The sequence below is a fragment of the Osmerus mordax genome, chromosome 20 (genome assembly GCF_038355195.1).
Source record: "Osmerus mordax isolate fOsmMor3 chromosome 20, fOsmMor3.pri, whole genome shotgun sequence".
NCBI lineage: Eukaryota > Metazoa > Chordata > Actinopteri > Osmeriformes > Osmeridae > Osmerus > Osmerus mordax.
The window spans coordinates 6,621,273-6,765,451 of NC_090069.1; positions in this window are offsets into that span (position 1 = coordinate 6,621,273).

The window sequence follows — 144,179 nt, forward strand, 5'->3', positions numbered from 1 at the left end:
TTATTAAAATAATCTGGTGTATATTTGAGATTGTTTGAAACAAGTTTGAAAAAGATATTGAGATTAGCAAGTATTTCATGCTATTTTCAGAGATTAGCGATTTTCTATAATTTTTTTAAAAAGGTATCGAAATATTAAAGGGTGTGGAAGTAGGCCAGACATTATTAGAACAATCTGGTGTGTATTTGAGATTGTTTGAAACAAGTTTGAAAAAGATATTGAGATTAGCAAGTATTTCATGCTATTTTCAGAGATTAGCGATTTTCTATCATTCTTTTAAAAACTTAATTGAAAAATGAAAGGGTGTGGAAGTAGGACAGACATTTTTTTTAGAATAATCTGGTGTGTGTTTGAGATTTTTAGACACAAGTTTGAAAAAGATATTGAGATTAGCAAGGATTTCATGCTATTTTCAGAGATTAGTGATTTTCTATTATTCTTTTTAAAACGTTATTGAAAAAAAGGCTGTGGATGTAGGCCAGACATTATTAGAATAATCTGGTGTGTATTTGAGATTTTTGAAACAAGTTTGAAAAAGATATTGAGATTAGCAAGGATTTCATGCTATTTTCAGAGATTAGCGATTTTCTATCATTTTTTTAAAAAAGTATTGAAAGATTAAAGGGTGTGTAAGTAGGCAACACATTATTAGAATAATCTGGTGTGTATTTGAGATTTTTTGAAACAAGTTTTAAAAAGATATTGAGATTAGCAACGATTTAATGCTATTTTCAGAGATTAGCGATTAATTAGAATTTTATTCAAAACGTTATTGAAAAAGTAAAGGCTGTGGATGTAGGCCAGACATTATTACAATAATCTGGTTTTTTATTTGAGATTTTTAGACACAAGTTTAAAAAAGATATTGAGATTAGCAAGGATTTCATGCTATTTTCAGAGATTAGCGATTTTCTATCATTTAAAAAAAAAATATTGAAAGATTAAAGGGTGTGGAAGTAGGCCAGACATTATTAGAATAATCTGGTGTGTATTTGAGATTTTTGAAACAAGTGTGAAAAAGATATTGAGATTAGCAAGGATTTCATGCTATTTTCAGAGATTAGCAATTTTCTATCATTTAAAAAAAGAACGTATTGAAAGATTAAAGGGTGTGGAAGTAGGCCAGACATTATTAGAATAATCTGGTGTGTATTTGAGATTTTTTGAAACAAGTTTTAAAAAGATATTGAGATTAGCAACGATTTCATGCTATTTTCATAGATTAGCGATTAATTGGAATGTTATTCAAATCTTTATTGGAAAAGTAAAGGTTGTGGAAGTAGGCCAGACATTATTAGAAAAATCTGATGTGTATTTGAGATTGTTTGAAACAAGTTTGAAAAAGATATTGAGATTAGCAAGGATTTCATGCTATTTTCAGTGATTAGCGATTTTCTATAATTTTTTTAAAAAGGTATTGAAAGATTAAAGGGTGTGTAAGTAGGCAACACTTTATTAGAATAATCTGGTGTGTATTTGAGATTTTTTGAAACAAGTTTGAAAAAGATTTTGAGATTAGCAACGATTTCATGCTATTTTCAGAGATTAGCGATTAATTGGAATTTTATTCAAAACGTTATTGAAAAAGTAAAGGCTGTGGATGTAGGCCAGACATTATTAGAATAATATGGTTTGTATTTGAGATTTTTAGACACAAGTTTAAAAAAGATATTGAGATTAGCAAGGATTTCATGCTATTTTCAGAGATTAGCGATTAATTGGAATTTTATTCAGAACTTTATTGGAAAAGTAAAGGTTGTCGAAGTAGGCCAGACATTATTAGAATAATCTGGTGTGTATTTGAGATTGTTTGAAACAAGTTTGAAAAAGATATTGAGATTAGCAAGGATTTCATGCTATTTTCAGAGATTAGCAATTTTCTATCATTTTTCAAAAAGATTATTGAAAGATTAAAGGGTGTGTAAGTAGGCAACACATTATTAGAATAATCTGGTGTGTATTTGAGATTTTTTGAAACAAGTTTGAAAAAGATATTGAGATTAGCAAGGATTTCATGCTATTTTCAGAGATTAGCAATTTTCTATCATTTAAAAAAAAGTTTTATTGAAAAAGTAAAGGGTATGGAAGTAGGCCAGACATTATTAAAATAATCTGGTGTATATTTGAGATTTTTTGAAACAAGTTTAAAAAATATATTGAGATTAGCAAGGATTTCATGCTATTTTCAGAGATTAGCGATTTTCTATCATTTAAAAAAAAAAGTATTGAAAGATTAAAGGGTGTGGAAGTAGGCCAGACATTATTAGAATAATCTGGTGTGTATTTGAGATTTTTGAAACAAGTTTGAAAAAGATACTGAGATTAGCGAGGATTTCATGCTATTTTCATAGATTAGCGATTAATTGGAATGTTATTCAAAACTTTATTGGAAAAGTAAAGGTTGTAGAAGTAGGCCAGAGATTATTAGAACAATCTGGTGTGTATTTGAGATTGTTTGAAACAAGTTTGAAAAAGATATTGAGATTAGCAAGTATTTCATGCTATTTTCAGAGATTAGCGATTTTCTATCATTCTTTTAAAAACTTAATTGAAAAATTAAAGGGTGTGGAAGTGGGACAGACATTTTTTTTAGAATAATCTGGTGTGTATTTGAGATTTTTAGACACAAGTTTGAAAAAGATATTGAGATTAGCAACGATTTCATGCTATTTTCAGAGATTAGCGATTAATTGGAATTTTATTCAAAACTTTATTGAAAAAGTAAAGGTTGTGGATGTAGGCCAGACATTATTAGAATAATCTGGTTTGTATTTGAGATTTTTAGACACAAGTTTAAAAAAGATATTGAGATTAGCAAGGATTTCATGCTATTTTCAGAGATTAGCGATTTTCTATCATTTAAAAAAAAGTATTGAAAGATTAAAGGGTGTGTAAGTAGGCCACACATTATTAGAATAATCTGGTGTGTATTTGAGATTTTTGAAACAAGTTTGAAAAAGATACTGAGATTAGCGAGGATTTCATGCTATTTTCATAGATTAGCGATTAATTGGAATGTTATTCAAATCTTTATTGGAAAAGTAAAGGTTGTGGAAGTAGGCCAGACATTATTAGAAAAATCTGATGTGTATTTGAGATTGTTTGAAACAAGTTTGAAAAAGATATTGAGATTAGCAAGTATTTCATGCTATTTTCAGAGATTAGCGATTTTCTATCATTTAAAAAAAAGTTTTATTGAAAAAGTAAAGGGTATGGAAGTAGGCCAGACATTTTTAAAATAATCTGGTGTATATTTGAGATTTTTGAAACAAGTTTAAAAAATATATTGAGATTAGCAAAGATTTCATGCTATTTTCAGAGATTAGCGATTTTCTATCATTTTAAAAAAAAAGTATTGAAAGATTAAAGGGTGTGGAAGTAGGCCAGACATTATTAGAATAATCTGGTGTGTATTTGAGATTGTTTGAAACAAGTTTGAAAAAGATATTGAGATTAGCAAGGATTTCATGCTATTTTCAGAGATTAGCAATTTTCTATCATTTTTTAAAAAGTTTTATTGAAAAAGTAAAGGGTATGGAAGTAGGCCAGACATTATTAAAATAATCTGGTGTATATTTGAGATTGTTTGAAACAAGTTTGAAAAAGATATTGAGATTAGCAAGTATTTCATGCTATTTTCAGAGATTAGCGATTTTCTATAATTTTTTTAAAAAGGTATCGAAATATTAAAGGGTGTGGAAGTAGGCCAGACATTATTAGAACAATCTGGTGTGTATTTGAGATTGTTTGAAACAAGTTTGAAAAAGATATTGAGATTAGCAAGTATTTCATGCTATTTTCAGAGATTAGCGATTTTCTATCATTCTTTTAAAAACTTAATTGAAAAATGAAAGGGTGTGGAAGTAGGACAGACATTTTTTTTAGAATAATCTGGTGTGTGTTTGAGATTTTTAGACACAAGTTTGAAAAAGATATTGAGATTAGCAAGGATTTCATGCTATTTTCAGAGATTAGTGATTTTCTATTATTCTTTTTAAAACGTTATTGAAAAAAAGGCTGTGGATGTAGGCCAGACATTATTAGAATAATCTGGTGTGTATTTGAGATTTTTGAAACAAGTTTGAAAAAGATATTGAGATTAGCAAGGATTTCATGCTATTTTCAGAGATTAGCGATTTTCTATCATTTTTTTAAAAAAGTATTGAAAGATTAAAGGGTGTGTAAGTAGGCAACACATTATTAGAATAATCTGGTGTGTATTTGAGATTTTTTGAAACAAGTTTTAAAAAGATATTGAGATTAGCAACGATTTAATGCTATTTTCAGAGATTAGCGATTAATTAGAATTTTATTCAAAACGTTATTGAAAAAGTAAAGGCTGTGGATGTAGGCCAGACATTATTACAATAATCTGGTTTTTTATTTGAGATTTTTAGACACAAGTTTAAAAAAGATATTGAGATTAGCAAGGATTTCATGCTATTTTCAGAGATTAGCGATTTTCTATCATTTAAAAAAAAAATATTGAAAGATTAAAGGGTGTGGAAGTAGGCCAGACATTATTAGAATAATCTGGTGTGTATTTGAGATTTTTGAAACAAGTGTGAAAAAGATATTGAGATTAGCAAGGATTTCATGCTATTTTCAGAGATTAGCAATTTTCTATCATTTAAAAAAAGAACGTATAGAAAGATTAAAGGGTTTGGAAGTAGGCCAGACATTATTAGAATAATCTGGTGTGTATTTGAGATTTTTTGAAACAAGTTTTAAAAAGATATTGAGATTAGCAACGATTTCATGCTATTTTCATAGATTAGCGATTAATTGGAATGTTATTCAAATCTTTATTGGAAAAGTAAAGGTTGTGGAAGTAGGCCAGACATTATTAGAAAAATCTGATGTGTATTTGAGATTGTTTGAAACAAGTTTGAAAAAGATATTGAGATTAGCAAGGATTTCATGCTATTTTCAGTGATTAGCGATTTTCTATAATTTTTTTAAAAAGGTATTGAAAGATTAAAGGGTGTGTAAGTAGGCAACACTTTATTAGAATAATCTGGTGTGTATTTGAGATTTTTTGAAACAAGTTTGAAAAAGATTTTGAGATTAGCAACGATTTCATGCTATTTTCAGAGATTAGCGATTAATTGGAATTTTATTCAAAACGTTATTGAAAAAGTAAAGGCTGTGGATGTAGGCCAGACATTATTAGAATAATATGGTTTGTATTTGAGATTTTTAGACACAAGTTTAAAAAAGATATTGAGATTAGCAAGGATTTCATGCTATTTTCAGAGATTAGCGATTAATTGGAATTTTATTCAGAACTTTATTGGAAAAGTAAAGGTTGTCGAAGTAGGCCAGACATTATTAGAATAATCTGGTGTGTATTTGAGATTGTTTGAAACAAGTTTGAAAAAGATATTGAGATTAGCAAGGATTTCATGCTATTTTCAGAGATTAGCAATTTTCTATCATTTTTCAAAAAGATTATTGAAAGATTAAAGGGTGTGTAAGTAGGCAACACATTATTAGAATAATCTGGTGTGTATTTGAGATTTTTTGAAACAAGTTTGAAAAAGATATTGAGATTAGCAAGGATTTCATGCTATTTTCAGAGATTAGCAATTTTCTATCATTTAAAAAAAAGTTTTATTGAAAAAGTAAAGGGTATGGAAGTAGGCCAGACATTATTAAAATAATCTGGTGTATATTTGAGATTTTTTGAAACAAGTTTAAAAAATATATTGAGATTAGCAAGGATTTCATGCTATTTTCAGAGATTAGCGATTTTCTATCATTTAAAAAAAAAAGTATTGAAAGATTAAAGGGTGTGGAAGTAGGCCAGACATTATTAGAATAATCTGGTGTGTATTTGAGATTTTTGAAACAAGTTTGAAAAAGATACTGAGATTAGCGAGGATTTCATGCTATTTTCATAGATTAGCGATTAATTGGAATGTTATTCAAAACTTTATTGGAAAAGTAAAGGTTGTAGAAGTAGGCCAGAGATTATTAGAACAATCTGGTGTGTATTTGAGATTGTTTGAAACAAGTTTGAAAAAGATATTGAGATTAGCAAGTATTTCATGCTATTTTCAGAGATTAGCGATTTTCTATCATTCTTTTAAAAACTTAATTGAAAAATTAAAGGGTGTGGAAGTGGGACAGACATTTTTTTTAGAATAATCTGGTGTGTATTTGAGATTTTTAGACACAAGTTTGAAAAAGATATTGAGATTAGCAACGATTTCATGCTATTTTCAGAGATTAGCGATTTTCTATCATTTAAAAAAAAGTATTGAAAGATTAAAGGGTGTGTAAGTAGGCCACACATTATTAGAATAATCTGGTGTGTATTTGAGATTTTTGAAACAAGTTTGAAAAAGATACTGAGATTAGCGAGGATTTCATGCTATTTTCATAGATTAGCGATTAATTGGAATGTTATTCAAATCTTTATTGGAAAAGTAAAGGTTGTGGAAGTAGGCCAGACATTATTAGAAAAATCTGATGTGTATTTGAGATTGTTTGAAACAAGTTTGAAAAAGATATTGAGATTAGCAAGGATTTCATGCTATTTTCAGTGATTAGCGATTTTCTATAATTTTTTAAAAAAAGTATTGAAAGATTAAAGGGTGTGTAAGTAGGCAACACTTTATTAGAATAATCTGGTGTGTATTTGAGATTTTTTGAAACAAGTTTGAAAAAGATTTTGAGATTAGCAACGATTTCATGCTATTTTCAGAGATTAGCGATTAATTGGAATTTTATTCAAAACGTTATTGAAAAAGTAAAGGCTGTGGATGTAGGCCAGACATTATTAGAATAATCTGGTTTGTATTTGAGATTTTTAGACACAAGTTTAAAAAAGATATTGAGATTAGCAAGGATTTCATGCTATTTTCAGAGATTAGCGATTAATTGGAATTTTATTCAGAACTTTATTGGAAAAGTAAAGGTTGTCGAAGTAGGCCAGACATTATTAGAATAATCTGGTGTGTATTTGAGATTGTTTGAAACAAGTTTGAAAAAGATATTGAGATTAGCAAGGATTTCATGCTATTTTCAGAGATTAGCGATTTTCTATCATTTTTTAAAAAGATTATTGAAAGATTAAAGGGTGTGTAAGTAGGCAACACATTATTAGAATAATCTGGTGTGTATTTGAGATTTTTTGAAACAAGTTTGAAAAAGATATTGAGATTAGCAAGGATTTCATGCTATTTTCAGAGATTAGCAATTTTCTATCATTTAAAAAAAAGTTTTATTGAAAAAGTAAAGGGTATGGAAGTAGGCCAGACATTATTAAAATAATCTGGTGTATATTTGAGATTTTTTGAAACAAGTTTAAAAAATATATTGAGATTAGCGAGGATTTCATGCTATTTTCATAGATTAGCGATTAATTGGAATGTTATTCAAAACTTTATTGGAAAAGTAAAGGTTGTAGAAGTAGGCCAGAGATTATTAGAACAATCTGGTGTGTATTTGAGATTGTTTGAAACAAGTTTGAAAAAGATATTGAGATTAGCAAGTATTTCATGCTATTTTCAGAGATTAGCGATTTTCTATCATTCTTTTAAAAACTTAATTGAAAAATTAAAGGGTGTGGAAGTGGGACAGACATTTTTTTTAGAATAATCTGGTGTGTATTTGAGATTTTTAGACACAAGTTTGAAAAAGATATTGAGATTAGCAACGATTTCATGCTATTTTCAGAGATTAGCGATTTTCTATCATTTAAAAAAAAGTATTGAAAGATTAAAGGGTGTGTAAGTAGGCCACACATTATTAGAATAATCTGGTGTGTATTTGAGATTTTTGAAACAAGTTTGAAAAAGATACTGAGATTAGCGAGGATTTCATGCTATTTTCATAGATTAGCGATTAATTGGAATGTTATTCAAATCTTTATTGGAAAAGTAAAGGTTGTGGAAGTAGGCCAGACATTATTAGAAAAATCTGATGTGTATTTGAGATTGTTTGAAACAAGTTTGAAAAAGATATTGAGATTAGCAAGGATTTCATGCTATTTTCAGTGATTAGCGATTTTCTATAATTTTTTTAAAAAAGTATTGAAAGATTAAAGGGTGTGTAAGTAGGCAACACTTTATTAGAATAATCTGGTGTGTATTTGAGATTTTTTGAAACAAGTTTGAAAAAGATTTTGAGATTAGCAACGATTTCATGCTATTTTCAGAGATTAGCGATTAATTGGAATTTTATTCAAAACGTTATTGAAAAAGTAAAGGCTGTGGATGTAGGCCAGACATTATTAGAATAATCTGGTTTGTATTTGAGATTTTTAGACACAAGTTTAAAAAAGATATTGAGATTAGCAAGGATTTCATGCTATTTTCAGAGATTAGCGATTAATTGGAATTTTATTCAGAACTTTATTGGAAAAGTAAAGGTTGTCGAAGTAGGCCAGACATTATTAGAATAATCTGGTGTGTATTTGAGATTGTTTGAAACAAGTTTGAAAAAGATATTGAGATTAGCAAGGATTTCATGCTATTTTCAGAGATTAGCGATTTTCTATCATTTTTTAAAAAGATTATTGAAAGATTAAAGGGTGTGTAAGTAGGCAACACATTATTAGAATAATCTGGTGTGTATTTGAGATTTTTTGAAACAAGTTTGAAAAAGATATTGAGATTAGCAAGGATTTCATGCTATTTTCAGAGATTAGCAATTTTCTATCATTTAAAAAAAAGTTTTATTGAAAAAGTAAAGGGTATGGAAGTAGGCCAGACATTATTAAAATAATCTGGTGTATATTTGAGATTTTTTGAAACAAGTTTAAAAAATATATTGAGATTAGCAAGGATTTCATGCTATTTTCAGAGATTAGCGATTTTCTATCATTTAAAAAAAAAAGTATTGAAAGATTAAAGGGTGTGGAAGTAGGCCAGACATTATTAGAATAATCTGGTGTGTATTTGAGATTTTTGAAACAAGTTTGAAAAAGATACTGAGATTAGCGAGGATTTCATGCTATTTTCATAGATTAGCGATTAATTGGAATGTTATTCAAAACTTTATTGGAAAAGTAAAGGTTGTAGAAGTAGGCCAGAGATTATTAGAACAATCTGGTGTGTATTTGAGATTGTTTGAAACAAGTTTGAAAAAGATATTGAGATTAGCAAGTATTTCATGCTATTTTCAGAGATTAGCGATTTTCTATCATTCTTTTAAAAACTTAATTGAAAAATTAAAGGGTGTGGAAGTGGGACAGACATTTTTTTTAGAATAATCTGGTGTGTATTTGAGATTTTTAGACACAAGTTTGAAAAAGATATTGAGATTAGCAACGATTTCATGCTATTTTCAGAGATTAGCGATTTTCTATCATTTAAAAAAAAGTATTGAAAGATTAAAGGGTGTGTAAGTAGGCCACACATTATTAGAATAATCTGGTGTGTATTTGAGATTTTTGAAACAAGTTTGAAAAAGATACTGAGATTAGCGAGGATTTCATGCTATTTTCATAGATTAGCGATTAATTGGAATGTTATTCAAATCTTTATTGGAAAAGTAAAGGTTGTGGAAGTAGGCCAGACATTATTAGAAAAATCTGATGTGTATTTGAGATTGTTTGAAACAAGTTTGAAAAAGATATTGAGATTAGCAAGGATTTCATGCTATTTTCAGTGATTAGCGATTTTCTATAATTTTTTTTAAAAAGTATTGAAAGATTAAAGGGTGTGTAAGTAGGCAACACTTTATTAGAATAATCTGGTGTGTATTTGAGATTTTTTGAAACAAGTTTGAAAAAGATTTTGAGATTAGCAACGATTTCATGCTATTTTCAGAGATTAGCGATTAATTGGAATTTTATTCAAAACGTTATTGAAAAAGTAAAGGCTGTGGATGTAGGCCAGACATTATTAGAATAATCTGGTTTGTATTTGAGATTTTTAGACACAAGTTTAAAAAAGATATTGAGATTAGCAAGGATTTCATGCTATTTTCAGAGATTAGCGATTAATTGGAATTTTATTCAGAACTTTATTGGAAAAGTAAAGGTTGTCGAAGTAGGCCAGACATTATTAGAATAATCTGGTGTGTATTTGAGATTGTTTGAAACAAGTTTGAAAAAGATATTGAGATTAGCAAGGATTTCATGCTATTTTCAGAGATTAGCGATTTTCTATCATTTTTTAAAAAGATTATTGAAAGATTAAAGGGTGTGTAAGTAGGCAACACATTATTAGAATAATCTGGTGTGTATTTGAGATTTATTGAAACAAGTTTGAAAAAGATATTGAGATTAGCAAGGATTTCATGCTATTTTCAGAGATTAGCAATTTTCTATCATTTAAAAAAAAGTTTTATTGAAAAAGTAAAGGGTATGGAAGTAGGCCAGACATTATTAAAATAATCTGGTGTATATTTGAGATTTTTTGAAACAAGTTTAAAAAATATATTGAGATTAGCAAGGATTTCATGCTATTTTCAGAGATTAGCGATTTTCTATCATTTAAAAAAAAAAGTATTGAAAGATTAAAGGGTGTGGAAGTAGGCCAGACATTATTAGAATAATCTAGTGTGTATTTGAGATTTTTGAAACAAGTTTGAAAAAGATACTGAGATTAGCGAGGATTTCATGCTATTTTCATAGATTAGCGATTAATTGGAATGTTATTCAAAACTTTATTGGAAAAGTAAAGGTTGTAGAAGTAGGCCAGAGATTATTAGAACAATCTGGTGTGTATTTGAGATTGTTTGAAACAAGTTTGAAAAAGATATTGAGATTAGCAAGTATTTCATGCTATTTTCAGAGATTAGCGATTTTCTATCATTCTTTTAAAAACTTAATTGAAAAATTAAAGGGTGTGGAAGTGGGACAGACATTTTTTTTAGAATAATCTGGTGTGTATTTGAGATTTTAAGACACAAGTTTGAAAAAGATATTGAGATTAGCAAGGATTTCATGCTATTTTCAGAGATTAGCGATTAATTGGAATTTTATTCAGAACTTTATTGGAAAAGTAAAGGTTGTCGAAGTAGGCCAGACATTATTAGAATAATCTGGTGTGTATTTGAGATTGTTTGAAACAAGTTTGAAAAAGATATTGAGATTAGCAAGGATTTCATGCTATTTTCAGAGATTAGCGATTTTCTATCATTTTTTAAAAAGATTATTGAAAGATTAAAGGGTGTGTAAGTAGGCAACACATTATTAGAATAATCTGGTGTGTATTTGAGATTTTTTGAAACAAGTTTGAAAAAGATATTGAGATTAGCAAGGATTTCATGCTATTTTCAGAGATTAGCAATTTTCTATCATTTAAAAAAAAGTTTTATTGAAAAAGTAAAGGGTATGGAAGTAGGCCAGACATTTTTAAAATAATCTGGTGTATATTTGAGATTTTTGAAACAAGTTTAAAAAATATATTGAGATTAGCAAAGATTTCATGCTATTTTCAGAGATTAGCGATTTTCTATCATTTTAAAAAAAAAGTATTGAAAGATTAAAGGGTGTGGAAGTAGGCCAGACATTATTAGAATAATCTGGTGTGTATTTGAGATTGTTTGAAACAAGTTTGAAAAAGATATTGAGATTAGCAAGGATTTCATGCTATTTTCAGAGATTAGCGATTTTCTATAATTTTTTTAAAAAGGTATCGAAATATTAAAGGGTGTGGAAGTAGGCCAGACATTATTAGAACAATCTGGTGTGTATTTGAGATTGTTTGAAACAAGTTTGAAAAAGATATTGAGATTAGCAAGTATTTCATGCTATTTTCAGAGATTAGCGATTTTCTATCATTCTTTTAAAAACTTAATTGAAAAATGAAAGGGTGTGGAAGTAGGACAGACATTTTTTTTAGAATAATCTGGTGTGTGTTTGAGATTTTTAGACACAAGTTTGAAAAAGATATTGAGATTAGCAAGGATTTCATGCTATTTTCAGAGATTAGTGATTTTCTATTATTCTTTTTAAAACGTTATTGAAAAAAAGGCTGTGGATGTAGGCCAGACATTATTAGAATAATCTGGTGTGTATTTGAGATTTTTGAAACAAGTTTGAAAAAGATATTGAGATTAGCAAGGATTTCATGCTATTTTCAGAGATTAGCGATTTTCTATCATTTTTTTAAAAAAGTATTGAAAGATTAAAGGGTGTGTAAGTAGGCAACACATTATTAGAATAATCTGGTGTGTATTTGAGATTTTTTGAAACAAGTTTTAAAAAGATATTGAGATTAGCAACGATTTAATGCTATTTTCAGAGATTAGCGATTAATTAGAATTTTATTCAAAACGTTATTGAAAAAGTAAAGGCTGTGGATGTAGGCCAGACATTATTACAATAATCTGGTTTTTTATTTGAGATTTTTAGACACAAGTTTAAAAAAGATATTGAGATTAGCAAGGATTTCATGCTATTTTCAGAGATTAGCGATTTTCTATCATTTAAAAAAAAAATATTGAAAGATTAAAGGGTGTGGAAGTAGGCCAGACATTATTAGAATAATCTGGTGTGTATTTGAGATTTTTGAAACAAGTGTGAAAAAGATATTGAGATTAGCAAGGATTTCATGCTATTTTCAGAGATTAGCAATTTTCTATCATTTAAAAAAAGAACGTATAGAAAGATTAAAGGGTTTGGAAGTAGGCCAGACATTATTAGAATAATCTGGTGTGTATTTGAGATTTTTTGAAACAAGTTTTAAAAAGATATTGAGATTAGCAACGATTTCATGCTATTTTCATAGATTAGCGATTAATTGGAATGTTATTCAAATCTTTATTGGAAAAGTAAAGGTTGTGGAAGTAGGCCAGACATTATTAGAAAAATCTGATGTGTATTTGAGATTGTTTGAAACAAGTTTGAAAAAGATATTGAGATTAGCAAGGATTTCATGCTATTTTCAGTGATTAGCGATTTTCTATAATTTTTTTAAAAAGGTATTGAAAGATTAAAGGGTGTGTAAGTAGGCAACACTTTATTAGAATAATCTGGTGTGTATTTGAGATTTTTTGAAACAAGTTTGAAAAAGATTTTGAGATTAGCAACGATTTCATGCTATTTTCAGAGATTAGCGATTAATTGGAATTTTATTCAAAACGTTATTGAAAAAGTAAAGGCTGTGGATGTAGGCCAGACATTATTAGAATAATATGGTTTGTATTTGAGATTTTTAGACACAAGTTTAAAAAAGATATTGAGATTAGCAAGGATTTCATGCTATTTTCAGAGATTAGCGATTAATTGGAATTTTATTCAGAACTTTATTGGAAAAGTAAAGGTTGTCGAAGTAGGCCAGACATTATTAGAATAATCTGGTGTGTATTTGAGATTGTTTGAAACAAGTTTGAAAAAGATATTGAGATTAGCAAGGATTTCATGCTATTTTCAGAGATTAGCAATTTTCTATCATTTTTCAAAAAGATTATTGAAAGATTAAAGGGTGTGTAAGTAGGCAACACATTATTAGAATAATCTGGTGTGTATTTGAGATTTTTTGAAACAAGTTTGAAAAAGATATTGAGATTAGCAAGGATTTCATGCTATTTTCAGAGATTAGCAATTTTCTATCATTTAAAAAAAAGTTTTATTGAAAAAGTAAAGGGTATGGAAGTAGGCCAGACATTATTAAAATAATCTGGTGTATATTTGAGATTTTTTGAAACAAGTTTAAAAAATATATTGAGATTAGCAAGGATTTCATGCTATTTTCAGAGATTAGCGATTTTCTATCATTTAAAAAAAAAAGTATTGAAAGATTAAAGGGTGTGGAAGTAGGCCAGACATTATTAGAATAATCTGGTGTGTATTTGAGATTTTTGAAACAAGTTTGAAAAAGATACTGAGATTAGCGAGGATTTCATGCTATTTTCATAGATTAGCGATTAATTGGAATGTTATTCAAAACTTTATTGGAAAAGTAAAGGTTGTAGAAGTAGGCCAGAGATTATTAGAACAATCTGGTGTGTATTTGAGATTGTTTGAAACAAGTTTGAAAAAGATATTGAGATTAGCAAGTATTTCATGCTATTTTCAGAGATTAGCGATTTTCTATCATTCTTTTAAAAACTTAATTGAAAAATTAAAGGGTGTGGAAGTGGGACAGACATTTTTTTTAGAATAATCTGGTGTGTATTTGAGATTTTTAGACACAAGTTTGAAAAAGATATTGAGATTAGCAACGATTTCATGCTATTTTCAGAGATTAGCGATTAATTGGAATTTTATTCAAAACTTTATTGAAAAAGTAAAGGTTGTGGATGTAGGCCAGACATTATTAGAATAATCTGGTTTGTATTTGAGATTTTTAGACACAAGTTTAAAAAAGATATTGAGATTAGCAAGGATTTCATGCTATTTTCAGAGATTAGCGATTTTCTATCATTTAAAAAAAAGTATTGAAAGATTAAAGGGTGTGTAAGTAGGCCACACATTATTAGAATAATCTGGTGTGTATTTGAGATTTTTGAAACAAGTTTGAAAAAGATACTGAGATTAGCGAGGATTTCATGCTATTTTCATAGATTAGCGATTAATTGGAATGTTATTCAAATCTTTATTGGAAAAGTAAAGGTTGTGGAAGTAGGCCAGACATTATTAGAAAAATCTGATGTGTATTTGAGATTGTTTGAAACAAGTTTGAAAAAGATATTGAGATTAGCAAGTATTTCATGCTATTTTCAGAGATTAGCGATTTTCTATCATTTAAAAAAAAGTTTTATTGAAAAAGTAAAGGGTATGGAAGTAGGCCAGACATTTTTAAAATAATCTGGTGTATATTTGAGATTTTTGAAACAAGTTTAAAAAATATATTGAGATTAGCAAAGATTTCATGCTATTTTCAGAGATTAGCGATTTTCTATCATTTTAAAAAAAAAGTATTGAAAGATTAAAGGGTGTGGAAGTAGGCCAGACATTATTAGAATAATCTGGTGTGTATTTGAGATTGTTTGAAACAAGTTTGAAAAAGATATTGAGATTAGCAAGGATTTCATGCTATTTTCAGAGATTAGCAATTTTCTATCATTTTTTAAAAAGTTTTATTGAAAAAGTAAAGGGTATGGAAGTAGGCCAGACATTATTAAAATAATCTGGTGTATATTTGAGATTGTTTGAAACAAGTTTGAAAAAGATATTGAGATTAGCAAGTATTTCATGCTATTTTCAGAGATTAGCGATTTTCTATAATTTTTTTAAAAAGGTATCGAAATATTAAAGGGTGTGGAAGTAGGCCAGACATTATTAGAACAATCTGGTGTGTATTTGAGATTGTTTGAAACAAGTTTGAAAAAGATATTGAGATTAGCAAGTATTTCATGCTATTTTCAGAGATTAGCGATTTTCTATCATTCTTTTAAAAACTTAATTGAAAAATGAAAGGGTGTGGAAGTAGGACAGACATTTTTTTTAGAATAATCTGGTGTGTGTTTGAGATTTTTAGACACAAGTTTGAAAAAGATATTGAGATTAGCAAGGATTTCATGCTATTTTCAGAGATTAGTGATTTTCTATTATTCTTTTTAAAACGTTATTGAAAAAAAGGCTGTGGATGTAGGCCAGACATTATTAGAATAATCTGGTGTGTATTTGAGATTTTTGAAACAAGTTTGAAAAAGATATTGAGATTAGCAAGGATTTCATGCTATTTTCAGAGATTAGCGATTTTCTATCATTTTTTTAAAAAAGTATTGAAAGATTAAAGGGTGTGTAAGTAGGCAACACATTATTAGAATAATCTGGTGTGTATTTGAGATTTTTTGAAACAAGTTTTAAAAAGATATTGAGATTAGCAACGATTTAATGCTATTTTCAGAGATTAGCGATTAATTAGAATTTTATTCAAAACGTTATTGAAAAAGTAAAGGCTGTGGATGTAGGCCAGACATTATTACAATAATCTGGTTTTTTATTTGAGATTTTTAGACACAAGTTTAAAAAAGATATTGAGATTAGCAAGGATTTCATGCTATTTTCAGAGATTAGCGATTTTCTATCATTTAAAAAAAAAATATTGAAAGATTAAAGGGTGTGGAAGTAGGCCAGACATTATTAGAATAATCTGGTGTGTATTTGAGATTTTTGAAACAAGTGTGAAAAAGATATTGAGATTAGCAAGGATTTCATGCTATTTTCAGAGATTAGCAATTTTCTATCATTTAAAAAAAGAACGTATAGAAAGATTAAAGGGTTTGGAAGTAGGCCAGACATTATTAGAATAATCTGGTGTGTATTTGAGATTTTTTGAAACAAGTTTTAAAAAGATATTGAGATTAGCAACGATTTCATGCTATTTTCATAGATTAGCGATTAATTGGAATGTTATTCAAATCTTTATTGGAAAAGTAAAGGTTGTGGAAGTAGGCCAGACATTATTAGAAAAATCTGATGTGTATTTGAGATTGTTTGAAACAAGTTTGAAAAAGATATTGAGATTAGCAAGGATTTCATGCTATTTTCAGTGATTAGCGATTTTCTATAATTTTTTTAAAAAGGTATTGAAAGATTAAAGGGTGTGTAAGTAGGCAACACTTTATTAGAATAATCTGGTGTGTATTTGAGATTTTTTGAAACAAGTTTGAAAAAGATTTTGAGATTAGCAACGATTTCATGCTATTTTCAGAGATTAGCGATTAATTGGAATTTTATTCAAAACGTTATTGAAAAAGTAAAGGCTGTGGATGTAGGCCAGACATTATTAGAATAATATGGTTTGTATTTGAGATTTTTAGACACAAGTTTAAAAAAGATATTGAGATTAGCAAGGATTTCATGCTATTTTCAGAGATTAGCGATTAATTGGAATTTTATTCAGAACTTTATTGGAAAAGTAAAGGTTGTCGAAGTAGGCCAGACATTATTAGAATAATCTGGTGTGTATTTGAGATTGTTTGAAACAAGTTTGAAAAAGATATTGAGATTAGCAAGGATTTCATGCTATTTTCAGAGATTAGCGATTTTCTATCATTTTTTAAAAAGATTATTGAAAGATTAAAGGGTGTGTAAGTAGGCAACACATTATTAGAATAATCTGGTGTGTATTTGAGATTTTTTGAAACAAGTTTGAAAAAGATATTGAGATTAGCAAGGATTTCATGCTATTTTCAGAGATTAGCAATTTTCTATCATTTAAAAAAAAGTTTTATTGAAAAAGTAAAGGGTATGGAAGTAGGCCAGACATTATTAAAATAATCTGGTGTATATTTGAGATTTTTTGAAACAAGTTTAAAAAATATATTGAGATTAGCAAGGATTTCATGCTATTTTCAGAGATTAGCGATTTTCTATCATTTAAAAAAAAAAGTATTGAAAGATTAAAGGGTGTGGAAGTAGGCCAGACATTATTAGAATAATCTGGTGTGTATTTGAGATTTTTGAAACAAGTTTGAAAAAGATACTGAGATTAGCGAGGATTTCATGCTATTTTCATAGATTAGCGATTAATTGGAATGTTATTCAAAACTTTATTGGAAAAGTAAAGGTTGTAGAAGTAGGCCAGAGATTATTAGAACAATCTGGTGTGTATTTGAGATTGTTTGAAACAAGTTTGAAAAAGATATTGAGATTAGCAAGTATTTCATGCTATTTTCAGAGATTAGCGATTTTCTATCATTCTTTTAAAAACTTAATTGAAAAATTAAAGGGTGTGGAAGTGGGACAGACATTTTTTTTAGAATAATCTGGTGTGTATTTGAGATTTTTAGACACAAGTTTGAAAAAGATATTGAGATTAGCAACGATTTCATGCTATTTTCAGAGATTAGCGATTTTCTATCATTTAAAAAAAAGTATTGAAAGATTAAAGGGTGTGTAAGTAGGCCACACATTATTAGAATAATCTGGTGTGTATTTGAGATTTTTGAAACAAGTTTGAAAAAGATACTGAGATTAGCGAGGATTTCATGCTATTTTCATAGATTAGCGATTAATTGGAATGTTATTCAAAACTTTATTGGAAAAGTAAAGGTTGTAGAAGTAGGCCAGAGATTATTAGAACAATCTGGTGTGTATTTGAGATTGTTTGAAACAAGTTTGAAAAAGATATTGAGATTAGCAAGTATTTCATGCTATTTTCAGAGATTAGCGATTTTCTATCATTCTTTTAAAAACTTAATTGAAAAATTAAAGGGTGTGGAAGTGGGACAGACATTTTTTTTAGAATAATCTGGTGTGTATTTGAGATTTTTAGACACAAGTTTGAAAAAGATATTGAGATTAGCAACGATTTCATGCTATTTTCAGAGATTAGCGATTTTCTATCATTTAAAAAAAAGTATTGAAAGATTAAAGGGTGTGTAAGTAGGCCACACATTATTAGAATAATCTGGTGTGTATTTGAGATTTTTGAAACAAGTTTGAAAAAGATACTGAGATTAGCGAGGATTTCATGCTATTTTCATAGATTAGCGATTAATTGGAATGTTATTCAAATCTTTATTGGAAAAGTAAAGGTTGTGGAAGTAGGCCAGACATTATTAGAAAAATCTGATGTGTATTTGAGATTGTTTGAAACAAGTTTGAAAAAGATATTGAGATTAGCAAGGATTTCATGCTATTTTCAGTGATTAGCGATTTTCTATAATTTTTTAAAAAAAGTATTGAAAGATTAAAGGGTGTGTAAGTAGGCAACACTTTATTAGAATAATCTGGTGTGTATTTGAGATTTTTTGAAACAAGTTTGAAAAAGATTTTGAGATTAGCAACGATTTCATGCTATTTTCAGAGATTAGCGATTAATTGGAATTTTATTCAAAACGTTATTGAAAAAGTAAAGGCTGTGGATGTAGGCCAGACATTATTAGAATAATCTGGTTTGTATTTGAGATTTTTAGACACAAGTTTAAAAAAGATATTGAGATTAGCAAGGATTTCATGCTATTTTCAGAGATTAGCGATTAATTGGAATTTTATTCAGAACTTTATTGGAAAAGTAAAGGTTGTCGAAGTAGGCCAGACATTATTAGAATAATCTGGTGTGTATTTGAGATTGTTTGAAACAAGTTTGAAAAAGATATTGAGATTAGCAAGGATTTCATGCTATTTTCAGAGATTAGCAATTTTCTATCATTTTTCAAAAAGATTATTGAAAGATTAAAGGGTGTGTAAGTAGGCAACACATTATTAGAATAATCTGGTGTGTATTTGAGATTTTTTGAAACAAGTTTGAAAAAGATATTGAGATTAGCAAGGATTTCATGCTATTTTCAGAGATTAGCAATTTTCTATCATTTAAAAAAAAGTTTTATTGAAAAAGTAAAGGGTATGGAAGTAGGCCAGACATTATTAAAATAATCTGGTGTATATTTGAGATTTTTTGAAACAAGTTTAAAAAATATATTGAGATTAGCAAGGATTTCATGCTATTTTCAGAGATTAGCGATTTTCTATCATTTAAAAAAAAAAGTATTGAAAGATTAAAGGGTGTGGAAGTAGGCCAGACATTATTAGAATAATCTGGTGTGTATTTGAGATTTTTGAAACAAGTTTGAAAAAGATACTGAGATTAGCGAGGATTTCATGCTATTTTCATAGATTAGCGATTAATTGGAATGTTATTCAAAACTTTATTGGAAAAGTAAAGGTTGTAGAAGTAGGCCAGAGATTATTAGAACAATCTGGTGTGTATTTGAGATTGTTTGAAACAAGTTTGAAAAAGATATTGAGATTAGCAAGTATTTCATGCTATTTTCAGAGATTAGCGATTTTCTATCATTCTTTTAAAAACTTAATTGAAAAATTAAAGGGTGTGGAAGTGGGACAGACATTTTTTTTAGAATAATCTGGTGTGTATTTGAGATTTTTAGACACAAGTTTGAAAAAGATATTGAGATTAGCAACGATTTCATGCTATTTTCAGAGATTAGCGATTTTCTATCATTTAAAAAAAAGTATTGAAAGATTAAAGGGTGTGTAAGTAGGCCACACATTATTAGAATAATCTGGTGTGTATTTGAGATTTTTGAAACAAGTTTGAAAAAGATACTGAGATTAGCGAGGATTTCATGCTATTTTCATAGATTAGCGATTAATTGGAATGTTATTCAAATCTTTATTGGAAAAGTAAAGGTTGTGGAAGTAGGCCAGACATTATTAGAAAAATCTGATGTGTATTTGAGATTGTTTGAAACAAGTTTGAAAAAGATATTGAGATTAGCAAGGATTTCATGCTATTTTCAGTGATTAGCGATTTTCTATAATTTTTTAAAAAAAGTATTGAAAGATTAAAGGGTGTGTAAGTAGGCAACACTTTATTAGAATAATCTGGTGTGTATTTGAGATTTTTTGAAACAAGTTTGAAAAAGATTTTGAGATTAGCAACGATTTCATGCTATTTTCAGAGATTAGCGATTAATTGGAATTTTATTCAAAACGTTATTGAAAAAGTAAAGGCTGTGGATGTAGGCCAGACATTATTAGAATAATCTGGTTTGTATTTGAGATTTTTAGACACAAGTTTAAAAAAGATATTGAGATTAGCAAGGATTTCATGCTATTTTCAGAGATTAGCGATTAATTGGAATTTTATTCAGAACTTTATTGGAAAAGTAAAGGTTGTCGAAGTAGGCCAGACATTATTAGAATAATATGGTGTGTATTTGAGATTGTTTGAAACAAGTTTGAAAAAGATATTGAGATTAGCAAGGATTTCATGCTATTTTCAGAGATTAGCGATTTTCTATCATTTTTTAAAAAGATTATTGAAAGATTAAAGGGTGTGTAAGTAGGCAACACATTATTAGAATAATCTGGTGTGTATTTGAGATTTTTTGAAACAAGTTTGAAAAAGATATTGAGATTAGCAAGGATTTCATGCTATTTTCAGAGATTAGCAATTTTCTATCATTTAAAAAAAAGTTTTATTGAAAAAGTAAAGGGTATGGAAGTAGGCCAGACATTATTAAAATAATCTGGTGTATATTTGAGATTTTTTGAAACAAGTTTAAAAAATATATTGAGATTAGCGAGGATTTCATGCTATTTTCATAGATTAGCGATTAATTGGAATGTTATTCAAAACTTTATTGGAAAAGTAAAGGTTGTAGAAGTAGGCCAGAGATTATTAGAACAATCTGGTGTGTATTTGAGATTGTTTGAAACAAGTTTGAAAAAGATATTGAGATTAGCAAGTATTTCATGCTATTTTCAGAGATTAGCGATTTTCTATCATTCTTTTAAAAACTTAATTGAAAAATTAAAGGGTGTGGAAGTGGGACAGACATTTTTTTTAGAATAATCTGGTGTGTATTTGAGATTTTTAGACACAAGTTTGAAAAAGATATTGAGATTAGCAACGATTTCATGCTATTTTCAGAGATTAGCGATTTTCTATCATTTAAAAAAAAGTATTGAAAGATTAAAGGGTGTGTAAGTAGGCCACACATTATTAGAATAATCTGGTGTGTATTTGAGATTTTTGAAACAAGTTTGAAAAAGATACTGAGATTAGCGAGGATTTCATGCTATTTTCATAGATTAGCGATTAATTGGAATGTTATTCAAATCTTTATTGGAAAAGTAAAGGTTGTGGAAGTAGGCCAGACATTATTAGAAAAATCTGATGTGTATTTGAGATTGTTTGAAACAAGTTTGAAAAAGATATTGAGATTAGCAAGGATTTCATGCTATTTTCAGTGATTAGCGATTTTCTATAATTTTTTTAAAAAAGTATTGAAAGATTAAAGGGTGTGTAAGTAGGCAACACTTTATTAGAATAATCTGGTGTGTATTTGAGATTTTTTGAAACAAGTTTGAAAAAGATTTTGAGATTAGCAACGATTTCATGCTATTTTCAGAGATTAGCGATTAATTGGAATTTTATTCAAAACGTTATTGAAAAAGTAAAGGCTGTGGATGTAGGCCAGACATTATTAGAATAATCTGGTTTGTATTTGAGATTTTTAGACACAAGTTTAAAAAAGATATTGAGATTAGCAAGGATTTCATGCTATTTTCAGAGATTAGCGATTAATTGGAATTTTATTCAGAACTTTATTGGAAAAGTAAAGGTTGTCGAAGTAGGCCAGACATTATTAGAATAATCTGGTGTGTATTTGAGATTGTTTGAAACAAGTTTGAAAAAGATATTGAGATTAGCAAGGATTTCATGCTATTTTCAGAGATTAGCGATTTTCTATCATTTTTTAAAAAGATTATTGAAAGATTAAAGGGTGTGTAAGTAGGCAACACATTATTAGAATAATCTGGTGTGTATTTGAGATTTTTTGAAACAAGTTTGAAAAAGATATTGAGATTAGCAAGGATTTCATGCTATTTTCAGAGATTAGCAATTTTCTATCATTTAAAAAAAAGTTTTATTGAAAAAGTAAAGGGTATGGAAGTAGGCCAGACATTATTAAAATAATCTGGTGTATATTTGAGATTTTTTGAAACAAGTTTAAAAAATATATTGAGATTAGCAAGGATTTCATGCTATTTTCAGAGATTAGCGATTTTCTATCATTTAAAAAAAAAAGTATTGAAAGATTAAAGGGTGTGGAAGTAGGCCAGACATTATTAGAATAATCTGGTGTGTATTTGAGATTTTTGAAACAAGTTTGAAAAAGATACTGAGATTAGCGAGGATTTCATGCTATTTTCATAGATTAGCGATTAATTGGAATGTTATTCAAAACTTTATTGGAAAAGTAAAGGTTGTAGAAGTAGGCCAGAGATTATTAGAACAATCTGGTGTGTATTTGAGATTGTTTGAAACAAGTTTGAAAAAGATATTGAGATTAGCAAGTATTTCATGCTATTTTCAGAGATTAGCGATTTTCTATCATTCTTTTAAAAACTTAATTGAAAAATTAAAGGGTGTGGAAGTGGGACAGACATTTTTTTTAGAATAATCTGGTGTGTATTTGAGATTTTTAGACACAAGTTTGAAAAAGATATTGAGATTAGCAACGATTTCATGCTATTTTCAGAGATTAGCGATTTTCTATCATTTAAAAAAAAGTATTGAAAGATTAAAGGGTGTGTAAGTAGGCCACACATTATTAGAATAATCTGGTGTGTATTTGAGATTTTTGAAACAAGTTTGAAAAAGATACTGAGATTAGCGAGGATTTCATGCTATTTTCATAGATTAGCGATTAATTGGAATGTTATTCAAATCTTTATTGGAAAAGTAAAGGTTGTGGAAGTAGGCCAGACATTATTAGAAAAATCTGATGTGTATTTGAGATTGTTTGAAACAAGTTTGAAAAAGATATTGAGATTAGCAAGGATTTCATGCTATTTTCAGTGATTAGCGATTTTCTATAATTTTTTTTAAAAAGTATTGAAAGATTAAAGGGTGTGTAAGTAGGCAACACTTTATTAGAATAATCTGGTGTGTATTTGAGATTTTTTGAAACAAGTTTGAAAAAGATTTTGAGATTAGCAACGATTTCATGCTATTTTCAGAGATTAGCGATTAATTGGAATTTTATTCAAAACGTTATTGAAAAAGTAAAGGCTGTGGATGTAGGCCAGACATTATTAGAATAATCTGGTTTGTATTTGAGATTTTTAGACACAAGTTTAAAAAAGATATTGAGATTAGCAAGGATTTCATGCTATTTTCAGAGATTAGCGATTAATTGGAATTTTATTCAGAACTTTATTGGAAAAGTAAAGGTTGTCGAAGTAGGCCAGACATTATTAGAATAATCTGGTGTGTATTTGAGATTGTTTGAAACAAGTTTGAAAAAGATATTGAGATTAGCAAGGATTTCATGCTATTTTCAGAGATTAGCGATTTTCTATCATTTTTTAAAAAGATTATTGAAAGATTAAAGGGTGTGTAAGTAGGCAACACATTATTAGAATAATCTGGTGTGTATTTGAGATTTATTGAAACAAGTTTGAAAAAGATATTGAGATTAGCAAGGATTTCATGCTATTTTCAGAGATTAGCAATTTTCTATCATTTAAAAAAAAGTTTTATTGAAAAAGTAAAGGGTATGGAAGTAGGCCAGACATTATTAAAATAATCTGGTGTATATTTGAGATTTTTTGAAACAAGTTTAAAAAATATATTGAGATTAGCAAGGATTTCATGCTATTTTCAGAGATTAGCGATTTTCTATCATTTAAAAAAAAAAGTATTGAAAGATTAAAGGGTGTGGAAGTAGGCCAGACATTATTAGAATAATCTAGTGTGTATTTGAGATTTTTGAAACAAGTTTGAAAAAGATACTGAGATTAGCGAGGATTTCATGCTATTTTCATAGATTAGCGATTAATTGGAATGTTATTCAAAACTTTATTGGAAAAGTAAAGGTTGTAGAAGTAGGCCAGAGATTATTAGAACAATCTGGTGTGTATTTGAGATTGTTTGAAACAAGTTTGAAAAAGATATTGAGATTAGCAAGTATTTCATGCTATTTTCAGAGATTAGCGATTTTCTATCATTCTTTTAAAAACTTAATTGAAAAATTAAAGGGTGTGGAAGTGGGACAGACATTTTTTTTAGAATAATCTGGTGTGTATTTGAGATTTTAAGACACAAGTTTGAAAAAGATATTGAGATTAGCAAGGATTTCATGCTATTTTCAGAGATTAGCGATTAATTGGAATTTTATTCAGAACTTTATTGGAAAAGTAAAGGTTGTCGAAGTAGGCCAGACATTATTAGAATAATCTGGTGTGTATTTGAGATTGTTTGAAACAAGTTTGAAAAAGATATTGAGATTAGCAAGGATTTCATGCTATTTTCAGAGATTAGCGATTTTCTATCATTTTTTAAAAAGATTATTGAAAGATTAAAGGGTGTGTAAGTAGGCAACACATTATTAGAATAATCTGGTGTGTATTTGAGATTTTTTGAAACAAGTTTGAAAAAGATATTGAGATTAGCAAGGATTTCATGCTATTTTCAGAGATTAGCAATTTTCTATCATTTAAAAAAAAGTTTTATTGAAAAAGTAAAGGGTATGGAAGTAGGCCAGACATTTTTAAAATAATCTGGTGTATATTTGAGATTTTTGAAACAAGTTTAAAAAATATATTGAGATTAGCAAAGATTTCATGCTATTTTCAGAGATTAGCGATTTTCTATCATTTTAAAAAAAAAGTATTGAAAGATTAAAGGGTGTGGAAGTAGGCCAGACATTATTAGAATAATCTGGTGTGTATTTGAGATTGTTTGAAACAAGTTTGAAAAAGATATTGAGATTAGCAAGGATTTCATGCTATTTTCAGAGATTAGCGATTTTCTATAATTTTTTTAAAAAGGTATCGAAATATTAAAGGGTGTGGAAGTAGGCCAGACATTATTAGAACAATCTGGTGTGTATTTGAGATTGTTTGAAACAAGTTTGAAAAAGATATTGAGATTAGCAAGTATTTCATGCTATTTTCAGAGATTAGCGATTTTCTATCATTCTTTTAAAAACTTAATTGAAAAATGAAAGGGTGTGGAAGTAGGACAGACATTTTTTTTAGAATAATCTGGTGTGTGTTTGAGATTTTTAGACACAAGTTTGAAAAAGATATTGAGATTAGCAAGGATTTCATGCTATTTTCAGAGATTAGTGATTTTCTATTATTCTTTTTAAAACGTTATTGAAAAAAAGGCTGTGGATGTAGGCCAGACATTATTAGAATAATCTGGTGTGTATTTGAGATTTTTGAAACAAGTTTGAAAAAGATATTGAGATTAGCAAGGATTTCATGCTATTTTCAGAGATTAGCGATTTTCTATCATTTTTTTAAAAAAGTATTGAAAGATTAAAGGGTGTGTAAGTAGGCAACACATTATTAGAATAATCTGGTGTGTATTTGAGATTTTTTGAAACAAGTTTTAAAAAGATATTGAGATTAGCAACGATTTAATGCTATTTTCAGAGATTAGCGATTAATTAGAATTTTATTCAAAACGTTATTGAAAAAGTAAAGGCTGTGGATGTAGGCCAGACATTATTACAATAATCTGGTTTTTTATTTGAGATTTTTAGACACAAGTTTAAAAAAGATATTGAGATTAGCAAGGATTTCATGCTATTTTCAGAGATTAGCGATTTTCTATCATTTAAAAAAAAAATATTGAAAGATTAAAGGGTGTGGAAGTAGGCCAGACATTATTAGAATAATCTGGTGTGTATTTGAGATTTTTGAAACAAGTGTGAAAAAGATATTGAGATTAGCAAGGATTTCATGCTATTTTCAGAGATTAGCAATTTTCTATCATTTAAAAAAAGAACGTATAGAAAGATTAAAGGGTTTGGAAGTAGGCCAGACATTATTAGAATAATCTGGTGTGTATTTGAGATTTTTTGAAACAAGTTTTAAAAAGATATTGAGATTAGCAACGATTTCATGCTATTTTCATAGATTAGCGATTAATTGGAATGTTATTCAAATCTTTATTGGAAAAGTAAAGGTTGTGGAAGTAGGCCAGACATTATTAGAAAAATCTGATGTGTATTTGAGATTGTTTGAAACAAGTTTGAAAAAGATATTGAGATTAGCAAGGATTTCATGCTATTTTCAGTGATTAGCGATTTTCTATAATTTTTTTAAAAAGGTATTGAAAGATTAAAGGGTGTGTAAGTAGGCAACACTTTATTAGAATAATCTGGTGTGTATTTGAGATTTTTTGAAACAAGTTTGAAAAAGATTTTGAGATTAGCAACGATTTCATGCTATTTTCAGAGATTAGCGATTAATTGGAATTTTATTCAAAACGTTATTGAAAAAGTAAAGGCTGTGGATGTAGGCCAGACATTATTAGAATAATATGGTTTGTATTTGAGATTTTTAGACACAAGTTTAAAAAAGATATTGAGATTAGCAAGGATTTCATGCTATTTTCAGAGATTAGCGATTAATTGGAATTTTATTCAGAACTTTATTGGAAAAGTAAAGGTTGTCGAAGTAGGCCAGACATTATTAGAATAATCTGGTGTGTATTTGAGATTGTTTGAAACAAGTTTGAAAAAGATATTGAGATTAGCAAGGATTTCATGCTATTTTCAGAGATTAGCAATTTTCTATCATTTTTCAAAAAGATTATTGAAAGATTAAAGGGTGTGTAAGTAGGCAACACATTATTAGAATAATCTGGTGTGTATTTGAGATTTTTTGAAACAAGTTTGAAAAAGATATTGAGATTAGCAAGGATTTCATGCTATTTTCAGAGATTAGCAATTTTCTATCATTTAAAAAAAAGTTTTATTGAAAAAGTAAAGGGTATGGAAGTAGGCCAGACATTATTAAAATAATCTGGTGTATATTTGAGATTTTTTGAAACAAGTTTAAAAAATATATTGAGATTAGCAAGGATTTCATGCTATTTTCAGAGATTAGCGATTTTCTATCATTTAAAAAAAAAAGTATTGAAAGATTAAAGGGTGTGGAAGTAGGCCAGACATTATTAGAATAATCTGGTGTGTATTTGAGATTTTTGAAACAAGTTTGAAAAAGATACTGAGATTAGCGAGGATTTCATGCTATTTTCATAGATTAGCGATTAATTGGAATGTTATTCAAAACTTTATTGGAAAAGTAAAGGTTGTAGAAGTAGGCCAGAGATTATTAGAACAATCTGGTGTGTATTTGAGATTGTTTGAAACAAGTTTGAAAAAGATATTGAGATTAGCAAGTATTTCATGCTATTTTCAGAGATTAGCGATTTTCTATCATTCTTTTAAAAACTTAATTGAAAAATTAAAGGGTGTGGAAGTGGGACAGACATTTTTTTTAGAATAATCTGGTGTGTATTTGAGATTTTTAGACACAAGTTTGAAAAAGATATTGAGATTAGCAACGATTTCATGCTATTTTCAGAGATTAGCGATTTTCTATCATTTAAAAAAAAGTATTGAAAGATTAAAGGGTGTGTAAGTAGGCCACACATTATTAGAATAATCTGGTGTGTATTTGAGATTTTTGAAACAAGTTTGAAAAAGATACTGAGATTAGCGAGGATTTCATGCTATTTTCATAGATTAGCGATTAATTGGAATGTTATTCAAATCTTTATTGGAAAAGTAAAGGTTGTGGAAGTAGGCCAGACATTATTAGAAAAATCTGATGTGTATTTGAGATTGTTTGAAACAAGTTTGAAAAAGATATTGAGATTAGCAAGGATTTCATGCTATTTTCAGTGATTAGCGATTTTCTATAATTTTTTAAAAAAAGTATTGAAAGATTAAAGGGTGTGTAAGTAGGCAACACTTTATTAGAATAATCTGGTGTGTATTTGAGATTTTTTGAAACAAGTTTGAAAAAGATTTTGAGATTAGCAACGATTTCATGCTATTTTCAGAGATTAGCGATTAATTGGAATTTTATTCAAAACGTTATTGAAAAAGTAAAGGCTGTGGATGTAGGCCAGACATTATTAGAATAATCTGGTTTGTATTTGAGATTTTTAGACACAAGTTTAAAAAAGATATTGAGATTAGCAAGGATTTCATGCTATTTTCAGAGATTAGCGATTAATTGGAATTTTATTCAGAACTTTATTGGAAAAGTAAAGGTTGTCGAAGTAGGCCAGACATTATTAGAATAATCTGGTGTGTATTTGAGATTGTTTGAAACAAGTTTGAAAAAGATATTGAGATTAGCAAGGATTTCATGCTATTTTCAGAGATTAGCGATTTTCTATCATTTTTTAAAAAGATTATTGAAAGATTAAAGGGTGTGTAAGTAGGCAACACATTATTAGAATAATCTGGTGTGTATTTGAGATTTTTTGAAACAAGTTTGAAAAAGATATTGAGATTAGCAAGGATTTCATGCTATTTTCAGAGATTAGCAATTTTCTATCATTTAAAAAAAAGTTTTATTGAAAAAGTAAAGGGTATGGAAGTAGGCCAGACATTATTAAAATAATCTGGTGTATATTTGAGATTTTTTGAAACAAGTTTAAAAAATATATTGAGATTAGCGAGGATTTCATGCTATTTTCATAGATTAGCGATTAATTGGAATGTTATTCAAAACTTTATTGGAAAAGTAAAGGTTGTAGAAGTAGGCCAGAGATTATTAGAACAATCTGGTGTGTATTTGAGATTGTTTGAAACAAGTTTGAAAAAGATATTGAGATTAGCAAGTATTTCATGCTATTTTCAGAGATTAGCGATTTTCTATCATTCTTTTAAAAACTTAATTGAAAAATTAAAGGGTGTGGAAGTGGGACAGACATTTTTTTTAGAATAATCTGGTGTGTATTTGAGATTTTTAGACACAAGTTTGAAAAAGATATTGAGATTAGCAACGATTTCATGCTATTTTCAGAGATTAGCGATTTTCTATCATTTAAAAAAAAGTATTGAAAGATTAAAGGGTGTGTAAGTAGGCCACACATTATTAGAATAATCTGGTGTGTATTTGAGATTTTTGAAACAAGTTTGAAAAAGATACTGAGATTAGCGAGGATTTCATGCTATTTTCATAGATTAGCGATTAATTGGAATGTTATTCAAATCTTTATTGGAAAAGTAAAGGTTGTGGAAGTAGGCCAGACATTATTAGAAAAATCTGATGTGTATTTGAGATTGTTTGAAACAAGTTTGAAAAAGATATTGAGATTAGCAAGGATTTCATGCTATTTTCAGTGATTAGCGATTTTCTATAATTTTTTTAAAAAAGTATTGAAAGATTAAAGGGTGTGTAAGTAGGCAACACTTTATTAGAATAATCTGGTGTGTATTTGAGATTTTTTGAAACAAGTTTGAAAAAGATTTTGAGATTAGCAACGATTTCATGCTATTTTCAGAGATTAGCGATTAATTGGAATTTTATTCAAAACGTTATTGAAAAAGTAAAGGCTGTGGATGTAGGCCAGACATTATTAGAATAATCTGGTTTGTATTTGAGATTTTTAGACACAAGTTTAAAAAAGATATTGAGATTAGCAAGGATTTCATGCTATTTTCAGAGATTAGCGATTAATTGGAATTTTATTCAGAACTTTATTGGAAAAGTAAAGGTTGTCGAAGTAGGCCAGACATTATTAGAATAATCTGGTGTGTATTTGAGATTGTTTGAAACAAGTTTGAAAAAGATATTGAGATTAGCAAGGATTTCATGCTATTTTCAGAGATTAGCGATTTTCTATCATTTTTTAAAAAGATTATTGAAAGATTAAAGGGTGTGTAAGTAGGCAACACATTATTAGAATAATCTGGTGTGTATTTGAGATTTTTTGAAACAAGTTTGAAAAAGATATTGAGATTAGCAAGGATTTCATGCTATTTTCAGAGATTAGCAATTTTCTATCATTTAAAAAAAAGTTTTATTGAAAAAGTAAAGGGTATGGAAGTAGGCCAGACATTATTAAAATAATCTGGTGTATATTTGAGATTTTTTGAAACAAGTTTAAAAAATATATTGAGATTAGCAAGGATTTCATGCTATTTTCAGAGATTAGCGATTTTCTATCATTTAAAAAAAAAAGTATTGAAAGATTAAAGGGTGTGGAAGTAGGCCAGACATTATTAGAATAATCTGGTGTGTATTTGAGATTTTTGAAACAAGTTTGAAAAAGATACTGAGATTAGCGAGGATTTCATGCTATTTTCATAGATTAGCGATTAATTGGAATGTTATTCAAAACTTTATTGGAAAAGTAAAGGTTGTAGAAGTAGGCCAGAGATTATTAGAACAATCTGGTGTGTATTTGAGATTGTTTGAAACAAGTTTGAAAAAGATATTGAGATTAGCAAGTATTTCATGCTATTTTCAGAGATTAGCGATTTTCTATCATTCTTTTAAAAACTTAATTGAAAAATTAAAGGGTGTGGAAGTGGGACAGACATTTTTTTTAGAATAATCTGGTGTGTATTTGAGATTTTTAGACACAAGTTTGAAAAAGATATTGAGATTAGCAAGGATTTCATGCTATTTTCAGAGATTAGCGATTAATTGGAATTTTATTCAGAACTTTATTGGAAAAGTAAAGGTTGTGGAAGTAGGCCAGACATTATTAGAAAAATCTGATGTGTATTTGAGATTGTTTGAAACAAGTTTGAAAAAGATATTGAGATTAGCAAGGATTTCATGCTATTTTCAGTGATTAGCGATTTTCTATAATTTTTTTAAAAAGGTATTGAAAGATTAAAGGGTGTGTAAGTAGGCAACACTTTATTAGAATAATCTGGTGTGTATTTGAGATTTTTTGAAACAAGTTTGAAAAAGATTTTGAGATTAGCAACGATTTCATGCTATTTTCAGAGATTAGCGATTAATTGGAATTTTATTCAAAACGTTATTGAAAAAGTAAAGGCTGTGGATGTAGGCCAGACATTATTAGAATAATATGGTTTGTATTTGAGATTTTTAGACACAAGTTTAAAAAAGATATTGAGATTAGCAAGGATTTCATGCTATTTTCAGAGATTAGCGATTAATTGGAATTTTATTCAGAACTTTATTGGAAAAGTAAAGGTTGTCGAAGTAGGCCAGACATTATTAGAATAATCTGGTGTGTATTTGAGATTGTTTGAAACAAGTTTGAAAAAGATATTGAGATTAGCAAGGATTTCATGCTATTTTCAGAGATTAGCAATTTTCTATCATTTTTCAAAAAGATTATTGAAAGATTAAAGGGTGTGTAAGTAGGCAACACATTATTAGAATAATCTGGTGTGTATTTGAGATTTTTTGAAACAAGTTTGAAAAAGATATTGAGATTAGCAAGGATTTCATGCTATTTTCAGAGATTAGCAATTTTCTATCATTTAAAAAAAAGTTTTATTGAAAAAGTAAAGGGTATGGAAGTAGGCCAGACATTATTAAAATAATCTGGTGTATATTTGAGATTTTTTGAAACAAGTTTAAAAAATATATTGAGATTAGCAAGGATTTCATGCTATTTTCAGAGATTAGCGATTTTCTATCATTTAAAAAAAAAAGTATTGAAAGATTAAAGGGTGTGGAAGTAGGCCAGACATTATTAGAATAATCTGGTGTGTATTTGAGATTTTTGAAACAAGTTTGAAAAAGATACTGAGATTAGCGAGGATTTCATGCTATTTTCATAGATTAGCGATTAATTGGAATGTTATTCAAAACTTTATTGGAAAAGTAAAGGTTGTAGAAGTAGGCCAGAGATTATTAGAACAATCTGGTGTGTATTTGAGATTGTTTGAAACAAGTTTGAAAAAGATATTGAGATTAGCAAGTATTTCATGCTATTTTCAGAGATTAGCGATTTTCTATCATTCTTTTAAAAACTTAATTGAAAAATTAAAGGGTGTGGAAGTGGGACAGACATTTTTTTTAGAATAATCTGGTGTGTATTTGAGATTTTTAGACACAAGTTTGAAAAAGATATTGAGATTAGCAACGATTTCATGCTATTTTCAGAGATTAGCGATTTTCTATCATTTAAAAAAAAGTATTGAAAGATTAAAGGGTGTGTAAGTAGGCCACACATTATTAGAATAATCTGGTGTGTATTTGAGATTTTTGAAACAAGTTTGAAAAAGATACTGAGATTAGCGAGGATTTCATGCTATTTTCATAGATTAGCGATTAATTGGAATGTTATTCAAATCTTTATTGGAAAAGTAAAGGTTGTGGAAGTAGGCCAGACATTATTAGAAAAATCTGATGTGTATTTGAGATTGTTTGAAACAAGTTTGAAAAAGATATTGAGATTAGCAAGGATTTCATGCTATTTTCAGTGATTAGCGATTTTCTATAATTTTTTTAAAAAAGTATTGAAAGATTAAAGGGTGTGTAAGTAGGCAACACTTTATTAGAATAATCTGGTGTGTATTTGAGATTTTTTGAAACAAGTTTGAAAAAGATTTTGAGATTAGCAACGATTTCATGCTATTTTCAGAGATTAGCGATTAATTGGAATTTTATTCAAAACGTTATTGAAAAAGTAAAGGCTGTGGATGTAGGCCAGACATTATTAGAATAATCTGGTTTGTATTTGAGATTTTTAGACACAAGTTTAAAAAAGATATTGAGATTAGCAAGGATTTCATGCTATTTTCAGAGATTAGCGATTAATTGGAATTTTATTCAGAACTTTATTGGAAAAGTAAAGGTTGTCGAAGTAGGCCAGACATTATTAGAATAATCTGGTGTGTATTTGAGATTGTTTGAAACAAGTTTGAAAAAGATATTGAGATTAGCAAGGATTTCATGCTATTTTCAGAGATTAGCGATTTTCTATCATTTTTTAAAAAGATTATTGAAAGATTAAAGGGTGTGTAAGTAGGCAACACATTATTAGAATAATCTGGTGTGTATTTGAGATTTTTTGAAACAAGTTTGAAAAAGATATTGAGATTAGCAAGGATTTCATGCTATTTTCAGAGATTAGCAATTTTCTATCATTTAAAAAAAAGTTTTATTGAAAAAGTAAAGGGTATGGAAGTAGGCCAGACATTATTAAAATAATCTGGTGTATATTTGAGATTTTTTGAAACAAGTTTAAAAAATATATTGAGATTAGCAAGGATTTCATGCTATTTTCAGAGATTAGCGATTTTCTATCATTTAAAAAAAAAAGTATTGAAAGATTAAAGGGTGTGGAAGTAGGCCAGACATTATTAGAATAATCTGGTGTGTATTTGAGATTTTTGAAACAAGTTTGAAAAAGATACTGAGATTAGCGAGGATTTCATGCTATTTTCATAGATTAGCGATTAATTGGAATGTTATTCAAAACTTTATTGGAAAAGTAAAGGTTGTAGAAGTAGGCCAGAGATTATTAGAACAATCTGGTGTGTATTTGAGATTGTTTGAAACAAGTTTGAAAAAGATATTGAGATTAGCAAGTATTTCATGCTATTTTCAGAGATTAGCGATTTTCTATCATTCTTTTAAAAACTTAATTGAAAAATTAAAGGGTGTGGAAGTGGGACAGACATTTTTTTTAGAATAATCTGGTGTGTATTTGAGATTTTTAGACACAAGTTTGAAAAAGATATTGAGATTAGCAACGATTTCATGCTATTTTCAGAGATTAGCGATTTTCTATCATTTAAAAAAAAGTATTGAAAGATTAAAGGGTGTGTAAGTAGGCCACACATTATTAGAATAATCTGGTGTGTATTTGAGATTTTTGAAACAAGTTTGAAAAAGATACTGAGATTAGCGAGGATTTCATGCTATTTTCATAGATTAGCGATTAATTGGAATGTTATTCAAATCTTTATTGGAAAAGTAAAGGTTGTGGAAGTAGGCCAGACATTATTAGAAAAATCTGATGTGTATTTGAGATTGTTTGAAACAAGTTTGAAAAAGATATTGAGATTAGCAAGGATTTCATGCTATTTTCAGTGATTAGCGATTTTCTATAATTTTTTTTAAAAAGTATTGAAAGATTAAAGGGTGTGTAAGTAGGCAACACTTTATTAGAATAATCTGGTGTGTATTTGAGATTTTTTGAAACAAGTTTGAAAAAGATTTTGAGATTAGCAACGATTTCATGCTATTTTCAGAGATTAGCGATTAATTGGAATTTTATTCAAAACGTTATTGAAAAAGTAAAGGCTGTGGATGTAGGCCAGACATTATTAGAATAATCTGGTTTGTATTTGAGATTTTTAGACACAAGTTTAAAAAAGATATTGAGATTAGCAAGGATTTCATGCTATTTTCAGAGATTAGCGATTAATTGGAATTTTATTCAGAACTTTATTGGAAAAGTAAAGGTTGTCGAAGTAGGCCAGACATTATTAGAATAATCTGGTGTGTATTTGAGATTGTTTGAAACAAGTTTGAAAAAGATATTGAGATTAGCAAGGATTTCATGCTATTTTCAGAGATTAGCGATTTTCTATCATTTTTTAAAAAGATTATTGAAAGATTAAAGGGTGTGTAAGTAGGCAACACATTATTAGAATAATCTGGTGTGTATTTGAGATTTATTGAAACAAGTTTGAAAAAGATATTGAGATTAGCAAGGATTTCATGCTATTTTCAGAGATTAGCAATTTTCTATCATTTAAAAAAAAGTTTTATTGAAAAAGTAAAGGGTATGGAAGTAGGCCAGACATTATTAAAATAATCTGGTGTATATTTGAGATTTTTTGAAACAAGTTTAAAAAATATATTGAGATTAGCAAGGATTTCATGCTATTTTCAGAGATTAGCGATTTTCTATCATTTAAAAAAAAAAGTATTGAAAGATTAAAGGGTGTGGAAGTAGGCCAGACATTATTAGAATAATCTAGTGTGTATTTGAGATTTTTGAAACAAGTTTGAAAAAGATACTGAGATTAGCGAGGATTTCATGCTATTTTCATAGATTAGCGATTAATTGGAATGTTATTCAAAACTTTATTGGAAAAGTAAAGGTTGTAGAAGTAGGCCAGAGATTATTAGAACAATCTGGTGTGTATTTGAGATTGTTTGAAACAAGTTTGAAAAAGATATTGAGATTAGCAAGTATTTCATGCTATTTTCAGAGATTAGCGATTTTCTATCATTCTTTTAAAAACTTAATTGAAAAATTAAAGGGTGTGGAAGTGGGACAGACATTTTTTTTAGAATAATCTGGTGTGTATTTGAGATTTTAAGACACAAGTTTGAAAAAGATATTGAGATTAGCAAGGATTTCATGCTATTTTCAGAGATTAGCGATTAATTGGAATTTTATTCAGAACTTTATTGGAAAAGTAAAGGTTGTCGAAGTAGGCCAGACATTATTAGAATAATCTGGTGTGTATTTGAGATTGTTTGAAACAAGTTTGAAAAAGATATTGAGATTAGCAAGGATTTCATGCTATTTTCAGAGATTAGCGATTTTCTATCATTTTTTAAAAAGATTATTGAAAGATTAAAGGGTGTGTAAGTAGGCAACACATTATTAGAATAATCTGGTGTGTATTTGAGATTTTTTGAAACAAGTTTGAAAAAGATATTGAGATTAGCAAGGATTTCATGCTATTTTCAGAGATTAGCAATTTTCTATCATTTAAAAAAAAGTTTTATTGAAAAAGTAAAGGGTATGGAAGTAGGCCAGACATTTTTAAAATAATCTGGTGTATATTTGAGATTTTTGAAACAAGTTTAAAAAATATATTGAGATTAGCAAAGATTTCATGCTATTTTCAGAGATTAGCGATTTTCTATCATTTTAAAAAAAAAGTATTGAAAGATTAAAGGGTGTGGAAGTAGGCCAGACATTATTAGAATAATCTGGTGTGTATTTGAGATTGTTTGAAACAAGTTTGAAAAAGATATTGAGATTAGCAAGGATTTCATGCTATTTTCAGAGATTAGCAATTTTCTATCATTTTTTAAAAAGTTTTATTGAAAAAGTAAAGGGTATGGAAGTAGGCCAGACATTATTAAAATAATCTGGTGTATATTTGAGATTGTTTGAAACAAGTTTGAAAAAGATATTGAGATTAGCAAGTATTTCATGCTATTTTCAGAGATTAGCGATTTTCTATAATTTTTTTAAAAAGGTATCGAAATATTAAAGGGTGTGGAAGTAGGCCAGACATTATTAGAACAATCTGGTGTGTATTTGAGATTGTTTGAAACAAGTTTGAAAAAGATATTGAGATTAGCAAGTATTTCATGCTATTTTCAGAGATTAGCGATTTTCTATCATTCTTTTAAAAACTTAATTGAAAAATGAAAGGGTGTGGAAGTAGGACAGACATTTTTTTTAGAATAATCTGGTGTGTGTTTGAGATTTTTAGACACAAGTTTGAAAAAGATATTGAGATTAGCAAGGATTTCATGCTATTTTCAGAGATTAGTGATTTTCTATTATTCTTTTTAAAACGTTATTGAAAAAAAGGCTGTGGATGTAGGCCAGACATTATTAGAATAATCTGGTGTGTATTTGAGATTTTTGAAACAAGTTTGAAAAAGATATTGAGATTAGCAAGGATTTCATGCTATTTTCAGAGATTAGCGATTTTCTATCATTTTTTTAAAAAAGTATTGAAAGATTAAAGGGTGTGTAAGTAGGCAACACATTATTAGAATAATCTGGTGTGTATTTGAGATTTTTTGAAACAAGTTTTAAAAAGATATTGAGATTAGCAACGATTTAATGCTATTTTCAGAGATTAGCGATTAATTAGAATTTTATTCAAAACGTTATTGAAAAAGTAAAGGCTGTGGATGTAGGCCAGACATTATTACAATAATCTGGTTTTTTATTTGAGATTTTTAGACACAAGTTTAAAAAAGATATTGAGATTAGCAAGGATTTCATGCTATTTTCAGAGATTAGCGATTTTCTATCATTTAAAAAAAAAATATTGAAAGATTAAAGGGTGTGGAAGTAGGCCAGACATTATTAGAATAATCTGGTGTGTATTTGAGATTTTTGAAACAAGTGTGAAAAAGATATTGAGATTAGCAAGGATTTCATGCTATTTTCAGAGATTAGCAATTTTCTATCATTTAAAAAAAGAACGTATAGAAAGATTAAAGGGTTTGGAAGTAGGCCAGACATTATTAGAATAATCTGGTGTGTATTTGAGATTTTTTGAAACAAGTTTTAAAAAGATATTGAGATTAGCAACGATTTCATGCTATTTTCATAGATTAGCGATTAATTGGAATGTTATTCAAATCTTTATTGGAAAAGTAAAGGTTGTGGAAGTAGGCCAGACATTATTAGAAAAATCTGATGTGTATTTGAGATTGTTTGAAACAAGTTTGAAAAAGATATTGAGATTAGCAAGGATTTCATGCTATTTTCAGTGATTAGCGATTTTCTATAATTTTTTTAAAAAGGTATTGAAAGATTAAAGGGTGTGTAAGTAGGCAACACTTTATTAGAATAATCTGGTGTGTATTTGAGATTTTTTGAAACAAGTTTGAAAAAGATTTTGAGATTAGCAACGATTTCATGCTATTTTCAGAGATTAGCGATTAATTGGAATTTTATTCAAAACGTTATTGAAAAAGTAAAGGCTGTGGATGTAGGCCAGACATTATTAGAATAATATGGTTTGTATTTGAGATTTTTAGACACAAGTTTAAAAAAGATATTGAGATTAGCAAGGATTTCATGCTATTTTCAGAGATTAGCGATTAATTGGAATTTTATTCAGAACTTTATTGGAAAAGTAAAGGTTGTCGAAGTAGGCCAGACATTATTAGAATAATCTGGTGTGTATTTGAGATTGTTTGAAACAAGTTTGAAAAAGATATTGAGATTAGCAAGGATTTCATGCTATTTTCAGAGATTAGCAATTTTCTATCATTTTTCAAAAAGATTATTGAAAGATTAAAGGGTGTGTAAGTAGGCAACACATTATTAGAATAATCTGGTGTGTATTTGAGATTTTTTGAAACAAGTTTGAAAAAGATATTGAGATTAGCAAGGATTTCATGCTATTTTCAGAGATTAGCAATTTTCTATCATTTAAAAAAAAGTTTTATTGAAAAAGTAAAGGGTATGGAAGTAGGCCAGACATTATTAAAATAATCTGGTGTATATTTGAGATTTTTTGAAACAAGTTTAAAAAATATATTGAGATTAGCAAGGATTTCATGCTATTTTCAGAGATTAGCGATTTTCTATCATTTAAAAAAAAAAGTATTGAAAGATTAAAGGGTGTGGAAGTAGGCCAGACATTATTAGAATAATCTGGTGTGTATTTGAGATTTTTGAAACAAGTTTGAAAAAGATACTGAGATTAGCGAGGATTTCATGCTATTTTCATAGATTAGCGATTAATTGGAATGTTATTCAAAACTTTATTGGAAAAGTAAAGGTTGTAGAAGTAGGCCAGAGATTATTAGAACAATCTGGTGTGTATTTGAGATTGTTTGAAACAAGTTTGAAAAAGATATTGAGATTAGCAAGTATTTCATGCTATTTTCAGAGATTAGCGATTTTCTATCATTCTTTTAAAAACTTAATTGAAAAATTAAAGGGTGTGGAAGTGGGACAGACATTTTTTTTAGAATAATCTGGTGTGTATTTGAGATTTTTAGACACAAGTTTGAAAAAGATATTGAGATTAGCAACGATTTCATGCTATTTTCAGAGATTAGCGATTTTCTATCATTTAAAAAAAAGTATTGAAAGATTAAAGGGTGTGTAAGTAGGCCACACATTATTAGAATAATCTGGTGTGTATTTGAGATTTTTGAAACAAGTTTGAAAAAGATACTGAGATTAGCGAGGATTTCATGCTATTTTCATAGATTAGCGATTAATTGGAATGTTATTCAAATCTTTATTGGAAAAGTAAAGGTTGTGGAAGTAGGCCAGACATTATTAGAAAAATCTGATGTGTATTTGAGATTGTTTGAAACAAGTTTGAAAAAGATATTGAGATTAGCAAGGATTTCATGCTATTTTCAGTGATTAGCGATTTTCTATAATTTTTTTAAAAAAGTATTGAAAGATTAAAGGGTGTGTAAGTAGGCAACACTTTATTAGAATAATCTGGTGTGTATTTGAGATTTTTTGAAACAAGTTTGAAAAAGATTTTGAGATTAGCAACGATTTCATGCTATTTTCAGAGATTAGCGATTAATTGGAATTTTATTCAAAACGTTATTGAAAAAGTAAAGGCTGTGGATGTAGGCCAGACATTATTAGAATAATCTGGTTTGTATTTGAGATTTTTAGACACAAGTTTAAAAAAGATATTGAGATTAGCAAGGATTTCATGCTATTTTCAGAGATTAGCGATTAATTGGAATTTTATTCAGAACTTTATTGGAAAAGTAAAGGTTGTCGAAGTAGGCCAGACATTATTAGAATAATCTGGTGTGTATTTGAGATTGTTTGAAACAAGTTTGAAAAAGATATTGAGATTAGCAAGGATTTCATGCTATTTTCAGAGATTAGCGATTTTCTATCATTTTTTAAAAAGATTATTGAAAGATTAAAGGGTGTGTAAGTAGGCAACACATTATTAGAATAATCTGGTGTGTATTTGAGATTTTTTGAAACAAGTTTGAAAAAGATATTGAGATTAGCAAGGATTTCATGCTATTTTCAGAGATTAGCAATTTTCTATCATTTAAAAAAAAGTTTTATTGAAAAAGTAAAGGGTATGGAAGTAGGCCAGACATTATTAAAATAATCTGGTGTATATTTGAGATTTTTTGAAACAAGTTTAAAAAATATATTGAGATTAGCGAGGATTTCATGCTATTTTCATAGATTAGCGATTAATTGGAATGTTATTCAAAACTTTATTGGAAAAGTAAAGGTTGTAGAAGTAGGCCAGAGATTATTAGAACAATCTGGTGTGTATTTGAGATTGTTTGAAACAAGTTTGAAAAAGATATTGAGATTAGCAAGTATTTCATGCTATTTTCAGAGATTAGCGATTTTCTATCATTCTTTTAAAAACTTAATTGAAAAATTAAAGGGTGTGGAAGTGGGACAGACATTTTTTTTAGAATAATCTGGTGTGTATTTGAGATTTTTAGACACAAGTTTGAAAAAGATATTGAGATTAGCAACGATTTCATGCTATTTTCAGAGATTAGCGATTTTCTATCATTTAAAAAAAAGTATTGAAAGATTAAAGGGTGTGTAAGTAGGCCACACATTATTAGAATAATCTGGTGTGTATTTGAGATTTTTGAAACAAGTTTGAAAAAGATACTGAGATTAGCGAGGATTTCATGCTATTTTCATAGATTAGCGATTAATTGGAATGTTATTCAAATCTTTATTGGAAAAGTAAAGGTTGTGGAAGTAGGCCAGACATTATTAGAAAAATCTGATGTGTATTTGAGATTGTTTGAAACAAGTTTGAAAAAGATATTGAGATTAGCAAGGATTTCATGCTATTTTCAGTGATTAGCGATTTTCTATAATTTTTTTAAAAAAGTATTGAAAGATTAAAGGGTGTGTAAGTAGGCAACACTTTATTAGAATAATCTGGTGTGTATTTGAGATTTTTTGAAACAAGTTTGAAAAAGATTTTGAGATTAGCAACGATTTCATGCTATTTTCAGAGATTAGCGATTAATTGGAATTTTATTCAAAACGTTATTGAAAAAGTAAAGGCTGTGGATGTAGGCCAGACATTATTAGAATAATCTGGTTTGTATTTGAGATTTTTAGACACAAGTTTAAAAAAGATATTGAGATTAGCAAGGATTTCATGCTATTTTCAGAGATTAGCGATTAATTGGAATTTTATTCAGAACTTTATTGGAAAAGTAAAGGTTGTCGAAGTAGGCCAGACATTATTAGAATAATCTGGTGTGTATTTGAGATTGTTTGAAACAAGTTTGAAAAAGATATTGAGATTAGCAAGGATTTCATGCTATTTTCAGAGATTAGCGATTTTCTATCATTTTTTAAAAAGATTATTGAAAGATTAAAGGGTGTGTAAGTAGGCAACACATTATTAGAATAATCTGGTGTGTATTTGAGATTTTTTGAAACAAGTTTGAAAAAGATATTGAGATTAGCAAGGATTTCATGCTATTTTCAGAGATTAGCAATTTTCTATCATTTAAAAAAAAGTTTTATTGAAAAAGTAAAGGGTATGGAAGTAGGCCAGACATTATTAAAATAATCTGGTGTATATTTGAGATTTTTTGAAACAAGTTTAAAAAATATATTGAGATTAGCAAGGATTTCATGCTATTTTCAGAGATTAGCGATTTTCTATCATTTAAAAAAAAAAGTATTGAAAGATTAAAGGGTGTGGAAGTAGGCCAGACATTATTAGAATAATCTGGTGTGTATTTGAGATTTTTGAAACAAGTTTGAAAAAGATACTGAGATTAGCGAGGATTTCATGCTATTTTCATAGATTAGCGATTAATTGGAATGTTATTCAAAACTTTATTGGAAAAGTAAAGGTTGTAGAAGTAGGCCAGAGATTATTAGAACAATCTGGTGTGTATTTGAGATTGTTTGAAACAAGTTTGAAAAAGATATTGAGATTAGCAAGTATTTCATGCTATTTTCAGAGATTAGCGATTTTCTATCATTCTTTTAAAAACTTAATTGAAAAATTAAAGGGTGTGGAAGTGGGACAGACATTTTTTTTAGAATAATCTGGTGTGTATTTGAGATTTTTAGACACAAGTTTGAAAAAGATATTGAGATTAGCAAGGATTTCATGCTATTTTCAGAGATTAGCGATTAATTGGAATTTTATTCAGAACTTTATTGGAAAAGTAAAGGTTGTGGAAGTAGGCCAGACATTATTAGAAAAATCTGATGTGTATTTGAGATTGTTTGAAACAAGTTTGAAAAAGATATTGAGATTAGCAAGGATTTCATGCTATTTTCAGTGATTAGCGATTTTCTATAATTTTTTTAAAAAGGTATTGAAAGATTAAAGGGTGTGTAAGTAGGCAACACTTTATTAGAATAATCTGGTGTGTATTTGAGATTTTTTGAAACAAGTTTGAAAAAGATTTTGAGATTAGCAACGATTTCATGCTATTTTCAGAGATTAGCGATTAATTGGAATTTTATTCAAAACGTTATTGAAAAAGTAAAGGCTGTGGATGTAGGCCAGACATTATTAGAATAATATGGTTTGTATTTGAGATTTTTAGACACAAGTTTAAAAAAGATATTGAGATTAGCAAGGATTTCATGCTATTTTCAGAGATTAGCGATTAATTGGAATTTTATTCAGAACTTTATTGGAAAAGTAAAGGTTGTCGAAGTAGGCCAGACATTATTAGAATAATCTGGTGTGTATTTGAGATTGTTTGAAACAAGTTTGAAAAAGATATTGAGATTAGCAAGGATTTCATGCTATTTTCAGAGATTAGCAATTTTCTATCATTTTTCAAAAAGATTATTGAAAGATTAAAGGGTGTGTAAGTAGGCAACACATTATTAGAATAATCTGGTGTGTATTTGAGATTTTTTGAAACAAGTTTGAAAAAGATATTGAGATTAGCAAGGATTTCATGCTATTTTCAGAGATTAGCAATTTTCTATCATTTAAAAAAAAGTTTTATTGAAAAAGTAAAGGGTATGGAAGTAGGCCAGACATTATTAAAATAATCTGGTGTATATTTGAGATTTTTTGAAACAAGTTTAAAAAATATATTGAGATTAGCAAGGATTTCATGCTATTTTCAGAGATTAGCGATTTTCTATCATTTAAAAAAAAAAGTATTGAAAGATTAAAGGGTGTGGAAGTAGGCCAGACATTATTAGAATAATCTGGTGTGTATTTGAGATTTTTGAAACAAGTTTGAAAAAGATACTGAGATTAGCGAGGATTTCATGCTATTTTCATAGATTAGCGATTAATTGGAATGTTATTCAAAACTTTATTGGAAAAGTAAAGGTTGTAGAAGTAGGCCAGAGATTATTAGAACAATCTGGTGTGTATTTGAGATTGTTTGAAACAAGTTTGAAAAAGATATTGAGATTAGCAAGTATTTCATGCTATTTTCAGAGATTAGCGATTTTCTATCATTCTTTTAAAAACTTAATTGAAAAATTAAAGGGTGTGGAAGTGGGACAGACATTTTTTTTAGAATAATCTGGTGTGTATTTGAGATTTTTAGACACAAGTTTGAAAAAGATATTGAGATTAGCAACGATTTCATGCTATTTTCAGAGATTAGCGATTTTCTATCATTTAAAAAAAAGTATTGAAAGATTAAAGGGTGTGTAAGTAGGCCACACATTATTAGAATAATCTGGTGTGTATTTGAGATTTTTGAAACAAGTTTGAAAAAGATACTGAGATTAGCGAGGATTTCATGCTATTTTCATAGATTAGCGATTAATTGGAATGTTATTCAAATCTTTATTGGAAAAGTAAAGGTTGTGGAAGTAGGCCAGACATTATTAGAAAAATCTGATGTGTATTTGAGATTGTTTGAAACAAGTTTGAAAAAGATATTGAGATTAGCAAGGATTTCATGCTATTTTCAGTGATTAGCGATTTTCTATAATTTTTTTAAAAAAGTATTGAAAGATTAAAGGGTGTGTAAGTAGGCAACACTTTATTAGAATAATCTGGTGTGTATTTGAGATTTTTTGAAACAAGTTTGAAAAAGATTTTGAGATTAGCAACGATTTCATGCTATTTTCAGAGATTAGCGATTAATTGGAATTTTATTCAAAACGTTATTGAAAAAGTAAAGGCTGTGGATGTAGGCCAGACATTATTAGAATAATCTGGTTTGTATTTGAGATTTTTAGACACAAGTTTAAAAAAGATATTGAGATTAGCAAGGATTTCATGCTATTTTCAGAGATTAGCGATTAATTGGAATTTTATTCAGAACTTTATTGGAAAAGTAAAGGTTGTCGAAGTAGGCCAGACATTATTAGAATAATCTGGTGTGTATTTGAGATTGTTTGAAACAAGTTTGAAAAAGATATTGAGATTAGCAAGGATTTCATGCTATTTTCAGAGATTAGCGATTTTCTATCATTTTTTAAAAAGATTATTGAAAGATTAAAGGGTGTGTAAGTAGGCAACACATTATTAGAATAATCTGGTGTGTATTTGAGATTTTTTGAAACAAGTTTGAAAAAGATATTGAGATTAGCAAGGATTTCATGCTATTTTCAGAGATTAGCAATTTTCTATCATTTAAAAAAAAGTTTTATTGAAAAAGTAAAGGGTATGGAAGTAGGCCAGACATTATTAAAATAATCTGGTGTATATTTGAGATTTTTTGAAACAAGTTTAAAAAATATATTGAGATTAGCAAGGATTTCATGCTATTTTCAGAGATTAGCGATTTTCTATCATTTAAAAAAAAAAGTATTGAAAGATTAAAGGGTGTGGAAGTAGGCCAGACATTATTAGAATAATCTGGTGTGTATTTGAGATTTTTGAAACAAGTTTGAAAAAGATACTGAGATTAGCGAGGATTTCATGCTATTTTCATAGATTAGCGATTAATTGGAATGTTATTCAAAACTTTATTGGAAAAGTAAAGGTTGTAGAAGTAGGCCAGAGATTATTAGAACAATCTGGTGTGTATTTGAGATTGTTTGAAACAAGTTTGAAAAAGATATTGAGATTAGCAAGTATTTCATGCTATTTTCAGAGATTAGCGATTTTCTATCATTCTTTTAAAAACTTAATTGAAAAATTAAAGGGTGTGGAAGTGGGACAGACATTTTTTTTAGAATAATCTGGTGTGTATTTGAGATTTTTAGACACAAGTTTGAAAAAGATATTGAGATTAGCAACGATTTCATGCTATTTTCAGAGATTAGCGATTTTCTATCATTTAAAAAAAAGTATTGAAAGATTAAAGGGTGTGTAAGTAGGCCACACATTATTAGAATAATCTGGTGTGTATTTGAGATTTTTGAAACAAGTTTGAAAAAGATACTGAGATTAGCGAGGATTTCATGCTATTTTCATAGATTAGCGATTAATTGGAATGTTATTCAAATCTTTATTGGAAAAGTAAAGGTTGTGGAAGTAGGCCAGACATTATTAGAAAAATCTGATGTGTATTTGAGATTGTTTGAAACAAGTTTGAAAAAGATATTGAGATTAGCAAGGATTTCATGCTATTTTCAGTGATTAGCGATTTTCTATAATTTTTTTAAAAAAGTATTGAAAGATTAAAGGGTGTGTAAGTAGGCAACACTTTATTAGAATAATCTGGTGTGTATTTGAGATTTTTTGAAACAAGTTTGAAAAAGATTTTGAGATTAGCAACGATTTCATGCTATTTTCAGAGATTAGCGATTAATTGGAATTTTATTCAAAACGTTATTGAAAAAGTAAAGGCTGTGGATGTAGGCCAGACATTATTAGAATAATCTGGTTTGTATTTGAGATTTTTAGACACAAGTTTAAAAAAGATATTGAGATTAGCAAGGATTTCATGCTATTTTCAGAGATTAGCGATTAATTGGAATTTTATTCAGAACTTTATTGGAAAAGTAAAGGTTGTCGAAGTAGGCCAGACATTATTAGAATAATCTGGTGTGTATTTGAGATTGTTTGAAACAAGTTTGAAAAAGATATTGAGATTAGCAAGGATTTCATGCTATTTTCAGAGATTAGCGATTTTCTATCATTTTTTAAAAAGATTATTGAAAGATTAAAGGGTGTGTAAGTAGGCAACACATTATTAGAATAATCTGGTGTGTATTTGAGATTTATTGAAACAAGTTTGAAAAAGATATTGAGATTAGCAAGGATTTCATGCTATTTTCAGAGATTAGCAATTTTCTATCATTTAAAAAAAAGTTTTATTGAAAAAGTAAAGGGTATGGAAGTAGGCCAGACATTATTAAAATAATCTGGTGTATATTTGAGATTTTTTGAAACAAGTTTAAAAAATATATTGAGATTAGCAAGGATTTCATGCTATTTTCAGAGATTAGCGATTTTCTATCATTTAAAAAAAAAAGTATTGAAAGATTAAAGGGTGTGGAAGTAGGCCAGACATTATTAGAATAATCTAGTGTGTATTTGAGATTTTTGAAACAAGTTTGAAAAAGATACTGAGATTAGCGAGGATTTCATGCTATTTTCATAGATTAGCGATTAATTGGAATGTTATTCAAAACTTTATTGGAAAAGTAAAGGTTGTAGAAGTAGGCCAGAGATTATTAGAACAATCTGGTGTGTATTTGAGATTGTTTGAAACAAGTTTGAAAAAGATATTGAGATTAGCAAGTATTTCATGCTATTTTCAGAGATTAGCGATTTTCTATCATTCTTTTAAAAACTTAATTGAAAAATTAAAGGGTGTGGAAGTGGGACAGACATTTTTTTTAGAATAATCTGGTGTGTATTTGAGATTTTAAGACACAAGTTTGAAAAAGATATTGAGATTAGCAAGGATTTCATGCTATTTTCAGAGATTAGCGATTAATTGGAATTTTATTCAGAACTTTATTGGAAAAGTAAAGGTTGTCGAAGTAGGCCAGACATTATTAGAATAATCTGGTGTGTATTTGAGATTGTTTGAAACAAGTTTGAAAAAGATATTGAGATTAGCAAGGATTTCATGCTATTTTCAGAGATTAGCGATTTTCTATCATTTTTTAAAAAGATTATTGAAAGATTAAAGGGTGTGTAAGTAGGCAACACATTATTAGAATAATCTGGTGTGTATTTGAGATTTTTTGAAACAAGTTTGAAAAAGATATTGAGATTAGCAAGGATTTCATGCTATTTTCAGAGATTAGCAATTTTCTATCATTTAAAAAAAAGTTTTATTGAAAAAGTAAAGGGTATGGAAGTAGGCCAGACATTATTAAAATAATCTGGTGTATATTTGAGATTTTTTGAAACAAGTTTAAAAAATATATTGAGATTAGCAAGGATTTCATGCTATTTTCAGAGATTAGCGATTTTCTATCATTTAAAAAAAAAAGTATTGAAAGATTAAAGGGTGTGGAAGTAGGCCAGACATTATTAGAATAATCTGGTGTGTATTTGAGATTTTTGAAACAAGTTTGAAAAAGATACTGAGATTAGCGAGGATTTCATGCTATTTTCATAGATTAGCGATTAATTGGAATGTTATTCAAAACTTTATTGGAAAAGTAAAGGTTGTAGAAGTAGGCCAGAGATTATTAGAACAATCTGGTGTGTATTTGAGATTGTTTGAAACAAGTTTGAAAAAGATATTGAGATTAGCAAGGATTTCATGCTATTTTCAGAGATTAGCGATTTTCTATCATTTTTTAAAAAGATTATTGAAAGATTAAAGGGTGTGTAAGTAGGCAACACATTATTAGAATAATCTGGTGTGTATTTGAGATTTATTGAAACAAGTTTGAAAAAGATATTGAGATTAGCAAGGATTTCATGCTATTTTCAGAGATTAGCAATTTTCTATCATTTAAAAAAAAGTTTTATTGAAAAAGTAAAGGGTATGGAAGTAGGCCAGACATTATTAAAATAATCTGGTGTATATTTGAGATTTTTTGAAACAAGTTTAAAAAATATATTGAGATTAGCAAGGATTTCATGCTATTTTCAGAGATTAGCGATTTTCTATCATTTAAAAAAAAAAGTATTGAAAGATTAAAGGGTGTGGAAGTAGGCCAGACATTATTAGAATAATCTAGTGTGTATTTGAGATTTTTGAAACAAGTTTGAAAAAGATACTGAGATTAGCGAGGATTTCATGCTATTTTCATAGATTAGCGATTAATTGGAATGTTATTCAAAACTTTATTGGAAAAGTAAAGGTTGTAGAAGTAGGCCAGAGATTATTAGAACAATCTGGTGTGTATTTGAGATTGTTTGAAACAAGTTTGAAAAAGATATTGAGATTAGCAAGTATTTCATGCTATTTTCAGAGATTAGCGATTTTCTATCATTCTTTTAAAAACTTAATTGAAAAATTAAAGGGTGTGGAAGTGGGACAGACATTTTTTTTAGAATAATCTGGTGTGTATTTGAGATTTTAAGACACAAGTTTGAAAAAGATATTGAGATTAGCAAGGATTTCATGCTATTTTCAGAGATTAGCGATTAATTGGAATTTTATTCAGAACTTTATTGGAAAAGTAAAGGTTGTCGAAGTAGGCCAGACATTATTAGAATAATCTGGTGTGTATTTGAGATTGTTTGAAACAAGTTTGAAAAAGATATTGAGATTAGCAAGGATTTCATGCTATTTTCAGAGATTAGCGATTTTCTATCATTTTTTAAAAAGATTATTGAAAGATTAAAGGGTGTGTAAGTAGGCAACACATTATTAGAATAATCTGGTGTGTATTTGAGATTTTTTGAAACAAGTTTGAAAAAGATATTGAGATTAGCAAGGATTTCATGCTATTTTCAGAGATTAGCAATTTTCTATCATTTAAAAAAAAGTTTTATTGAAAAAGTAAAGGGTATGGAAGTAGGCCAGACATTATTAAAATAATCTGGTGTATATTTGAGATTTTTTGAAACAAGTTTAAAAAATATATTGAGATTAGCAAGGATTTCATGCTATTTTCAGAGATTAGCGATTTTCTATCATTTAAAAAAAAAAGTATTGAAAGATTAAAGGGTGTGGAAGTAGGCCAGACATTATTAGAATAATCTGGTGTGTATTTGAGATTTTTGAAACAAGTTTGAAAAAGATACTGAGATTAGCGAGGATTTCATGCTATTTTCATAGATTAGCGATTAATTGGAATGTTATTCAAAACTTTATTGGAAAAGTAAAGGTTGTAGAAGTAGGCCAGAGATTATTAGAACAATCTGGTGTGTATTTGAGATTGTTTGAAACAAGTTTGAAAAAGATATTGAGATTAGCAAGTATTTCATGCTATTTTCAGAGATTAGCGATTTTCTATCATTCTTTTAAAAACTTAATTGAAAAATTAAAGGGTGTGGAAGTGGGACAGACATTTTTTTTAGAATAATCTGGTGTGTATTTGAGATTTTTAGACACAAGTTTGAAAAAGATATTGAGATTAGCAACGATTTCATGCTATTTTCATAGATTAGCGATTAATTGGAATTTTATTCAGAAATTTATTGGAAAAGTAAAGGTTGTCGAAGTAGGCCAGACATTATTAGAATAATCTGGTGTGTATTTGAGATTGTTTGAAACAAGTTTGAAAAAGATATTGAGATTAGCAAGGATTTCATGCTATTTTCAGAGATTAGCGATTTTCTATCATTTTTTTTAAAAATTATTGAAAGATTAAAGGGTGTGTAAGTAGGCAACACATTATTAGAATAATCTGGTGTGTATTTGAGATTTTTTGAAACAAGTTTTAAAAAGATATTGAGATTAGCAACGATTTCATGCTATTTTCAGAGATTAGCAATTTTCTATCATTTTTTAAAAAGTTTTATTGAAAAAGTAAAGGGTATGGAAGTAGGCCAGACATTATTAAAATAATCTGGTGTATATTTGAGATTTTTTGAAACAAGTTTAAAAAATATATTGAGATTAGCAAGGATTTCATGCTATTTTTAGAGATTAGCGATTTTCTATCATTTTTAAAAAAAAGTATTGAAAGATTAAAGGGTGTGGAAGTAGGCCAGACATTATTAGAATAATCTGGTGTGTATTTGAGATTGTTTGAAACAAGTTTGAAAAAGATATTGAGATTAGCAAGGATTTCATGCTATTTTCAGAGATTAGCAATTTTCTATCATTTTTTAAAAAGTTTTATTGAAAAAGTAAAGGGTATAGAAGTAGGCCAGACATTATTAAAATAATCTGGTGTATATTTGAGATTTCTTGAAACAAGTTTAAAAAATATATTGAGATTAGCAAGGATTTCATGCTATTTTCAGAGATTAGCGATTTTCTATCATTTAAAAAAAAAAGTATTGAAAGATTAAAGGGTGTGGAAGTAGGCCAGACATTATTAGAATAATCTGGTGTGTATTTGACATTTTTGAAACAAGTTTGAAAAAGATACTGAGATTAGCGAGGATTTCATGCTATTTTCATAGATTAGCAATTAATTGGAATGTTATTCAAAACTTTATTGGAAAAGTAAAGGTTGTAGAAGTAGGCCAGACATTATTAGAACAATCTGTTGTGTATTTGAGATTGTTTGAAACAAGTTTGAAAAAGATATTGAGATTAGCAAGTATTTCATGCTATTTTAAGAGATTAGCGATTTTCTATCATTCTTTTAAAAACTTAATTGAAAAATTAAAGGGTGTGGAAGTAGGACAGAATTTTTTTTTAGAATAATCTGGTGTGTATTTGAGATTTTTAGACACAAGTTTGAAAAAGATATTGAGATTAGCAACGATTTCATGCTATTTTCATAGATTAGCGATTAATTGGAATTTTATTCAGAAATTTACTGGAAAAGTAAAGGTTGTCGAAGTAGGCCAGACATTATTAGAATAATCTGGTGTGTATTTGAGATTGTTTGAAACAAGTTTGAAAAAGATATTGAGATTAGCAAGGATTTCATGCTATTTTCAGAGATTAGCGATTTTCTATCATTTTTTTTTTAAATTATTGAAATATTAAAGGGTGTGTAAGTAGGCAACACATTATTAGAATAATCTGGTGTGTATTTGAGATTTTTTGAAACAAGTTTGAAAAAGATATTGAGATTAGCAAGGATTTCATGCTATTTTCAGAGATTAGCAATTTTCTATCATTTTTTTAAAAGTTTTATTGAAAAAGTAAAGGGTATGGAAGTAGGCCAGACATTATTAAAATAATCTGGTGTATATTTGAGATTTTTTGAAACAAGTTTGAAAAAGATTTTGAGATTAGCAAGTATTTCATGCTATTTTCAGAGATTAGCGATTAATTGGAATGTTATTCAAAACTTTATTGGAAAAGTAAAGGTTGTAGAAGTAGGCCAGACATTATTAGAACAATCTGTTGTGTATTTGAGATTGTTTGAAACAAGTTTGAAAAAGATATTGAGATTAGCAAGTATTTCATGCTATTTTAAGAGATTAGCGATTTTCTATCATTCTTTTAAAAACTTAATTGAAAAATTAAAGGGTGTGGAAGTAGGACAGAATTTTTTTTTAGAATAATCTGGTGTGTATTTGAGATTTTTAGACACAAGTTTGAAAAAGATATTGAGATTAGCAACGATTTCATGCTATTTTCATAGATTAGCGATTAATTGGAATTTTATTCAGAAATTTACTGGAAAAGTAAAGGTTGTCGAAGTAGGCCAGACATTATTTGAATAATCTGGTGTGTATTTGAGATTGTTTGAAACAAGTTTGAAAAAGATATTGAGATTAGCAAGGATTTCATGCTATTTTCAGAGATTAGCGATTTTCTATCATTTTTTTTTTAAATTATTGAAAGATTAAAGGGTGTGTAAGTAGGCAACACATTATTAGAATAATCTGGTGTGTATTTGAGATTTTTTGAAACAAGTTTGAAAAAGATATTGAGATTAGCAAGGATTTCATGCTATTTTCAGAGATTAGCAATTTTCTATCATTTTTTTAAAAGTTTTATTGAAAAAGTAAAGGGTATGGAAGTAGGCCAGACATTATTAAAATAATCTGGTGTATATTTGAGATTTTTTGAAACAAGTTTGAAAAAGATATTGAGATTAGCAAGTATTTCATGCTATTTTCAGAGATTAGCGATTTTCTATCATTTTTAAAAAAGTTTTATTGAAAAAGTAAAGGGTATGGAAGTAGGCCAGACATTTTTAAAATAATCTGGTGTATATTTGAGATTTTTTGAAACAAGTTTAAAAAATATATTGAGATTAGCAAGGATTTCATGCTATTTTCAGAGATTAGCGATTTTCTATCATTTAAAAAAAAAAGTATTGAAAGATTAAAGGGTGTGGAAGTAGGCCAGACATTATTAGAATAATCTGGTGTGTATTTGAGATTTTTGAAACAAGTTTGAAAAAGATACTGAGATTAGCGAGGATTTCATGCTATTTTCATAGATTAGCGATTAATTGGAATGTTATTCAAAACTTTATTGGAAAAGTAAAGGTTGTAGAAGTAGGCCAGAGATTATTAGAACAATCTGGTGTGTATTTGAGATTGTTTGAAACAAGTTTGAAAAAGATATTGAGATTAGCAAGTATTTCATGCTATTTTCAGAGATTAGCGATTTTCTATCATTCTTTTAAAAACTTAATTGAAAAATTAAAGGGTGTGGAAGTGGGACAGACATTTTTTTTAGAATAATCTGGTGTGTATTTGAGATTTTTAGACACAAGTTTGTAAAAGATATTGAGATTAGCAACGATTTCATGCTATTTTCAGAGATTAGCGATTTTCTATCATTTAAAAAAAAGTATTGAAAGATTAAAGGGTGTGTAAGTAGGCCACACATTATTAGAATAATCTGGTGTGTATTTGAGATTTTTGAAACAAGTTTGAAAAAGATACTGAGATTAGCGAGGATTTCATGCTATTTTCATAGATTAGCGATTAATTGGAATGTTATTCAAATCTTTATTGGAAAAGTAAAGGTTGTGGAAGTAGGCCAGACATTATTAGAAAAATCTGATGTGTATTTGAGATTGTTTGAAACAAGTTTGAAAAAGATATTGAGATTAGCAAGGATTTCATGCTATTTTCAGTGATTAGCGATTTTCTATAATTTTTTTAAAAAAGTATTGAAAGATTAAAGGGTGTGGAAGTAGGCAACACTTTATTAGAATAATCTGGTGTGTATTTGAGATTTTTTGAAACAAGTTTGAAAAAGATTTTGAGATTAGCAACGATTTCATGCTATTTTCAGAGATTAGCGATTAATTGGAATTTTATTCAAAACGTTATTGAAAAAGTAAAGGCTGTGGATGTAGGCCAGACATTATTAGAATAATCTGGTTTGTATTTGAGATTTTTAGACACAAGTTTAAAAAAGATATTGAGATTAGCAAGGATTTCATGCTATTTTCAGAGATTAGCGATTAATTGGAATTTTATTCAGAACTTTATTGGAAAAGTAAAGGTTGTCGAAGTAGGCCAGACATTATTAGAATAATCTGGTGTGTATTTGAGATTGTTTGAAACAAGTTTGAAAAAGATATTGAGATTAGCAAGGATTTCATGCTATTTTCAGTGATTAGCGATTTTCTATAATTTTTTTAAAAAAGTATTGAAAGATTAAAGGGTGTGTAAGTAGGCAACACTTTATTAGAATAATCTGGTGTGTATTTGAGATTTTTTGAAACAAGTTTGAAAAAGATTTTGAGATTAGCAACGATTTCATGCTATTTTCAGAGATTAGCGATTAATTGGAATTTTATTCAAAACGTTATTGAAAAAGTAAAGGCTGTGGATGTAGGCCAGACATTATTAGAATAATCTGGTTTGTATTTGAGATTTTTAGACACAAGTTTAAAAAAGATATTGAGATTAGCAAGGATTTCATGCTATTTTCAGAGATTAGCGATTAATTGGAATTTTATTCAGAACTTTATTGGAAAAGTAAAGGTTGTCGAAGTAGGCCAGACATTATTAGAATAATCTGGTGTGTATTTGAGATTGTTTGAAACAAGTTTGAAAAAGATATTGAGATTAGCAAGGATTTCATGCTATTTTCAGAGATTAGCGATTTTCTATCATTTTTTAAAAAGATTATTGAAAGATTAAAGGGTGTGTAAGTAGGCAACACATTATTAGAATAATCTGGTGTGTATTTGAGATTTTTTGAAACAAGTTTGAAAAAGATATTGAGATTAGCAAGGATTTCATGCTATTTTCAGAGATTAGCAATTTTCTATCATTTAAAAAAAAGTTTTATTGAAAAAGTAAAGGGTATGGAAGTAGGCCAGACATTATTAAAATAATCTGGTGTATATTTGAGATTTTTTGAAACAAGTTTAAAAAATATATTGAGATTAGCAAGGATTTCATGCTATTTTCAGAGATTAGCGATTTTCTATCATTTAAAAAAAAAAGTATTGAAAGATTAAAGGGTGTGGAAGTAGGCCAGACATTATTAGAATAATCTGGTGTGTATTTGAGATTTTTGAAACAAGTTTGAAAAAGATACTGAGATTAGCGAGGATTTCATGCTATTTTCATAGATTAGCGATTAATTGGAATGTTATTCAAAACTTTATTGGAAAAGTAAAGGTTGTAGAAGTAGGCCAGAGATTATTAGAACAATCTGGTGTGTATTTGAGATTGTTTGAAACAAGTTTGAAAAAGATATTGAGATTAGCAAGTATTTCATGCTATTTTCAGAGATTAGCGATTTTCTATCATTCTTTTAAAAACTTAATTGAAAAATTAAAGGGTGTGGAAGTGGGACAGACATTTTTTTTAGAATAATCTGGTGTGTATTTGAGATTTTTAGACACAAGTTTGAAAAAGATATTGAGATTAGCAAGGATTTCATGCTATTTTCAGAGATTAGCGATTAATTGGAATTTTATTCAGAACTTTATTGGAAAAGTAAAGGTTGTCGAAGTAGGCCAGACATTATTAGAATAATCTGGTGTGTATTTGAGATTGTTTGAAACAAGTTTGAAAAAGATATTGAGATTAGCAAGGATTTCATGCTATTTTCAGAGATTAGCGATTTTCTATCATTTTTTAAAAAGATTATTGAAAGATTAAAGGGTGTGTAAGTAGGCAACACATTATTAGAATAATCTGGTGTGTATTTGAGATTTTTTGAAACAAGTTTGAAAAAGATATTGAGATTAGCAAGGATTTCATGCTATTTTCAGAGATTAGCAATTTTCTATCATTTAAAAAAAAGTTTTATTGAAAAAGTAAAGGGTATGGAAGTAGGCCAGACATTATTAAAATAATCTGGTGTATATTTGAGATTTTTTGAAACAAGTTTAAAAAATATATTGAGATTAGCAAGGATTTCATGCTATTTTCAGAGATTAGCGATTTTCTATCATTTAAAAAAAAAAGTATTGAAAGATTAAAGGGTGTGGAAGTAGGCCAGACATTATTAGAATAATCTGGTGTGTATTTGAGATTTTTGAAACAAGTTTGAAAAAGATACTGAGATTAGCGAGGATTTCATGCTATTTTCATAGATTAGCGATTAATTGGAATGTTATTCAAAACTTTATTGGAAAAGTAAAGGTTGTAGAAGTAGGCCAGAGATTATTAGAACAATCTGGTGTGTATTTGAGATTGTTTGAAACAAGTTTGAAAAAGATATTGAGATTAGCAAGTATTTCATGCTATTTTCAGAGATTAGCGATTTTCTATCATTCTTTTAAAAACTTAATTGAAAAATTAAAGGGTGTGGAAGTGGGACAGACATTTTTTTTAGAATAATCTGGTGTGTATTTGAGATTTTTAGACACAAGTTTGAAAAAGATATTGAGATTAGCAAGGATTTCATGCTATTTTCAGAGATTAGCGATTAATTGGAATTTTATTCAGAACTTTATTGGAAAAGTAAAGGTTGTCGAAGTAGGCCAGACATTATTAGAATAATCTGGTGTGTATTTGAGATTGTTTGAAACAAGTTTGAAAAAGATATTGAGATTAGCAAGGATTTCATGCTATTTTCAGAGATTAGCGATTTTCTATCATTTTTTAAAAAGATTATTGAAAGATTAAAGGGTGTGTAAGTAGGCAACACATTATTAGAATAATCTGGTGTGTATTTGAGATTTTTTGAAACAAGTTTGAAAAAGATATTGAGATTAGCAAGGATTTCATGCTATTTTCAGAGATTAGCAATTTTCTATCATTTAAAAAAAAGTTTTATTGAAAAAGTAAAGGGTATGGAAGTAGGCCAGACATTATTAAAATAATCTGGTGTATATTTGAGATTTTTTGAAACAAGTTTAAAAAATATATTGAGATTAGCAAGGATTTCATGCTATTTTCAGAGATTAGCGATTTTCTATCATTTAAAAAAAAAAGTATTGAAAGATTAAAGGGTGTGGAAGTAGGCCAGACATTATTAGAATAATCTGGTGTGTATTTGAGATTTTTGAAACAAGTTTGAAAAAGATACTGAGATTAGCGAGGATTTCATGCTATTTTCATAGATTAGCGATTAATTGGAATGTTATTCAAAACTTTATTGGAAAAGTAAAGGTTGTAGAAGTAGGCCAGAGATTATTAGAACAATCTGGTGTGTATTTGAGATTGTTTGAAACAAGTTTGAAAAAGATATTGAGATTAGCAAGTATTTCATGCTATTTTCAGAGATTAGCGATTTTCTATCATTCTTTTAAAAACTTAATTGAAAAATTAAAGGGTGTGGAAGTGGGACAGACATTTTTTTTAGAATAATCTGGTGTGTATTTGAGATTTTTAGACACAAGTTTGAAAAAGATATTGAGATTAGCAACGATTTCATGCTATTTTCATAGATTAGCGATTAATTGGAATTTTATTCAGAAATTTATTGGAAAAGTAAAGGTTGTCGAAGTAGGCCAGACATTATTAGAATAATCTGGTGTGTATTTGAGATTGTTTGAAACAAGTTTGAAAAAGATATTGAGATTAGCAAGGATTTCATGCTATTTTCAGAGATTAGCGATTTTCTATCATTTTTTTTAAAAATTATTGAAAGATTAAAGGGTGTGTAAGTAGGCAACACATTATTAGAATAATCTGGTGTGTATTTGAGATTTTTTGAAACAAGTTTTAAAAAGATATTGAGATTAGCAACGATTTCATGCTATTTTCAGAGATTAGCAATTTTCTATCATTTTTTAAAAAGTTTTATTGAAAAAGTAAAGGGTATGGAAGTAGGCCAGACATTATTAAAATAATCTGGTGTATATTTGAGATTTTTTGAAACAAGTTTAAAAAATATATTGAGATTAGCAAGGATTTCATGCTATTTTTAGAGATTAGCGATTTTCTATCATTTTTAAAAAAAAGTATTGAAAGATTAAAGGGTGTGGAAGTAGGCCAGACATTATTAGAATAATCTGGTGTGTATTTGAGATTGTTTGAAACAAGTTTGAAAAAGATATTGAGATTAGCAAGGATTTCATGCTATTTTCAGAGATTAGCAATTTTCTATCATTTTTTTAAAAGTTTTATTGAAAAAGTAAAGGGTATAGAAGTAGGCCAGACATTATTAAAATAATCTGGTGTATATTTGAGATTTTTTGAAACAAGTTTAAAAAATATATTGAGATTAGCAAGGATTTCATGCTATTTTCAGAGATTAGCGATTTTCTATCATTTAAAAAAAAAAGTATTGAAAGATTAAAGGGTGTGGAAGTAGGCCAGACATTATTAGAATAATCTGGTGTGTATTTGACATTTTTGAAACAAGTTTGAAAAAGATACTGAGATTAGCGAGGATTTCATGCTATTTTCATAGATTAGCGATTAATTGGAATGTTATTCAAAACTTTATTGGAAAAGTAAAGGTTGTAGAAGTAGGCCAGACATTATTAGAACAATCTGTTGTGTATTTGAGATTGTTTGAAACAAGTTTGAAAAAGATATTGAGATTAGCAAGTATTTCATGCTATTTTAAGAGATTAGCGATTTTCTATCATTCTTTTAAAAACTTAATTGAAAAATTAAAGGGTGTGGAAGTAGGACAGAATTTTTTTTTAGAATAATCTGGTGTGTATTTGAGATTTTTAGACACAAGTTTGAAAAAGATATTGAGATTAGCAACGATTTCATGCTATTTTCATAGATTAGCGATTAATTGGAATTTTATTCAGAAATTTACTGGAAAAGTAAAGGTTGTCGAAGTAGGCCAGACATTATTAGAATAATCTGGTGTGTATTTGAGATTGTTTGAAACAAGTTTGAAAAAGATATTGAGATTAGCAAGGATTTCATGCTATTTTCAGAGATTAGCGATTTTCTATCATTTTTTTTTTAAATTATTGAAAGATTAAAGGGTGTGTAAGTAGGCAACACATTATTAGAATAATCTGGTGTGTATTTGAGATTTTTTGAAACAAGTTTGAAAAAGATATTGAGATTAGCAAGGATTTCATGCTATTTTCAGAGATTAGCAATTTTCTATCATTTTTTTAAAAGTTTTATTGAAAAAGTAAAGGGTATGGAAGTAGGCCAGACATTATTAAAATAATCTGGTGTATATTTGAGATTTTTTGAAACAAGTTTGAAAAAGATTTTGAGATTAGCAAGTATTTCATGCTATTTTCAGAGATTAGCGATTAATTGGAATGTTATTCAAAACTTTATTGGAAAAGTAAAGGTTGTAGAAGTAGGCCAGACATTATTAGAACAATCTGTTGTGTATTTGAGATTGTTTGAAACAAGTTTGAAAAAGATATTGAGATTAGCAAGTATTTCATGCTATTTTAAGAGATTAGCGATTTTCTATCATTCTTTTAAAAACTTAATTGAAAAATTAAAGGGTGTGGAAGTAGGACAGAATTTTTTTTTAGAATAATCTGGTGTGTATTTGAGATTTTTAGACACAAGTTTGAAAAAGATATTGAGATTAGCAACGATTTCATGCTATTTTCATAGATTAGCGATTAATTGGAATTTTATTCAGAAATTTACTGGAAAAGTAAAGGTTGTCGAAGTAGGCCAGACATTATTAGAATAATCTGGTGTGTATTTGAGATTGTTTGAAACAAGTTTGAAAAAGATATTGAGATTAGCAAGGATTTCATGCTATTTTCAGAGATTAGCGATTTTCTATCATTTTTTAAAAAGATTATTGAAAGATTAAAGGGTGTGTAAGTAGGCAACACATTATTAGAATAATCTGGTGTGTATTTGAGATTTATTGAAACAAGTTTGAAAAAGATATTGAGATTAGCAAGGATTTCATGCTATTTTCAGAGATTAGCAATTTTCTATCATTTAAAAAAAAGTTTTATTGAAAAAGTAAAGGGTATGGAAGTAGGCCAGACATTATTAAAATAATCTGGTGTATATTTGAGATTTTTTGAAACAAGTTTAAAAAATATATTGAGATTAGCAAGGATTTCATGCTATTTTCAGAGATTAGCGATTTTCTATCATTTAAAAAAAAAAGTATTGAAAGATTAAAGGGTGTGGAAGTAGGCCAGACATTATTAGAATAATCTAGTGTGTATTTGAGATTTTTGAAACAAGTTTGAAAAAGATACTGAGATTAGCGAGGATTTCATGCTATTTTCATAGATTAGCGATTAATTGGAATGTTATTCAAAACTTTATTGGAAAAGTAAAGGTTGTAGAAGTAGGCCAGAGATTATTAGAACAATCTGGTGTGTATTTGAGATTGTTTGAAACAAGTTTGAAAAAGATATTGAGATTAGCAAGTATTTCATGCTATTTTCAGAGATTAGCGATTTTCTATCATTCTTTTAAAAACTTAATTGAAAAATTAAAGGGTGTGGAAGTGGGACAGACATTTTTTTTAGAATAATCTGGTGTGTATTTGAGATTTTAAGACACAAGTTTGAAAAAGATATTGAGATTAGCAAGGATTTCATGCTATTTTCAGAGATTAGCGATTAATTGGAATTTTATTCAGAACTTTATTGGAAAAGTAAAGGTTGTCGAAGTAGGCCAGACATTATTAGAATAATCTGGTGTGTATTTGAGATTGTTTGAAACAAGTTTGAAAAAGATATTGAGATTAGCAAGGATTTCATGCTATTTTCAGAGATTAGCGATTTTCTATCATTTTTTAAAAAGATTATTGAAAGATTAAAGGGTGTGTAAGTAGGCAACACATTATTAGAATAATCTGGTGTGTATTTGAGATTTTTTGAAACAAGTTTGAAAAAGATATTGAGATTAGCAAGGATTTCATGCTATTTTCAGAGATTAGCAATTTTCTATCATTTAAAAAAAAGTTTTATTGAAAAAGTAAAGGGTATGGAAGTAGGCCAGACATTATTAAAATAATCTGGTGTATATTTGAGATTTTTTGAAACAAGTTTAAAAAATATATTGAGATTAGCAAGGATTTCATGCTATTTTCAGAGATTAGCGATTTTCTATCATTTAAAAAAAAAAGTATTGAAAGATTAAAGGGTGTGGAAGTAGGCCAGACATTATTAGAATAATCTGGTGTGTATTTGAGATTTTTGAAACAAGTTTGAAAAAGATACTGAGATTAGCGAGGATTTCATGCTATTTTCATAGATTAGCGATTAATTGGAATGTTATTCAAAACTTTATTGGAAAAGTAAAGGTTGTAGAAGTAGGCCAGAGATTATTAGAACAATCTGGTGTGTATTTGAGATTGTTTGAAACAAGTTTGAAAAAGATATTGAGATTAGCAAGTATTTCATGCTATTTTCAGAGATTAGCGATTTTCTATCATTCTTTTAAAAACTTAATTGAAAAATTAAAGGGTGTGGAAGTGGGACAGACATTTTTTTTAGAATAATCTGGTGTGTATTTGAGATTTTTAGACACAAGTTTGAAAAAGATATTGAGATTAGCAACGATTTCATGCTATTTTCATAGATTAGCGATTAATTGGAATTTTATTCAGAAATTTATTGGAAAAGTAAAGGTTGTCGAAGTAGGCCAGACATTATTAGAATAATCTGGTGTGTATTTGAGATTGTTTGAAACAAGTTTGAAAAAGATATTGAGATTAGCAAGGATTTCATGCTATTTTCAGAGATTAGCGATTTTCTATCATTTTTTTTAAAAATTATTGAAAGATTAAAGGGTGTGTAAGTAGGCAACACATTATTAGAATAATCTGGTGTGTATTTGAGATTTTTTGAAACAAGTTTTAAAAAGATATTGAGATTAGCAACGATTTCATGCTATTTTCAGAGATTAGCAATTTTCTATCATTTTTTAAAAAGTTTTATTGAAAAAGTAAAGGGTATGGAAGTAGGCCAGACATTATTAAAATAATCTGGTGTATATTTGAGATTTTTTGAAACAAGTTTAAAAAATATATTGAGATTAGCAAGGATTTCATGCTATTTTTAGAGATTAGCGATTTTCTATCATTTTTAAAAAAAAGTATTGAAAGATTAAAGGGTGTGGAAGTAGGCCAGACATTATTAGAATAATCTGGTGTGTATTTGAGATTGTTTGAAACAAGTTTGAAAAAGATATTGAGATTAGCAAGGATTTCATGCTATTTTCAGAGATTAGCAATTTTCTATCATTTTTTAAAAAGTTTTATTGAAAAAGTAAAGGGTATAGAAGTAGGCCAGACATTATTAAAATAATCTGGTGTATATTTGAGATTTCTTGAAACAAGTTTAAAAAATATATTGAGATTAGCAAGGATTTCATGCTATTTTCAGAGATTAGCGATTTTCTATCATTTAAAAAAAAAAGTATTGAAAGATTAAAGGGTGTGGAAGTAGGCCAGACATTATTAGAATAATCTGGTGTGTATTTGACATTTTTGAAACAAGTTTGAAAAAGATACTGAGATTAGCGAGGATTTCATGCTATTTTCATAGATTAGCAATTAATTGGAATGTTATTCAAAACTTTATTGGAAAAGTAAAGGTTGTAGAAGTAGGCCAGACATTATTAGAACAATCTGTTGTGTATTTGAGATTGTTTGAAACAAGTTTGAAAAAGATATTGAGATTAGCAAGTATTTCATGCTATTTTAAGAGATTAGCGATTTTCTATCATTCTTTTAAAAACTTAATTGAAAAATTAAAGGGTGTGGAAGTAGGACAGAATTTTTTTTTAGAATAATCTGGTGTGTATTTGAGATTTTTAGACACAAGTTTGAAAAAGATATTGAGATTAGCAACGATTTCATGCTATTTTCATAGATTAGCGATTAATTGGAATTTTATTCAGAAATTTACTGGAAAAGTAAAGGTTGTCGAAGTAGGCCAGACATTATTAGAATAATCTGGTGTGTATTTGAGATTGTTTGAAACAAGTTTGAAAAAGATATTGAGATTAGCAAGGATTTCATGCTATTTTCAGAGATTAGCGATTTTCTATCATTTTTTTTAAAAATTATTGAAAGATTAAAGGGTGTGTAAGTAGGCAACACATTATTAGAATAATCTGGTGTGTATTTGAGATTTTTTGAAACAAGTTTTAAAAAGATATTGAGATTAGCAACGATTTCATGCTATTTTCAGAGATTAGCAATTTTCTATCATTTTTTAAAAAGTTTTATTGAAAAAGTAAAGGGTATGGAAGTAGGCCAGACATTATTAAAATAATCTGGTGTATATTTGAGATTTTTTGAAACAAGTTTAAAAAATATATTGAGATTAGCAAGGATTTCATGCTATTTTTAGAGATTAGCGATTTTCTATCATTTTTAAAAAAAAGTATTGAAAGATTAAAGGGTGTGGAAGTAGGCCAGACATTATTAGAATAATCTGGTGTGTATTTGAGATTGTTTGAAACAAGTTTGAAAAAGATATTGAGATTAGCAAGGATTTCATGCTATTTTCAGAGATTAGCAATTTTCTATCATTTTTTTAAAAGTTTTATTGAAAAAGTAAAGGGTATAGAAGTAGGCCAGACATTATTAAAATAATCTGGTGTATATTTGAGATTTTTTGAAACAAGTTTAAAAAATATATTGAGATTAGCAAGGATTTCATGCTATTTTCAGAGATTAGCGATTTTCTATCATTTAAAAAAAAAAGTATTGAAAGATTAAAGGGTGTGGAAGTAGGCCAGACATTATTAGAATAATCTGGTGTGTATTTGACATTTTTGAAACAAGTTTGAAAAAGATACTGAGATTAGCGAGGATTTCATGCTATTTTCATAGATTAGCGATTAATTGGAATGTTATTCAAAACTTTATTGGAAAAGTAAAGGTTGTAGAAGTAGGCCAGACATTATTAGAACAATCTGTTGTGTATTTGAGATTGTTTGAAACAAGTTTGAAAAAGATATTGAGATTAGCAAGTATTTCATGCTATTTTAAGAGATTAGCGATTTTCTATCATTCTTTTAAAAACTTAATTGAAAAATTAAAGGGTGTGGAAGTAGGACAGAATTTTTTTTTAGAATAATCTGGTGTGTATTTGAGATTTTTAGACACAAGTTTGAAAAAGATATTGAGATTAGCAACGATTTCATGCTATTTTCATAGATTAGCGATTAATTGGAATTTTATTCAGAAATTTACTGGAAAAGTAAAGGTTGTCGAAGTAGGCCAGACATTATTAGAATAATCTGGTGTGTATTTGAGATTGTTTGAAACAAGTTTGAAAAAGATATTGAGATTAGCAAGGATTTCATGCTATTTTCAGAGATTAGCGATTTTCTATCATTTTTTTTTTAAATTATTGAAAGATTAAAGGGTGTGTAAGTAGGCAACACATTATTAGAATAATCTGGTGTGTATTTGAGATTTTTTGAAACAAGTTTGAAAAAGATATTGAGATTAGCAAGGATTTCATGCTATTTTCAGAGATTAGCAATTTTCTATCATTTTTTTAAAAGTTTTATTGAAAAAGTAAAGGGTATGGAAGTAGGCCAGACATTATTAAAATAATCTGGTGTATATTTGAGATTTTTTGAAACAAGTTTGAAAAAGATTTTGAGATTAGCAAGTATTTCATGCTATTTTCAGAGATTAGCGATTAATTGGAATGTTATTCAAAACTTTATTGGAAAAGTAAAGGTTGTAGAAGTAGGCCAGACATTATTAGAACAATCTGTTGTGTATTTGAGATTGTTTGAAACAAGTTTGAAAAAGATATTGAGATTAGCAAGTATTTCATGCTATTTTAAGAGATTAGCGATTTTCTATCATTCTTTTAAAAACTTAATTGAAAAATTAAAGGGTGTGGAAGTAGGACAGAATTTTTTTTTAGAATAATCTGGTGTGTATTTGAGATTTTTAGACACAAGTTTGAAAAAGATATTGAGATTAGCAACGATTTCATGCTATTTTCATAGATTAGCGATTAATTGGAATTTTATTCAGAAATTTACTGGAAAAGTAAAGGTTGTCGAAGTAGGCCAGACATTATTAGAATAATCTGGTGTGTATTTGAGATTGTTTGAAACAAGTTTGAAAAAGATATTGAGATTAGCAAGGATTTCATGCTATTTTCAGAGATTAGCGATTTTCTATCATTTTTTAAAAAGATTATTGAAAGATTAAAGGGTGTGTAAGTAGGCAACACATTATTAGAATAATCTGGTGTGTATTTGAGATTTATTGAAACAAGTTTGAAAAAGATATTGAGATTAGCAAGGATTTCATGCTATTTTCAGAGATTAGCAATTTTCTATCATTTAAAAAAAAGTTTTATTGAAAAAGTAAAGGGTATGGAAGTAGGCCAGACATTATTAAAATAATCTGGTGTATATTTGAGATTTTTTGAAACAAGTTTAAAAAATATATTGAGATTAGCAAGGATTTCATGCTATTTTCAGAGATTAGCGATTTTCTATCATTTAAAAAAAAAAGTATTGAAAGATTAAAGGGTGTGGAAGTAGGCCAGACATTATTAGAATAATCTAGTGTGTATTTGAGATTTTTGAAACAAGTTTGAAAAAGATACTGAGATTAGCGAGGATTTCATGCTATTTTCATAGATTAGCGATTAATTGGAATGTTATTCAAAACTTTATTGGAAAAGTAAAGGTTGTAGAAGTAGGCCAGAGATTATTAGAACAATCTGGTGTGTATTTGAGATTGTTTGAAACAAGTTTGAAAAAGATATTGAGATTAGCAAGTATTTCATGCTATTTTCAGAGATTAGCGATTTTCTATCATTCTTTTAAAAACTTAATTGAAAAATTAAAGGGTGTGGAAGTGGGACAGACATTTTTTTTAGAATAATCTGGTGTGTATTTGAGATTTTAAGACACAAGTTTGAAAAAGATATTGAGATTAGCAAGGATTTCATGCTATTTTCAGAGATTAGCGATTAATTGGAATTTTATTCAGAACTTTATTGGAAAAGTAAAGGTTGTCGAAGTAGGCCAGACATTATTAGAATAATCTGGTGTGTATTTGAGATTGTTTGAAACAAGTTTGAAAAAGATATTGAGATTAGCAAGGATTTCATGCTATTTTCAGAGATTAGCGATTTTCTATCATTTTTTAAAAAGATTATTGAAAGATTAAAGGGTGTGTAAGTAGGCAACACATTATTAGAATAATCTGGTGTGTATTTGAGATTTTTTGAAACAAGTTTGAAAAAGATATTGAGATTAGCAAGGATTTCATGCTATTTTCAGAGATTAGCAATTTTCTATCATTTAAAAAAAAGTTTTATTGAAAAAGTAAAGGGTATGGAAGTAGGCCAGACATTATTAAAATAATCTGGTGTATATTTGAGATTTTTTGAAACAAGTTTAAAAAATATATTGAGATTAGCAAGGATTTCATGCTATTTTCAGAGATTAGCGATTTTCTATCATTTAAAAAAAAAAGTATTGAAAGATTAAAGGGTGTGGAAGTAGGCCAGACATTATTAGAATAATCTGGTGTGTATTTGAGATTTTTGAAACAAGTTTGAAAAAGATACTGAGATTAGCGAGGATTTCATGCTATTTTCATAGATTAGCGATTAATTGGAATGTTATTCAAAACTTTATTGGAAAAGTAAAGGTTGTAGAAGTAGGCCAGAGATTATTAGAACAATCTGGTGTGTATTTGAGATTGTTTGAAACAAGTTTGAAAAAGATATTGAGATTAGCAAGTATTTCATGCTATTTTCAGAGATTAGCGATTTTCTATCATTCTTTTAAAAACTTAATTGAAAAATTAAAGGGTGTGGAAGTGGGACAGACATTTTTTTTAGAATAATCTGGTGTGTATTTGAGATTTTTAGACACAAGTTTGAAAAAGATATTGAGATTAGCAACGATTTCATGCTATTTTCATAGATTAGCGATTAATTGGAATTTTATTCAGAAATTTATTGGAAAAGTAAAGGTTGTCGAAGTAGGCCAGACATTATTAGAATAATCTGGTGTGTATTTGAGATTGTTTGAAACAAGTTTGAAAAAGATATTGAGATTAGCAAGGATTTCATGCTATTTTCAGAGATTAGCGATTTTCTATCATTTTTTTTAAAAATTATTGAAAGATTAAAGGGTGTGTAAGTAGGCAACACATTATTAGAATAATCTGGTGTGTATTTGAGATTTTTTGAAACAAGTTTTAAAAAGATATTGAGATTAGCAACGATTTCATGCTATTTTCAGAGATTAGCAATTTTCTATCATTTTTTAAAAAGTTTTATTGAAAAAGTAAAGGGTATGGAAGTAGGCCAGACATTATTAAAATAATCTGGTGTATATTTGAGATTTTTTGAAACAAGTTTAAAAAATATATTGAGATTAGCAAGGATTTCATGCTATTTTTAGAGATTAGCGATTTTCTATCATTTTTAAAAAAAAGTATTGAAAGATTAAAGGGTGTGGAAGTAGGCCAGACATTATTAGAATAATCTGGTGTGTATTTGAGATTGTTTGAAACAAGTTTGAAAAAGATATTGAGATTAGCAAGGATTTCATGCTATTTTCAGAGATTAGCAATTTTCTATCATTTTTTAAAAAGTTTTATTGAAAAAGTAAAGGGTATAGAAGTAGGCCAGACATTATTAAAATAATCTGGTGTATATTTGAGATTTCTTGAAACAAGTTTAAAAAATATATTGAGATTAGCAAGGATTTCATGCTATTTTCAGAGATTAGCGATTTTCTATCATTTAAAAAAAAAAGTATTGAAAGATTAAAGGGTGTGGAAGTAGGCCAGACATTATTAGAATAATCTGGTGTGTATTTGACATTTTTGAAACAAGTTTGAAAAAGATACTGAGATTAGCGAGGATTTCATGCTATTTTCATAGATTAGCAATTAATTGGAATGTTATTCAAAACTTTATTGGAAAAGTAAAGGTTGTAGAAGTAGGCCAGACATTATTAGAACAATCTGTTGTGTATTTGAGATTGTTTGAAACAAGTTTGAAAAAGATATTGAGATTAGCAAGTATTTCATGCTATTTTAAGAGATTAGCGATTTTCTATCATTCTTTTAAAAACTTAATTGAAAAATTAAAGGGTGTGGAAGTAGGACAGAATTTTTTTTTAGAATAATCTGGTGTGTATTTGAGATTTTTAGACACAAGTTTGAAAAAGATATTGAGATTAGCAACGATTTCATGCTATTTTCATAGATTAGCGATTAATTGGAATTTTATTCAGAAATTTACTGGAAAAGTAAAGGTTGTCGAAGTAGGCCAGACATTATTAGAATAATCTGGTGTGTATTTGAGATTGTTTGAAACAAGTTTGAAAAAGATATTGAGATTAGCAAGGATTTCATGCTATTTTCAGAGATTAGCGATTTTCTATCATTTTTTTTTTAAATTATTGAAATATTAAAGGGTGTGTAAGTAGGCAACACATTATTAGAATAATCTGGTGTGTATTTGAGATTTTTTGAAACAAGTTTGAAAAAGATATTGAGATTAGCAAGGATTTCATGCTATTTTCAGAGATTAGCAATTTTCTATCATTTTTTTAAAAGTTTTATTGAAAAAGTAAAGGGTATGGAAGTAGGCCAGACATTATTAAAATAATCTGGTGTATATTTGAGATTTTTTGAAACAAGTTTGAAAAAGATTTTGAGATTAGCAAGTATTTCATGCTATTTTCAGAGATTAGCGATTAATTGGAATGTTATTCAAAACTTTATTGGAAAAGTAAAGGTTGTAGAAGTAGGCCAGACATTATTAGAACAATCTGTTGTGTATTTGAGATTGTTTGAAACAAGTTTGAAAAAGATATTGAGATTAGCAAGTATTTCATGCTATTTTAAGAGATTAGCGATTTTCTATCATTCTTTTAAAAACTTAATTGAAAAATTAAAGGGTGTGGAAGTAGGACAGAATTTTTTTTTAGAATAATCTGGTGTGTATTTGAGATTTTTAGACACAAGTTTGAAAAAGATATTGAGATTAGCAACGATTTCATGCTATTTTCATAGATTAGCGATTAATTGGAATTTTATTCAGAAATTTACTGGAAAAGTAAAGGTTGTCGAAGTAGGCCAGACATTATTTGAATAATCTGGTGTGTATTTGAGATTGTTTGAAACAAGTTTGAAAAAGATATTGAGATTAGCAAGGATTTCATGCTATTTTCAGAGATTAGCGATTTTCTATCATTTTTTTTTTAAATTATTGAAAGATTAAAGGGTGTGTAAGTAGGCAACACATTATTAGAATAATCTGGTGTGTATTTGAGATTTTTTGAAACAAGTTTGAAAAAGATATTGAGATTAGCAAGGATTTCATGCTATTTTCAGAGATTAGCAATTTTCTATCATTTTTTTAAAAGTTTTATTGAAAAAGTAAAGGGTATGGAAGTAGGCCAGACATTATTAAAATAATCTGGTGTATATTTGAGATTTTTTGAAACAAGTTTGAAAAAGATATTGAGATTAGCAAGTATTTCATGCTATTTTCAGAGATTAGCGATTTTCTATCATTTTTAAAAAAGTTTTATTGAAAAAGTAAAGGGTATGGAAGTAGGCCAGACATTTTTAAAATAATCTGGTGTATATTTGAGATTTTTTGAAACAAGTTTAAAAAATATATTGAGATTAGCAAGGATTTCATGCTATTTTCAGAGATTAGCGATTTTCTATCATTTAAAAAAAAAAGTATTGAAAGATTAAAGGGTGTGGAAGTAGGCCAGACATTATTAGAATAATCTGGTGTGTATTTGAGATTTTTGAAACAAGTTTGAAAAAGATACTGAGATTAGCGAGGATTTCATGCTATTTTCATAGATTAGCGATTAATTGGAATGTTATTCAAAACTTTATTGGAAAAGTAAAGGTTGTAGAAGTAGGCCAGAGATTATTAGAACAATCTGGTGTGTATTTGAGATTGTTTGAAACAAGTTTGAAAAATATATTGAGATTAGCAAGTATTTCATGCTATTTTCAGAGATTAGCGATTTTCTATCATTCTTTTAAAAACTTAATTGAAAAATTAAAGGGTGTGGAAGTGGGACAGACATTTTTTTTAGAATAATCTGGTGTGTATTTGAGATTTTTAGACACAAGTTTGTAAAAGATATTGAGATTAGCAACGATTTCATGCTATTTTCAGAGATTAGCGATTTTCTATCATTTAAAAAAAAGTATTGAAAGATTAAAGGGTGTGTAAGTAGGCCACACATTATTAGAATAATCTGGTGTGTATTTGAGATTTTTGAAACAAGTTTGAAAAAGATACTGAGATTAGCGAGGATTTCATGCTATTTTCATAGATTAGCGATTAATTGGAATGTTATTCAAATCTTTATTGGAAAAGTAAAGGTTGTGGAAGTAGGCCAGACATTATTAGAAAAATCTGATGTGTATTTGAGATTGTTTGAAACAAGTTTGAAAAAGATATTGAGATTAGCAAGGATTTCATGCTATTTTCAGTGATTAGCGATTTTCTATAATTTTTTTAAAAAAGTATTGAAAGATTAAAGGGTGTGGAAGTAGGCAACACTTTATTAGAATAATCTGGTGTGTATTTGAGATTTTTTGAAACAAGTTTGAAAAAGATTTTGAGATTAGCAACGATTTCATGCTATTTTCAGAGATTAGCGATTAATTGGAATTTTATTCAAAACGTTATTGAAAAAGTAAAGGCTGTGGATGTAGGCCAGACATTATTAGAATAATCTGGTTTGTATTTGAGATTTTTAGACACAAGTTTAAAAAAGATATTGAGATTAGCAAGGATTTCATGCTATTTTCAGAGATTAGCGATTAATTGGAATTTTATTCAGAACTTTATTGGAAAAGTAAAGGTTGTCGAAGTAGGCCAGACATTATTAGAATAATCTGGTGTGTATTTGAGATTGTTTGAAACAAGTTTGAAAAAGATATTGAGATTAGCAAGGATTTCATGCTATTTTCAGTGATTAGCGATTTTCTATAATTTTTTTAAAAAAGTATTGAAAGATTAAAGGGTGTGTAAGTAGGCAACACTTTATTAGAATAATCTGGTGTGTATTTGAGATTTTTTGAAACAAGTTTGAAAAAGATTTTGAGATTAGCAACGATTTCATGCTATTTTCAGAGATTAGCGATTAATTGGAATTTTATTCAAAACGTTATTGAAAAAGTAAAGGCTGTGGATGTAGGCCAGACATTATTAGAATAATCTGGTTTGTATTTGAGATTTTTAGACACAAGTTTAAAAAAGATATTGAGATTAGCAAGGATTTCATGCTATTTTCAGAGATTAGCGATTAATTGGAATTTTATTCAGAACTTTATTGGAAAAGTAAAGGTTGTCGAAGTAGGCCAGACATTATTAGAATAATCTGGTGTGTATTTGAGATTGTTTGAAACAAGTTTGAAAAAGATATTGAGATTAGCAAGGATTTCATGCTATTTTCAGAGATTAGCGATTTTCTATCATTTTTTAAAAAGATTATTGAAAGATTAAAGGGTGTGTAAGTAGGCAACACATTATTAGAATAATCTGGTGTGTATTTGAGATTTTTTGAAACAAGTTTGAAAAAGATATTGAGATTAGCAAGGATTTCATGCTATTTTCAGAGATTAGCAATTTTCTATCATTTAAAAAAAAGTTTTATTGAAAAAGTAAAGGGTATGGAAGTAGGCCAGACATTATTAAAATAATCTGGTGTATATTTGAGATTTTTTGAAACAAGTTTAAAAAATATATTGAGATTAGCAAGGATTTCATGCTATTTTCAGAGATTAGCGATTTTCTATCATTTAAAAAAAAAAGTATTGAAAGATTAAAGGGTGTGGAAGTAGGCCAGACATTATTAGAATAATCTGGTGTGTATTTGAGATTTTTGAAACAAGTTTGAAAAAGATACTGAGATTAGCGAGGATTTCATGCTATTTTCATAGATTAGCGATTAATTGGAATGTTATTCAAAACTTTATTGGAAAAGTAAAGGTTGTAGAAGTAGGCCAGAGATTATTAGAACAATCTGGTGTGTATTTGAGATTGTTTGAAACAAGTTTGAAAAAGATATTGAGATTAGCAAGTATTTCATGCTATTTTCAGAGATTAGCGATTTTCTATCATTCTTTTAAAAACTTAATTGAAAAATTAAAGGGTGTGGAAGTGGGACAGACATTTTTTTTAGAATAATCTGGTGTGTATTTGAGATTTTTAGACACAAGTTTGAAAAAGATATTGAGATTAGCAAGGATTTCATGCTATTTTCAGAGATTAGCGATTAATTGGAATTTTATTCAGAACTTTATTGGAAAAGTAAAGGTTGTCGAAGTAGGCCAGACATTATTAGAATAATCTGGTGTGTATTTGAGATTGTTTGAAACAAGTTTGAAAAAGATATTGAGATTAGCAAGGATTTCATGCTATTTTCAGAGATTAGCGATTTTCTATCATTTTTTAAAAAGATTATTGAAAGATTAAAGGGTGTGTAAGTAGGCAACACATTATTAGAATAATCTGGTGTGTATTTGAGATTTTTTGAAACAAGTTTGAAAAAGATATTGAGATTAGCAAGGATTTCATGCTATTTTCAGAGATTAGCAATTTTCTATCATTTAAAAAAAAGTTTTATTGAAAAAGTAAAGGGTATGGAAGTAGGCCAGACATTATTAAAATAATCTGGTGTATATTTGAGATTTTTTGAAACAAGTTTAAAAAATATATTGAGATTAGCAAGGATTTCATGCTATTTTCAGAGATTAGCGATTTTCTATCATTTAAAAAAAAAAGTATTGAAAGATTAAAGGGTGTGGAAGTAGGCCAGACATTATTAGAATAATCTGGTGTGTATTTGAGATTTTTGAAACAAGTTTGAAAAAGATACTGAGATTAGCGAGGATTTCATGCTATTTTCATAGATTAGCGATTAATTGGAATGTTATTCAAAACTTTATTGGAAAAGTAAAGGTTGTAGAAGTAGGCCAGAGATTATTAGAACAATCTGGTGTGTATTTGAGATTGTTTGAAACAAGTTTGAAAAAGATATTGAGATTAGCAAGTATTTCATGCTATTTTCAGAGATTAGCGATTTTCTATCATTCTTTTAAAAACTTAATTGAAAAATTAAAGGGTGTGGAAGTGGGACAGACATTTTTTTTAGAATAATCTGGTGTGTATTTGAGATTTTTAGACACAAGTTTGAAAAAGATATTGAGATTAGCAACGATTTCATGCTATTTTCATAGATTAGCGATTAATTGGAATTTTATTCAGAAATTTATTGGAAAAGTAAAGGTTGTCGAAGTAGGCCAGACATTATTAGAATAATCTGGTGTGTATTTGAGATTGTTTGAAACAAGTTTGAAAAAGATATTGAGATTAGCAAGGATTTCATGCTATTTTCAGAGATTAGCGATTTTCTATCATTTTTTTTAAAAATTATTGAAAGATTAAAGGGTGTGTAAGTAGGCAACACATTATTAGAATAATCTGGTGTGTATTTGAGATTTTTTGAAACAAGTTTTAAAAAGATATTGAGATTAGCAACGATTTCATGCTATTTTCAGAGATTAGCAATTTTCTATCATTTTTTAAAAAGTTTTATTGAAAAAGTAAAGGGTATGGAAGTAGGCCAGACATTATTAAAATAATCTGGTGTATATTTGAGATTTTTTGAAACAAGTTTAAAAAATATATTGAGATTAGCAAGGATTTCATGCTATTTTTAGAGATTAGCGATTTTCTATCATTTTTAAAAAAAAGTATTGAAAGATTAAAGGGTGTGGAAGTAGGCCAGACATTATTAGAATAATCTGGTGTGTATTTGAGATTGTTTGAAACAAGTTTGAAAAAGATATTGAGATTAGCAAGGATTTCATGCTATTTTCAGAGATTAGCAATTTTCTATCATTTTTTTAAAAGTTTTATTGAAAAAGTAAAGGGTATAGAAGTAGGCCAGACATTATTAAAATAATCTGGTGTATATTTGAGATTTTTTGAAACAAGTTTAAAAAATATATTGAGATTAGCAAGGATTTCATGCTATTTTCAGAGATTAGCGATTTTCTATCATTTAAAAAAAAAAGTATTGAAAGATTAAAGGGTGTGGAAGTAGGCCAGACATTATTAGAATAATCTGGTGTGTATTTGACATTTTTGAAACAAGTTTGAAAAAGATACTGAGATTAGCGAGGATTTCATGCTATTTTCATAGATTAGCGATTAATTGGAATGTTATTCAAAACTTTATTGGAAAAGTAAAGGTTGTAGAAGTAGGCCAGACATTATTAGAACAATCTGTTGTGTATTTGAGATTGTTTGAAACAAGTTTGAAAAAGATATTGAGATTAGCAAGTATTTCATGCTATTTTAAGAGATTAGCGATTTTCTATCATTCTTTTAAAAACTTAATTGAAAAATTAAAGGGTGTGGAAGTAGGACAGAATTTTTTTTTAGAATAATCTGGTGTGTATTTGAGATTTTTAGACACAAGTTTGAAAAAGATATTGAGATTAGCAACGATTTCATGCTATTTTCATAGATTAGCGATTAATTGGAATTTTATTCAGAAATTTACTGGAAAAGTAAAGGTTGTCGAAGTAGGCCAGACATTATTAGAATAATCTGGTGTGTATTTGAGATTGTTTGAAACAAGTTTGAAAAAGATATTGAGATTAGCAAGGATTTCATGCTATTTTCAGAGATTAGCGATTTTCTATCATTTTTTTTTTAAATTATTGAAAGATTAAAGGGTGTGTAAGTAGGCAACACATTATTAGAATAATCTGGTGTGTATTTGAGATTTTTTGAAACAAGTTTGAAAAAGATATTGAGATTAGCAAGGATTTCATGCTATTTTCAGAGATTAGCAATTTTCTATCATTTTTTTAAAAGTTTTATTGAAAAAGTAAAGGGTATGGAAGTAGGCCAGACATTATTAAAATAATCTGGTGTATATTTGAGATTTTTTGAAACAAGTTTGAAAAAGATTTTGAGATTAGCAAGTATTTCATGCTATTTTCAGAGATTAGCGATTAATTGGAATGTTATTCAAAACTTTATTGGAAAAGTAAAGGTTGTAGAAGTAGGCCAGACATTATTAGAACAATCTGTTGTGTATTTGAGATTGTTTGAAACAAGTTTGAAAAAGATATTGAGATTAGCAAGTATTTCATGCTATTTTAAGAGATTAGCGATTTTCTATCATTCTTTTAAAAACTTAATTGAAAAATTAAAGGGTGTGGAAGTAGGACAGAATTTTTTTTTAGAATAATCTGGTGTGTATTTGAGATTTTTAGACACAAGTTTGAAAAAGATATTGAGATTAGCAACGATTTCATGCTATTTTCATAGATTAGCGATTAATTGGAATTTTATTCAGAAATTTACTGGAAAAGTAAAGGTTGTCGAAGTAGGCCAGACATTATTAGAATAATCTGGTGTGTATTTGAGATTGTTTGAAACAAGTTTGAAAAAGATATTGAGATTAGCAAGGATTTCATGCTATTTTCAGAGATTAGCGATTTTCTATCATTTTTTTTTTAAATTATTGAAAGATTAAAGGGTGTGTAAGTAGGCAACACATTATTAGAATAATCTGGTGTGTATTTGAGATTTTTTGAAACAAGTTTGAAAAAGATATTGAGATTAGCAAGGATTTCATGCTATTTTCAGAGATTAGCAATTTTCTATCATTTTTTTAAAAGTTTTATTGAAAAAGTAAAGGGTATGGAAGTAGGCCAGACATTATTAAAATAATCTGGTGTATATTTGAGATTTTTTGAAACAAGTTTGAAAAAGATATTGAGATTAGCAAGTATTTCATGCTATTTTCAGAGATTAGCGATTTTCTATCATTTTTAAAAAAGTTTTATTGAAAAAGTAAAGGGTATGGAAGTAGGCCAGACATTTTTTAAATAATCTGGTGTATATTTGAGATTTTTTGAAACAAGTTTAAAAAATATATTGAGATTAGCAAGGATTTCATGCTATTTTCAGAGATTAGCGATTTTCTATCATTTAAAAAAAAAAGTATTGAAAGATTAAAGGGTGTGGAAGTAGGCCAGACATTATTAGAATAATCTGGTGTGTATTTGAGATTTTTGAAACAAGTTTGAAAAAGATACTGAGATTAGCGAGGATTTCATGCTATTTTCATAGATTAGCGATTAATTGGAATGTTATTCAAAACTTTATTGGAAAAGTAAAGGTTGTAGAAGTAGGCCAGAGATTATTAGAACAATCTGGTGTGTATTTGAGATTGTTTGAAACAAGTTTGAAAAAGATATTGAGATTAGCAAGTATTTCATGCTATTTTCAGAGATTAGCGATTTTCTATCATTCTTTTAAAAACTTAATTGAAAAATTAAAGGGTGTGGAAGTGGGACAGACATTTTTTTTAGAATAATCTGGTGTGTATTTGAGATTTTTAGACACAAGTTTGAAAAAGATATTGAGATTAGCAACGATTTCATGCTATTTTCAGAGATTAGCGATTTTCTATCATTTAAAAAAAAGTATTGAAAGATTAAAGGGTGTGTAAGTAGGCCACACATTATTAGAATAATCTGGTGTGTATTTGAGATTTTTGAAACAAGTTTGAAAAAGATACTGAGATTAGCGAGGATTTCATGCTATTTTCATAGATTAGCGATTAATTGGAATGTTATTCAAATCTTTATTGGAAAAGTAAAGGTTGTGGAAGTAGGCCAGACATTATTAGAAAAATCTGATGTGTATTTGAGATTGTTTGAAACAAGTTTGAAAAAGATATTGAGATTAGCAAGGATTTCATGCTATTTTCAGTGATTAGCGATTTTCTATAATTTTTTTTAAAAAGTATTGAAAGATTAAAGGGTGTGGAAGTAGGCAACACTTTATTAGAATAATCTGGTGTGTATTTGAGATTTTTTGAAACAAGTTTGAAAAAGATTTTGAGATTAGCAACGATTTCATGCTATTTTCAGAGATTAGCGATTAATTGGAATTTTATTCAAAACGTTATTGAAAAAGTAAAGGCTGTGGATGTAGGCCAGACATTATTAGAATAATCTGGTTTGTATTTGAGATTTTTAGACACAAGTTTAAAAAAGATATTGAGATTAGCAAGGATTTCATGCTATTTTCAGAGATTAGCGATTAATTGGAATTTTATTCAGAACTTTATTGGAAAAGTAAAGGTTGTCGAAGTAGGCCAGACATTATTAGAATAATCTGGTGTGTATTTGAGATTGTTTGAAACAAGTTTGAAAAAGATATTGAGATTAGCAAGGATTTCATGCTATTTTCAGAGATTAGCGATTTTCTATCATTTTTTAAAAAGATTATTGAAAGATTAAAGGGTGTGTAAGTAGGCAACACATTATTAGAATAATCTGGTGTGTATTTGAGATTTTTTGAAACAAGTTTGAAAAAGATATTGAGATTAGCAAGGATTTCATGCTATTTTCAGAGATTAGCAATTTTCTATCATTTAAAAAAAAGTTTTATTGAAAAAGTAAAGGGTATGGAAGTAGGCCAGACATTATTAAAATAATCTGGTGTATATTTGAGATTTTTTGAAACAAGTTTAAAAAATATATTGAGATTAGCAAGGATTTCATGCTATTTTCAGAGATTAGCGATTTTCTATCATTTAAAAAAAAAAGTATTGAAAGATTAAAGGGTGTGGAAGTAGGCCAGACATTATTAGAATAATCTGGTGTGTATTTGAGATTTTTGAAACAAGTTTGAAAAAGATACTGAGATTAGCGAGGATTTCATGCTATTTTCATAGATTAGCGATTAATTGGAATGTTATTCAAAACTTTATTGGAAAAGTAAAGGTTGTAGAAGTAGGCCAGAGATTATTAGAACAATCTGGTGTGTATTTGAGATTGTTTGAAACAAGTTTGAAAAAGATATTGAGATTAGCAAGTATTTCATGCTATTTTCAGAGATTAGCGATTTTCTATCATTCTTTTAAAAACTTAATTGAAAAATTAAAGGGTGTGGAAGTGGGACAGACATTTTTTTTAGAATAATCTGGTGTGTATTTGAGATTTTTAGACACAAGTTTGAAAAAGATATTGAGATTAGCAACGATTTCATGCTATTTTCAGAGATTAGCGATTTTCTATCATTTAAAAAAAAGTATTGAAAGATTAAAGGGTGTGTAAGTAGGCCACACATTATTAGAATAATCTGGTGTGTATTTGAGATTTTTGAAACAAGTTTGAAAAAGATACTGAGATTAGCGAGGATTTCATGCTATTTTCATAGATTAGCGATTAATTGGAATGTTATTCAAATCTTTATTGGAAAAGTAAAGGTTGTGGAAGTAGGCCAGACATTATTAGAAAAATCTGATGTGTATTTGAGATTGTTTGAAACAAGTTTGAAAAAGATATTGAGATTAGCAAGGATTTCATGCTATTTTCAGTGATTAGCGATTTTCTATAATTTTTTTTAAAAAGTATTGAAAGATTAAAGGGTGTGGAAGTAGGCAACACTTTATTAGAATAATCTGGTGTGTATTTGAGATTTTTTGAAACAAGTTTGAAAAAGATTTTGAGATTAGCAACGATTTCATGCTATTTTCAGAGATTAGCGATTAATTGGAATTTTATTCAAAACGTTATTGAAAAAGTAAAGGCTGTGGATGTAGGCCAGACATTATTAGAATAATCTGGTTTGTATTTGAGATTTTTAGACACAAGTTTAAAAAAGATATTGAGATTAGCAAGGATTTCATGCTATTTTCAGAGATTAGCGATTAATTGGAATTTTATTCAGAACTTTATTGGAAAAGTAAAGGTTGTCGAAGTAGGCCAGACATTATTAGAATAATCTGGTGTGTATTTGAGATTGTTTGAAACAAGTTTGAAAAAGATATTGAGATTAGCAAGGATTTCATGCTATTTTCAGAGATTAGCGATTTTCTATCATTTTTTAAAAAGATTATTGAAAGATTAAAGGGTGTGTAAGTAGGCAACACATTATTAGAATAATCTGGTGTGTATTTGAGATTTTTTGAAACAAGTTTGAAAAAGATATTGAGATTAGCAAGGATTTCATGCTATTTTCAGAGATTAGCAATTTTCTATCATTTAAAAAAAAGTTTTATTGAAAAAGTAAAGGGTATGGAAGTAGGCCAGACATTATTAAAATAATCTGGTGTATATTTGAGATTTTTTGAAACAAGTTTAAAAAATATATTGAGATTAGCAAGGATTTCATGCTATTTTCAGAGATTAGCGATTTTCTATCATTTAAAAAAAAAAGTATTGAAAGATTAAAGGGTGTGGAAGTAGGCCAGACATTATTAGAATAATCTGGTGTGTATTTGAGATTTTTGAAACAAGTTTGAAAAAGATACTGAGATTAGCGAGGATTTCATGCTATTTTCATAGATTAGCGATTAATTGGAATGTTATTCAAAACTTTATTGGAAAAGTAAAGGTTGTAGAAGTAGGCCAGAGATTATTAGAACAATCTGGTGTGTATTTGAGATTGTTTGAAACAAGTTTGAAAAAGATATTGAGATTAGCAAGTATTTCATGCTATTTTCAGAGATTAGCGATTTTCTATCATTCTTTTAAAAACTTAATTGAAAAATTAAAGGGTGTGGAAGTGGGACAGACATTTTTTTTAGAATAATCTGGTGTGTATTTGAGATTTTTAGACACAAGTTTGAAAAAGATATTGAGATTAGCAACGATTTCATGCTATTTTCAGAGATTAGCGATTTTCTATCATTTAAAAAAAAGTATTGAAAGATTAAAGGGTGTGTAAGTAGGCCACACATTATTAGAATAATCTGGTGTGTATTTGAGATTTTTGAAACAAGTTTGAAAAAGATACTGAGATTAGCGAGGATTTCATGCTATTTTCATAGATTAGCGATTAATTGGAATGTTATTCAAATCTTTATTGGAAAAGTAAAGGTTGTGGAAGTAGGCCAGACATTATTAGAAAAATCTGATGTGTATTTGAGATTGTTTGAAACAAGTTTGAAAAAGATATTGAGATTAGCAAGGATTTCATGCTATTTTCAGTGATTAGCGATTTTCTATAATTTTTTTAAAAAAGTATTGAAAGATTAAAGGGTGTGGAAGTAGGCAACACTTTATTAGAATAATCTGGTGTGTATTTGAGATTTTTTGAAACAAGTTTGAAAAAGATTTTGAGATTAGCAACGATTTCATGCTATTTTCAGAGATTAGCGATTAATTGGAATTTTATTCAAAACGTTATTGAAAAAGTAAAGGCTGTGGATGTAGGCCAGACATTATTAGAATAATCTGGTTTGTATTTGAGATTTTTAGACACAAGTTTAAAAAAGATATTGAGATTAGCAAGGATTTCATGCTATTTTCAGAGATTAGCGATTAATTGGAATTTTATTCAGAACTTTATTGGAAAAGTAAAGGTTGTCGAAGTAGGCCAGACATTATTAGAATAATCTGGTGTGTATTTGAGATTGTTTGAAACAAGTTTGAAAAAGATATTGAGATTAGCAAGGATTTCATGCTATTTTCAGAGATTAGCGATTTTCTATCATTTTTTAAAAAGATTATTGAAAGATTAAAGGGTGTGTAAGTAGGCAACACATTATTAGAATAATCTGGTGTGTATTTGAGATTTTTTGAAACAAGTTTGAAAAAGATATTGAGATTAGCAAGGATTTCATGCTATTTTCAGAGATTAGCAATTTTCTATCATTTAAAAAAAAGTTTTATTGAAAAAGTAAAGGGTATGGAAGTAGGCCAGACATTATTAAAATAATCTGGTGTATATTTGAGATTTTTTGAAACAAGTTTAAAAAATATATTGAGATTAGCAAGGATTTCATGCTATTTTCAGAGATTAGCGATTTTCTATCATTTAAAAAAAAAAGTATTGAAAGATTAAAGGGTGTGGAAGTAGGCCAGACATTATTAGAATAATCTGGTGTGTATTTGAGATTTTTGAAACAAGTTTGAAAAAGATACTGAGATTAGCGAGGATTTCATGCTATTTTCATAGATTAGCGATTAATTGGAATGTTATTCAAAACTTTATTGGAAAAGTAAAGGTTGTAGAAGTAGGCCAGAGATTATTAGAACAATCTGGTGTGTATTTGAGATTGTTTGAAACAAGTTTGAAAAAGATATTGAGATTAGCAAGTATTTCATGCTATTTTCAGAGATTAGCGATTTTCTATCATTCTTTTAAAAACTTAATTGAAAAATTAAAGGGTGTGGAAGTGGGACAGACATTTTTTTTAGAATAATCTGGTGTGTATTTGAGATTTTTAGACACAAGTTTGAAAAAGATATTGAGATTAGCAACGATTTCATGCTATTTTCATAGATTAGCGATTAATTGGAATTTTATTCAGAAATTTATTGGAAAAGTAAAGGTTGTCGAAGTAGGCCAGACATTATTAGAATAATCTGGTGTGTATTTGAGATTGTTTGAAACAAGTTTGAAAAAGATATTGAGATTAGCAAGGATTTCATGCTATTTTCAGAGATTAGCGATTTTCTATCATTTTTTTTAAAAATTATTGAAAGATTAAAGGGTGTGTAAGTAGGCAACACATTATTAGAATAATCTGGTGTGTATTTGAGATTTTTTGAAACAAGTTTTAAAAAGATATTGAGATTAGCAACGATTTCATGCTATTTTCAGAGATTAGCAATTTTCTATCATTTTTTAAAAAGTTTTATTGAAAAAGTAAAGGGTATGGAAGTAGGCCAGACATTATTAAAATAATCTGGTGTATATTTGAGATTTTTTGAAACAAGTTTAAAAAATATATTGAGATTAGCAAGGATTTAATGCTATTTTTAGAGATTAGCGATTTTCTATCATTTTTAAAAAAAAGTATTGAAAGATTAAAGGGTGTGGAAGTAGGCCAGACATTATTAGAATAATCTGGTGTGTATTTGAGATTGTTTGAAACAAGTTTGAAAAAGATATTGAGATTAGCAAGGATTTCATGCTATTTTCAGAGATTAGCAATTTTCTATCATTTTTTAAAAAGTTTTATTGAAAAATTAAAGGGTATGGAAGTAGGCCAGACATTATTAAAATAATCTGGTGTATATTTGAGATTTTTTGAAACAAGTTTAAAAAATATATTGAGATTAGCAAGGATTTCATGCTATTTTCAGAGATTAGCGATTTTCTATCATTTAAAAAAAAAAGTATTGAAAGATTAAAGGGTGTGGAAGTAGGCCAGACATTATTAGAATAATCTGGTGTGTATTTGACATTTTTGAAACAAGTTTGAAAAAGATACTGAGATTAGCGAGGATTTCATGCTATTTTCATAGATTAGCGATTAATTGGAATGTTATTCAAAACTTTATTGGAAAAGTAAAGGTTGTAGAAGTAGGCCAGACATTATTAGAACAATCTGTTGTGTATTTGAGATTGTTTGAAACAAGTTTGAAAAAGATATTGAGATTAGCAAGTATTTCATGCTATTTTAAGAGATTAGCGATTTTCTATCATTCTTTTAAAAACTTAATTGAAAAATTAAAGGGTGTGGAAGTAGGACAGAATTTTTTTTTAGAATAATCTGGTGTGTATTTGAGATTTTTAGACACAAGTTTGAAAAAGATATTGAGATTAGCAACGATTTCATGCTATTTTCATAGATTAGCGATTAATTGGAATTTTATTCAGAAATTTACTGGAAAAGTAAAGGTTGTCGAAGTAGGCCAGACATTATTAGAATAATCTGGTGTGTATTTGAGATTGTTTGAAACAAGTTTGAAAAAGATATTGAGATTAGCAAGGATTTCATGCTATTTTCAGAGATTAGCGATTTTCTATCATTTTTTTTTTAAATTATTGAAAGATTAAAGGGTGTGTAAGTAGGCAACACATTATTAGAATAATCTGGTGTGTATTTGAGATTTTTTGAAACAAGTTTGAAAAAGATATTGAGATTAGCAAGGATTTCATGCTATTTTCAGAGATTAGCAATTTTCTATCATTTTTTTAAAAGTTTTATTGAAAAAGTAAAGGGTATGGAAGTAGGCCAGACATTATTAAAATAATCTGGTGTATATTTGAGATTTTTTGAAACAAGTTTGAAAAAGATATTGAGATTAGCAAGTATTTCATGCTATTTTCAGAGATTAGCGATTTTCTATCATTTTAAAAAAAAAGTATTGAAAGATTAAAGGGTGTGGAAGTAGGCCAGACATTATTAGAATAATCTGGTGTGTATTTGAGATTGTTTGAAACAAGTTTGAAAAAGATATTGAGATTAGCAAGGATTTCATGCTATTTTCAGAGATTAGCAATTTTCTATCATTTTTTAAAAAGTTTTATTGAAAAAGTAAAGGGTATGGAAGTAGGCCAGACATTATTAAAATAATCTGGTGTATATTTGAGATTGTTTGAAACAAGTTTGAAAAAGATATTGAGATTAGCAAGTATTTCATGCTATTTTCAGAGATTAGCGATTTTCTATCATTTTTTTAAAAAGGTATCGAAATATTAAAGGGTGTGGAAGTAGGCCAGACATTATTAGAACAATCTGGTGTGTATTTGAGATTGTTTGAAACAAGTTTGAAAAAGATATTGAGATTAGCAAGTATTTCATGCTATTTTCAGAGATTAGCGATTTTCTATCATTCTTTTAAAAACTTAATTGAAAAATGAAAGGGTGTGGAAGTAGGACAGACATTTTTTTTAGAATAATCTGGTGTGTGTTTCAGATTTTTAGACACAAGTTTGAAAAAGATATTGAGATTAGCAAGGATTTCATGCTATTTTCAGAGATTAGTGATTTTCTATTATTCTTTTTAAAACGTTATTGAAAAAAAGGCTGTGGATGTAGGCCAGACATTATTAGAATAATCTGGTGTGTATTTGAGATTTTTGAAACAAGTTTGAAAAAGATATTGAGATTAGCAAGGATTTCATGCTATTTTCAGAGATTAGCGATTTTCTATCATTTTTAAAAAAAAGTATTGAAAGATTAAAGGGTGTGTAAGTAGGCAACACATTATTAGAATAATCTGGTGTGTATTTGAGATTTTTTGAAACAAGTTTTAAAAAGATATTGAGATTAGCAACGATTTAATGCTATTTTCAGAGATTAGCGATTAATTAGAATTTTATTCAAAACGTTATTGAAAAAGTAAAGGCTGTGGATGTAGGCCAGACATTATTACAATAATCTGGTTTTTTATTTGAGATTTTTAGACACAAGTTTAAAAAAGATATTGAGATTAGCAAGGATTTCATGCTATTTTCAGAGATTAGCGATTTTCTATCATTTAAAAAAAAAATATTGAAAGATTAAAGGGTGTGGAAGTAGGCCAGACATTATTAGAATAATCTGGTGTGTATTTGAGATTTTTGAAACAAGTGTGAAAAAGATATTGAGATTAGCAAGGATTTCATGCTATTTTCAGAGATTAGCAATTTTCTATCATTTAAAAAAAGAACGTATTGAAAGATTAAAGGGTGTGGAAGTAGGCCAGACATTATTAGAATAATCTGGTGTGTATTTGAGATTTTTTGAAACAAGTTTTAAAAAGATATTGAGATTAGCAACGATTTCATGCTATTTTCATAGATTAGCGATTAATTGGAATTTTATTCAGAACTTTATTGGAAAAGTAAAGGTTGTCGAAGTAGGCCAGACATTATTAGAATAATCTGGTGTGTATTTGAGATTGTTTGAAACAAGTTTGAAAAAGATATTGAGATTAGCAAGGATTTCATGCTATTTTCAGAGTCTAGCGATTTTCTATCATTTTTTAAAAAGATTATTGAAAGATTAAAGGGTGTGTAAGTAGGCAACACATTATTAGAATAATCTGGTGTGTATTTGAGATTTTTTGAAACAAGTTTGAAAAAGATATTGAGATTAGCAAGGATTTCATGCTATTTTCAGAGATTAGCAATTTTCTATCATTTAAAAAAAAGTTTTATTGAAAAAGTAAAGGGTATGGAAGTAGGCCAGACATTATTAAAATAATCTGGTGTATATTTGAGATTTTTTGAAACAAGTTTAAAAAATATATTGAGATTAGCAAGGATTTCATGCTATTTTCAGAGATTAGCGATTTTCTATCATTTAAAAAAAAAAGTATTGAAAGATTAAAGGGTGTGGAAGTAGGCCAGACATTATTAGAATAATCTGGTGTGTATTTGAGATTTTTGAAACAAGTTTGAAAAAGATACTGAGATTAGCGAGGATTTCATGCTATTTTCATAGATTAGCGATTAATTGGAATGTTATTCAAAACTTTATTGGAAAAGTAAAGGTTGTAGAAGTAGGCCAGAGATTATTAGAACAATCTGGTGTGTATTTGAGATAGTTTGAAACAAGTTTGAAAAAGATATTGAGATTAGCAAGTATTTCATGCTATTTTCAGAGATTAGCGATTTTCTATCATTCTTTTAAAAACTTAATTGAAAAATTAAAGGGTGTGGAAGTGGGACAGACATTTTTTTTAGAATAATCTGGTGTGTATTTGAGATTTTTAGACACAAGTTTGAAAAAGATATTGAGATTAGCAACGATTTCATGCTATTTTCAGAGATTAGCGATTTTCTATCATTTAAAAAAAAGTATTGAAAGATTAAAGGGTGTGTAAGTAGGCCACACATTATTAGAATAATCTGGTGTGTATTTGAGATTTTTGAAACAAGTTTGAAAAAGATACTGAGATTAGCGAGGATTTCATGCTATTTTCATAGATTAGCGATTAATTGGAATGTTATTCAAATCTTTATTGGAAAAGTAAAGGTTGTGGAAGTAGGCCAGACATTATTAGAAAAATCTGATGTGTATTTGAGATTGTTTGAAACAAGTTTGAAAAAGATATTGAGATTAGCAAGGATTTCATGCTATTTTCAGTGATTAGCGATTTTCTATAATTTTTTAAAAAAAGTATTGAAAGATTAAAGGGTGTGGAAGTAGGCAACACTTTATTAGAATAATCTGGTGTGTATTTGAGATTTTTTGAAACAAGTTTGAAAAAGATTTTGAGATTAGCAACGATTTCATGCTATTTTCAGAGATTAGCGATTAATTGGAATTTTATTCAAAACGTTATTGAAAAAGTAAAGGCTGTGGATGTAGGCCAGACATTATTAGAATAATCTGGTTTGTATTTGAGATTTTTAGACACAAGTTTAAAAAAGATATTGAGATTAGCAAGGATTTCATGCTATTTTCAGAGATTAGCGATTAATTGGAATTTTATTCAGAACTTTATTGGAAAAGTAAAGGTTGTCGAAGTAGGCCAGACATTATTAGAATAATCTGGTGTGTATTTGAGATTGTTTGAAACAAGTTTGAAAAAGATATTGAGATTAGCAAGGATTTCATGCTATTTTCAGAGATTAGCGATTTTCTATCATTTTTTAAAAAGATTATTGAAAGATTAAAGGGTGTGTAAGTAGGCAACACATTATTAGAATAATCTGGTGTATTTGAGATTTTTTGAAACAAGTTTGAAAAAGATATTGAGATTAGCAAGGATTTCATGCTATTTTCAGAGATTAGCAATTTTCTATCATTTAAAAAAAAGTTTTATTGAAAAAGTAAAGGGTATGGAAGTAGGCCAGACATTATTAAAATAATCTGGTGTATATTTGAGATTTTTTGAAACAAGTTTAAAAAATATATTGAGATTAGCAAGGATTTCATGCTATTTTCAGAGATTAGCGATTTTCTATCATTTAAAAAAAAAAGTATTGAAAGATTAAAGGGTGTGGAAGTAGGCCAGACATTATTAGAATAATCTGGTGTGTATTTGAGATTTTTGAAACAAGTTTGAAAAAGATACTGAGATTAGCGAGGATTTCATGCTATTTTCATAGATTAGCGATTAATTGGAATGTTATTCAAAACTTTATTGGAAAAGTAAAGGTTGTAGAAGTAGGCCAGAGATTATTAGAACAATCTGGTGTGTATTTGAGATTGTTTGAAACAAGTTTGAAAAAGATATTGAGATTAGCAAGTATTTCATGCTATTTTCAGAGATTAGCGATTTTCTATCATTCTTTTAAAAACTTAATTGAAAAATTAAAGGGTGTGGAAGTGGGACAGACATTTTTTTTAGAATAATCTGGTGTGTATTTGAGATTTTTAGACACAAGTTTGAAAAAGATATTGAGATTAGCAACGATTTCATGCTATTTTCATAGATTAGCGATTAATTGGAATTTTATTCAGAAATTTATTGGAAAAGTAAAGGTTGTCGAAGTAGGCCAGACATTATTAGAATAATCTGGTGTGTATTTGAGATTGTTTGAAACAAGTTTGAAAAAGATATTGAGATTAGCAAGGATTTCATGCTATTTTCAGAGATTAGCGATTTTCTATCATTTTTTTAAAAAATTATTGAAAGATTAAAGGGTGTGTAAGTAGGCAACACATTATTAGAATAATCTGGTGTGTATTTGAGATTTTTTGAAACAAGTTTTAAAAAGATATTGAGATTAGCAACGATTTCATGCTATTTTCAGAGATTAGCAATTTTCTATCATTTTTTAAAAAGTTTTATTGAAAAAGTAAAGGGTATGGAAGTAGGCCAGACATTATTAAAATAATCTGGTGTATATTTGAGATTTTTTGAAACAAGTTTAAAAAATATATTGAGATTAGCAAGGATTTAATGCTATTTTTAGAGATTAGCGATTTTCTATCATTTTTAAAAAAAAGTATTGAAAGATTAAAGGGTGTGGAAGTAGGCCAGACATTATTAGAATAATCTGGTGTGTATTTGAGATTGTTTGAAACAAGTTTGAAAAAGATATTGAGATTAGCAAGGATTTCATGCTATTTTCAGAGATTAGCAATTTTCTATCATTTTTTAAAAAGTTTTATTGAAAAAGTAAAGGGTATGGAAGTAGGCCAGACATTATTAAAATAATCTGGTGTATATTTGAGATTTTTTGAAACAAGTTTAAAAAATATATTGAGATTAGCAAGGATTTCATGCTATTTTCAGAGATTAGCGATTTTCTATCATTTAAAAAAAAAAGTATTGAAAGATTAAAGGGTGTGGAAGTAGGCCAGACATTATTAGAATAATCTGGTGTGTATTTGACATTTTTGAAACAAGTTTGAAAAAGATACTGAGATTAGCGAGGATTTCATGCTATTTTCATAGATTAGCGATTAATTGGAATGTTATTCAAAACTTTATTGGAAAAGTAAAGGTTGTAGAAGTAGGCCAGACATTATTAGAACAATCTGTTGTGTATTTGAGATTGTTTGAAACAAGTTTGAAAAAGATATTGAGATTAGCAAGTATTTCATGCTATTTTAAGAGATTAGCGATTTTCTATCATTCTTTTAAAAACTTAATTGAAAAATTAAAGGGTGTGGAAGTAGGACAGAATTTTTTTTTAGAATAATCTGGTGTGTATTTGAGATTTTTAGACACAAGTTTGAAAAAGATATTGAGATTAGCAACGATTTCATGCTATTTTCATAGATTAGCGATTAATTGGAATTTTATTCAGAAATTTACTGGAAAAGTAAAGGTTGTCGAAGTAGGCCAGACATTATTAGAATAATCTGGTGTGTATTTGAGATTGTTTGAAACAAGTTTGAAAAAGATATTGAGATTAGCAAGGATTTCATGCTATTTTCAGAGATTAGCGATTTTCTATCATTTTTTTTTTAAATTATTGAAAGATTAAAGGGTGTGTAAGTAGGCAACACATTATTAGAATAATCTGGTGTGTATTTGAGATTTTTTGAAACAAGTTTGAAAAAGATATTGAGATTAGCAAGGATTTCATGCTATTTTCAGAGATTAGCAATTTTCTATCATTTTTTTAAAAGTTTTATTGAAAAAGTAAAGGGTATGGAAGTAGGCCAGACATTATTAAAATAATCTGGTGTATATTTGAGATTTTTTGAAACAAGTTTGAAAAAGATATTGAGATTAGCAAGTATTTCATGCTATTTTCAGAGATTAGCGATTAATTGGAATGTTATTCAAAACTTTATTGGAAAAGTAAAGGTTGTAGAAGTAGGCCAGACATTATTAGAACAATCTGTTGTGTATTTGAGATTGTTTGAAACAAGTTTGAAAAAGATATTGAGATTAGCAAGTATTTCATGCTATTTTAAGAGATTAGCGATTTTCTATCATTCTTTTAAAAACTTAATTGAAAAATTAAAGGGTGTGGAAGTAGGACAGATTTTTTTTTTAGAATAATCTGGTGTGTATTTGAGATTTTTAGACACAAGTTTGAAAAAGATATTGAGATTAGCAACGATTTCATGCTATTTTCATAGATTAGCGATTAATTGGAATTTTATTCAGAAATTTACTGGAAAAGTAAAGGTTGTCGAAGTAGGCCAGACATTATTAGAATAATCTGGTGTGTATTTGAGATTGTTTGAAACAAGTTTGAAAAAGATATTGAGATTAGCAAGGATTTCATGCTATTTTCAGAGATTAGCGATTTTCTATCATTTTTTTTTTAAATTATTGAAAGATTAAAGGGTGTGTAAGTAGGCAACACATTATTAGAATAATCTGGTGTGTATTTGAGATTTTTTGAAACAAGTTTGAAAAAGATATTGAGATTAGCAAGGATTTCATGCTATTTTCAGAGATTAGTAATTTTCTATCATTTTTTTAAAAGTTTTATTGAAAAAGTAAAGGGTATGGAAGTAGGCCAGACATTATTAAAATAATCTGGTGTATATTTGAGATTTTTTGAAACAAGTTTGAAAAAGATATTGAGATTAGCAAGTATTTCATGCTATTTTCAGAGATTAGCGATTTTCTATCATTTTAAAAAAAGTTTTATTGAAAAAGTAAAGGGTATGGAAGTAGGCCAGACATTTTTAAAATAATCTGGTGTATATTTGAGATTTTTGAAACAAGTTTAAAAAATATATTGAGATTAGCAAAGATTTCATGCTATTTTCAGAGATTAGCGATTTTCTATCATTTTAAAAAAAAAGTATTGAAAGATTAAAGGGTGTGGAAGTAGGCCAGACATTATTAGAATAATCTGGTGTGTATTTGAGATTGTTTGAAACAAGTTTGAAAAAGATATTGAGATTAGCAAGGATTTCATGCTATTTTCAGAGATTAGCAATTTTCTATCATTTTTTAAAAAGTTTTATTGAAAAAGTAAAGGGTATGGAAGTAGGCCAGACATTATTAAAATAATCTGGTGTATATTTGAGATTGTTTGAAACAAGTTTGAAAAAGATATTGAGATTAGCAAGTATTTCATGCTATTTTCAGAGATTAGCGATTTTCTATCATTTTTTTAAAAAGGTATCGAAATATTAAAGGGTGTGGAAGTAGGCCAGACATTATTAGAACAATCTGGTGTGTATTTGAGATTGTTTGAAACAAGTTTGAAAAAGATATTGAGATTAGCAAGTATTTCATGCTATTTTCAGAGATTAGCGATTTTCTATCATTCTTTTAAAAACTTAATTGAAAAATGAAAGGGTGTGGAAGTAGGACAGACATTTTTTTTAGAATAATCTGGTGTGTGTTTCAGATTTTTAGACACAAGTTTGAAAAAGATATTGAGATTAGCAAGGATTTCATGCTATTTTCAGAGATTAGTGATTTTCTATTATTCTTTTTAAAACGTTATTGAAAAAAAGGCTGTGGATGTAGGCCAGACATTATTAGAATAATCTGGTGTGTATTTGAGATTTTTGAAACAAGTTTGAAAAAGATATTGAGATTAGCAAGGATTTCATGCTATTTTCAGAGATTAGCGATTTTCTATCATTTTTTAAAAAAAGTATTGAAAGATTAAAGGGTGTGTAAGTAGGCAACACATTATTAGAATAATCTGGTGTGTATTTGAGATTTTTTGAAACAAGTTTTAAAAAGATATTGAGATTAGCAACGATTTAATGCTATTTTCAGAGATTAGCGATTAATTAGAATTTTATTCAAAACGTTATTGAAAAAGTAAAGGCTGTGGATGTAGGCCAGACATTATTACAATAATCTGGTTTTTTATTTGAGATTTTTAGACACAAGTTTAAAAAAGATATTGAGATTAGCAAGGATTTCATGCTATTTTCAGAGATTAGCGATTTTCTATCATTTAAAAAAAAAATATTGAAAGATTAAAGGGTGTGGAAGTAGGCCAGACATTATTAGAATAATCTGGTGTGTATTTGAGATTTTTGAAACAAGTGTGAAAAAGATATTGAGATTAGCAAGGATTTCATGCTATTTTCAGAGATTATCAATTTTCTATCATTTAAAAAAAGAACGTATTGAAAGATTAAAGGGTGTGGAAGTAGGCCAGACATTATTAGAATAATCTGGTGTGTATTTGAGATTTTTTGAAACAAGTTTTAAAAAGATATTGAGATTAGCAACGATTTCATGCTATTTTCATAGATTAGCGATTAATTGGAATTTTATTCAGAACTTTATTGGAAAAGTAAAGGTTGTCGAAGTAGGCCAGACATTATTAGAATAATCTGGTGTGTATTTGAGATTGTTTGAAACAAGTTTGAAAAAGATATTGAGATTAGCAAGGATTTCATGCTATTTTCAGAGATTAGCGATTTTCTATCATTTTTTAAAAAGATTATTGAAAGATTAAAGGGTGTGTAAGTAGGCAACACATTATTAGAATAATCTGGTGTGTATTTGAGATTTTTTGAAACAAGTTTGAAAAAGATATTGAGATTAGCAAGGATTTCATGCTATTTTCAGAGATTAGCAATTTTCTATCATTTAAAAAAAAGTTTTATTGAAAAAGTAAAGGGTATGGAAGTAGGCCAGACATTATTAAAATAATCTGGTGTATATTTGAGATTTTTTGAAACAAGTTTGAAAAAGATATTGAGATTAGCAAGTATTTCATGCTATTTTCAGAGATTAGCGATTTTCTATCATTTTAAAAAAAGTTTTATTGAAAAAGTAAAGGGTATGGAAGTAGGCCAGACATTTTTAAAATAATCTGGTGTATATTTGAGATTTTTGAAACAAGTTTAAAAAATATATTGAGATTAGCAAAGATTTCATGCTATTTTCAGAGATTAGCGATTTTCTATCATTTTAAAAAAAAAGTATTGAAAGATTAAAGGGTGTGGAAGTAGGCCAGACATTATTAGAATAATCTGGTGTGTATTTGAGATTGTTTGAAACAAGTTTGAAAAAGATATTGAGATTAGCAAGGATTTCATGCTATTTTCAGAGATTAGCAATTTTCTATCATTTTTTAAAAAGTTTTATTGAAAAAGTAAAGGGTATGGAAGTAGGCCAGACATTATTAAAATAATCTGGTGTATATTTGAGATTGTTTGAAACAAGTTTGAAAAAGATATTGAGATTAGCAAGTATTTCATGCTATTTTCAGAGATTAGCGATTTTCTATCATTTTTTTAAAAAGGTATCGAAATATTAAAGGGTGTGGAAGTAGGCCAGACATTATTAGAACAATCTGGTGTGTATTTGAGATTGTTTGAAACAAGTTTGAAAAAGATATTGAGATTAGCAAGTATTTCATGCTATTTTCAGAGATTAGCGATTTTCTATCATTCTTTTAAAAACTTAATTGAAAAATGAAAGGGTGTGGAAGTAGGACAGACATTTTTTTTAGAATAATCTGGTGTGTGTTTCAGATTTTTAGACACAAGTTTGAAAAAGATATTGAGATTAGCAAGGATTTCATGCTATTTTCAGAGATTAGTGATTTTCTATTATTCTTTTTAAAACGTTATTGAAAAAAAGGCTGTGGATGTAGGCCAGACATTATTAGAATAATCTGGTGTGTATTTGAGATTTTTGAAACAAGTTTGAAAAAGATATTGAGATTAGCAAGGATTTCATGCTATTTTCAGAGATTAGCGATTTTCTATCATTTTTTAAAAAAAGTATTGAAAGATTAAAGGGTGTGTAAGTAGGCAACACATTATTAGAATAATCTGGTGTGTATTTGAGATTTTTTGAAACAAGTTTTAAAAAGATATTGAGATTAGCAACGATTTAATGCTATTTTCAGAGATTAGCGATTAATTAGAATTTTATTCAAAACGTTATTGAAAAAGTAAAGGCTGTGGATGTAGGCCAGACATTATTACAATAATCTGGTTTTTTATTTGAGATTTTTAGACACAAGTTTAAAAAAGATATTGAGATTAGCAAGGATTTCATGCTATTTTCAGAGATTAGCGATTTTCTATCATTTAAAAAAAAAATATTGAAAGATTAAAGGGTGTGGAAGTAGGCCAGACATTATTAGAATAATCTGGTGTGTATTTGAGATTTTTGAAACAAGTGTGAAAAAGATATTGAGATTAGCAAGGATTTCATGCTATTTTCAGAGATTATCAATTTTCTATCATTTAAAAAAAGAACGTATTGAAAGATTAAAGGGTGTGGAAGTAGGCCAGACATTATTAGAATAATCTGGTGTGTATTTGAGATTTTTTGAAACAAGTTTTAAAAAGATATTGAGATTAGCAACGATTTCATGCTATTTTCATAGATTAGCGATTAATTGGAATTTTATTCAGAACTTTATTGGAAAAGTAAAGGTTGTCGAAGTAGGCCAGACATTATTAGAATAATCTGGTGTGTATTTGAGATTGTTTGAAACAAGTTTGAAAAAGATATTGAGATTAGCAAGGATTTCATGCTATTTTCAGAGATTAGCGATTTTCTATCATTTTTTAAAAAGATTATTGAAAGATTAAAGGGTGTGTAAGTAGGCAACACATTATTAGAATAATCTGGTGTGTATTTGAGATTTTTTGAAACAAGTTTGAAAAAGATATTGAGATTAGCAAGGATTTCATGCTATTTTCAGAGATTAGCAATTTTCTATCATTTAAAAAAAAGTTTTATTGAAAAAGTAAAGGGTATGGAAGTAGGCCAGACATTATTAAAATAATCTGGTGTATATTTGAGATTTTTTGAAACAAGTTTAAAAAATATATTGAGATTAGCAAGGATTTCATGCTATTTTCAGAGATTAGCGATTAATTGGAATTTTATTCAGAACTTTATTGGAAAAGTAAAGGTTGTCGAAGTAGGCCAGACATTATTAGAATAATCTGGTGTGTATTTGAGATTGTTTGAAACAAGTTTGAAAAAGATATTGAGATTAGCAAGGATTTCATGCTATTTTCAGAGATTAGCGATTTTCTATCATTTTTTTTAAAAATTATTGAAAGATTAAAGGGTGTGTAAGTAGGCAACACATTATTAGAATAATCTGGTGTGTATTTGAGATTTTTTGAAACAAGTTTTAAAAAGATATTGAGATTAGCAACGATTTCATGCTATTTTCAGAGATTAGCAATTTTCTATCATTTTTTAAAAAGTTTTATTGAAAAAGTAAAGGGTATGGAAGTAGGCCAGACATTATTAAAATAATCTGGTGTATATTTGAGATTTTTTGAAACAAGTTTAAAAAATATATTGAGATTAGCAAGGATTTAATGCTATTTTTAGAGATTAGCGATTTTCTATCATTTTTAAAAAAAAGTATTGAAAGATTAAAGGGTGTGGAAGTAGGCCAGACATTATTAGAATAATCTGGTGTGTATTTGAGATTGTTTGAAACAAGTTTGAAAAAGATATTGAGATTAGCAAGGATTTCATGCTATTTTCAGAGATTAGCAATTTTCTATCATTTTTTAAAAAGTTTTATTGAAAAAGTAAAGGGTATGGAAGTAGGCCAGACATTATTAAAATAATCTGGTGTATATTTGAGATTTTTTGAAACAAGTTTAAAAAATATATTGAGATTAGCAAGGATTTCATGCTATTTTCAGAGATTAGCGATTTTCTATCATTTAAAAAAAAAAGTATTGAAAGATTAAAGGGTGTGGAAGTAGGCCAGACATTATTAGAATAATCTGGTGTGTATTTGACATTTTTGAAACAAGTTTGAAAAAGATACTGAGATTAGCGAGGATTTCATGCTATTTTCATAGATTAGCGATTAATTGGAATGTTATTCAAAACTTTATTGGAAAAGTAAAGGTTGTAGAAGTAGGCCAGACATTATTAGAACAATCTGTTGTGTATTTGAGATTGTTTGAAACAAGTTTGAAAAAGATATTGAGATTAGCAAGTATTTCATGCTATTTTAAGAGATTAGCGATTTTCTATCATTCTTTTAAAAACTTAATTGAAAAATTAAAGGGTGTGGAAGTAGGACAGAATTTTTTTTTAGAATAATCTGGTGTGTATTTGAGATTTTTAGACACAAGTTTGAAAAAGATATTGAGATTAGCAACGATTTCATGCTATTTTCATAGATTAGCGATTAATTGGAATTTTATTCAGAAATTTACTGGAAAAGTAAAGGTTGTCGAAGTAGGCCAGACATTATTAGAATAATCTGGTGTGTATTTGAGATTGTTTGAAACAAGTTTGAAAAAGATATTGAGATTAGCAAGGATTTCATGCTATTTTCAGAGATTAGCGATTTTCTATCATTTTTTTTTTAAATTATTGAAAGATTAAAGGGTGTGTAAGTAGGCAACACATTATTAGAATAATCTGGTGTGTATTTGAGATTTTTTGAAACAAGTTTGAAAAAGATATTGAGATTAGCAAGGATTTCATGCTATTTTCAGAGATTAGCAATTTTCTATCATTTTTTTAAAAGTTTTATTGAAAAAGTAAAGGGTATGGAAGTAGGCCAGACATTATTAAAATAATCTGGTGTATATTTGAGATTTTTTGAAACAAGTTTGAAAAAGATATTGAGATTAGCAAGTATTTCATGCTATTTTCAGAGATTAGCGATTAATTGGAATGTTATTCAAAACTTTATTGGAAAAGTAAAGGTTGTAGAAGTAGGCCAGACATTATTAGAACAATCTGTTGTGTATTTGAGATTGTTTGAAACAAGTTTGAAAAAGATATTGAGATTAGCAAGTATTTCATGCTATTTTAAGAGATTAGCGATTTTCTATCATTCTTTTAAAAACTTAATTGAAAAATTAAAGGGTGTGGAAGTAGGACAGATTTTTTTTTTAGAATAATCTGGTGTGTATTTGAGATTTTTAGACACAAGTTTGAAAAAGATATTGAGATTAGCAACGATTTCATGCTATTTTCATAGATTAGCGATTAATTGGAATTTTATTCAGAAATTTACTGGAAAAGTAAAGGTTGTCGAAGTAGGCCAGACATTATTAGAATAATCTGGTGTGTATTTGAGATTGTTTGAAACAAGTTTGAAAAAGATATTGAGATTAGCAAGGATTTCATGCTATTTTCAGAGATTAGCGATTTTCTATCATTTTTTTTTTAAATTATTGAAAGATTAAAGGGTGTGTAAGTAGGCAACACATTATTAGAATAATCTGGTGTGTATTTGAGATTTTTTGAAACAAGTTTGAAAAAGATATTGAGATTAGCAAGGATTTCATGCTATTTTCAGAGATTAGCAATTTTCTATCATTTTTTTAAAAGTTTTATTGAAAAAGTAAAGGGTATGGAAGTAGGCCAGACATTATTAAAATAATCTGGTGTATATTTGAGATTTTTTGAAACAAGTTTGAAAAAGATATTGAGATTAGCAAGTATTTCATGCTATTTTCAGAGATTAGCGATTTTCTATCATTTTAAAAAAAGTTTTATTGAAAAAGTAAAGGGTATGGAAGTAGGCCAGACATTTTTAAAATAATCTGGTGTATATTTGAGATTTTTGAAACAAGTTTAAAAAATATATTGAGATTAGCAAAGATTTCATGCTATTTTCAGAGATTAGCGATTTTCTATCATTTTAAAAAAAAAGTATTGAAAGATTAAAGGGTGTGGAAGTAGGCCAGACATTATTAGAATAATCTGGTGTGTATTTGAGATTGTTTGAAACAAGTTTGAAAAAGATATTGAGATTAGCAAGGATTTCATGCTATTTTCAGAGATTAGCAATTTTCTATCATTTTTTAAAAAGTTTTATTGAAAAAGTAAAGGGTATGGAAGTAGGCCAGACATTATTAAAATAATCTGGTGTATATTTGAGATTGTTTGAAACAAGTTTGAAAAAGATATTGAGATTAGCAAGTATTTCATGCTATTTTCAGAGATTAGCGATTTTCTATCATTTTTTTAAAAAGGTATCGAAATATTAAAGGGTGTGGAAGTAGGCCAGACATTATTAGAACAATCTGGTGTGTATTTGAGATTGTTTGAAACAAGTTTGAAAAAGATATTGAGATTAGCAAGTATTTCATGCTATTTTCAGAGATTAGCGATTTTCTATCATTCTTTTAAAAACTTAATTGAAAAATGAAAGGGTGTGGAAGTAGGACAGACATTTTTTTTAGAATAATCTGGTGTGTGTTTCAGATTTTTAGACACAAGTTTGAAAAAGATATTGAGATTAGCAAGGATTTCATGCTATTTTCAGAGATTAGTGATTTTCTATTATTCTTTTTAAAACGTTATTGAAAAAAAGGCTGTGGATGTAGGCCAGACATTATTAGAATAATCTGGTGTGTATTTGAGATTTTTGAAACAAGTTTGAAAAAGATATTGAGATTAGCAAGGATTTCATGCTATTTTCAGAGATTAGCGATTTTCTATCATTTTTTAAAAAAAGTATTGAAAGATTAAAGGGTGTGTAAGTAGGCAACACATTATTAGAATAATCTGGTGTGTATTTGAGATTTTTTGAAACAAGTTTTAAAAAGATATTGAGATTAGCAACGATTTAATGCTATTTTCAGAGATTAGCGATTAATTAGAATTTTATTCAAAACGTTATTGAAAAAGTAAAGGCTGTGGATGTAGGCCAGACATTATTACAATAATCTGGTTTTTTATTTGAGATTTTTAGACACAAGTTTAAAAAAGATATTGAGATTAGCAAGGATTTCATGCTATTTTCAGAGATTAGCGATTTTCTATCATTTAAAAAAAAATATTGAAAGATTAAAGGGTGTGGAAGTAGGCCAGACATTATTAGAATAATCTGGTGTGTATTTGAGATTTTTGAAACAAGTGTGAAAAAGATATTGAGATTAGCAAGGATTTCATGCTATTTTCAGAGATTATCAATTTTCTATCATTTAAAAAAAGAACGTATTGAAAGATTAAAGGGTGTGGAAGTAGGCCAGACATTATTAGAATAATCTGGTGTGTATTTGAGATTTTTTGAAACAAGTTTTAAAAAGATATTGAGATTAGCAACGATTTCATGCTATTTTCATAGATTAGCGATTAATTGGAATTTTATTCAGAACTTTATTGGAAAAGTAAAGGTTGTCGAAGTAGGCCAGACATTATTAGAATAATCTGGTGTGTATTTGAGATTGTTTGAAACAAGTTTGAAAAAGATATTGAGATTAGCAAGGATTTCATGCTATTTTCAGAGATTAGCGATTTTCTATCATTTTTTAAAAAGATTATTGAAAGATTAAAGGGTGTGTAAGTAGGCAACACATTATTAGAATAATCTGGTGTGTATTTGAGATTTTTTGAAACAAGTTTGAAAAAGATATTGAGATTAGCAAGGATTTCATGCTATTTTCAGAGATTAGCAATTTTCTATCATTTAAAAAAAAGTTTTATTGAAAAAGTAAAGGGTATGGAAGTAGGCCAGACATTATTAAAATAATCTGGTGTATATTTGAGATTTTTTGAAACAAGTTTGAAAAAGATATTGAGATTAGCAAGTATTTCATGCTATTTTCAGAGATTAGCGATTTTCTATCATTTTAAAAAAAGTTTTATTGAAAAAGTAAAGGGTATGGAAGTAGGCCAGACATTTTTAAAATAATCTGGTGTATATTTGAGATTTTTGAAACAAGTTTAAAAAATATATTGAGATTAGCAAAGATTTCATGCTATTTTCAGAGATTAGCGATTTTCTATCATTTTAAAAAAAAAGTATTGAAAGATTAAAGGGTGTGGAAGTAGGCCAGACATTATTAGAATAATCTGGTGTGTATTTGAGATTGTTTGAAACAAGTTTGAAAAAGATATTGAGATTAGCAAGGATTTCATGCTATTTTCAGAGATTAGCAATTTTCTATCATTTTTTAAAAAGTTTTATTGAAAAAGTAAAGGGTATGGAAGTAGGCCAGACATTATTAAAATAATCTGGTGTATATTTGAGATTGTTTGAAACAAGTTTGAAAAAGATATTGAGATTAGCAAGTATTTCATGCTATTTTCAGAGATTAGCGATTTTCTATCATTTTTTTAAAAAGGTATCGAAATATTAAAGGGTGTGGAAGTAGGCCAGACATTATTAGAACAATCTGGTGTGTATTTGAGATTGTTTGAAACAAGTTTGAAAAAGATATTGAGATTAGCAAGTATTTCATGCTATTTTCAGAGATTAGCGATTTTCTATCATTCTTTTAAAAACTTAATTGAAAAATGAAAGGGTGTGGAAGTAGGACAGACATTTTTTTTAGAATAATCTGGTGTGTGTTTCAGATTTTTAGACACAAGTTTGAAAAAGATATTGAGATTAGCAAGGATTTCATGCTATTTTCAGAGATTAGTGATTTTCTATTATTCTTTTTAAAACGTTATTGAAAAAAAGGCTGTGGATGTAGGCCAGACATTATTAGAATAATCTGGTGTGTATTTGAGATTTTTGAAACAAGTTTGAAAAAGATATTGAGATTAGCAAGGATTTCATGCTATTTTCAGAGATTAGCGATTTTCTATCATTTTTTAAAAAAAGTATTGAAAGATTAAAGGGTGTGTAAGTAGGCAACACATTATTAGAATAATCTGGTGTGTATTTGAGATTTTTTGAAACAAGTTTTAAAAAGATATTGAGATTAGCAACGATTTAATGCTATTTTCAGAGATTAGCGATTAATTAGAATTTTATTCAAAACGTTATTGAAAAAGTAAAGGCTGTGGATGTAGGCCAGACATTATTACAATAATCTGGTTTTTTATTTGAGATTTTTAGACACAAGTTTAAAAAAGATATTGAGATTAGCAAGGATTTCATGCTATTTTCAGAGATTAGCGATTTTCTATCATTTAAAAAAAAAATATTGAAAGATTAAAGGGTGTGGAAGTAGGCCAGACATTATTAGAATAATCTGGTGTGTATTTGAGATTTTTGAAACAAGTGTGAAAAAGATATTGAGATTAGCAAGGATTTCATGCTATTTTCAGAGATTAGCAATTTTCTATCATTTAAAAAAAGAACGTATTGAAAGATTAAAGGGTGTGGAAGTAGGCCAGACATTATTAGAATAATCTGGTGTGTATTTGAGATTTTTTGAAACAAGTTTTAAAAAGATATTGAGATTAGCAACGATTTCATGCTATTTTCATAGATTAGCGATTAATTGGAATTTTATTCAGAACTTTATTGGAAAAGTAAAGGTTGTCGAAGTAGGCCAGACATTATTAGAATAATCTGGTGTGTATTTGAGATTGTTTGAAACAAGTTTGAAAAAGATATTGAGATTAGCAAGGATTTCATGCTATTTTCAGAGATTAGCGATTTTCTATCATTTTTTAAAAAGATTATTGAAAGATTAAAGGGTGTGTAAGTAGGCAACACATTATTAGAATAATCTGGTGTGTATTTGAGATTTTTTGAAACAAGTTTGAAAAAGATATTGAGATTAGCAAGGATTTCATGCTATTTTCAGAGATTAGCAATTTTCTATCATTTAAAAAAAAGTTTTATTGAAAAAGTAAAGGGTATGGAAGTAGGCCAGACATTATTAAAATAATCTGGTGTATATTTGAGATTTTTTGAAACAAGTTTAAAAAATATATTGAGATTAGCAAGGATTTCATGCTATTTTCAGAGATTAGCGATTTTCTATCATTTAAAAAAAAAAGTATTGAAAGATTAAAGGGTGTGGAAGTAGGCCAGACATTATTAGAATAATCTGGTGTGTATTTGAGATTTTTGAAACAAGTTTGAAAAAGATACTGAGATTAGCGAGGATTTCATGCTATTTTCATAGATTAGCGATTAATTGGAATGTTATTCAAAACTTTATTGGAAAAGTAAAGGTTGTAGAAGTAGGCCAGAGATTATTAGAACAATCTGGTGTGTATTTGAGATTGTTTGAAACAAGTTTGAAAAAGATATTGAGATTAGCAAGTATTTCATGCTATTTTCAGAGATTAGCGATTTTCTATCATTCTTTTAAAAACTTAATTGAAAAATTAAAGGGTGTGGAAGTGGGACAGACATTTTTTTTTGAATAATCTGGTGTGTATTTGAGATTTTTAGACACAAGTTTGAAAAAGATATTGAGATTAGCAACGATTTCATGCTATTTTCAGAGATTAGCGATTTTCTATCATTTAAAAAAAAGTATTGAAAGATTAAAGGGTGTGTAAGTAGGCCACACATTATTAGAATAATCTGGTGTGTATTTGAGATTTTTGAAACAAGTTTGAAAAAGATACTGAGATTAGCGAGGATTTCATGCTATTTTCATAGATTAGCGATTAATTGGAATGTTATTCAAATCTTTATTGGAAAAGTAAAGGTTGTGGAAGTAGGCCAGACATTATTAGAAAAATCTGATGTGTATTTGAGATTGTTTGAAACAAGTTTGAAAAAGATATTGAGATTAGCAAGGATTTCATGCTATTTTCAGTGATTAGCGATTTTCTATAATTTTTTTAAAAAAGTATTGAAAGATTAAAGGGTGTGGAAGTAGGCAACACTTTATTAGAATAATCTGGTGTGTATTTGAGATTTTTTGAAACAAGTTTGAAAAAGATTTTGAGATTAGCAACGATTTCATGCTATTTTCAGAGATTAGCGATTAATTGGAATTTTATTCAAAACGTTATTGAAAAAGTAAAGGCTGTGGATGTAGGCCAGACATTATTAGAATAATCTGGTTTGTATTTGAGATTTTTAGACACAAGTTTAAAAAAGATATTGAGATTAGCAAGGATTTCATGCTATTTTCAGAGATTAGCGATTAATTGGAATTTTATTCAGAACTTTATTGGAAAAGTAAAGGTTGTCGAAGTAGGCCAGACATTATTAGAATAATCTGGTGTGTATTTGAGATTGTTTGAAACAAGTTTGAAAAAGATATTGAGATTAGCAAGGATTTCATGCTATTTTCAGAGATTAGCGATTTTCTATCATTTTTTAAAAAGATTATTGAAAGATTAAAGGGTGTGTAAGTAGGCAACACATTATTAGAATAATCTGGTGTGTATTTGAGATTTTTTGAAACAAGTTTGAAAAAGATATTGAGATTAGCAAGGATTTCATGCTATTTTCAGAGATTAGCAATTTTCTATCATTTAAAAAAAAGTTTTATTGAAAAAGTAAAGGGTATGGAAGTAGGCCAGACATTATTAAAATAATCTGGTGTATATTTGAGATTTTTTGAAACAAGTTTAAAAAATATATTGAGATTAGCAAGGATTTCATGCTATTTTCAGAGATTAGCGATTTTCTATCATTTAAAAAAAAAAGTATTGAAAGATTAAAGGGTGTGGAAGTAGGCCAGACATTATTAGAATAATCTGGTGTGTATTTGAGATTTTTGAAACAAGTTTGAAAAAGATACTGAGATTAGCGAGGATTTCATGCTATTTTCATAGATTAGCGATTAATTGGAATGTTATTCAAAACTTTATTGGAAAAGTAAAGGTTGTAGAAGTAGGCCAGAGATTATTAGAACAATCTGGTGTGTATTTGAGATTGTTTGAAACAAGTTTGAAAAAGATATTGAGATTAGCAAGTATTTCATGCTATTTTCAGAGATTAGCGATTTTCTATCATTCTTTTAAAAACTTAATTGAAAAATTAAAGGGTGTGGAAGTGGGACAGACATTTTTTTTAGAATAATCTGGTGTGTATTTGAGATTTTTAGACACAAGTTTGAAAAAGATATTGAGATTAGCAACGATTTCATGCTATTTTCATAGATTAGCGATTAATTGGAATTTTATTCAGAAATTTATTGGAAAAGTAAAGGTTGTCGAAGTAGGCCAGACATTATTAGAATAATCTGGTGTGTATTTGAGATTGTTTGAAACAAGTTTGAAAAAGATATTGAGATTAGCAAGGATTTCATGCTATTTTCAGAGATTAGCGATTTTCTATCATTTTTTTTAAAAATTATTGAAAGATTAAAGGGTGTGTAAGTAGGCAACACATTATTAGAATAATCTGGTGTGTATTTGAGATTTTTTGAAACAAGTTTTAAAAAGATATTGAGATTAGCAACGATTTCATGCTATTTTCAGAGATTAGCAATTTTCTATCATTTTTTAAAAAGTTTTATTGAAAAAGTAAAGGGTATGGAAGTAGGCCAGACATTATTAAAATAATCTGGTGTATATTTGAGATTTTTTGAAACAAGTTTAAAAAATATATTGAGATTAGCAAGGATTTAATGCTATTTTTAGAGATTAGCGATTTTCTATCATTTTTAAAAAAAAGTATTGAAAGATTAAAGGGTGTGGAAGTAGGCCAGACATTATTAGAATAATCTGGTGTGTATTTGAGATTGTTTGAAACAAGTTTGAAAAAGATATTGAGATTAGCAAGGATTTCATGCTATTTTCAGAGATTAGCAATTTTCTATCATTTTTTAAAAAGTTTTATTGAAAAAGTAAAGGGTATGGAAGTAGGCCAGACATTATTAAAATAATCTGGTGTATATTTGAGATTTTTTGAAACAAGTTTAAAAAATATATTGAGATTAGCAAGGATTTCATGCTATTTTCAGAGATTAGCGATTTTCTATCATTTAAAAAAAAAAGTATTGAAAGATTAAAGGGTGTGGAAGTAGGCCAGACATTATTAGAATAATCTGGTGTGTATTTGACATTTTTGAAACAAGTTTGAAAAAGATACTGAGATTAGCGAGGATTTCATGCTATTTTCATAGATTAGCGATTAATTGGAATGTTATTCAAAACTTTATTGGAAAAGTAAAGGTTGTAGAAGTAGGCCAGACATTATTAGAACAATCTGTTGTGTATTTGAGATTGTTTGAAACAAGTTTGAAAAAGATATTGAGATTAGCAAGTATTTCATGCTATTTTAAGAGATTAGCGATTTTCTATCATTCTTTTAAAAACTTAATTGAAAAATTAAAGGGTGTGGAAGTAGGACAGAATTTTTTTTTAGAATAATCTGGTGTGTATTTGAGATTTTTAGACACAAGTTTGAAAAAGATATTGAGATTAGCAACGATTTCATGCTATTTTCATAGATTAGCGATTAATTGGAATTTTATTCAGAAATTTACTGGAAAAGTAAAGGTTGTCGAAGTAGGCCAGACATTATTAGAATAATCTGGTGTGTATTTGAGATTGTTTGAAACAAGTTTGAAAAAGATATTGAGATTAGCAAGGATTTCATGCTATTTTCAGAGATTAGCGATTTTCTATCATTTTTTTTTTAAATTATTGAAAGATTAAAGGGTGTGTAAGTAGGCAACACATTATTAGAATAATCTGGTGTGTATTTGAGATTTTTTGAAACAAGTTTGAAAAAGATATTGAGATTAGCAAGGATTTCATGCTATTTTCAGAGATTAGCAATTTTCTATCATTTTTTTAAAAGTTTTATTGAAAAAGTAAAGGGTATGGAAGTAGGCCAGACATTATTAAAATAATCTGGTGTATATTTGAGATTTTTTGAAACAAGTTTGAAAAAGATATTGAGATTAGCAAGTATTTCATGCTATTTTCAGAGATTAGCGATTAATTGGAATGTTATTCAAAACTTTATTGGAAAAGTAAAGGTTGTAGAAGTAGGCCAGACATTATTAGAACAATCTGTTGTGTATTTGAGATTGTTTGAAACAAGTTTGAAAAAGATATTGAGATTAGCAAGTATTTCATGCTATTTTAAGAGATTAGCGATTTTCTATCATTCTTTTAAAAACTTAATTGAAAAATTAAAGGGTGTGGAAGTAGGACAGATTTTTTTTTTAGAATAATCTGGTGTGTATTTGAGATTTTTTGGCACAAGTTTGAAAAAGATATTGAGATTAGCAACGATTTCATGCTATTTTCATAGATTAGCGATTAATTGGAATTTTATTCAGAAATTTACTGGAAAAGTAAAGGTTGTCGAAGTAGGCCAGACATTATTAGAATAATCTGGTGTGTATTTGAGATTGTTTGAAACAAGTTTGAAAAAGATATTGAGATTAGCAAGTATTTCATGCTATTTTCAGAGATTAGCGATTTTCTATCATTTTAAAAAAAGTTTTATTGAAAAAGTAAAGGGTATGGAAGTAGGCCAGACATTTTTAAAATAATCTGGTGTATATTTGAGATTTTTGAAACAAGTTTAAAAAATATATTGAGATTAGCAAAGATTTCATGCTATTTTCAGAGATTAGCGATTTTCTATCATTTTAAAAAAAAAGTATTGAAAGATTAAAGGGTGTGGAAGTAGGCCAGACATTATTAGAATAATCTGGTGTGTATTTGAGATTGTTTGAAACAAGTTTGAAAAAGATATTGAGATTAGCAAGGATTTCATGCTATTTTCAGAGATTAGCAATTTTCTATCATTTTTTAAAAAGTTTTATTGAAAAAGTAAAGGGTATGGAAGTAGGCCAGACATTATTAAAATAATCTGGTGTATATTTGAGATTGTTTGAAACAAGTTTGAAAAAGATATTGAGATTAGCAAGTATTTCATGCTATTTTCAGAGATTAGCGATTTTCTATCATTTTTTTAAAAAGGTATCGAAATATTAAAGGGTGTGGAAGTAGGCCAGACATTAGTAGAACAATCTGGTGTGTATTTGAGATTGTTTGAAACAAGTTTGAAAAAGATATTGAGATTAGCAAGTATTTCATGCTATTTTCAGAGATTAGCGATTTTCTATCATTCTTTTAAAAACTTAATTGAAAAATGAAAGGGTGTGGAAGTAGGACAGACATTTTTTTTAGAATAATCTGGTGTGTGTTTCAGATTTTTAGACACAAGTTTGAAAAAGATATTGAGATTAGCAAGGATTTCATGCTATTTTCAGAGATTAGTGATTTTCTATTATTCTTTTTAAAACGTTATTGAAAAAAAGGCTGTGGATGTAGGCCAGACATTATTAGAATAATCTGGTGTGTATTTGAGATTTTTGAAACAAGTTTGAAAAAGATATTGAGATTAGCAAGGATTTCATGCTATTTTCAGAGATTAGCGATTTTCTATCATTTTTTAAAAAAAGTATTGAAAGATTAAAGGGTGTGTAAGTAGGCAACACATTATTAGAATAATCTGGTGTGTATTTGAGATTTTTTGAAACAAGTTTTAAAAAGATATTGAGATTAGCAACGATTTAATGCTATTTTCAGAGATTAGCGATTAATTAGAATTTTATTCAAAACGTTATTGAAAAAGTAAAGGCTGTGGATGTAGGCCAGACATTATTACAATAATCTGGTTTTTTATTTGAGATTTTTAGACACAAGTTTAAAAAAGATATTGAGATTAGCAAGGATTTCATGCTATTTTCAGAGATTAGCGATTTTCTATCATTTAAAAAAAAAATATTGAAAGATTAAAGGGTGTGGAAGTAGGCCAGACATTATTAGAATAATCTGGTGTGTATTTGAGATTTTTGAAACAAGTGTGAAAAAGATATTGAGATTAGCAAGGATTTCATGCTATTTTCAGAGATTAGCAATTTTCTATCATTTAAAAAAAGAACGTATTGAAAGATTAAAGGGTGTGGAAGTAGGCCAGACATTATTAGAATAATCTGGTGTGTATTTGAGATTTTTTGAAACAAGTTTTAAAAAGATATTGAGATTAGCAACGATTTCATGCTATTTTCATAGATTAGCGATTAATTGGAATTTTATTCAGAACTTTATTGGAAAAGTAAAGGTTGTCGAAGTAGGCCAGACATTATTAGAATAATCTGGTGTGTATTTGAGATTGTTTGAAACAAGTTTGAAAAAGATATTGAGATTAGCAAGGATTTCATGCTATTTTCAGTGATTAGCGATTTTCTATAATTTTTTTAAAAAGGTATTGAAAGATTAAAGGGTGTGTAAGTAGGCAACACTTTATTAGAATAATCTGGTGTGTATTTGAGATTTTTTGAAACAAGTTTGAAAAAGATTTTGAGATTAGCAACGATTTCATGCTATTTTCAGAGATTAGCGATTAATTGGAATTTTATTCAAAACGTTATTGAAAAAGTAAAGGCTGTGGATGTAGGCCAGACATTATTAGAATAATATGGTTTGTATTTGAGATTTTTGAAACAAGTGTGAAAAAGATATTGAGATTAGCAAGGATTTCATGCTATTTTCAGAGATTAGCAATTTTCTATCATTTAAAAAAAGAACGTATTGAAAGATTAAAGGGTGTGGAAGTAGGCCAGACATTATTAGAATAATCTGGTGTGTATTTGAGATTTTTTGAAACAAGTTTTAAAAAGATATTGAGATTAGCAACGATTTCATGCTATTTTCATAGATTAGCGATTAATTGGAATTTTATTCAGAACTTTATTGGAAAAGTAAAGGTTGTCGAAGTAGGCCAGACATTATTAGAATAATCTGGTGTGTATTTGAGATTGTTTGAAACAAGTTTGAAAAAGATATTGAGATTAGCAAGGATTTCATGCTATTTTCAGTGATTAGCGATTTTCTATAATTTTTTTAAAAAGGTATTGAAAGATTAAAGGGTGTGTAAGTAGGCAACACTTTATTAGAATAATCTGGTGTGTATTTGAGATTTTTTGAAACAAGTTTGAAAAAGATTTTGAGATTAGCAACGATTTCATGCTATTTTCAGAGATTAGCGATTAATTGGAATTTTATTCAAAACGTTATTGAAAAAGTAAAGGCTGTGGATGTAGGCCAGACATTATTAGAATAATATGGTTTGTATTTGAGATTTTTAGACACAAGTTTAAAAAAGATATTGAGATTAGCAAGGATTTCATGCTATTTTCAGAGATTAGCGATTAATTGGAATTTTATTCAGAACTTTATTGGAAAAGTAAAGGTTGTCGAAGTAGGCCAGACATTATTAGAATAATCTGGTGTGTATTTGAGATTGTTTGAAACAAGTTTGAAAAAGATATTGAGATTAGCAAGGATTTCATGCTATTTTCAGAGATTAGCAATTTTCTATCATTTTTTAAAAAGATTATTGAAAGATTAAAGGGTGTGTAAGTAGGCAACACATTATTAGAATAATCTGGTGTGTATTTGAGATTTTTTGAAACAAGTTTGAAAAAGATATTGAGATTAGCAAGGATTTCATGCTATTTTCAGAGATTAGCAATTTTCTATCATTTAAAAAAAAGTTTTATTGAAAAAGTAAAGGGTATGGAAGTAGGCCAGACATTATTAAAATAATCTGGTGTATATTTGAGATTTTTTGAAACAAGTTTAAAAAATATATTGAGATTAGCAAGGATTTCATGCTATTTTCAGAGATTAGCGATTAATTGGAATTTTATTCAAAACGTTATTGAAAAAGTAAAGGCTGTGGATGTAGGCCAGACATTATTAGAATAATCTGGTTTGTATTTGAGATTTTTAGACACAAGTTTAAAAAAGATATTGAGATTAGCAAGGATTTCATGCTATTTTCAGAGATTAGCGATTAATTGGAATTTTATTCAGAACTTTATTGGAAAAGTAAAGGTTGTCGAAATAGGCCAGACATTATTAGAATAATCTGGTGTGTATTTGAGATTGTTTGAAACAAGTTTGAAAAAGATATTGAGATTAGCAAGGATTTCATGCTATTTTCAGAGATTAGCGATTTTCTATCATTTTTTAAAAAGATTATTGAAAGATTAAAGGGTGTGTAAGTAGGCAACACATTATTAGAATAATCTGGTGTGTATTTGAGATTTTTTGAAACAAGTTTGAAAAAGATATTGAGATTAGCAAGGATTTCATGCTATTTTCAGAGATTAGCAATTTTCTATCATTTAAAAAAAAGTTTTATTGAAAAAGTAAAGGGTATGGAAGTAGGCCAGACATTATTAAAATAATCTGGTGTATATTTGAGATTTTTTGAAACAAGTTTAAAAAATATATTGAGATTAGCAAGGATTTCATGCTATTTTCAGAGATTAGCGATTTTCTATCATTTAAAAAAAAAAGTATTGAAAGATTAAAGGGTGTGGAAGTAGGCCAGACATTATTAGAATAATCTGGTGTGTATTTGAGATTTTTGAAACAAGTTTGAAAAAGATACTGAGATTAGCGAGGATTTCATGCTATTTTCATAGATTAGCGATTAATTGGAATGTTATTCAAAACTTTATTGGAAAAGTAAAGGTTGTAGAAGTAGGCCAGAGATTATTAGAACAATCTGGTGTGTATTTGAGATTGTTTGAAAAAGGTTTGAAAAAGATATTGAGATTAGCAAGTATTTCATGCTATTTTCAGAGATTAGCGATTTTCTATCATTCTTTTAAAAACTTAATTGAAAAATTAAAGGGTGTGGAAGTGGGACAGACATTTTTTTTAGAATAATCTGGTGTGTATTTGAGATTTTTAGACACAAGTTTGAAAAAGATATTGAGATTAGCAACGATTTCATGCTATTTTCAGAGATTAGCGATTAATTGGAATTTTATTCAGAAATTTACTGGAAAAGTAAAGGTTGTCGAAGTAGGCCAGACATTATTAGAATAATCTGGTGTGTATTTGAGATTGTTTGAAACAAGTTTGAAAAAGATATTGAGATTAGCAAGGATTTCATGCTATTTTCAGAGATTAGCGATTTTCTATCATTTTTTTTTTAAATTATTGAAAGATTAAAGGGTGTGTAAGTAGGCAACACATTATTAGAATAATCTGGTGTGTATTTGAGATTTTTTGAAACAAGTTTGAAAAAGATATTGAGATTAGCAAGGATTTCATGCTATTTTCAGAGATTAGCAATTTTCTATCATTTTTTTAAAAGTTTTATTGAAAAAGTAAAGGGTATGGAAGTAGGCCAGACATTATTAAAATAATCTGGTGTATATTTGAGATTTTTTGAAACAAGTTTGAAAAAGATATTGAGATTAGCAAGTATTTCATGCTATTTTCAGAGATTAGCGATTTTCTATCATTTTTAAAAAAGTTTTATTGAAAAAGTAAAGGGTATGGAAGTAGGCCAGACATTTTTAAAATAATCTGGTGTATATTTGAGATTTTTGAAACAAGTTTAAAAAATATATTGAGATTAGCAAAGATTTCATGCTATTTTCAGAGATTAGCGATTTTCTATCATTTTAAAAAAAAAGTATTGAAAGATTAAAGGGTGTGGAAGTAGGCCAGACATTATTAGAATAATCTGGTGTGTATTTGAGATTGTTTGAAACAAGTTTGAAAAAGATATTGAGATTAGCAAGGATTTCATGCTATTTTCAGAGATTAGCGATTTTCTATCATTTTTTTAAAAAGGTATCGAAATATTAAAGGGTGTGGAAGTAGGCCAGACATTATTAGAACAATCTGGTGTGTATTTGAGATTGTTTGAAACAAGTTTGAAAAAGATATTGAGATTAGCAAGTATTTCATGCTATTTTCAGTGATTAGCGATTTTCTATAATTTTTTTAAAAAAGTATTGAAAGATTAAAGGGTGTGGAAGTAGGCAACACTTTATTAGAATAATCTGGTGTGTATTTGAGATTTTTTGAAACAAGTTTGAAAAAGATTTTGAGATTAGCAACGATTTCATGCTATTTTCAGAGATTAGCGATTAATTGGAATTTTATTCAAAACGTTATTGAAAAAGTAAAGGCTGTGGATGTAGGCCAGACATTATTAGAATAATCTGGTTTGTATTTGAGATTTTTAGACACAAGTTTAAAAAAGATATTGAGATTAGCAAGGATTTCATGCTATTTTCAGAGATTAGCGATTAATTGGAATTTTATTCAGAACTTTATTGGAAAAGTAAAGGTTGTCGAAGTAGGCCAGACATTATTAGAATAATCTGGTGTGTATTTGAGATTGTTTGAAACAAGTTTGAAAAAGATATTGAGATTAGCAAGGATTTCATGCTATTTTCAGAGATTAGCGATTTTCTATCATTTTTTAAAAAGATTATTGAAAGATTAAAGGGTGTGTAAGTAGGCAACACATTATTAGAATAATCTGGTGTGTATTTGAGATTTTTTGAAACAAGTTTGAATAAGATATTGAGATTAGCAAGGATTTCATGCTATTTTCAGAGATTAGCAATTTTCTATCATTTAAAAAAAAGTTTTATTGAAAAAGTAAAGGGTATGGAAGTAGGCCAGACATTATTAAAATAATCTGGTGTATATTTGAGATTTTTTGAAACAAGTTTAAAAAATATATTGAGATTAGCAAGGATTTCATGCTATTTTCAGAGATTAGCGATTTTCTATCATTTAAAAAAAAAAGTATTGAAAGATTAAAGGGTGTGGAAGTAGGCCAGACATTATTAGAATAATCTGGTGTGTATTTGAGATTTTTGAAACAAGTTTGAAAAAGATACTGAGATTAGCGAGAATTTCATGCTATTTTCATAGATTAGCGATTAATTGGAATGTTATTCAAAACTTTATTGGAAAAGTAAAGGTTGTAGAAGTAGGCCAGAGATTATTAGAACAATCTGGTGTGTATTTGAGATTGTTTGAAACAAGTTTGAAAAAGATATTGAGATTAGCAAGTATTTCATGCTATTTTCAGAGATTAGCGATTTTCTATCATTTTTTTAAAAACTTAATTGAAAAATTAAAGGGTGTGGAAGTGGGACAGACATTTTTTTTAGAATAATCTGGTGTGTATTTGAGATTTTTAGACACAAGTTTGAAAAAGATATTGAGATTAGCAACGATTTCATGCTATTTTCATAGATTAGCGATTAATTGGAATTTTATTCAGAAATTTATTGGAAAAGTAAAGGTTGTCGAAGTAGGCCAGACATTATTAGAATAATCTGGTGTGTATTTGAGATTGTTTGAAACAAGTTTGAAAAAGATATTGAGATTAGCAAGGATTTCATGCTATTTTCAGAGATTAGCGATTTTCTATCATTTTTTTTAAAAATTATTGAAAGATTAAAGGGTGTGTAAGTAGGCAACACATTATTAGAATAATCTGGTGTGTATTTGAGATTTTTTGAAACAAGTTTTAAAAAGATATTGAGATTAGCAACGATTTCATGCTATTTTCAGAGATTAGCAATTTTCTATCATTTTTTAAAAAGTTTTATTGAAAAAGTAAAGGGTATGGAAGTAGGCCAGACATTATTAAAATAATCTGGTGTATATTTGAGATTTTTTGAAACAAGTTTAAAAAATATATTGAGATTAGCAAGGATTTAATGCTATTTTTAGAGATTAGCGATTTTCTATCATTTTTAAAAAAAAGTATTGAAAGATTAAAGGGTGTGGAAGTAGGCCAGACATTATTAGAATAATCTGGTGTGTATTTGAGATTGTTTGAAACAAGTTTGAAAAAGATATTGAGATTAGCAAGGATTTCATGCTATTTTCAGAGATTAGCAATTTTCTATCATTTTTTAAAAAGTTTTATTGAAAAAGTAAAGGGTATGGAAGTAGGCCAGACATTATTAAAATAATCTGGTGTATTTTAGAGATTTTTTGAAACAAGTTTAAAAAATATATTGAGATTAGCAAGGATTTCATGCTATTTTCAGAGATTAGCGATTTTCTATCATTTAAAAAAAAAAGTATTGAAAGATTAAAGGGTGTGGAAGTAGGCCAGACATTATTAGAATAATCTGGTGTGTATTTGACATTTTTGAAACAAGTTTGAAAAAGATACTGAGATTAGCGAGGATTTCATGCTATTTTCATAGATTAGCGATTAATTGGAATGTTATTCAAAACTTTATTGGAAAAGTAAAGGTTGTAGAAGTAGGCCAGACATTATTAGAACAATCTGTTGTGTATTTGAGATTGTTTGAAACAAGTTTGAAAAAGATATTGAGATTAAATATCATTTTTTTAATCTATCATTTTTTTAAAAAGGTATCGAAATATTAAAGGGTGTGGAAGTAGGCCAGACATTATTAGAACAATCTGGTGTGTATTTGAGATTGTTTGAAACAAGTTTGAAAAAGATATTGAGATTAGCAAGTATTTCATGCTATTTTCAGAGATTAGCGATTTTCTATCATTCTTTTAAAAACTTAATTGAAAAATGAAAGGGTGTGGAAGTAGGACAGACATTTTTTTTAGAATAATATGGTGTGTGTTTGAGATTTTTAGACACAAGTTTGAAAAAGATATTGAGATTAGCAAGGATTTCATGCTATTTTCAGAGATTAGTGATTTTCTATTATTCTTTTTAAAACGTTATTGAAAAAAAGGCTGTGGATGTAGGCCAGACATTATTAGAATAATCTGGTGTGTATTTGAGATTTTTGAAACAAGTTTGAAAAAGATATTGAGATTAGCAAGGATTTCATGCTATTTTCAGAGATTAGCGATTTTCTATCATTTTTTTAAAAAAGTATTGAAAGATTAAAGGGTGTGTAAGTAGGCAACACATTATTAGAATAATCTGGTGTGTATTTGAGATTTTTTGAAACAAGTTTTAAAAAGATATTGAGATTAGCAACGATTTAATGCTATTTTCAGAGATTAGCGATTAATTAGAATTTTATTCAAAACGTTATTGAAAAAGTAAAGGCTGTGGATGTAGGCCAGACATTATTACAATAATCTGGTTTTTTATTTGAGATTTTTAGACACAAGTTTAAAAAAGATATTGAGATTAGCAAGGATTTCATGCTATTTTCAGAGATTAGCGATTTTCTATCATTTAAAAAAAAAATATTGAAAGATTAAAGGGTGTGGAAGTAGGCCAGACATTATTAGAATAATCTGGTGTGTATTTGAGATTTTTGAAACAAGTGTGAAAAAGATATTGAGATTAGCAAGGATTTCATGCTATTTTCAGAGATTAGCAATTTTCTATCATTTAAAAAAAGAACGTATTGAAAGATTAAAGGGTGTGGAAGTAGGCCAGACATTATTAGAATAATCTGGTGTGTATTTGAGATTTTTTGAAACAAGTTTTAAAAAGATATTGAGATTAGCAACGATTTCATGCTATTTTCAGAGATTAGCGATTAATTGGAATGTTATTCAAAACTTTATTGGAAAAGTAAAGGTTGTGGAAGAAGGCCAGACATTATTAGAATAATCTGGTGTGTATTTGAGATTGTTTGAAACAAGTTTGATTTTTTTTTTTAGATTAGCAAGGATTTCATGCTATTTTCAGAGATTAGCGATTTTCTATCATTTAAAAAAAAAAATATTGAAAGATTAAAGGGTGTGGAAGTAGGCCAGACATTATTAAAATAATCTGGTGTATATTTGAGATTTTTTGAAACAAGTTTAAAAAATATATTGAGATTAGCAAGGATTTCATGCTATTTTCAGAGATTAGCGATTTTCTATCATTTTTAAAAAAAAGTATTGAAAGATTAAAGGGTGTGGAAGTAGGCCAGACATAATTAGAATAATCTGGTGTGTATTTGAGATTGTTTGAAACAAGTTTGAAAAAGATATTGAGATTAGCAAGGATTTCATGCTATTTTCAGAGATTAGCAATTTTCTATCATTTTTTAAAAAGTTTTATTGAAAAAGTAAAGGGTATGGAAGTAGGCCAGACATTATTAAAATAATCTGGTGTATATTTGAGATTTTTTGAAACAAGTTTGAAAAAGATATTGAGATTAGCAAGTATTTCATGCTATTTTCAGAGATTAGCGATTTTCTATCATTTTTTTAAAAAGTATCGAAATATTAAAGGGTGTGGAAGTAGGCCAGACATTATTAGAATAATCTGGTGTGTATTTGAGATTTTTAGACACAAGTTTGAAAAAGATATTGAGATTAGCAAGGATTTCATGCTATTTTCAGAGATTAGTGATTTTCTATTATTCTTTTTAAAACGTTATTGAAAAAAAGGCTGTGGATGTAGGCCAGACATTATTAGAATAATCTGGTGTGTATTTGAGATTTTTGAAACAAGTTTGAAAAAGATATTGAGATTAGCGAGGATTTCATGCTATTTTCAGAGATTAGCGATTAATTGGAATGTTATTCAAAACTTTATTGGAAAAGTAAAGGTTGTAGAAGTAGGCCAGACATTATTAGAACAATCTGTTGTGTATTTGAGATTGTTTGAAACAAGTTTGAAAAAGATATTGAGATTAGCAAGTATTTCATGCTATTTTAAGAGATTAGCGATTTTCTATCATTCTTTTAAAAACTTAATTGAAAAATTAAAGGGTGTGGAAGTAGGACAGAATTTTTTTTTAGAATAATCTGGTGTGTATTTGAGATTTTTAGACACAAGTTTGAAAAAGATATTGAGATTAGCAAGGATTTCATGCTATTTTCATAGATTAGCGATTAATTGGAATTTTATTCAGAAATTTACTGGAAAAGTAAAGGTTGTCGAAGTAGGCCAGACATTATTAGAATAATCTGGTGTGTATTTGAGATTGTTTGAAACAAGTTTGAAAAAGATATTGAGATTAGCAAGGATTTCATGCTATTTTCAGAGATTAGCGATTTTCTATCATTTTTTTTTTAAATTATTGAAAGATTAAAGGGTGTGTAAGTAGGCAACACATTATTAGAATAATCTGGTGTGTATTTGAGATTTTTTGAAACAAGTTTGAAAAAGATATTGAGATTAGCAAGGATTTCATGCTATTTTCAGAGATTAGCAATTTTCTATCATTTTTTTAAAAGTTTTATTGAAAAAGTAAAGGGTATGGAAGTAGGCCAGACATTATTAAAATAATCTGGTGTATATTTGAGATTTTTTGAAACAAGTTTGAAAAAGATATTGAGATTAGCAAGTATTTCATGCTATTTTCAGAGATTAGCGATTTTCTATCATTTTAAAAAAAGTTTTATTGAAAAAGTAAAGGGTATGGAAGTAGGCCAGACATTTTTAAAATAATCTGGTGTATATTTGAGATTTTTGAAACAAGTTTAAAAAATATATTGAGATTAGCAAAGATTTCATGCTATTTTCAGAGATTAGCGATTTTCTATCATTTTAAAAAAAAAGTATTGAAAGATTAAAGGGTGTGGAAGTAGGCCAGACATTATTAGAATAATCTGGTGTGTATTTGAGATTGTTTGAAACAAGTTTGAAAAAGATATTGAGATTAGCAAGGATTTCATGCTATTTTCAGAGATTAGCGATTTTCTATCATTTTTTTAAAAAGGTATCGAAATATTAAAGGGTGTGGAAGTAGGCCAGACATTATTAGAACAATCTGGTGTGTATTTGAGATTGTTTGAAACAAGTTTGAAAAAGATATTGAGATTAGCAAGTATTTCATGCTATTTTCAGAGATTAGCGATTTTCTATCATTCTTTTAAAAACTTAATTGAAAAATGAAAGGGTATGGAAGTAGGACAGACATTTTTTTTAGAATAATCTGGTGTGTGTTTGAGATTTTAAGACACAAGTTTGAAAAAGATATTGAGATTAGCAAGGATTTCATGCTATTTTCAGAGATTAGTGATTTTCTATTATTCTTTTTAAAACGTTATTGAAAAAAAGGCTGTGGATGTAGGCCAGACATTATTAGAATAATCTGGTGTGTATTTGAGATTTTTGAAACAAGTTTGAAAAAGATATTGAGATTAGCAAGGATTTCATGCTATTTTCAGAGATTAGCGATTTTCTATCATTTTTTTAAAAAAGTATTGAAAGATTAAAGGGTGTGTAAGTAGGCAACACATTATTAGAATAATCTGGTGTGTATTTGAGATTTTTTGAAACAAGTTTTAAAAAGATATTGAGATTAGCAACGATTTAATGCTATTTTCAGAGATTAGCGATTAATTAGAATTTTATTCAAAACGTTATTGAAAAAGTAAAGGCTGTGGATGTAGGCCAGACATTATTACAATAATCTGGTTTTTTATTTGAGATTTTTAGACACAAGTTTAAAAAAGATATTGAGATTAGCAAGGATTTCATGCTATTTTCAGAGATTAGCGATTTTCTATCATTTAAAAAAAAAATATTGAAAGATTAAAGGGTGTGGAAGTAGGCCAGACATTATTAGAATAATCTGGTGTGTATTTGAGATTTTTGAAACAAGTGTGAAAAAGATATTGAGATTAGCAAGGATTTCATGCTATTTTCAGAGATTAGCAATTTTCTATCATTTAAAAAAAGAACGTATTGAAAGATTAAAGGGTGTGGAAGTAGGCCAGACATTATTAGAATAATCTGGTGTGTATTTGAGATTTTTTGAAACAAGTTTTAAAAAGATATTGAGATTAGCAACGATTTCATGCTATTTTCAGAGATTAGCAATTTTCTATCATTTAAAAAAAAGTTTTATTGAAAAAGTAAAGGGTATGGAAGTAGGCCAGACATTATTAAAATAATCTGGTGTATATTTGAGATTTTTTGAAACAAGTTTAAAAAATATATTGAGATTAGCAAGGATTTCATGCTATTTTCAGAGATTAGCGATTTTCTATCATTTTAAAAAAAAAGTATTGAAAGATTAAAGGGTGTGGAAGTAGGCCAGACATTATTAGAACAATCTGGTGTGTATTTGAGATTTTTGAAACAAGTTTGAAAAAGATATTGAGATTAGCGAGGATTTCATGCTATTTTCATAGATTAGCGATTAATTGGAATTTTATTCAGAACTTTATTGGAAAAGTAAAGGTTGTGGAAGTAGGCCAGACATTATTAGAATAATCTGGTGTGTATTTGAGATTGTTTGAAACAAGTTTGATTTATTTTTTTAGATTAGCAAGGATTTCATGCTATTTTCAGAGATTAGCGATTTTCTATCATTTAAAAAAAACAATATTGAAAGATTAAAGGGTGTGGAAGTAGGCCAGACATTATTAAAATAATCTGGTGTATATTTGAGATTTTTTGAAACAAGTTTAAAAAATATATTGAGATTAGCAAGGATTTCATGCTATTTTCAGAGATTAGCGATTTTCTATCATTTTTAAAAAAAAGTATTGAAAGATTAAAGGGTGTGGAAGTAGGCCAGACATAATTAGAATAATCTGGTGTGTATTTGAGATTGTTTGAAACAAGTTTGAAAAAGATACTGAGATTAGCAAGGATTTCATGCTATTTTCAGAGATTAGCAATTTTCTATCATTTTTTAAAAAGTTTTATTGAAAAAGTAAAGGGTATGGAAGTAGGCCAGACATTATTAAAATAATCTGGTGTATATTTGAGATGTTTTGAAACAAGTTTGAAAAAGATATTGAGATTAGCAAGTATTTCATGCTATTTTCAGAGATTAGCGATTTTCTATCATTCTTTTAAAAACTTAATTGAAAAATTAAAGGGTGTGGAAGTAGGACAGACATTTTTTTTTGAATAATCTGGTGTGTATTTGAGATTTTTAGACACAAGTTAGAAAAAGATATTGAGATTAGCAAGGATTTCATGCTATTTTCAGAGATTAGTGATTTTCTATTATTCTTTTTAAAACGTTATTGAAAAAAAGGCTGTGGATGTAGGTCAGACATTATTAGAATAATCTGGTGTGTATTTGAGATTTTTGAAACAAGTTTGAAAAAGATATTGAGATTAGCAAGGATTTCATGCTATTTTCAGAGATTAGCGATTTTCTATCATTTTTTAAAAAAAGTATTGAAAGATTAAAGGGTGTGTAAGTAGGCAACACATTATTAGAATAATCTGGTGTGTATTTGAGATTTTTTGAAACAAGTTTTAAAAAGATATTGAGATTAGCAACGATTTCATGCTATTTTCAGAGATTAGCGATTAATTGGAATTTTATTCAAAACGTTATTGAAAAAGTAAAGGCTGTGGATGTAGGCCAGACATTATTACAATAATCTGTTTTTTTATTTGAGATTTTTAGACACAAGTTTAAAAAAGATATTGAGATTAGCAAGGATTTCATGCTATTTTCAGAGATTAGCGATTTTCTATCATTTAAAAAAAAAGTATTGAAAGATTAAAGGGTGTGGAAGTAGGCCAGACATTATTAGAATAATCAGGTGTTTATTTGAGATTTTTGAAACAAGTGTGAAAAAGATATTGAGATTAGCAAGGATTTCATGCTATTTTCAGAGATTAGCAATTTTCTATCATTTAAAAAAAAAACGTATTGAAAGATTAAAGGGTGTGGAAGTAGGCCAGACATTATTAGAATAATCTGGTGTGTATTTGAGATTTTTGAAACAAGTTTGAAAAAGATATTGAGATTAGCGAGGATTTCATGCTATTTTCAGAGATTAGCGATTAATTGGAATGTTATTCAAAACTTTATTGGAAAAGTAAAGGTTGTGGAAGAAGGCCAGACATTATTAGAATAATCTGGTGTGTATTTGAGATTGTTTGAAACAAGTTTGATTTTTTTTTTTAGATTAGCAAGGATTTCATGCTATTTTCAGAGATTAGCGATTTTCTATCATTTTTAAAAAAAAGTATTGAAAGATTAAAGGGTGTGGAAGTAGGCCAGACATAATTAGAATAATCTGGTGTGTATTTGAGATTGTTTGAAACAAGTTTGAAAAAGATATTGAGATTAGCAAGGATTTCATGCTATTTTCAGAGATTAGCGATTTTCTATCATTTTTAAAAAAAAGTATTGAAAGATTAAAGGGTGTGGAAGTAGGCCAGACATAATTAGAATAATCTGGTGTGTATTTGAGATTGTTTGAAACAAGTTTGAAAAAGATATTGAGATTAGCAAGGATTTCATGCTATTTTCAGAGATTAGCAATTTTCTATCATTTTTTAAAAAGTTTTATTGAAAAAGTAAAGGGTATGGAAGTAGGCCAGACATTATTAAAATAATCTGGTGTATATTTGAGATTTTTTGAAACAAGTTTGAAAAAGATATTGAGATTAGCAAGTATTTCATGCTATTTTCAGAGATTAGCGATTTTCTATCATTTTTTTAAAAAGTATCGAAATATTAAAGGGTGTGGAAGTAGGCCAGACATTATTAGAATAATCTGGTGTGTATTTGAGATTTTTGAAACAAGTTTGAAAAAGATATTGAGATTAGCGAGGATTTCATGCTATTTTCAGAGATTAGCGATTAATTGGAATGTTATTCAAAACTTTATTGGAAAAGTAAAGGTTGTGGAAGAAGGCCAGACATTATTAGAATAATCTGGTGTGTATTTGAGATTGTTTGAAACAAGTTTGATTTTTTTTTTTAGATTAGCAAGGATTTCATGCTATTTTCAGAGATTAGCGATTTTCTATCATTTAAAAAAAAAAATATTGAAAGATTAAAGGGTGTGGAAGTAGGCCAGACATTATTAAAATAATCTGGTGTATATTTGAGATTTTTTGAAACAAGTTTAAAAAATATATTGAGATTAGCAAGGATTTCATGCTATTTTCAGAGATTAGCGATTTTCTATCATTTTTAAAAAAAGTATTGAAAGATTAAAGGGTGTGGAAGTAGGCCAGACATAATTAGAATAATCTGGTGTGTATTTGAGATTGTTTGAAACAAGTTTGAAAAAGATATTGAGATTAGCAAGGATTTCATGCTATTTTCAGAGATTAGCAATTTTCTATCATTTTTTAAAAAGTTTTATTGAAAAAGTAAAGGGTATGGAAGTAGGCCAGACATTATTAAAATAATCTGGTGTATATTTGAGATTTTTTGAAACAAGTTTGAAAAAGATATTGAGATTAGCAAGTATTTCATGCTATTTTCAGAGATTAGCGATTTTCTATCATTTTTTTAAAAAGTATCGAAATATTAAAGGGTGTGGAAGTAGGCCAGACATTATTAGAATAATCTGGTGTGTATTTGAGATTTTTAGACACAAGTTTGAAAAAGATATTGAGATTAGCAAGGATTTCATGCTATTTTCAGAGATTAGTGATTTTCTATTATTCTTTTTAAAACGTTATTGAAAAAAAGGCTGTGGATGTAGGCCAGACATTATTAGAATAATCTGGTGTGTATTTGAGATTTTTGAAACAAGTTTGAAAAAGATATTGAGATTAGCGAGGATTTCATGCTATTTTCAGAGATTAGCGATTAATTGGAATGTTATTCAAAACTTTATTGGAAAAGTAAAGGTTGTGGAAGTAGGCCAGACATTATTAGAATAATCTGGTGTGTATTTGAGATTTTTGAAACAAGTTTGAAAAAGATACTGAGATTAGCGAGGATTTCATGCTATTTTCATAGATTAGCGATTAATTTGAATGTTATTCAAAACTTTATTGGAAAAGTAAAGGTTGTAGAAGTAGGCCAGACATTATTAGAACAATCTGGTGTGTATTTGAGATTGTTTGAAACAAGTTTGAAAAAGATATTGAGATTAGCAAGTATTTCATGCTATTTTCAGAGATTAGCGATTTTCTATCATTCTTTTAAAAACTTAATTGAAAAATTAAAGGGTGTGGAAGTAGGACAGACATTTTTTTTAGAATAATCTGGTGTGTATTTGAAATTTTTAGACACAAGTTTGAAAAAGATATTGAGATTAGCAAGGATTTCATGCTATTTTCAGAGATTAGTGATTTTCTATTATTCTTTTTAAAACGTTATTGAAAAAAAGGCTGTGGATGTAGGCCAGACATTATTAGAATAATCTGGTGTGTATTTGAGATTTTTGAAACAAGTTTGAAAAAGATATTGAGATTAGCGAGGATTTCATGCTATTTTCAGAGATTAGCGATTAATTGCAATGTTATTCAAAACTTTATTGGAAAAGTAAAGGTTGTGGAAGTAGGCCAGACATTATTAGAATAATCTGGTGTGTATTTGAGATTTTTGAAACAAGTTTGAAAAAGATACTGAGATTAGCGAGGATTTCATGCTATTTTCATAGATTAGCGATTAATTTGAATGTTATTCAAAACTTTATTGGAAAAGTAAAGGTTGTAGAAGTAGGCCAGACATTATTAGAACAATCTGGTGTGTATTTGAGATTGTTTGAAACAAGTTTGAAAAAGATATTGAGATTAGCAAGTATTTCATGCTATTTTCAGAGATTAGCGATTTTCTATCATTCTTTTAAAAACTTAATTGAAAAATTAAAGGGTGTGGAAGTAGGACAGACATTTTTTTTAGAATAATCTGGTGTGTATTTGAAATTTTTAGACACAAGTTTGAAAAAGATATTGAGATTAGCAAGGATTTCATGCTATTTTCAGAGATTAGTGATTTTCTATTATTCTTTTTAAAACGTTATTGAAAAAAAGGCTGTGGATGTAGGCCAGACATTATTAGAATAATCTGGTGTGTATTTGAGATTTTTGAAACAAGTTTGAAAAAGATATTGAGATTAGCGAGGATTTCATGCTATTTTCAGAGATTAGCGATTAATTGGAATGTTATTCAAAACTTTATTGGAAAAGTAAAGGTTGTGGAAGTAGGCCAGACATTATTAGAATAATCTGGTGTGTATTTGAGATTTTTGAAACAAGTTTGAAAAAGATACTGAGATTAGCGAGGATTTCATGCTATTTTCATAGATTAGCGATTAATTTGAATGTTATTCAAAACTTTATTGGAAAAGTAAAGGTTGTAGAAGTAGGCCAGACATTATTAGAACAATCTGGTGTGTATTTGAGATTGTTTGAAACAAGTTTGAAAAAGATATTGAGATTAGCAAGTATTTCATGCTATTTTCAGAGATTAGCGATTTTCTATCATTCTTTTAAAAACTTAATTGAAAAATTAAAGGGTGTGGAAGTAGGACAGACATTTTTTTTAGAATAATCTGGTGTGTATTTGAAATTTTTAGACACAAGTTTGAAAAAGATATTGAGATTAGCAAGGATTTCATGCTATTTTCAGAGATTAGTGATTTTCTATTATTCTTTTTAAAACGTTATTGAAAAAAAGGCTGTGGATGTAGGCCAGACATTATTAGAATAATCTGGTGTGTATTTGAGATTTTTGAAACAAGTTTGAAAAAGATATTGAGATTAGCGAGGATTTCATGCTATTTTCAGAGATTAGCGATTAATTGCAATGTTATTCAAAACTTTATTGGAAAAGTAAAGGTTGTGGAAGTAGGCCAGACATTATTAGAATAATCTGGTGTGTATTTGAGATTTTTGAAACAAGTTTGAAAAAGATACTGAGATTAGCGAGGATTTCATGCTATTTTCATAGATTAGCGATTAATTTGAATGTTATTCAAAACTTTATTGGAAAAGTAAAGGTTGTAGAAGTAGGCCAGACATTATTAGAACAATCTGGTGTGTATTTGAGATTGTTTGAAACAAGTTTGAAAAAGATATTGAGATTAGCAAGTATTTCATGCTATTTTCAGAGATTAGCGATTTTCTATCATTCTTTTAAAAACTTAATTGAAAAATTAAAGGGTGTGGAAGTAGGACAGACATTTTTTTTAGAATAATCTGGTGTGTATTTGAAATTTTTAGACACAAGTTTGAAAAAGATATTGAGATTAGCAAGGATTTCATGCTATTTTCAGAGATTAGCGATTTTCTATCATTTTTTTAAAAAGTATCGAAATATTAAAGGGTGTGGAAGTAGGCCAGACATTATTAGAATAATCTGGTGTGTATTTGAGATTTTTAGACACAAGTTTGAAAAAGATATTGAGATTAGCAAGGATTTCATGCTATTTTCAGAGATTAGTGATTTTCTATTATTCTTTTTAAAACGTTATTGAAAAAAAGGCTGTGGATGTAGGCCAGACATTATTAGAATAATCTGGTGTGTATTTGAGATTTTTGAAACAAGTTTGAAAAAGATATTGAGATTAGCGAGGATTTCATGCTATTTTCAGAGATTAGCGATTAATTGCAATGTTATTCAAAACTTTATTGGAAAAGTAAAGGTTGTGGAAGTAGGCCAGACATTATTAGAATAATCTGGTGTGTATTTGAGATTTTTGAAACAAGTTTGAAAAAGATACTGAGATTAGCGAGGATTTCATGCTATTTTCATAGATTAGCGATTAATTTGAATGTTATTCAAAACTTTATTGGAAAAGTAAAGGTTGTAGAAGTAGGCCAGACATTATTAGAACAATCTGGTGTGTATTTGAGATTGTTTGAAACAAGTTTGAAAAAGATATTGAGATTAGCAAGTATTTCATGCTATTTTCAGAGATTAGCGATTTTCTATCATTCTTTTAAAAACTTAATTGAAAAATTAAAGGGTGTGGAAGTAGGACAGAATTTTTTTTTAGAATAATCTGGTGTGTATTTGAAATTTTTAGACACAAGTTTGAAAAAGATATTGAGATTAGCAAGGATTTCATGCTATTTTCAGAGATTAGCGATTTTCTATCATTTATTTTTAAAAAGTATCGAAATATTAAAGGGTGTGGAAGTAGGCCAGACATTATTAGAATAATCTGGTGTGTATTTGAGATTTTTAGACACAAGTTTGAAAAAGATATTGAGATTAGCAAGGATTTCATGCTATTTTCAGAGATTAGTGATTTTCTATTATTCTTTTTAAAACGTTATTGAAAAAAAGGCTGTGGATGTAGGCCAGACATTATTAGAATAATCTGGTGTGTATTTGAGATTTTTGAAACAAGTTTGAAAAAGATATTGAGATTAGCGAGGATTTCATGCTATTTTCAGAGATTAGCGATTAATTGCAATGTTATTCAAAACTTTATTGGAAAAGTAAAGGTTGTGGAAGTAGGCCAGACATTATTAGAATAATCTGGTGTGTATTTGAGATTTTTGAAACAAGTTTGAAAAAGATACTGAGATTAGCGAGGATTTCATGCTATTTTCATAGATTAGCGATTAATTTGAATGTTATTCAAAACTTTATTGGAAAAGTAAAGGTTGTAGAAGTAGGCCAGACATTATTAGAACAATCTGGTGTGTATTTGAGATTGTTTGAAACAAGTTTGAAAAAGATATTGAGATTAGCAAGTATTTCATGCTATTTTCAGAGATTAGCGATTTTCTATCATTTTTAAAAAAAAGTATTGAAAGATTAAAGGGTGTGGAAGTAGGCCAGACATAATTAGAATAATCTGGTGTGTATTTGAGATTGTTTGAAACAAGTTTGAAAAAGATATTGAGATTAGCAAGGATTTCATGCTATTTTCAGAGATTAGCAATTTTCTATCATTTTTTAAAAAGTTTTATTGAAAAAGTAAAGGGTATGGAAGTAGGCCAGACATTATTAAAATAATCTGGTGTATATTTGAGATTTTTTGAAACAAGTTTGAAAAAGATATTGAGATTAGCAAGTATTTCATGCTATTTTCAGAGATTAGCGATTTTCTATCATTTTTTTAAAAAGTATCGAAATATTAAAGGGTGTGGAAGTAGGCCAGACATTATTAGAATAATCTGGTGTGTATTTGAGATTTTTGAAACAAGTTTGAAAAAGATACTGAGATTAGCGAGGATTTCATGCTATTTTCATAGATTAGCGATTAATTTGAATGTTATTCAAAACTTTATTGGAAAAGTAAAGGTTGTAGAAGTAGGCCAGACATTATTAGAACAATCTGGTGTGTATTTGAGATTGTTTGAAACAAGTTTGAAAAAGATATTGAGATTAGCAAGTATTTCATGCTATTTTCAGAGATTAGCGATTTTCTATCATTTTTTTAAAAAGTATCGAAATATTAAAGGGTGTGGAAGTAGGCCAGACATTATTAGAATAATCTGGTGTGTATTTGAGATTTTTAGACACAAGTTTGAAAAAGATATTGAGATTAGCAAGGATTTCATGCTATTTTCAGAGATTAGTGATTTTCTATTATTCTTTTTAAAACGTTATTGAAAAAAAGGCTGTGGATGTAGGCCAGACATTATTAGAATAATCTGGTGTGTATTTGAGATTTTTGAAACAAGTTTGAAAAAGATATTGAGATTAGCGAGGATTTCATGCTATTTTCAGAGATTAGCGATTAATTGCAATGTTATTCAAAACTTTATTGGAAAAGTAAAGGTTGTGGAAGTAGGCCAGACATTATTAGAATAATCTGGTGTGTATTTGAGATTTTTGAAACAAGTTTGAAAAAGATACTGAGATTAGCGAGGATTTCATGCTATTTTCATAGATTAGCGATTAATTTGAATGTTATTCAAAACTTTATTGGAAAAGTAAAGGTTGTAGAAGTAGGCCAGACATTATTAGAACAATCTGGTGTGTATTTGAGATTGTTTGAAACAAGTTTGAAAAAGATATTGAGATTAGCAAGTATTTCATGCTATTTTCAGAGATTAGCGATTTTCTATCATTCTTTTAAAAACTTAATTGAAAAATTAAAGGGTGTGGAAGTAGGACAGACATTTTTTTTAGAATAATCTGGTGTGTATTTGAAATTTTTAGACACAAGTTTGAAAAAGATATTGAGATTAGCAAGGATTTCATGCTATTTTCAGAGATTAGCGATTTTCTATCATTTTTTTAAAAAGTATCGAAATATTAAAGGGTGTGGAAGTAGGCCAGACATTATTAGAATAATCTGGTGTGTATTTGAGATTTTTAGACACAAGTTTGAAAAAGATATTGAGATTAGCAAGGATTTCATGCTATTTTCAGAGATTAGTGATTTTCTATTATTCTTTTTAAAACGTTATTGAAAAAAAGGCTGTGGATGTAGGCCAGACATTATTAGAATAATCTGGTGTGTATTTGAGATTTTTGAAACAAGTTTGAAAAAGATATTGAGATTAGCGAGGATTTCATGCTATTTTCAGAGATTAGCGATTAATTGCAATGTTATTCAAAACTTTATTGGAAAAGTAAAGGTTGTGGAAGTAGGCCAGACATTATTAGAATAATCTGGTGTGTATTTGAGATTTTTGAAACAAGTTTGAAAAAGATACTGAGATTAGCGAGGATTTCATGCTATTTTCATAGATTAGCGATTAATTTGAATGTTATTCAAAACTTTATTGGAAAAGTAAAGGTTGTAGAAGTAGGCCAGACATTATTAGAACAATCTGGTGTGTATTTGAGATTGTTTGAAACAAGTTTGAAAAAGATATTGAGATTAGCAAGTATTTCATGCTATTTTCAGAGATTAGCGATTTTCTATCATTCTTTTAAAAACTTAATTGAAAAATTAAAGGGTGTGGAAGTAGGACAGACATTTTTTTTAGAATAATCTGGTGTGTATTTGAAATTTTTAGACACAAGTTTGAAAAAGATATTGAGATTAGCAAGGATTTCATGCTATTTTCAGAGATTAGTGATTTTCTATTATTCTTTTTAAAACGTTATTGAAAAAAAGGCTGTGGATGTAGGCCAGACATTATTAGAATAATCTGGTGTGTATTTGAGATTTTTGAAACAAGTTTGAAAAAGATATTGAGATTAGCAAGGATTTCATGCTATTTTCAGAGATTAGCGATTTTCTATCATTTTAAAAAAAAAGTATTGAAAGAATAAAGGGTGTGTAAGTAGGCAACACATTATTAGAATAATCTGGTGTGTATTTGAGATTTTTGAAACAAGTTTTAAAAAGATATTGAGATTAGCAACGATTTCATGCTATTTTCAGAGATTAGCGATTAATTGGAATTTTATTCAAAACGTTATTGAAAAAGTAAAGGCTGTGGATGTAGGCCAGTTATTATTACAATAATCTGGTTTTTTATTTGAGATTTTTAGACACAAGTTTAAAAAAGATATTGAGATTAGCAAGGATTTCATGCTATTTTCAGAGATTAGCGATTTTCTATCATTTAAAAAAAAAGTATTGAAAGATTAAAGGGTGTGGAAGTAGGCCAGACATTATTAGAATAATCTGGTGTGTATTTGAGATTTTTGAAACAAGTGTGAAAAAGATATTGAGATTAGCAAGGATTTCATGCTATTTTCAGAGATTAGCAATTTTCTATCATTTAAAAAAAAAAATATTGAAAGATTAAAGGGTGTGGAAGTAGGCCAGACATTATTAAAATAATCCGGTGTATATTTGAGATTTTTTGAAACAAGTTTAAAAAATATATTGAGATTAGCAAGGATTTCATGCTATTTTCAGAGATTAGCGATTTTCTATCATTTTTAAAAAAAAGTATTGAAAGATTAAAGGGTGTGGAAGTAGGCCAGACATAATTAGAATAATCTGGTGTGTATTTGAGATTGTTTGAAACAAGTTTGAAAAAGATATTGAGATTAGCAAGGATTTCATGCTATTTTCAGAGATTAGCAATTTTCTATCATTTTTTAAAAAGTTTTATTGAAAAAGTAAAGGGTATGGAAGTAGGCCAGACATTATTAAAATAATCTGGTGTATATTTGAGATTTTTTGAAACAAGTTTGAAAAAGATATTGAGATTAGCAAGTATTTCATGCTATTTTCAGAGATTAGCGATTTTCTATCATTTTTTTAAAAAGTATCGAAATATTAAAGGGTGTGGAAGTAGGCCAGACATTATTAGAATAATCTGGTGTGTATTTGAGATTTTTAGACACAAGTTTGAAAAAGATATTGAGATTAGCAAGGATTTCATGCTATTTTCAGAGATTAGTGATTTTCTATTATTCTTTTTAAAACGTTATTGAAAAAAAGGCTGTGGATGTAGGCCAGACATTATTAGAATAATCTGGTGTGTATTTGAGATTTTTGAAACAAGTTTGAAAAAGATATTGAGATTAGCGAGGATTTCATGCTATTTTCAGAGATTAGCGATTAATTGCAATGTTATTCAAAACTTTATTGGAAAAGTAAAGGTTGTGGAAGTAGGCCAGACATTATTAGAATAATCTGGTGTGTATTTGAGATTTTTGAAACAAGTTTGAAAAAGATACTGAGATTAGCGAGGATTTCATGCTATTTTCATAGATTAGCGATTAATTTGAATGTTATTCAAAACTTTATTGGAAAAGTAAAGGTTGTAGAAGTAGGCCAGACATTATTAGAACAATCTGGTGTGTATTTGAGATTGTTTGAAACAAGTTTGAAAAAGATATTGAGATTAGCAAGTATTTCATGCTATTTTCAGAGATTAGCGATTTTCTATCATTCTTTTAAAAACTTAATTGAAAAATTAAAGGGTGTGGAAGTAGGACAGACATTTTTTTTAGAATAATCTGGTGTGTATTTGAAATTTTTAGACACAAGTTTGAAAAAGATATTGAGATTAGCAAGGATTTCATGCTATTTTCAGAGATTAGTGATTTTCTATTATTCTTTTTAAAACGTTATTGAAAAAAAGGCTGTGGATGTAGGCCAGACATTATTAGAATAATCTGGTGTGTATTTGAGATTTTTGAAACAAGTTTGAAAAAGATATTGAGATTAGCGAGGATTTCATGCTATTTTCAGAGATTAGCGATTAATTGCAATGTTATTCAAAACTTTATTGGAAAAGTAAAGGTTGTGGAAGTAGGCCAGACATTATTAGAATAATCTGGTGTGTATTTGAGATTTTTGAAACAAGTTTGAAAAAGATACTGAGATTAGCGAGGATTTCATGCTATTTTCATAGATTAGCGATTAATTTGAATGTTATTCAAAACTTTATTGGAAAAGTAAAGGTTGTAGAAGTAGGCCAGACATTATTAGAACAATCTGGTGTGTATTTGAGATTGTTTGAAACAAGTTTGAAAAAGATATTGAGATTAGCAAGTATTTCATGCTATTTTCAGAGATTAGCGATTTTCTATCATTCTTTTAAAAACTTAATTGAAAAATTAAAGGGTGTGGAAGTAGGACAGACATTTTTTTTAGAATAATCTGGTGTGTATTTGAAATTTTTAGACACAAGTTTGAAAAAGATATTGAGATTAGCAAGGATTTCATGCTATTTTCAGAGATTAGTGATTTTCTATTATTCTTTTTAAAACGTTATTGAAAAAAAGGCTGTGGATGTAGGCCAGACATTATTAGAATAATCTGGTGTGTATTTGAGATTTTTGAAACAAGTTTGAAAAAGATATTGAGATTAGCGAGGATTTCATGCTATTTTCAGAGATTAGCGATTAATTGCAATGTTATTCAAAACTTTATTGGAAAAGTAAAGGTTGTGGAAGTAGGCCAGACATTATTAGAATAATCTGGTGTGTATTTGAGATTTTTGAAACAAGTTTGAAAAAGATACTGAGATTAGCGAGGATTTCATGCTATTTTCATAGATTAGCGATTAATTTGAATGTTATTCAAAACTTTATTGGAAAAGTAAAGGTTGTAGAAGTAGGCCAGACATTATTAGAACAATCTGGTGTGTATTTGAGATTGTTTGAAACAAGTTTGAAAAAGATATTGAGATTAGCAAGGATTTCATGCTATTTTCAGAGATTAGCGATTTTCTATCATTTTTTTTAAAAAGTATTGAAAGATTAAAGGGTGTGGAAGTAGGCCAGACATTATTATAATAATCCTCGCTAATCTCAATATCTTTTTGAGCGAATAGTGTCTTACTGAGTGTAAGTAACCAGAGTTGTTTCATTCATTTGTGTTTTGCTAAAACTTTGCCTCTAGGACAGAGGGTAAGGGTATAGCAGCTAAATTGGTCAATAGGTAGCTAGCTAGAGATCGAGTTTCAGGGTACTTGCCGCAGAGTGAGACCCTGGCTTTGTTTACATAATTAGGGCCATTGTAGAATTTGGTTAAATCAGCCCTGACTTCTGTAATCAGATTCAGAGCGAATAGTGTCTTACTGAGTGTACTTTGTGACTGCCATCTGACTGTAAGTAACCAGAGTTTGTTTCATTCATTTGTGTTTCGCTAAAACATTTCCTCTAGGACAGAGGGTAAGGGTATAGCAGCTAAATTGGTCAATAGGTAGCTAGCTAGAGATCGAGTTTCAGGGTACTTGCCGCAGAGTGAGACCCTGGCTTTGTTTACATAATTAGGGCCATTGTAGAATTTGGTTAAATCAGCCCTGACTTCTGTAATCAGATTCAGAGCGAATAGTGTCTTACTGAGTGTACTTTGTGACTGCCATCTGACTGTAAGTAACCAGAGTTTGTTTCATTCATTTGTGTTTCGCTAAAACATTTCCTCTAGGACAGAGGGTAAGGGTATAGCAGCTAAATTGGTCAATAGGTAGCTAGCTAGAGATCGAGTTTCAGGGTACTTGCCGCCGAGTGAGACCCTGGCTTTGTTTACATAATTAGGGCCATTGTAGAATTTGGTTAAATCAGCCCTGACTTCTGTAATCTGATTCAGAGCGAATAGTGTCTTACTGAGTGTACTTCGTGACTGCCATCTGACTGTAAGTAACCAGAGTTTGTTTCATTCATTTGTGTTTTGCTAAAACTTTGCCTCTAGGACAGAGGTTAAGGGTATAGCAGCTAAATTGGTCAATAGGTAGTTAGCTAGAAATCGAGTTTCAGGGTACTTGCCGCCGAGTGAGACCCTGGCTTTGTTTACATAATTAGGGCCATTGTAGAATTTGGTTAAATCAGCCCTGACTTTTGTAATCAGATTCAGAGCGAATAGTGTCTTACTGAGTGTACTTCGTGACTGCCATCTGACTGTAACTCAGCTAGAAATTGTACGTTCCAAGAACGTTCCCAGAACCTTCCCGTTGGTGTAAAGGACGTCGCCTTATAACCTTCCCAGAACGTCCCATATTGGTCTCAATGTGGAGTTCTTTAAAGGGTAGGAGGACGTTATTTCGGGGCCTTTCAGGACTTTCTGGGAACGTTTAGGGAACCATTATAGGACCTTTCCTCTGTATCAATGCTAACCTTTGCAGAACCTTTTAGTGACATATCAAACCTTCAGGGGACCAACCTATAATGTGTTTTCGGTCCTTATCCCGTTACCTGAACTACTATTGGAACAATATTGCTTCATCTTTATAGAAAATGAACACGTATAGGCTACATCAACTTTGATAGAAATATAAGGAGACCACCATGGGCTATTATCAGTACTGTAGCTACTTGATTCAACCTGGATTTTCGTGTCTGGGTATTAAAATGAAGAGATACAATTCAAGTTAATGATCTTTTATTATCAGACTGGATGTTGATGCCATCAAGCTCTTAAAAGAACTCCAACACAGAAAAGAGAGAACAACGGAACAGAGAAACATAAGTTTTGCCTACAGTTCCGCGTCTTCCATTGGTCTCCGCCGCCCCCCGACTGCCGAAATTAGAAGAAAAAACATCCGACATCACTGTTAAACCAGAATGTGTTAGCCTATGTGTATGTATGCCTAGTTACTTATTACAATACAACGCTTTGACATAACATGTATATGTTTATTTTTCTCTATTAGCTAGCTACATCCCTTTAACATTTCTGACCAGTGTGTCGAGAGCTAGCCTACTGTACTGTACTGTAGCCGGTTGGGGTCCCTTGCGCTAGCTCTAGCTATAGCCTAGAGTTCACTCAAACCTAGCTCATTACAGTACATTTACACATTGTTGTAGGCATAGGCTACAAGCAATAGTTATCGCAAAACATTTTGATATTTTTCTACTTCCATTTACTTACCTAACAACGAATAATACTGCTCCTTCTAATGTGAAGATAAATGACGGTTTAAAAACTGAGCGCCTCTGACTCGCGAGTCTCTGGCTGCTCGTTATGGAACGTTCTTGCTCAAACAGTCAGTGATGAGCCGACGATGAGCCGACGTATCTGCGACGTTTGAAATAGAGCACAGAGATTAGAAGAAATCATTTGCCGATGCTTATTTTGATTTTAGTATGTGTTCCGATGACACGTTATTAGTATATACCTCTGACCTCATTCTCTCTCATCGCCCCACCTCCTGTCCCCTTGATCCTATCCCCTCCCCTCTCTTTCAAACCATCTCCCCCTCCATCATAACTTTTCTTCTCCATGTTCTTTGAGTCAGTTTGACGAGTTTTAGACTGAAATGTAAGCACTGTCATGTCATGCGTGGCACTGAATTAACATGGTAGAATAGTCATGGAAAACCATTCACCCAGAAGTTTCATACAAAACCATGCAAATGCATTGAAAACGCTACTCAGGAGCTGAAAAGCACTTTAAAGCAATACCAAACTGAAAGTCTCCTAAACGGATTCTGAAGCCAAAATATTGTCTGAAATCTTGTCAGTAGTAAACATTATATTACTGACTACTAACACTCAACTTCAATGCCAAAACCCTTTTCTAATGTATAAACCACCAATATTAACGTGGTAGAATATTCATGGAAAACCATTCACCCAGAAGTTTCATACAAAACCATGCAAATGCATTGAAAACGCAATTCAGGAGCTGACAAGCAATTTAAAGCAATTCAAAACTGAAAGTCTCCAAAACGGATTCTGAGGCCAAAATCTTGTCAGTAGTATGTGGATAGGATGAAATACAGTTCTTTGAGTCAGTTTGACGAGTTTTAGACTGAAATGTAAGCACTGTCATGTCATGCGTGGCACTGAATTAACATGGTAGAATAGTCATGGAAAACCATTCACCCAGAAGTTTCATACAAAACCATGCAAATGCATTGAAAACGCTACTCAGGAGCTGAAAAGCACTTTAAAGCAATACAAGACTGAAAGTCTCCTAAACGGATTCTGAAGCCAAAATATTGTCTGAAATCTTGTCAGTAGTAAACATTATATTACTGACTACTAACACTCAACTTCAATGCCAAAACCCTTTTCTAATGTATAAACCACCAATATTAACGTGGTACAATATTCAATACTCTTTTTTGTCTTGTTTTGTCTGTTAATTCAGTGTTCTGCCAAGATTTCCGGGGTTCTCTAACTAGAAAAGTACTTCTAAACATCAGGACTACAACTCCTGTGGAGTCCACTTTTCTGCTTCCAGCGGCGGAATTAGTGGGAATTATAGTCAAAGCCACCCTCGGCTTTGTCCTAGCAGCGAAGTGCCGTAGGAGAGGCAAACGAGCCGGTGCTCTGGTGCGACTCCGTCGGCGTGGGGCACGCACAGCGTTACCGGGGATATTTCTCTCCAACGTGCGTTCACTGAGCAACAAACTGGATGAACTTCAGCTACTGGTGTGGAAAAACAGAGACTTTCATTCATCTTCCGTTTTGTGCTTTACGGAGACATGGCTGAGTGAACTGATCCCAGACTCTGCGCTACAGCTAGCAGGTTTCAAACTGCTGAGAGCGGATCGTAACCCTGTGCTCTCTGGCAAAACGAAAGGCGGTGGTATTTGTTTTTACATTAACAGTGGCTGGTGTGAAGATGTGACAGTGATTCTGCAGCACTGTTCTCCTGATCTGGAATCATTTTTTATTAACTGTAGATCTTTTTACTCGCCACGAGAGTTTGCATCATTCATTCTGGTTGGCGTCTACATGCCTCCGCAGGCTAGCGTTAACGAGGCTCAACGTGTGCTCGCCAGCCAGATACTGAGTGTGGAGCATGAAAATCCGGATTCCTTGGTTATTGTGCTAGGCGACTTTAACAAAGGCAATCTCACTCAAGAACTCCCAAAATATAGACAATTCATCAAATGCCCTACCAGAGAAGGAAACACCCTGGATCACTGCTACTCTACAATCAGCAAAGCATACCATGCGGTCCCCCGAGCAGCACTGGGTCACTCTGACCACGCCATGGTCCACCTGATTCCTGCATACAGGCAGAAGCTAAAGCGCTGTAAGCCTGCTGTGAGGACATCAAAACAGTGGACCTATGGAGTGAAGCTATGGAGGATCTGCGGGCGTGCTTGGACTGCACTGACTGGGACATGTTCACAACTGCTACCAATAGTCTGGATGAGCTCACAGAGGCTGTGACATCATACATCAGCTTCTGTGAGGACTGCTGTATACCAACACGCACCAGGGTAAGCTACAACAACGACAAACCCTGGTTAACAGCTAAACTCAGAAGGTTGAGGTCAGAGAAAGAGGCCGCGTTTAGGAGTGGGGACAAAGACAGTTTCAAGGAGTCCGAAGAACAGGTTTAGCAAGGCGGTGAGGGAGGCTAAACGACTGTACTCAGAGAGGCTAAAACACCAATTCTCTGCAAACGACTCTGCTTCTGTCTGGAGAGGGCTCAGGCAAATTACCAACTACAAGCCCAGAGCCCCCCACTCCACTAACGACTCCCGCCTGGCCAACGACCTGAATGAGTTCTACTGCAGATTTGAAAGACAATTGGACAGTCTTGAACTACCCCTTCCCACCCAGGAGGCCTCCCACCTCCCCCCCTCTACAGTGACGACTCTCTCCATTCAGGAGGGTGAAGTTAACAGACTTTTCAAGAGGCAGAACCCCCGCAAAGCAGCTGGGCCGGACTCTGTCTCTCCAGCCACCCTCAAGCACTGCGCTGACCAGCTGTCTCCGGTGTTTACCCACATCTTTAACACCTCCCTTGAGACATGCCATGTGCCAGCCTGTCTCAAGTCCTCCACCATCATCCCTGTGCCCAAAAAGCCAAGGCCAACAGGACATAATGACTACAGACCCGTCGCCCTGACCTCTGTGGTAATGAAGTCTTTCGAGCGCCTGGTGCTGGCACACCTTAAATCCATCACTGACCGTCTACTGGACCCCCTGCAGTTTGCCTACAGAGCCAACAGGTCTGTGGACGATGCAGTTAACATGGCCCTCCACTTCACCCTACAGCACCTGGACTCCCCAGCATCCTATGCCAGGATCCTGTTTGTGGACTTCAGCTCTGCCTTCAACACCATCATCCCCGCCCTGCTTCAGGACAAGCTCTCCCAGCTGAACGTGCCTGATTCCACCTGCAGGTGGATCACAGACTTCCTGTCTGACAGGAAGCAGTGCGTTAAGCTGGGAACACAAGTCTCTGACTCCCGGTCCATCAGCACCGGATCACCTCAGGGCTGCGTCCTTTCTCCACTGCTCTTCTCCCTGTACACCAACAGTTGCACCTCCAGTCATCCGTCCGTCAAACTCCTGAAGTTTGCGGACGACACCACCCTTATTGGGCTCATCTCTGGTGGAGACGAGTCTGATTATAGGTGGGAAGCGGCCAACCTGGTGACCTGGTGCAGCCAGAACAACTTAGAGCTCAATGCTCTTAAGACAGTGGAGATGGTTGTGGACTTCAGGAGGAACACAGCCCCACTCACCCCCATCACCCTGTGTGACTCCCCAGTCAACACTGTGGAGTCCTTCCGCTTCCTGGGCACTATCCTCTCCCAGGACCTCAAGTGGGAACTGAACATCAGCTCCCTCATCAAGAAAGCACAACAGAGGATGTACTTCCTTCGGCAGCTGAAGAAGTTCAACCTGCCAAAGACAATGATGGTGCACTTCTACTCAGCCATCATTGAGTCCATCCTCACCTGCTCCATCACCATCTGGTACGCTGCTGCCACTGCCAAGGACAAGAGCAGACTGCAGCGTATCATCCGTACTGCTGAGAAGGTGATTGGCTGCAATCTGCCTACACTGAAAGAAAGGGAATTGGCGGTCTGTTCAAACTATACATATTAATTTAATATATACTACATGATTTGTTAAAGTTTCTCTTCCAAACATGTTTAAATCTAGTAGTATTACTATAATCTCGGAACTTGTGTAATCTGTATATCTATATCATGTTGAGAGAACTTAATTTAGTTAGGTTTGGGTAGTGTCTGTCCCTCCCCCACTCACGTCAGGTACGTGCCTGCGCATGCGCTTAGAAACGCGCCAATTCTCTGAAGATTTTCAGTTGGAATTTCATTTTCATGCTGTGTCACTGAAGAGAAGATCGGATTTCATAGAAACAGAAAAAAAATTCAAAGATACATCTCTGCGGTAAGTGGGAACGTTTTTAATGTGAAACATTGTCTTACTGATAGCTGGGCTGTCCCCGCATTGAAATCGCCAGTTAGTACTAACCTAGCTAACACACAAATATACGAGGACCGCTTTTTACACGCTGTCAGCTTGTTAACGTTCGCTAGCTGGTCAGTTTTATACATGTGGACTGAAGCGTTTGTATAGTGAGTGCTAGCTACACGAGGGGCTAGCTGCAAATATTGCATAGCTAGCTAGCTAGCAATAATGTCCTTGGCTAGGCTTCATGGGGTAATTAGCCCACGTGTGGTGCATTCTTTTTCGACTAGCGTTAGTACAATATTTCGCCTGTGCTTATCTTTTTTCATGGGCAGTTAAAAAAACCTGTTGTAATTTTGTTATAATATTATTATTTGGTATTTTTTGTATATATTACTGTTAATATATAACCTCAGAGAGTTAAATGTTTGCAGGCGGGGAAGTAACCGTGTAGATTCCCAATATGTGGTCAGTTTATCGCAATGAACTTAGCTTCCAATTATGCTAAGACGAATTCGGACTCCTAGACGTGTATTTAATGTAGCCTAATATTTTCACAGATCCTAATTTGTTACTGTGTCCGTTTGTGGTTTGAGGGTCTGGCAAAGGCTCTATAGTAGTGGTGAGTACAAGACTTTTCTATTTTATGTAGTGTAAATATTCAATGTATAGGTTTAACACTTTCTCTTGCGCGCCAATTCTCTGAAGCTTTTCAGTTGCAATTGCATGTAGTGTCACTGAAGAGGTCATACTGACAGCTGGGCTGTCCAAGCATTCAAATCGCCAGTAAGTACTATCTAAAGCAATCATTCAAGCACCTTATTGTACACGCTGTCAGCTTGTTAACATTCGCTAACTGGTCATGTGCTTACATATGGACTAAGGGTGTAACAATATATCCCAATACAAAAATGGTACAATATGTATCATAGAGTCATGGCAATATTTTTACAATATGACGTCCGTTTGATCCTATTGGTTGAGATACCAGCACGCGACCTACTCTGCGTCATGCGTGCATTCACTGCATTCACAGAAATCGCTTGAACTGAGTTAACTAAATTGTATGTACAACAAAGAAAGTTATTGAAAATGTTAAATGTTTTGGAAATAAATAATTTAATTTTAAACAAAAATCAAAATATCGTGATACGTATTGTATTGTACACCCAGTATCGTCATAGATATTGTATCGTGAGCTGAGTGTATCGTTACACCCCTAATATATACTGAAGTGTTTGTAGAGTGAGTGCTAGCTACACATGGGGCTAGATGCAAATATTGCATAGCTAGCTAGCAATAATCTCCTTGGCTTAGCTTCATGGGGTAATTAGCCCACGGGTGGTGCATTCCTTTTCCACTAGTACAATATTTCGGTAATAATATTGGTTATAATATTATTTGGTATTTTTTGTGAATATTATTGGTAATATTTTACTTTTTAAAGTAAAATGTTTCCAGGCGAGGAAGTAACCGTGTAGATTCCCAATATGTGGTCAGTTTATCGCAATAAGCTTCGTTTCTAATCATTGTACGACGAATTCAGACTCCTAGAAGTGTATTTAATGTAGCCTAATATTTTCACAGATCCTAATTTGTTACTGTTTCCGTTTGTGGTTTGAGGGTCTGCCAAAGGCTTTATAGTAGTGGTGAGTAGGCTATTCTTCACAAGACTATTTTCTATTTTATGTAGTGTAAATATTCAATTCAAATTCCATTTTTTTTTATTATCTCTCTCTTTGTGCAGTGAATGTGGAAGTGTAAGGCGTGTTCAACTTCTGTTTCAAGTAGGTCTGAACTTCTGAATCATTATAAACTAAAACATGTTCATTTTGGACGCACCTCTCGCTATCCCTGTACATATTTGACCTGCCCATGCTCATTTAAAACATGGAATGCTTTAATTGTTCACCATAATAGAGTGCATTCCACACAAGTTTCTCAGAAACCAACAGCGCTTTCTGTATTTTGTTGTCACTTATGTGCATGTAAGGATTTAGCAACAGAAAGAGACTACTTTAGTCATATTACCACACATCTTAAGCGGAATGAGAGTGTTTCCTGCATGTTTTTAGGTTGCGATTTTAAAACCAATATTTATGGCACTTTTAAAAGTCATAGAAGTCGTCACCATACACCACATACACTAACTGACTTCAAACCAAGTATAGTGAGAACCACTAGACTAGCACCTCCAACAGATGCACCATTGTCTGACGGAGAGGAAGATGATAGTGATGAGGTTTCTGGCGTATGCTCGGATGTTAATGCACAGCCCAGGGAACTCGCTGGTTTAATTGAGCAACAACTTGCAGCTGCTTTATTAAAACTAGAATATTTGGTCCATGTACCAGGAACAGCCATTGATGAGTTTTTACAAGAGCTCCACCACTTGATTAGCTCTCCTACTATCCCTTTGTCTAGTAGTATTGTTAGTGACATATTTCAAAGCAACAACATCCAAATAGACCAATCGCTTATAACAGAAATTGCCACGGCAGTTTGCTCAGCTACCCCAGTGCATAAAGCTTTACAAAAGGGTGGCCCATTGAGTAATTCGTATCAACGCAGACAATATTATAAGAAAATATTTAGAGTTGTGGAACCAGCTACGTATGTCTTGGACGCAAAAGAGAATCACACATTTCAGTATGTACCAATATTGAAGTCTCTGCAGCAAATTCTAAGTCAGCAACATATACTTGATAAGGTCTTGCAAAATCATAGGGGACAGCAGCAGATTCAACATGATCAGTTTTATGAATATAAGGCCCCCCAAGATGGTTCCCATTTTCAAGAGAACAGTTTCTTAAACAACGACGAGTTAAGAATATCACTAGGCCTTTATGTGGATGATTTTGAGACATGTAACCCTCTAGGCACGTCTAGAAAGAAACACAAGCTTTGTGCAGTTTATTGGATACTTGGTAACCTCCCACCTGGTTCCCACTCATCTTTGTCATCGATTTACTTGGCGTTGCTAGCAAAAAGTGATCATGTAAAAAAGTATGGTTATACAAAAGTATTACAGCCTCTTTTACAAGACATTAAAACTCTAGAGGATGATGGTGTATATATCCCACTATTAGGCAAATCTCTTAAAGGTACAGTGCAGACTGTGGCTGCAGACAACCTGGGAGCTCACAGCATGGCTGGATTTGTTGAAAGCTTTTCCGGAGACTACTATTGCCGGTATTGCACAGGAAAGAGTTGTGATGTCCAATCCCATTGTGTTGCATCTGGTGTTTTCAACCCAAGAACTAAACAGCTTCATGAATGCCATGTAAAGTCATCACAGGAGACTAACAAAAATTGCTTTGGGGTTAAACGAGAGTGTGTTTTAACTGAACATCTCCTTTACTTTAATGTTGTCAGCGGCTATCCCCCTGATCTTGCTCATGATCTTTTTGAAGGAATCGTGCCAACCGAGCTTTCTCACTGCCTTGCATTACTTATTTCAAAGGGTTTTTTCAAATTAGATGACCTTAACAAGATCATATTGTCTTTTCCCTATAAATGGACAGATAAGACTAACAAACCACATGTAGTACCAATAAGTTTTGTAAGTCGTAAAACCATAGGCGGCAATGCTCATGAGAACTGGACCTTATTGAGGTTGCTTTCATTTTTGATAGGACCACTTATACCAGAAAATGAGCCAGCATGGCTTGTGCTCATGGATTTGAAAGAGATTGTTGAACTTGTTGTTGCGCCAGTACATACTGATGAATCCATTTCCTACCTTGAAAGTAAGATTATTGAACATAGGCAAAGGTATCAAGAGCAGTTTCCTGATATCAGACTTCTACCAAAGCACCACTATTTAGAGCACTACCCTCTCATGATCCGTGCTTTTGGTCCTCTTGTCGTACATTGGACAATGCGCTTTGAGGCCAAGCACAGTTTTTTCAAGCAGATTGTTAAACATACCAGCTGTTTCAGGAACATACCTTTGACCTTGGCTTCAAAACATCAGCTGATGATTGCTTTCCATCTAAACTCTCCGTCGTATGGTAAATCTGACCTAGAGGTTTCTAATGTATCCACAGTCCCAATAGATGTGGTGAAAGATGAAATGGCTCAGGCTATTAGGCAGAAGTACCCTGACACATTTGAAGTGCATCTTGCCAAGAAGGCATCATGTTTTGGAATACAGTACTGTAAGGGTATGGTTGTTGCTCATGGGTCAGCATATGGATTACCGGAGTTTGCAGAAATCTTTCAAATGTGTGTCATCAATGACAAGTTGTTCCTTTTTGTGAATGTGCTGTGTGGGTGGTACAGTGACCACTATAGAGCCTTTGCACTAAACCCGTCACCCACAAAAGAACTTAAACTTCTGGCACTTGATGAACTGACGGATGGTTATCCATTGAGTGATTACCGAGTTGGAACAAGCCGCATGGTAACTTTAAAAAGACATATCCTCATAAAAGGTTGGTTGATGACATAAAATGAAATAAAAGGTGGCGACCATGTAGAGACAGAAATGACATGCCTTCGTGTAAATAAGATAAATAACATAAGGCCATTTAGTTTGTTTAATAAAAGAGCAAGCTATACACCTGTTTTATAGGAAAGGTAACCTGAAATTACTTATTTTGTGATCGGGTGCTATATATAAAATATTAATATTTATTTTTTACTTGATCTTCCAGGGGGGGCAGGGCGCCCCCCTAATATAATGGTAGGGGAAACACTGATTGTGTTGGGTATCACATTTAAACAGCTTGTCCATTGTTTAGGGCTTTCAATCTTTCTCTATAATCCCATTCGAATTTGTATGCCTTTATTATTTGAGATCATTAAACGAGAATGTGTGTTTGCCAACACACACACATTCTCGTTTCTCGTGTATATATATATATATACACACATTCAACTGGCAATTTCAACATTAATATTCAAATTACATTATAATCCCTAAATTTATTCTTACAGCCCTACAATTGGTATATTTTTCCCCTCTGTTTATAATTTACACTGCACAATTGCCTGTCTCACTCTGTTACATTATAATTTGCACACTGAGTAATCATTAAATCTGGCATTTTTGTTTCACAGATTAAGAATTTGCAAAATGTCTGCCTCCACAGTGATGAGGGTTATTTTAGAAGACAATGACTGCCGAAGACTGAAGTTTCAAGATGGCTTCCCTGGATCTGTTCAGGAAATGGTTGAGGAAGTAAAGAGACAGTGTGAGCTTAATTGTGCCTTCAGACTTCAATTCATGGATTCACTATTCGGCAATGAGTTCATGAACCTCACATCGATAGATGAACTCCAGGATAGAGGGACAATTAAAGTAATCCGGATTGAGAGTTCATCTTCAGATTCCCAATGTGCTGCTGCAACCCCCTTCAGTTCTCCTTCAGTTCTGCCTCCAGCTTCACCTGCCAGTGAATCATCTTCATCTCATCGGTCTCTTGATACGGATATTCTGTCTTCCCCCGAGTCACTACACTTGACAAGATCAGCTTGGCCTGCCAGTTTCCATGTGCCACAGTTCTCATATGATTCCGAGTTCAAACTTGACAGGGGCAATACTGCTTACAAAGAGAACGGCAAACTTCTTATTCCAGATCCTAGACTAAAGTCCAACATTCTAGAAGCCTTGGTGCAAGAAATTGTAAAGTCCAAACTTTATTGCTCTGGCCACGAGTTGAACATGGTTGCGAAGGCCCTTGTATCAAAGCATCCTTGCTTGACTGAAAAAGGTTCTGTAACAGGTTGTGCCGGATGGAAGGCTAGTTTGGGGAATAAACTTGCCATATACCGCACTCAGTTGAGAAAACTAGGTTGCACTGAAGTGATGATAAATTCCCTGAAGCACAAGCCAGAAGGAAAGTTAAGTCCTGCTGCTGCCATAAAGAAACCTCGGCGGTCTGAAGTAAACTACTGCCCCCCCTTTCCAGTTGGGGAATCTGAGACGAGCTTGGAAAAGCTCAGAGAAGAACTTCTCTCTGATGTTAAGAGAAGGAACAACAGGGAGCTAGTAAAGGTGAAAATGGACAGAACATTTGCATATAGGAGACAAGAAGTGGTTTCAAATGAACCCATGGTAGAGACCATCAGGGCAAGATGGCCAGCGTTCTTCGACGTATGTGAGGTATGGGAGTTTTTTACATGGCATGTTCAGCAGGTGTATTGCTCAGGAACTGCTAGCCTGGAAGCCAGTCTACACTCAAACACACACGCACGTCATGTATTGTAGCTGTTGAATATAGGTTATTATAAATCTTTGACTGTGTGCTTTCAGATAAATGCAGAGTTTAAGCGTATTACAACAATGCCTCTCCAATCAAGATTCCTGTCTCAGCTTGACATACACACCTTTGGGCTTTTGAAGCTGTTTGGAAAAAGAGGAGGAATGATAGGCAATAGACTGAAGACCATCCGGGAAGCCATTGATCAAGCAAGTACATTTATTCCAGAAAAAAAACATACGTATTGCAACACGATGCTGATTTAAAAAGTGTAATGTGATATTTTGCTTGCAAATGATGTAGAGTGTTTGTACTACAGTGGTGTTGGTGTGTAAAATTATATCTTTTTGAGATGTGGAGGGGGGGAAAGACCAATGAAAAGACTCTCTTTCCAGAACAATGACATTGAGTTTGCAAGGGAGTGCATCATCAAGGGACTCTGCATCTACCTCCATGAGGACCCAGCGCACCTAATGAGGGAGTATGTGGTAAGTCAAACTGATGTATTGTTGAGAGCAGAAATGGGATGCATTCAGTTTACCGTGAGAAGTTTATTATAATATTTTTTATTATAACCATCTTGTGTGAATATTAGAACTGAAACCAAAAATGTGACACCATTTCAGACCAATGTGCATATTCCAAATAAAACAAAGACTATTGTTTCCTCTCCAGACTGCAGACAGATCTGCCATCCAGGAGGGCATTGAGGAAACCACAGTGGGAATCTTTACCATCAGTGACTCGGGTGAAGTGGCAGACGTCGGGATTGTCCTTGAAAGTCAAGCAGTGTTGCAGGAGCTACCAAGTGTGGCATGTGCAACTGCCATGCTGTTTGGTCTTATGTACAACTTGAATCTGGACTACCCTGCGCAACTGAGGTACACCTTTGAGGTGATACAAAAAGTTATCATGGAGTTGGAAGGAAGCACGCTTTCCAAGAGGGCACAAGCTCTAAAAATCAAACTCTTTGAGACCGACGTTTGAATTCCTTTTTCTTCCGTTTTGTATGCTCTGTACATCACACTTTTTTTTTCATTATTCAAGTTTTGTTTTGTTTGAGCTACCTGAAGTGGCACATTTAAAACCAACAAGTCCATATTATTACTCAAGACAGTGACAACAACAAATTGATTAGCACTCACACGCGCACTCATAAACACAGACATAGTGCAGAGACATTATAACTACTGTACAAAGCATAAAAGACGTACCTGTTTCACATTAGAATTTCATAAAACTCCTCTTGCAGTCCAACACCTTTACTCTCTAACATCTAACATCCTAACAGCTCTACTGCTCTTTAATACTCCGAGATGACCTCTTTATCCTGCTGTGGTACCCCTCTGTGTTTGTTTATGGTTTCCTTATGTCACGGTGTGTTCATATTAAATAAGCCTTAAAATTGTACTTTGAAGTCTGGGTTTACTCACATGATGCAGCATTTAAATGTTCTATATAGTGCATTGAAAAAAACTTTTGTTTTGCGATTCCCCAAAGTTCAAAGGCACTGAACATCTCTTCAGTGTGTCCTGCTTATTTTGTAAACATTTAAGGAATTTTGTGTATTGTTTAACTGATATAATAGTGATGTTCATACCATACCAATAAATCCATCTGAAATGTGTAGGGATGTAGAACGACCTTGTTTGATTTTTTTTGTTGAGCAACCTGCAGTGGCACATTTAAAAATTCTATAGTGCATTGAAGAACCCATTTATTTTGCAGTTTGCAGTTCCGCAAAATAAAAAGTGCAAAGACACTTAAAATCTGTTCAGTGTGTCCTGGTGCTTATTTTGTAGACATTTAAGGAATATTGTGTTAATTGTTGAACTGATATGATATTGATGTTCATACCATACCACTAAATTCATACTTCAAGTAGAGATGTCAATTTAACAAATTCTGAATAAATATAGTACATTAAACATGAAAAATACATTGATTATGGCCCTAGCATAAAAAATACATAACCAGCTTAAATTTGTTGAACATGAAAACTTTGGGTTTAAATTGCGTAATACAATCGTTTTACCAATATATAATTAATAAGTATGGAATAAGTATATTCCAATGAAAGATTCATGTTGGCAAAACATGATTTTATTGTTAATTGAACATGAAATCTTTGGGTTTAAATTGTGTAATTAAACCATGTGTGTCTGATGTAAAATTGTTCAGTATATTCCAATGAAAGATTCATGTTGGCTAAACATGATTTTATTGCGTGCAACCAATGTACATACTTCATTTATGTAAATTCAACAGACTTTTTCTTTCAGTGTACCCTCGAGGACCTGCACACCTCGAGGACTCTGAGGCGAGCGAGGAAGATTGTGGCCGACTCCTCCCACCCTGGACACTCCCTGTTTCAGTCACTCCCCTCCGGCAGAAGACCTCACGCCACAAACAGACCTTACGCTGTTGGCCTCTTCAACAAGGCCAAGGGACCACGCTGATTCAAATGACTTATTGCTTAAAACACTCTGCTTTTGCACTGCACCACAACATGGTATCTTGTACATT